At 38.0% G+C, this 139,212-nt stretch overlaps 8 protein-coding genes and 1 non-coding gene across 14 annotated transcripts; 2 read left to right on the plus strand and 7 right to left on the minus strand.

Annotated features, from left to right (window-relative positions):
* Positions 1-2,971: 2,971 nt before the first annotated feature.
* Positions 2,972-6,609, minus strand: LOC100241613 (LRR receptor-like serine/threonine-protein kinase GSO1). Its single transcript, XM_002278636.5, has one exon. The coding sequence runs from the start codon at positions 6,180-6,182 to the stop codon at positions 3,258-3,260; it is 2,925 nt and encodes a 974-aa protein (XP_002278672.1). The 5' UTR covers positions 6,183-6,609; the 3' UTR covers positions 2,972-3,257.
* A 3,293-nt stretch (positions 6,610-9,902) lies between these two features.
* Positions 9,903-17,765, minus strand: LOC100246742 (cysteine-rich receptor-like protein kinase 2). The gene is made up of 7 exons (XM_010664838.3): positions 16,381-17,765; positions 12,892-13,008; positions 12,484-12,620; positions 12,177-12,387; positions 11,428-11,662; positions 10,602-10,752; positions 9,903-10,443 (listed from the first exon to the last, which is right to left on the minus strand). The coding sequence occupies exons 1-7, from the start codon at positions 17,129-17,131 to the stop codon at positions 10,117-10,119; spliced, it is 1,929 nt and encodes a 642-aa protein (XP_010663140.1). The 5' UTR covers positions 17,132-17,765; the 3' UTR covers positions 9,903-10,116.
* Positions 17,766-19,782: 2,017 nt separating this feature from the next.
* LOC100251871 (uncharacterized) lies at positions 19,783-33,184 on the minus strand. 2 transcript variants are annotated; one of them, XM_002278595.4, is made up of 6 exons: positions 32,222-33,184; positions 24,093-24,159; positions 23,397-23,798; positions 20,650-20,993; positions 20,292-20,526; positions 19,783-20,205 (listed from the first exon to the last, which is right to left on the minus strand). In XM_002278595.4, exons 1-5 carry the CDS (start codon positions 32,303-32,305, stop codon positions 20,311-20,313), a joined length of 1,113 nt encoding a protein of 370 aa, XP_002278631.2. In that variant the 5' UTR covers positions 32,306-33,184; the 3' UTR covers positions 19,783-20,205; positions 20,292-20,310. The 2 variants fall into 2 exon arrangements, with proteins under 2 accessions (XP_002278631.2, XP_059589898.1); XM_059733915.1 differs by having other exon boundaries at positions 19,783-20,526; positions 32,222-32,965.
* An 83-nt stretch (positions 33,185-33,267) lies between these two features.
* LOC100265372 (uncharacterized) lies at positions 33,268-37,733 on the minus strand. Its single transcript, XM_002263428.5, has 5 exons — positions 37,485-37,733; positions 36,323-36,389; positions 35,902-36,035; positions 34,269-34,724; positions 33,268-34,097 (listed from the first exon to the last, which is right to left on the minus strand). The coding sequence occupies exons 2-5, from the start codon at positions 36,347-36,349 to the stop codon at positions 33,683-33,685; spliced, it is 1,032 nt and encodes a 343-aa protein (XP_002263464.1). The 5' UTR covers positions 36,350-36,389; positions 37,485-37,733; the 3' UTR covers positions 33,268-33,682.
* Positions 37,734-41,450: 3,717 nt separating this feature from the next.
* Positions 41,451-62,865, minus strand: LOC104882280 (protein MODIFIER OF SNC1 1). Of its 5 annotated transcripts, none has more exons than XR_787994.3 (11): positions 62,566-62,865; positions 59,492-59,568; positions 48,289-48,369; positions 48,151-48,195; positions 47,619-47,988; positions 47,298-47,400; positions 46,365-46,445; positions 44,938-46,264; positions 44,588-44,855; positions 41,874-44,507; positions 41,451-41,780 (listed from the first exon to the last, which is right to left on the minus strand). XR_787994.3 is itself a non-coding variant. In XM_010664836.3 (10 exons), exons 2-10 carry the CDS (start codon positions 59,521-59,523, stop codon positions 41,967-41,969), a joined length of 4,848 nt encoding a protein of 1,615 aa, XP_010663138.1. In that variant the 5' UTR covers positions 59,524-59,568; positions 62,566-62,840; the 3' UTR covers positions 41,451-41,966. The 5 variants fall into 5 exon arrangements, 2 of the variants coding, with proteins under 2 accessions (XP_010663138.1, XP_059590082.1); XR_787995.3 differs by having other exon boundaries at positions 41,451-41,777; positions 62,566-62,840; XM_010664836.3 differs by having other exon boundaries at positions 41,451-44,507; positions 62,566-62,840.
* A 13,668-nt stretch (positions 62,866-76,533) lies between these two features.
* Positions 76,534-80,171, plus strand: LOC100265564 (probable apyrase 7). The gene is made up of 2 exons (XM_002278449.5): positions 76,534-78,243; positions 79,437-80,171. The coding sequence occupies exons 1-2, from the start codon at positions 77,100-77,102 to the stop codon at positions 79,973-79,975; spliced, it is 1,683 nt and encodes a 560-aa protein (XP_002278485.3). The 5' UTR covers positions 76,534-77,099; the 3' UTR covers positions 79,976-80,171.
* Positions 80,172-81,011: 840 nt separating this feature from the next.
* On the minus strand, positions 81,012-88,448 carry LOC100248414 (uncharacterized). The gene is made up of 2 exons (XM_002281793.4): positions 87,900-88,448; positions 81,012-81,613 (listed from the first exon to the last, which is right to left on the minus strand). The coding sequence occupies exons 1-2, from the start codon at positions 88,166-88,168 to the stop codon at positions 81,160-81,162; spliced, it is 723 nt and encodes a 240-aa protein (XP_002281829.1). The 5' UTR covers positions 88,169-88,448; the 3' UTR covers positions 81,012-81,159.
* Positions 83,018-87,902, minus strand: LOC109124331 (uncharacterized). The gene is made up of 2 exons (XM_019226455.2): positions 87,737-87,902; positions 83,018-87,649 (listed from the first exon to the last, which is right to left on the minus strand). The coding sequence occupies exon 2, from the start codon at positions 86,298-86,300 to the stop codon at positions 85,362-85,364; it is 939 nt and encodes a 312-aa protein (XP_019082000.1). The 5' UTR covers positions 86,301-87,649; positions 87,737-87,902; the 3' UTR covers positions 83,018-85,361.
* Positions 88,237-88,431, plus strand: LOC132253025 (U2 spliceosomal RNA). The gene has a single exon (XR_009464806.1). It is a non-coding gene; the product is annotated as a U2 spliceosomal RNA (small nuclear RNA).
* Positions 88,449-139,212: the final 50,764 nt, after the last annotated feature.

Below are 139,212 nucleotides of genomic sequence, written 5' to 3' on the forward strand. Positions count from 1 at the left end.
CTCGATTGAAAATGAACTATTCAATAATCATGTCAAAATAACTAATATGAGTATAAATTGTTTATTACAAAAATAACACAACACGACCTGTTTAACCCATTTAATAAGAGTTAGGTTGAATTTATATAAATTGATATGGATTATTCATTAGTACGACCCTAATCCATCAATGTGCCACCTTGTGGGATCTAAGCAAACAAGCATGATCTCTAGCATTCAACTGATGTAATTCTATAGAGATCATCAATGGTGAAACTGCATTATCTGCAATAAATATCACACCCACTATACAAATTTAAAATATAAGTTCAGACCCCTATATATTTTATTAGTTCAATAAATATGTTTGTTTATTACAACCAACACTGTCCATGCCAACTTGCCCAAAACCCTACCACCAAAGTTTGCCCTAGAACCGCCTCCACAACTCTCTATAAAACCTTCTTTTCACACCCTCCTCAAATCCTTCCTCTTCCTCTTCCTCTTCTTCCCAATCCATTCTTCCTATTAGGGTAAGTCAATGCATGCATACTCTTCTTTTTGGGTAAGTTTTAGGCTATCCTTTTACAACTTTTAGGTAATGGGCATGGGGCTGACCTCTGAGGGATGGGTGTGTGTGTATTTTCAGCTCTTGATTGCTTCTGTATGTTGTTAGAGAGATCATCAAGCTTAGCTAAATCTACATGCATGTATATATAAATCTGAAGATCTATATATATATATGGATGTGTAATATATACATGTGTGTGTGTAGTGTTTTAAGCCCATTTATGTGCGAAAAACTTCCATCCGCATGTGAAAAGTGGTGAGCATGGCGGCCATATTTTGCACAAATTGACAAATGTGAAGTAGCATCAAAGTGCTTTTGCTGTTTCTAGGAGGGTATTGCGTGATCTCCAAAGTGCACTCCCCTCCTTAGGACTTTCCAGCATACATTTCTATCACTGAAATTTTGTTTTGAATCTATTATTTGACATGCTTCATTAGTCTAAAAAGAGTTCTTTAAAACAGTGGTCAAGTTTCACAACCTTTTGGTATAGATCTGTGCTTTTGAGTCACTGGAAGTTGCCTTCCATTAATATATACTCCAGGTTTTGGTAACAAATTTGCCTGTATACATTTTCTTCTTTTGATCATTCGGGGGTATTCACCATTATAAGAAACTGTTAGAAAAGATGGATCAGATCATTGCAACAGTTTATATGACCAACCCAAACTGTGGTTGTGAGAGGAATTTTATGAGCAAAATTGTTAACTGCTTTGATTGAGAAAATGGACTAATGCAATATGCTTTGTTACAATATTGAATGTTAAAAATATACCTTTAGAAAAATGGATGGACACTGGATGAATTATGAATGGGCCTAAAAAAGTTGAACAGAAGCCAAAACTTTAGGCATGGCCTGCCTTGTTTGAGTGGGAACTGGTTGGTGGTCCATCCTGTCCCTCTCGAGCTGGCCCTATGGTAACATGCCTTACAGGGCAAAGATACATTGTGATGGCCTGGTGTTTATCAGGTCAGTTTCTTTGCACCCAGTTGTGGTGGGCGCCATATGGGTTCACTGTATGTGGAGTGGCATCTAGACTTTTCATCCCAGAAAATAAATTTTACATCATCCTCATCTACCATATCCTTAAAATTGGTTGCAGTTCATGAATTTTAATGGTAAAAATTGATTTTCAAAGACCCTAAAATCCAGAAAACGGAAGTGATATATTGCAATAGAGGGTAGATGACACTTCTTGAAGAGTCTCAGATTATTATATCAAACCACCAATTGACCTAAAAACTTAAGAGAGACGGCTTGTTTCGACTGCTATCATATCTCCCGCCTAAGTAATCTTCACCTATATAATGTCAACTTATGCTTTAGCTAAAGTCTCGACTACCCGCTTCATAGTCAACCATCTTTTTGGATGCATGCGTGTTGGAATATGTGCAATGATTAATGGTGAAAAATAGAAAAACGAGAAAGAATGCATAGATTTAACGTGGTTGGATTAATTGCTTATGGGAAAAGGGGATTTTCACTATGTTAAAATTAGGTTTACATAAAAAAAAAAAAAAAAGGAGAATTATGTTTTGGGGGTAGATGTCCCCCAAATTAATAAAAGGTCCATATAACTCTTCAAATTAAGCCCAAGACCCAATGAAAGTATGGAAATTGAGTTGAAGGATATCATTCTTCAGTATTTCCAAAAATACCCTTTGTTGATTTTGAGAAAAAAAATTAATATTTTTGAAAAATACTTTTATTTAATTTAATATTTTTTATTTAATTTAATATTTTTAAAAAATACTTTTATGTAATTTAATATTTTTTTAAAATACTTTTATTTAATTTAATATTTTTAAAAAATAAATTTATTTAATTTAATATTTAAAAAATATTTAATTTAATATTTAATTTTTTTTAAATACTTTAATTTAATTTAATATTTTTGAAAAAAAATTAATTTAATATTTTTGAAAAAGGAATTATTTAATTTAATATTTTTGAAAACTACTTTTATTTAATTTAGTATTTTTGAAAAAAAAAATTATTGAAAAAAAATTATTTAACTTAATTTTATAAAATATTTTATATGTGTTCTTAAAGGGTATATTTGTCCGTTACTATTTTATATCCTTCAACTCAATTTGAAGAGTTATATGAACCTTTTGTTAATTTGGGGCCCATCTACCCCCAAAAGATAATTCTCCAAAAAAAAAATAGTATTTATACTAACCCTTAGGAATTAAATTCCAAAAATACCCATTGCTCCGTTTTGTTCCACTTCGCTTCACTCCGGCATTTTGCCTCTTTTTTCTCCAATGTCTTTTCACTCAAATATGAGTCACATAATACAGCAATGCGAACTCAATAAACTGAGGGAAATAAATCTTTTCATGGCAATCAATGGGACTTGATGTAAATTCATAAATTTGTGAACCATTTGGGGATCATGGTGTAGTGGTGACTGGTAAGCATAAACAACAAACAAAAGGAAAAGACTGGAATTGGAGAATAAGAACGATACATCTTCAAAAAAAGACTATCCAACTCCAAGTGAATGTTTCTTCTTCAGCCTCTTAGGATGATAATAAACTGATCTCTGTACAAACGGAACTGATCTTGACAGATGAAATCAAAGTGTAGAGCCTTGCAACATATCTACTAAAACAGTACAAGTGTAAGGAAGTGAAGAGACAAACAAAGAATTGTAAACTCCAACAAAGAATTAGGAAAAGATAAAGACCAAAAGACATCTCCTCATCAGACCATGGTAGTCTCCATGGTTTCAGAATCCATTTTGAGTTGGAAAATGCATGTTGGTGAAGAAAGATTTTGTTTTTCTTGGGAAGGAACCAGTGCCATGGTGTTCACTTTCCAGTACTCACCTTTCCTTTTCTTTTCATCTCCATAGTCCCATTTCTCCTCTTCTATATTATGTTCAGTTCCTCCACCATCCGAGCTCAAAATCATCACTTTTCTCCAAGTACACCAGATTCTTACCATGATGTAAAGCAGCACCAAGCATATTAGTGTAGAGGTGAAGACAATGGCAACTATAATCCCTGCAACAGCAGTGTTAGACAATCTCCTTTTCTCCTGACCCGCATATTCTGAACACGATTCCAATGGTGGGCCGCAAAGCTTGTCATTAAGCATGAAGGAGCTGAGTGGGAATTCTGAAAAAGTTGAAGGAAGTTGGCCCCGGAGATGATTATTTGACAGGTCTAGCAAGTGGAGGCTCGTCAGCTTTCCCAGTGAAGAAGGAACTTCTCCTTGGAGTTGATTGAAAGAGATGTTCAAAGATTCTAACTTCATAAGATTTCCAAGAGATGATGGAATCTCACCAGAAAAGAGATTTCTGCTCAGGTCTAAGATAACCTGCAATTCAGTAAGGGTTCCTAGCTCAGATGGTATTGAACCTGTCAACATGTTCTCAGAGAGCCTCAGTTCATAGAGCTTCTTGCACTGCTGAAATGTGGAAGGAATCTGCCCAGAAAGGTTATTTCTTTGCAGATCAAGGACATTGAGAGAAGTGAGATTTCCCATCTCTGGTGGGATCTCCCCGGATAGACTGTTGTCATTGAGTGAGAGCTTCAGTAGTATTGAACAGTTCCCAAGTGCTGCAGGCACTGTTCCATGGAAGAAGTTGAATGAAAGATCTAGCTCTCCTAGTTTTTGTAAGCCCCCTAGCCATGAAGGAATCATGCCTATGAATTGGTTATTGTTGAGCAAGACATGTTCAAGTTTTTTACAGTTTGAGAGTTCAGGTGCCACCTCTCCTGTGAAATTGTTGAATGACAGATCAAGAAATTTGAGCTCTTTGAGCTGGCCAAATTCAGAAGAAATGTTGCCAGTAAGAAGATTGTGTGCAAGACGAAGGCGGGTTAGATTTTTGGACATGGCTAGTCTAGAGGGAATAGGACCCGAGAAACTGTTGTTTGTCAAATCCAACAGGGTTAGAAAGTCTGAACCCAAGAGAGGAAGGATGCTCCCACTAAACCTGTTATGAGAAAAATTAATAATTCCAAGTTTTTTTAAAAGGAAAAGTGATTCAGGAAGAGGACCTTCAAATGAGTTGTTGTAGAGAGAAAAGAGGTGAAGCTCGGAGAGGAATCTGAATGTTGGTGGCAATGAACCCGAGAGCTTGTTATCAGCCAATGTCAATGTGTGAAGCTTTTTGCAATAGCCCAAGCTTGGTGGGATCGGACCCGACAAGTCGTTCTGCCTCAGTTGCAGGAAAACAAGATTCCTAAGCTTCCCAATTGTTGCAGGAATGGACCCCATAAAATGGTTGCCAAAGAAATCAATCTCTGATAAGCTGGAGCAGTTTGTTAGCTCTCTTGGTATGCTTCCTGACAGCTGGTTGTCATAGAGGTAGATGCTGCTCAACTTCTGTAACTTCCCGAGTTCCACCGGGATATTACCTGTGATCATGTTGTCAAACAGGTAAAGAGTTTCCAAGCTACTCATGTTTCCAATTTCAGGAGGCAGTTTTCCAGAAAAACTGTTATTGTTGAGTAGAAGATCTGTGAGGTTCTCTAATTTTTCCAGCTCAGGCGGCAGTACTCCTTCAAATCTGTTATCAGAGAGGTCTAATTGTTGGATTGAGGAACAGTTCAACAGCTCCAAGGGGAAAGTGCCAGAGAGCTTATTTTGAGCCAGAAAAATTTGCCGCAAACTTGAACTGCTGGTGCAGAAATTGCCGGGAATGCTATCTGTCAAAAGATTATCAGATAAAGCCAGAACCTCAAGACTCTTTAATTGGGTATTGAGGAAGTTTATAGTTCCTGAGAGATTATTGCTTGACAAGTCGAGCTTCTGGAGTTGATCCAACTGGTTTAGCTCTGACGGAATCATGCCACTCAATCTATTTCCAAGCAAATTCAAGTACTTCAAATTGGAGAGACCACCCAACTCAATAGGAATTGATCCAGAAAGGCTGTTATTGGCCAGGTTCAGAATTTGGAGTGATTTAAGATTTCCCATAGAGGCAGGGATTTCTCCTTCAAGCTTGTTGTTTGATGCTGCAAAATTTTGAAGCTCTACACACCCCTGGATCTCTTCTGGTATGACACTGCTGAGGCTGTTCTTCTGCAAATCGAGAAATTTCAGATTCTTCAAATTGCCAATTTCAGCTGGAATACTTCCATTTAATTGGCAATAAGCAAGACCCAGTACCCTCAACTCCTTCAAGTTACCAATGCTTGGTGTAATTTCACCCGCTAGCATGTTATCTCCTATTCTTAGAACTTGCAACTTCTTCAAAAGACAAATCTCTGTGGGAATCTTACCAGAGAGATAATTTGAATAAAGGAGCAGTTCCCTTAGATTTTGAAGCAGTCCAAGCTCATGAGGAATCGACCCAGCGAAGGCGTTTAAAGATAAATCAAGTGTTTGCAGTGAAGTGAGGTGTGAGAACTCCGGTGAGATAGAACCTGATAAACCTGACCCAGATAGGCTCAGGCCAATAATATGGAGTTGATCATCAGAACACACCAATCCATTCCAGCTACAAATATTAGTTCTTGAAGACCAGTTGGCAAGAACTCCAACAGGATCAACTAGCTCTGATTTAATTCTCAGAAGCCAGTAGGAATCTGTTGAATTATCGCCAAAGGTAACAGCAAGAACAGCACTAAGTACTGCAAAGAAAAGCATCATATGACACATTTTGATGCTACCCATTTCAGAATTTATGAACAAGATCAATGAAAAGCCAAAGCGTCAAATACCCGAGTTGAAAGCTTTGCAGCATCACCACCACTCAGGAAGTTTAGTTCCATGTAGAAATGAAAAGCAAGCACAATGAAAAGAAGAAGCTCAGGTTCAACCGGAAATAGGAAACACCAGGAAAGAAGAGATGTAGGAGTTCAAGGAAGAAATTTGAATGAGAGAGAACATGGGACTGCACAACTAGAAGATGGAAGCTTGGAATTTAAATAGTTTTACTGAAGTATACCTGCTTAATCAGTTTGTTGAGAAAGTTAACAGTGATTACCCATTGAAAAGTGAGAACTCTAACCACAGAATTTTCCTAGAAGTCTGCCATCCCTTTTTTACCTTTTCGGTTTTGCTAAAAAGTCTGCTGTTTCTGCCTTTTTTTTCCTCAAGGCAATTATGAATTTTGTAGCATGTTTTACTATCTTGTGAGATGGGGAAGTGTATGGAGATAAGGTAGTTTGATGGAATTGCTGAAGAACAAAAAGCTAAGGGAAAGTCCCACTTGTGCCTAATCAAAATCAAAGAAGTGGGCCTCTCCCTACAGCTCTACTAAGGGTTGTTTTCAGATTGGACCTCTACCATATGAATAACATGTCTGTAACTTGATATTCAGAAACAATTTTGTTAGTATTCAGAAGAATATATTCCTAAAAGATGGAGTGGGATTTGACTTTGAAGATATATGGTCAATTTAACTGTCAACAATTGCCAACTAAATAGGTATAAACCCAATATGTTAATGGTTCCTTGATCCAACTCATCAGCCAAACATGGCAGAAAAGTCACCAATTATATAGAGAGCATGTCCTGAATACACCTAAGGAGCTAAATATGATTTTCTTCTTCGGTTTGTTTTGATATCCCAGCCTTTCATAGGTTTCTCTCATTTGGTTTTACTATAGTTTTTAATCTTTGTGGCTGAGAATTCAAACACCAAATCTCCTCTTCCTCAACCTAAACCCACCTAATACCAAATTAAAATACGAGAAGAAAACAGAAGAGCAAAACAACTACACTATATCATCGTTAATCATGTTGAGACAGAGCCAAGGCCATGTGAAGTTTGGTGTTATTCAAGAGAACCTGCATGGAAAAAGAGGAGTGTTGCCTCATTGTATATTGGGAGGATTCCTGCTAAAAGAAGACCCAAACAGATGAGGACAAAAACATTCCCTTCACTGTTGGACTTTCTTAGATAGAAGACATCTGTTTACATAACTTCCATGGGCAACTTTCTATCTTTCACATTTGCTTAGTTTTTCAGGGTTAAAGTGGTACGCATAAAAATATTCCAAAACATCCAATGAAGTTTGTCCAATCAAAATTCAATTCCCAGACAAGGAAACAAATCACTGATCTCAATAAACTAATATTACCCAAGCACTTATTTACCTTATGCTCTCTCTATCCACACATGAAATACGATGACATCATAAGACAGTCACAAACACATTCATACATGCAAATCCGCATGCTCAAGATATGTTACCTAATCTTTTTCAGTTGAGCAATCAAATTTGATTTACAAATGCCCATTTGGCATTCTTTTTGCTTCTGCCTCCTCATTTATGTGACTAACAAAAGGCCACATGGCAAGCAAAAACAATTTATCATCTTATAAAACTGATTGCCATCCAACCTCCTAAAGACCCATTCCTTAGAGAATTTTTCAGTCTTTCACCTAATCAGAGCTTTTTGACTAAACTCCCACTTGAGGTAAAAGAAAGAGTGTGTCACCAAAATACCACCTACTCTGGAATTTAGAATGAACAGACAAGCTGTTTGAGAATAAAATTGTCACAGAATTGAGGAACAGAGGACAACAAACAAAAAACATGGAGCCAAAGGGGAAGGTATATTATTGGAGACAATAATAATAGTAATAATAAGAGATGGAGTTAGTAAAATAAGTATATTTTAAAGGCAAACTAGGTATATGATTTTTAAAGAAATATAATTACATGATTAATGAGAAAAATAATTTCAACCAAGTAAGAATTTCTAGGAACTTATATTTCAAGCTAATTAATTTGCCTTCTGGAATAACCTCTGTCTCTCATATACAACTCAAGCACAATTATATAAAGCATGTATATCTTCACATAAAAATATCCAAGAAAGAAAAAACTCATGATTTAAAGAGTATTAGTCGATAGCAATCTAGCCTAATCCTCCCAAGGTTCGGTGGTGGCAACACTCACTGGTGTCTATTAATTAAAGAGTATTAATTAAGACCAGTTAGTGTTGACTTCATTATTTTAAATTTCTTGTTGATTAGTTAAATTTGGCCATTGATTGATTAATAAGAAGTCTTCTTTTGTATGTTGTGTGTGTATCTTTCAGCTTTGGTAGCCAACTCTTTTGAAGTGGCTTTTCATGCCTTTGACCTCTTAAAAGCACTATTGGAGAAGGTTCAATTGCTGTATTTGATCGAGTTGATCTACTTGCTTCGTGATCCCAATATTTAAGAAGTTTGGTTCATAGAAAAGACCAAATGGAACAAGTAAGAGTAGTCATAATGGATTGAGCTTCAGATTCCATAAGTGTAATGATCACAAGGATCAAATCTGGAAGTTAGTGGAGAACATCATGAATCATTTAGAGGAATCTAGAGATTGAATTCGTCAGATCACAAAATGTGAAAAACTACATTATTAAATTAATTCAGAGATTAGAAGAAAAGATTGCTCTTCTGTTCCTTCAAAGAAGAAAGTTAGGAGAGTAGTCTAAGAACCATGATACTCTCCTTGTTGTCCATACTCTTTTGCTTCCCTGATAAAAGACCACAAACATAGCACATGCACATTTTTGTGCAAATCTGAGTAGAAGTGAAGGGCTCGTGGTCAAAAGTGATCAAGAATCTAGAAAGAGGGGGATGCACATTGGCATGGAAATTCTAAAAGAGAAACAATATGTTGCCTCTTACCATGTGGGTTAAGAAAAACCAAAGATGGGGGTCCCAAGGACCATTTGTATATACATGCATAATGACAATATAAGGTTAAGAATATTGGATCAGGAATGTGATAGCCAATGGGAAAGCCATCATGAAAAGAACAAAAAGGAAGGGCCGACAAAGACTTCTGCGAGGATTTTAGGAATGGCACAGAAAAATAAAGAACGTATACACATTTAGAGTGAAGAAATTCAAGGTTAGATTGGGAAAAAGCAGTTGTCGTTCTTGAGTAGCTGCTAATGGAAATTGTTTACAGTATTTGTAAATGATTCAGGATTTTCTATCTAATGTACAATAAAATAGGCTACTACCTATAGTCATGGGCTTGAGGAAATATGGAGAGTTCTTTGAACTGCCTTGTTCTGCTTCGCAAACCTGCTACACCATAGCAGCTCTGATAAGAGAATAGAGCCCATCAAACCAACCCCCTGCTTTTGGATGAAAGAGTAAGAATTGTAGAAACCTGACTCATCACCCATATTCTGAAAATTCCTGGCACTTGGAAAAAAACAATCACATTCCTATGTTTGTCCTTTCCTTATGTGAAGACCCCATCCAACTATAGTCCAGCAAATCCCAGCTGATTTTGTGTCATTGTGTGTTGGTTTATAATCCAAACAGCCCCTAAGACAGCTTGTTTGTTTATCCTACAACAGCTTACTTGGCAAGTTCTTAAGATACCATGCAGGTAACCCCTCTTTGAGAAGGATAGAACATAAACCATAAAGTTTGAAATCAAAAGAGTTGCATCTGACCAATAGAACACTATATGCAGAATACAAAAAAAAAAAAAAAAAGGGGATTAGTATAAATACAGGAGTGAAAAATGGGGGAGCTCAAGAGAAGGACCAACATAAGGAAGTGGAGCCTCTTGGATGCATCAGTGAGTTCACCATAAACCTGTATTTAAGAATACTAAACATAATACATCAAGTATTCAGGTTATCTTCCATATAGTACACTTCCCGTGGATCCTGAAAAGCCAGGAGCAGAGGCCCCAGATAGCAAATGAATACCGTCACCTTCTTCCAGGTTTTCCACTGATAAAACATCTAAAAATGGTGGATCTGTTGGAAAAACATTTTCTTGATTCTTGGTGCTTCTCAGCAATTCCACTACTTTTGCCATTGTGGGGCGGTAACTTGGTGTAGCTTGTGTGCACAATAATCCCACATGAACGGCATGCAAAATCTCATCTTTCACTTCTTCGTCATAGAAATGTCTGTCCATTATTTCATCAACTGTTTCAGCCTTGTAATGACTCCATATCTGGATACAACAATGAGTTGCTAGCTGGTTAGCCTTGTAAACACCAAGATGTATAGAGGGGTCACTGATAGGAAATTTGCATTTTTAAAGATGTGAATATTATCATCATTGTTTAGGAAAAACCTAAACACTCTCTTACTTCCTAGTAAAATCTATACCTTAGCTAAGAAAAATTGCCCGGGTTTTGCTCCAGTGCCATTGCTGCACCTCTGCCCAGTCAGAATTTCAAGTAGAAGTACTCCAAAGCTGTATACATCAGCTTTCTCTGTCAGATGCCCATGGACAACATACTCAGGAGCCATATAACCTCTGCAATCAATTGTTTCTTTTAGTTCTATTAAATATAACAGATTCCAAATCTTGAAAAATTGAATAAGGGAGTTCTGGACAGCACATGAAGATGAAACAGTTTCAATTTTTCCATAGCACTTGAAAGCAGAACTCATTCTCTAGCATGGACTTCAGACAAAAAATTGAAGCAAATACTGAAAATAACAATAAAAAGTTTAACTTAGATCATATTGGGATATGTAAAGAAGTTATTCCAGAACCCACAAAGCAAAATTTTTAGCTTTACAATGACAAGAAATTGGATAAGATCGTTTTTTATTATTGTGCTTGCTTGTTTTCTATCATGTCAAAAAATGTAAAATTTTGAATTGGAAAAAAGGATTACAACAGGTAAGATGGATAATTTGAGCTGTGGCAAAACCTTTCGACTTTGAAAGAAGCGAGAAGCACCTTATATGATAATGTTAAGCCACATTAATGCTTATTTTTCTTTCTTTTTGATGCATTCATTTTCAATCCTAAAAAATGAACTTAAGCATGTAATAAAAAAATAAAAAATAAAAAAAAGCACTCTTTCGTATGACAAACACATATGATTCTATGGAATTCAAGACTGCAAATTGCGTGAATTTGATCCAAGTATTTTAGAAAATTCATGGTAAGAATTTTAAAAGTGAGGTATCATGCTCTTACAGGGTACCAGCTATTCCAGTGCTAAGATGAGTTTGGTCCTCTGCGAAAGATCTTGCAAGGCCAAAGTCAGTTATCTTGGGCTTCAGTTTGTCATCCAAGAGAATATTACTTGCTTTTATGTCTCTATGGATTATTCGGATTTCAGACTCCTCATGGAGGTAAGAAAGACCTTCTGCCACCCCTTGAATGATATCGATCCTCTTTTTCCAGTCTAAAATCTGGGCTTGATTTTCATCTGTTCGAACAATCGGAACCAAATTAAGAAATCATCAAGTATCAGTAACACTAGGTGCTTTTCTATAGGACTGAACTAGTAAACTGCTAGCAATAACTTATAAATGCAAATACAAAGATTTCCAACGGTTTTCAGATGCATCTGAAGTAACAAATATGAAGGCAGAAAGACGATACTTGGGCATGTAACTTTAACCAAATACTTTCTTTAAAAAATGGCCTTTTCAATACAAAGCAGGCACTGCCTGCTTCTTTGAGGAATTACTTTCCAAGTGATTACCAACCCTATTGGACTTAAATGTGATGAAGAAACCTACAGAAAATCGAATTTAGAATAATACTGCTATAAGGGTTCAGCCAGAAGTTCGTCTGAAGTTTCTTCCTAATATATAACTTGTTTATTGTGTTATTTGATGCTCAAAAGATACTGTTACATGCACCTTAAATTAATAAAGAATAGAACTCAAAATAGCACGAAAAATAAGTCCATGGAGAGATCTCTCCATTGATCTTACCAAATATAAAATGATCTAAGCTCTTGTTGGGGTAGTAGTCGTAAACAAGCAAGCTCTCTTGGCCATCCACACTGTAACCTAGCAACTTCACCAGATTTTTGTGGCGTACCTGGTTGATCAGATGCACCTCATTGAAGAACTGATCAATCCACTGTCTTGTATTCAGAAACAACCGTTTCACTGCAACTTCTCTTCCATCCAAAAGAATTCCCTGCAGCAGAATATTAAGAAATAATTATTTTCAGAAAGAACAGGCAATTAAGTACTTGAAAAAAAAAAACCATTTCTTGGGTTTCAGCTGTCCTACCTTGTAGACACTCCCATAACTACCCTGTCCAAGCTTGTTTGATGAATCAAAATTGTTAGTTGCTTGTCTCAATTCCTGGTATCTAAAGTTTAGCTGGGAGTGAGCAAGAGCAGAAGATAATCCCGATCCATATATATCTGTAGAATGACCAATTCAGAACCCAATGGACACAATAGAAAAGAAAAAAAAAGGCCATTATTCAGTGACAGCCCAAGTGGGGTCATAGAGGGATGAGTTAGATATGGTCCTAATCTCTAAAATTTTGGCACAAAGTGGCCACTCTAAAGATTTGAACAAGCATTTGGACTTGGTAACCCAAAATTCTTACTGTGCACCAGATAAAGGCCCTGTCAAAGAGAAGGAATTTCACTTAGCAATTGAAATTGGAACTATTTCCAATTTACTCACCTTTCAAAGATTTGCCAAATGACTGTCTTAGGTGCCCCTTTTTCCACAAGCCTATTCCAGCTAAGATTAGAAATCCACCAACAGCCAAACCTAATATGATATAGAGGGCCTTTCTCCCTGAATATAAGATTTCAGTCATCAGCAACAGGATAAATATGGAAGAAACAAAAATGGACACAATCACATAGCCCTTTACTGCATAACATGACTTTCTTTCAAAATAAAACATCAGCTAACATGTCTTCTGAAGTAGAAAGTGTTATATTATTTTGTACACCCTTTCTATTTGAGCTCGTTTAGTTTTCTTGTCAATTCTTTTCTTGGATCTCGTATTTCCTCATTCTAGATTATTAGTTTTGGCTATGTAGCTTTATGTGTTTGTTCCAGGATTCAGTTCCAGCTATAATGTAATACAACATTATCTGTTTTCTACATTTTGTAAGCATCGCTTGTGCCATTTGCTTCTCGATTGGTCATGTCTGCTTGTGTCATTTGCTTCTCAATTGGTCATGTCAATCTGCATTTTTTCTATGTCTTGGAAAGAACTACTTGTACAAAAATATCATGAAGAAGAGCACAGATGGTCAATCACATGTATGCATGGAGCATGGAAGACAATGCAGCACAACCCTGGATTTTTACATGGTTCACCATGTTATATCATTATATCCATGGTTGAAGATGAAAAAAGACCTTCACTATGATGGGGGTAATGGAATCCAAGGTTTTCTAAAACACAAACACATACTGCCTAAAGAAAATCTTATGGATCACATCCAGGAAATCAGGAAAAAATTTGACCATGAAATTCATAAGACTTCAGTTATAAAAACAAGCACCACTCAACAAGAGTCATTCCCAAATTCCTGAAAAAACTTTCCCTGATAGGGGCCATTCTCAACCTCCCTATAGAGCACTGTCATGATGGTCATGCTAAACCCTCTCTCCAAGAGTCAAACTCTCGTGACCCTCAGACCAAACCATCCACATGACTGGCCAGCCCCATGTCTCAAGATGCCCCCTCTGATGTAGGACAACCCTAGGATGGTTGCCTACACTCAAGGGTAGGTGGGCTAGGGTTTTACTTTTAGGGTGTAAGGAGAGGAACAATAATTAAATTTTATGGTAGAGAAAATTATAAGATAAGAAATAGAGAGAAAAGAATAAACAATGAAGAAAAGATGGAAAACCTTAATGTCTCACTAAGGCCTTCTAGGAGTCTCACCTAGAAGAAATCAATGGAATCTCACCATTGAGGGTTGCAACCTTGCAATGAAAGAAAATATAATATTATTCATATCAAATCATCTCTTTGATTTACATTGATTAGCCTATTTATAGGTTTCTCTAAGAAATCCAAAGTCTACTAGGACTCTAATAACCTATTATGATTCTAATTCTAATTATAACATCCAAAGTCTACTAGGACTCTAATAACCTATCATGACTCAAATTCTAATTATATTATAACTCAACTAGCTAATCCTAATTTGATTCCAACAAATATTAATCCTAATTTAATTCCAAGTAATATTAATCCTACTTTAATTACAACTAATACTAGTTCCCTTTCTTGATATATATCTTGAAGATTCATCCTCATCACCCTCTCAACTCAAAAACTAACCTCATACAATTCCATCAAGCCTCTACACAATGCAAAACATATTTATTCTTCTACTACATAAAATGCTAAAATAAATGTTTACTTCACAAAACAACTCTGCAGAAAGTATGGCTATAGAACCTCTTGGTGTTGGAATCGAAGTTCATCACTATAATAAAACAATTGTCCTTTTTCCTCCTTCCTCCTTGTGAGACCGTACAACAGGATCTAATCATGTTGCAGAGCAGAATAGATTATATATTGAGAAAATTAGTATTACAGAGCAGCACTTCAGCTCTCCTCCAAGCTCAACCTGAAACTAAATTTTAAATACATGACCCTAATATATTCTACAAGGACTATACACATACAAAAAATAGTACTAACTACTGAAAACACACACACACCTGTTTAAGACATAACAACACAGTTCAACCTGGATACTAATAAATTGATACAAGACATTGATTCCAATACACTTTTACTAATCTACTCAACAATAGTGGGGGTGTGAAAGAACAGAAACCTACAGATACTAGATTTCATGGACACCTTGCGAGACAATTATTAGTTTTAGCCATGTAACTTGATGTGTTTGTTCCAGGATTTGGTTCCAGCTATAATGTAATACAAAATTATCTGTTTTCTGCTTCTTGTAAGCATTGGTTTTGTCATTTGCTTCTCGATTAGTCATGTCAATCTACATTTTTTCTATATCTTGGAAACAAGAAATAATGCCAAAATATCATGCATAAAAACACAGATGGTCAAGTAAATATATGCAGAAAGTATAGGAATACTGAATACAATACAGCACAACCCTGAATTTTTACATGGCATGTTACGGTTATATCCATGGTTGAAGAGGATCAGAGAACTTCACTACGATGGGATAATAGATTCCAAGGTTTTCTAAAACACAGACACATACTGACCAGTGCAAATTATATGGATCACAACCCCAGACCTTGGAAAAAGAGGTGATCGTGAAACTCATAAACCTTCAGTTATAAAAACAAGCACCATTCAACTAGAGCCACTCCCAAATTCCTAAAAAAGTTTGCTCTGATAGTGGTCATCATCAATTTCCCCACAAAGCACTGTTGTAGAGGTCACACTAAAACCCCTCTCCAAGGGTCACTCTCTCATGACCCTGAGAGCAAACCATCCACAAGAATGACCAGCCCCATCCCCCCTCTCAACTCAAAACTGAATTCATACTATTCCATCAAGCCTACGCAAAATGAAAAGCATATTTATTCTTCTACTGAAAATGCTAAAATAAATGTTTGCTTTACAAAATAACTCTGCAGAAAGTAAAGCTAAAGAACCTCTTGGTGTTGGAATCGAAGCTCATCACTATGATAAAACAATTGTCCTTTTTCCTCCTTCCTCTTTGTGAGACCATACAACAGGCTCTAATCATGTTGCAGAGAGGAATATATATACATATATATATATATATATATATATATATATATATATATATATATAGACACGCACACAGAGAAAATTAGGATTACAGAGCTGCTCTTCAGCTCTCCCCCACCTCTCTCAACCTGAAACTAAATTTTGAAGACATGACCCAAATATATTCCATAAGGAATTGCAAAAATAGTATTAAATACACCTTGGGGTTAAGACATAGCAACACATTTCAACCTGGATACTAATGAATTGATACAAGACATTGATTCCAATAACCATCTTATTAATCCACTCCACAATCTTGGGCTGTGAAGTACCAAAACCTACAGATACTAGATTTCACAGACACCTTGCAATACAATTTAATTTTTCAATTAAGGTAGCTTTAGTTTTAAAGATATATTAGTGGTTTCAGTATTGTCCCTAAATCTATTCCATATAAGACAAAGGAATACCTGCAGAAAGTCCAGTGTGCCGGCTCAAATTCCAGAAAACCTCATTTGAATATCTCATATAACAGCCTGCATTGAGAGACCGGCCGTCAACACCTGGATAACATGACATGATTGATGAAGCAGAAGCTTGGAGGCACGAATTACAGGTCTTCTTATCTAAGCTCTCCCAACATTGTGCAAGAGCATGTAATGTCAAATTGGAGACCGAATGGGATGCCACCGCAAAACCCTGATTCTTCTGAGCCTTTAAGCTCACACTTTCAATGACCCTTTCTAAAGCTTCTTTAAATATACCAGGCTGAGAACTGTTCTTGCTAGAAGAACAGTTTTTTAACTGTACTGAATCCATACCTTGATCGAAGAACGAGAAATTCTCATATCGGCCAAAACACCCATCAAAGAATATCCTTCCACCTGTATCTGGATAGCACTTTGGGAGAATAGACCGAATTTCAGAGAAGCAGAGTTGACAGTCAATGGAGCTAAGGTCTTTGAAGCACTGAGCAAGTCCAAAAACAGCATTTGGGGCCTCACCCACAATAGAAGTTCCAAACCCATCTTCATTAACCTGAGTGCTCAGATTAGCCATTGCAGGAACAAAATTTTGTGCAAGAAGAACAGACGAAACAGCTTCTGTTGAATTGCATTGAAATCCAGCCACAGTTGTTCTTGGGTCAGCCATTAAATTACTAACAAAGCCTGAAGCCATTAAGAAGAGAAAAACAACCCTCATCCGTCCTACAATTCCCATATCTAGAACAGCCAAAGTTTCACTCTTTTGTTGATAAATGTCAAGAGATCAAATATACAAGAACACCCACAGAAAAATTATGCAGTATATCATAAAAAATCATCCCAGATAAGTTATGAACTTCGAAGAACAAAGTAACCATTTTGTCCACCGACTCCTAAATAGAAATCCATTTTGATAGGGAAACGTCGATCTGGCAAAAACACACATGAGTAAATCCTCAACCAAACAAACCCCAGAAGAGTCGAAATTCAGAACTGCAAACAGAGAAAAGCCCTTGGATGATATCGATATATACCAAAATCAAGGCCTGTTTTCATGAACAGTACCAATAACTCCTATGGATTTTCCTCTCAATCCAGCGTCAATTTTTCTTCAAACTGATAGAATTAGGACACCAAACATGAAATATACAGAGACCCGGTTGCGGGAACTTTGAGGTGGCTTCTAGCCGTAATCATATTAGAAGTTGAATCAAGAAAAATGATAAGAGAATCGGTTTGACCCCTCAGTTGCCATGGAATGAAAGAAGCGCAAGGGACTTTGACTTCTAGTTCCGTGCCATAAAAGCTAACGATTTGGCTTTGAATTCCCGGATCATGCAAGGGATTCAACGAGTGGAGATTTATTGGGCCCACTAACGGTTGCAATGTTTGAAATTTGGTTATTATAGAGCTCCTCCTTTTTTATGCCCCTATTTTGGTATCAAATTGCACAAATACCCTCCCTCTCACTTGCTTCACTTTTTGTTCCCTTCAATACACTTCTCAGAATCTTTCAGCTAGAAAAATAAACAAAATAAAAACTAAAAAATACACGCTTTGACCAGCAAGCGTTTCCAAAACTAGTTTTTATTTTTTATTTTTTATTTATCTGTTTTTGAAAACTATTTTATTGAATAAAAGTTTGTTTTCTATGTTTTAAATTATTTTTTTTCAAAATAACTTATATTCATAATATTTTATTTTCATCATTCATATATATAAACTCATTTAACAATTATTTTATGAAACTCATCCAACATTTATAACACTTAAAATTCAAATATTCAAAAATATTATAAACGTTTTCTAAAATCATTGACAAATGTACTTTAAAATAATCTTTCAAAAAAAAAATTAATAATAAGCAAATTAGTATTTTAAAAATATCTAATTTTATATTTGTTGATTGTAAAATATATTTTTATTTTTTTATTCTTAAAAACAAAAAATTATTTTTAAAAACAGCTTCCAACTATACCTAAAAGTCATCAATTGAAATTTAAAAAATAAATGATATTCTAAATACAGGCAGCCAAAGTCTCTCTAAAATAATTCTAACTTTTTTCCTTACTCATTGAAAATAAAAGAAATCATAATTATTGTTATTGTGTAAGTGATTTTATTTTTGAGAATTATAATTTGAAAATATTTTTAATAAAAATAAAAATTTATTTAGTTATAATTTTAGGAAGCGTTTCTAACTTTTTTAACACTTAAATTTTTTTATCATCAAATGTTAGAAACACTAAAAATGTTTTATACAATTACTAACAAACACAATCTAAGTGTATTTTGATTTTAATTAAATAAAAATCCGTCTTCTAACTCTCATTTACCTAAAATATAAATTTATTTTCTCTTCCATTAGCATAAAAACGGGTATAAAAACAAAATATTTATTTTGTTCCCACGGACATGCCCTTGTAATATTGATACAAGTCTTTTCTTGTTTTCACTTGTATGAATGTAAGATAAGTCAATCTCATGACAAAAAATATTAATAGTACAACTATTTTTTTATATTTGATTTTATTATGAAAATATAAAAAATATAATAAAATAAATATATAATTAAAATATTATATAAACTAAATAAGTTTTAAATGACATATAAAATTTATTGATTAAATTTAAATTGTTTTTCTTTTATTTTCTTTCTCTCTAATTTTCCTAGAAAATATTTATCCTAATTGGCAAACGGGTATCATACATCAAACATTCCAAATTCCAATGGCATTTCCATAAATATGTCACATCGTAAGGAATTTCTTTGGAAGACCGATGAGATAAGATTGAGAAAAACCAAGCCCATCAGCCGTCCATATTCCGCCACTTAATGGGTTACAATGACCCAACAGCCTTGTATTGACGTTGCCCAGCCAAGACTTCTAAGGCTTTCAACTTCTTCTAGGTGTCGGCTGGGTCAACCATGGTGTCCCACTGATGGGTTTTTCTGACCCTTTTTTCTCAATACTAATTCCACTGGTTTTCACCTGTCAGAAAAAAAGAATTCCAGATCTACCTACCTGCAATCTATCCATCCAGTGGTGGATCTTCCACCTGTGATTAAGGCCTACTACAAGCATTTATTGGCCGACTCAGAAACCATGCTTTCTTAGGCCGAGCCCACCCGCAGGATGCTCTCTACAAAAACTGCTGCTAACAAAGTCAAAAGTATGAATGAGAAATCTGGGTAAGAGAGATTTTGATATACTGAAGCATCAATGGATTCTCAGTTACCAGCATGGGCATGGGACTGAAGGATGCCCAGGGCTCTCCCAGCAATGACAAACCCAAAGAGAAATGAACCCCGACCATTTTAATACCCATAATGCTAAAGTAATAACAGCAGCATAATCTAAGGGAGGGCACAGATAGGGAGAAGAATGATTCTAATGTAAACCTGTTATTGATTGGAGACTTATTGTGGTATCCAGAAGGGATAGAAAAAATTAATAACAGAAGAAAATGAGCAACCAAAGGAGCATATAGATCCTAAATTTCAGTGGTTTTCTCTGTGCTTTAACCTTGCTAAGCCACTGCAAGAAGATCATTGATCGTTAAAGGAACAATCTAAAGCATTAACAAGAGATGATGCTTTTAATAAGCTGAATGATGTCCAGCATTCCAGCCATGCTATTGGAAAATCAGTCCCAGCCAAGCAGCAAAGTGGTTTTCATTAGAGTCCCTACTGCAGTTAGAATATTCCTTCTCCATGTCCTGCAATGACCTTTTGATATGCTTTAGAGAAGAATGCTTCAATACACATGTAGTTTCAGAATTCCACCAGAGCAGAAAAACCAACAAAGGCTGGATCCATCAGGTTTTATTAGATTACCTCAAATGAGACCAAGTGCAATGCAGTCTTATTCAGAGCGAGATGTTAATTTACCAACTTTTTCAGAAAATTCAAGATCATTGCTGAGTCATTGTAGCAGAAGGGAAAAACCTCATGAGGAAGCTGGAGAGAGACCAAATGCAGATGACCCCAAGGAATTGAAGGACATTCAAAAGTGTGCCCAGTGAACTGTTTATTGCCAAGTTGTGTGTGGTCATCTCAGCTCCCCTCACCGTGAATGACAGGGCTGTCACCAATTGTGCTGCTCTATTAAGTTGGTGTAATCTATAAACCTGTAAAGTAAATACTTTTTCTTTAAATCATAATAGATTAATATAAAAATAAAAATTAAATGAAGGTCCTTACTAACATTCCAAACATAAAGTTGGTTAGCATGAAGTTGTCAATGTCCTTACTTGAAAGACAACCGGAATTACTGGCCACGATGGTGACTTTATATATCTTGCGTACTGCTCAAAAGCAAACTGGACAACAATACCAACCAGGTATGGAGCAAGAGTAGCAGAAGCTGCAGGGCCAGTCCACGGCCAGACCAAACCCATGGTCACCATAGGAATTATAAGACTAAGCACCAAGGCAGCACCAGAAGCGATTCGGTGCCCCAACTGAGGAGCTGGGATTCTGTGGCTATTTGTATCAGAAACTGGCTCAAGAGACCTCCGTAAACGGTCTATTAGCAGAAGAAAAACCGCAACACCACAGTAGAAGAGGGCTTCCGTAAAGAACAATATGAGAAAATCTGCAGATAGAACAAAGGATTGTGGAGAAAAGGAAACCATCCAACAGGGCAGCCAAATAACCAAAACAACATTTGGAAAAGAAGCACAAAAGATTCAATAAGACATGCACCAACAAATTAAATATATTGCAGTATCAAAGGGGCAACTTTTGCTGAAAGCTTCAATTCCCAAGGATTACTAGGCAAAACAAGCAGAGATAAAAGTGTATTCGAGAAGGAATAAAGGAGCTACCAATTCCTCACTCCTAATCCCCTGAACAAAACATGGAAAACTTAAACAACACAGATGAGTCTCCAAATTCCCCAACTTCCCCAAATTTACAAAGTTCTGAATCAGTTTATGAGTCTTCATCTGATTTGAATTTCCTATTGCTCTTAGAAAAGGGGTCCGAACTTGCACTCAACACCCTATCTCTAATTTTGTTTCCTATAGTCAGTTTAACCCATCCTTTAAAGTCTTTACTACTAATCTCTCTGGTGTGAGTACCCCAAATTCTATTCAGGAAGTTTTGCAAGATCAAAAATGGAGCAGTTCAAGAAGAAATGAGAGCCTTACACAAAAATGGGACATGGGACTTGGTAGAACTTCCTATTAGAAAGGTCTTAGGTTGCAAGTAGGTGTTCACAGTAAAATTCAAATCAGATGGGAAAATTGATTGATACAAGGCTAAGCTGGGTTGCAAAAGGATTCACACAAACTTACGAGATCAACTACATGTTTTTCTTTATGGAGATTTAGAGGAAGAAGTATTCATGGAATTGCCACCGGGCTTTGAGGAAAATTTTAGGAGAAGGAAAGTTTGCAGATTAAGAAAATCTCTTTATGGATTGATGCAGTCCCCACACGCTTGGTTTGAAAAATTTTACCAAGTCAGTTCATGATAAAGGATATTTGCAAAGCCAAGTTGATCACACAATGTTTCACAAACATGAAGGAGGTAAGGTAACTATACTAATTGTATATGTAGACGATATAATTGTGACTAGAAATAACCTGAATGAAATCAGAATTTGAAGGATTCCCTTGCTAACGAATTTGAAATTAACCTAGGGGACTTGAGATACTTCCTAGGCGTTGAGGTGGCTAAATCAAAGAACAAGATTTTATTGTCCCATACTAGACCAAATATTACCTTTGCAGTTGGAATTGTTAATCAATATATGCATGCACCAAATGAAAAACATATGAATGCAGTGGTGAGACTTTTGAGATATCTCAAAGGAGCACTGAAGAACTCCTATTTTCAAAAACCAGCAAACCTAGAGGTGGAGGCGTATACGGATGCTAACTGAGCAGGTTGTATCAATGCTAGGCGGTCTACTTCTGGGTAGGAGAAGCAAAAAACAAACAGTTATGGTGAGATCTAGTGCAAAAGCTGATTTTAGATCAATGGCCTTGGGAATTTGTGAACTCCTATAGTTAAAATCTCTCCTAAAGGAATAAAGATGGAGAATGATAGACCTATGAAGCTGTATTGTGACAACGAGGCTGCCATAAGTATAAATCACATTCGGTGAAATATGATAGAACAAAGCACGTTGAAGTTGATCGACATTTCATTAAAGGAAAGATAGATAACGGGCTGATTTGTACACTATTCGTGTCAACTGGAAAACAATTAGCCACAGCTCCAGGGAATCCTTGGCAAGCTGGGAATGATCAATGTCCATGAACCAGCTTGACGGAGAGTCCTGAGAATCCAAAATCAAATCAGATCATAAAGCTTGGAAGAGTTTGCTGTCAAGCCTAAAATTCTGGGATTAATTAGGCTGATTCATTCCTATATTTAGATTATTTATAGGAATTTTACAGATGTTTTCCCATTTTCTCTTCCTAGCTTTTAGCCTTAATCCTAGCATTACTCATGTATATATTTAACAACAACCATGTACACAATTCAGAGAGTCGGATTAATAGAAACATCTTTTCCCTCCCATCCTCTTGTTAGTTGTTGCTTTTCCATCTAGATATTCATATTTCACGCTCTTCGGTTAGACTATCTCATGTACTAGTACACTTTCTGGTCTCCCTAGAATCATCAGTTCCACCTAGTCTTAAGGACCATCAATAATCTTCATGACAACTTGGACAATTTTTATGCATTCATGCATTTCATTTTCTCTTGTACACTTGTACCCATATGATTATACAGGTTACGATTAGCCTTAAAAGCAATTAAAATGTAGGTGGCACCACAGAATAAAAGAAAGAAAAAAACCTAGGAAGATCCATACAAAAATTCCTACAAAGAAAAGAAAAGCAGAATTACCAAAAGCAACCATTCCCTACCAGGCCCACCCAAGTCAAACCTGATTATTTATCTAATTTTTTCCAGTCAAACTAAAAGGAAAAGGATTTTAGAAAAACAATACTTCTGCACCAAAATAACCAAGTGTCCTCACCTGTTAAAAGAGAATCCTCAAATACAGTTGAAAGTATTCTGCGCAGATAAAGCGAAGGGAAAATGAAAGAGGCTACCAGGATAGAAGGACCAATGAACCATAGCAGGTTGTTCTGATTCCTTGGTGGACCAGATATAAGATCTTCATCCGCTCTTTTGTATGGACGATTGTAAAATGAGATCAAACCTGGTTTTCCACCAGTACCCTCTGAATGGAAATATGTAATGCTCGCAGAAGGGATGCCTTCAGCATTAGGATGGTACTCTTCTTGCTCTGAAGTATCTGGTTTGAGTTCATCTGAAGGAGATTGATCTTCAGAAGTAGCAAATAGAATAGCTTGCCTCTTCGGAAACCTTCTTTTTACATTGAACATTCCATGTATGACGTGATATGGCTCCATAACTAGCAATGACAGAAGAACAAAAAAAGACAGACACGTTCAGAGCAGCAATAATCAACCTGGCAATTGCACACTGTAAAAGTGACTGAAAGTTACGACTATGACTCAGCCAAGTCAAAACATGTATCTGAAAAGGCGAAATTAAAGCTTACAGTAACAGTTAATTGTAATTTAGAAGCTCCCATTTCAATATATTTCATATCAGGTTCACTAGAGAATTCCGATTTGATCTGGCTAAATCACACTCAAACAGAATTATATATCCTGGAAGGTATCCAATAAATAAATAAACCTACCTTCAGTATTTCTCATCAGCTGCACATCATCTTGATATCTGTTATTTGATCTCCGTGATGAGCTCAGCTGGATGTCAAAGCATAAGAGCAGTGGAGTGGAAATTAACATAGGCCACTTTTGTAGTAGAAACTTACTCAAATAGAAGTGCAAAGTTTACGCACAAAAAACAAAGAGAGAGAGGGGGGGAGGGGGAGAGAGAGAGCAGAGGAAACAGTAGATATGACTATATTATGCAAAATCTTAAACTTATATATTCATAAATGCCATGGATAGATTATGTAGCATCGAGTATGAATCTTAACCAATATAGGAAAAGCCTTTAAACTGATTAAGCACAAAAAATCAAAGCCCTATAATTTTTAAGATTGTCACAGAATGATGCACTTCCTTGACAGACATCCCCAACAGGACTCAGTCTACTTATTGGTGAATCCAGGATGTGGAACCTACTCTGCTTTACAAATTTTGACCAGTATGCCAAAGTACCATAACTTTTTAGGATCATGACAAAATCACTGAAGAGGCATAGTTCAACTTTTTTTTTTTTTGATAGATAAGCGCTGAATATATTAAAAGAGGCCAAAAAGCCACAAAGTATACAGGGAGTATACAAACCAGCTAATCCTCACCACCAAAAAGAAAGCAAAAACCCCACCAGCCCTTATCTGGAGGTTATCCACTCCAAGAAGCTTATAAGAGACAACGAACTCTCTCCACTATACAATCTAGCCCAACACCATAAATTACAGACAAAAGAATTTTTTAATTTCTGAATTGCTATCACTCCCCCCCTAAAAGCTAGTCTATTTCTTTCCTTTCAAAGAGTCCAAAAAATGTACAACGGGATAGACTTCCATATCTTTTTCCATTTTTCCCCTACAAAAGGGCCCCTCCAGCTCAATAAGACCTCCTTTACAGTTTCTGGAAAGACCCATTGAACACCAAACAAAGGAAAGACCATATCCCACAGGACTTTTGCCAGTATACAGTGTATGAGAATGTGATTTACAGATTCCTCTTCACATCCACACAAGAAACAACAGTTCGGGAGTTGCCACCCTTTTTTCTGAAGCCTATCTAACGTAAGCACCTTCCCCCAAGTGGCCTCCCAAGCAAAAAACAATATTTTAGTTGGAACTTTATCCACCCAAATGTTACTTTTCTGAAAGTTGTTGGCAATGGTATTAACCACCAAATTGTAAGCTTCCTTGACTTTAAACTGCCCGTTTCTTCTTCCTTTCCAATAGACTGAATCTTCCTCTAAAGTAGGTTTATAGCCCCTCAAGACATGAAGCAAATTACCTACCATATCCAATTCCCAATCATTGAAATCCCTCATAAACCTTAAATCCCAACCTCCTTGGCCGACATTCTGATCCCACATTTCTTCTACCGTGTCGTTTCTATGAGCAGCCATGCCATATAGGTGAGGGAACCTTTGGGACAGCACTGTACAACCGCACCAAAGATCAGTCCAAAATCTGATTTTGGTGCCATTTCCAATAGTAAACGCCATATTTTCCCAGCACCAGTCTTTTTCCTTCAAAATCTCCTTCCAAACCCCTACTCCAAATGTCCCATTAACCTTTTTAGTCTTCCAACCAAAACCCTCTTGCCCATATTTCGCCAAAAGCACTTGCTTCCACAGATTTTCCTTTTCACAAGCAAATCTCCATATCCATTTACCCAACAAGGCTTTGTTCAACGGGACTAACTTCCTTAAGCCAAGCCCCCCATTTTCCTTCTCCGTACAAACAACCTCCTAATTAACTAAGTGCACTTTCCTCTCCAAATTACCTCCTCCCCAAAGGAAGTCCCTTTGCAATTTTCCTAACCTCCGCGCAACTGACTTTGGCCTACGGAAAAGGGACATTTGATACAAAGGCATACTAGCCATCGTGCTCTTTATGAGAATGAGTCTCCCGCCTTTGGAAATATATTGGCGTTTCCAAAGTGCAAGTCTTCTCCTCACCCTCAACTTTTTCATATAACACTGAATGCTTTGAGGCAAAAGCAGGGTGGTAGGAAGAGTAGTAATTGATGATGATAGAGCCAGGGATCATACAAGTTTTAATATACCACAGCGCATGACTTGAGGTCAGTGAAGTAGTGTGGAAGTTATAAATATCAATAGAATTTGAAGCTACACTGACAACATAGGAGCAGGAAATGAAAAATCACTAGAAATGCTAGAAAATCAGTTTCTTTTGATATGAAAAAGCTCAACATTATATAAACCTGCCTAAACTTAATGATAATACTTTCAGAGCTAGCCCCAATTCATTATTCTAAAAACAATATAAGATTGATCAATTATCATTCTTACACAGGTCAGAATAAGATATACAAATGTCAAAAGGATAAACAAGAGACAACCCCTCCCTCAAAGGAAGCCCACCCAATCAATGAAATATATTAACATCAAAGGACTATCTTTTATAAGCATCTTAGTCTCCAACCATAATAAGTACACAAAAGAACCTTTTAGCCTTTGGATGGACAACACGTCGTCTTCAAAGGTGATTTTATTTCTTACCTTCCAAACTATCCCAAAAATGCATAAGGGCCCCGCTCTCCAAATTTTCTTGCGCTTTTTACCCACAAAAGACCCATTCCAACTCAAGAGGGTTTCCCTAACCGAAGAAGGAAACACCCATGAAAGTCCAAAGAGAGAGAACATCTCTCATAAAGCCCTTGCCTTTACACAATGGATAAGTAAGTGATCTATGGATTCCTCATTTATATGACAAAGATAACACCTATTTGCCAAAGCCCAACCCCTCTTCTGGATTTGATCCAAAGTTAAAACTTTTCCCCATGAGGCCTCCCAAGCAAAAAAGCTTACTTTTGGCTGCACACGTGAGTTCCAAATGATCTTCATTGGGAAGTAAACTAAAGAGTCCAACTCTAAGGCTTTGTAGAGAAACTTTACAGTGAATTTACCACTCTTCACTTGCGTCCACAGCACCCTATCCTCATCCATATTCACTCTCTTCCTCCTCAGCCATAACAAAAGGCTCTCCACCTCAACCACCTCCCAATCATTGAAATGTCTAGTAAATTGAGGACTCCAGCTCCCCTCACCTTCTGAGACATTCCAAACACCCTTCACCCAAACCTCTTTGGAAACAGGTAAGGCAAATAAAGAGGGGAAAGAATCACACAAAGGCAAGTCCCCACACCACTTATCCCTCCAAAAACTCACCCTCTACCCATTACCCACCACAAAGGAAAGTTTATTGTTTACGAAGTGTCAAAGTTTCTGAGTTGCTTTCCACAACCCCACCCCATACCCCTCCCTTATCTCGCAAGAACACCGGCTACCTCGATCCTCTCCATACTTCCCACTTATCACTTGATTCCAAAAGGCCTCTCTCTCATTCGCAAAATGCCAACTCCATTTGCAAAGAAGAGCCTTATTAAGAATAACAAGACTCTTAACCCCCAAGCCCCAAGCCCTCTTTTTCTTTTATCTAAACAAATGGTCGCCCACCTTACCAAATGGGGCTTTTGCTCAAGAGGCCCACCATCCCACAAAAAATCCCTCCGAATTTGCTCTAACCTCAATTTGACCAACCTTGGTAAGTGGAGGATCGACATGAAGTAAATAGGCAGACTTGATAACGTGTTTTGTATCAAGGTAACTTTCCCACCCTTAAAGATGTATTGACACTTCCACATAGCCAATGTCTTACGGAACCTCTCCTCAACTCCATCCCAAGCTACCACAGACTTGAAAGGAGCACCCAACGGCACCCCCAAGTAAGTGGAGGGTAAACTTCCCACCTTACAACCAAGTTATGAAGCCAAATCCTCCACATTCTCCACTCTTCCCACTGGGATCAACTCACTTTTATCTAAGTTAACTCTCAACCCTGAAATAGCCTCAAACCACATAAGCAGCCAGCATAAAAAGGTCATCTAGTCTTGGGACGCCTTACAAAATACTAAGGTATCATTTGCAAATAGCAAGTGAGACACCATGACCCCTTCAACCCCTCTTTCCCTCACTTGGCAAGCCGAAAAAAAACCTCCTCCTACAACTCTTTTCAAAAGGCAACTTAAAGCCTCCATTGCAATCACAAACAATAAAGAGAAAGGGGGTCTCCCTACCTTAGACCCCTAGAGCTTTGGAAAAAGCCAAAAGGGGTTCCATTAACCGAGACTGAAAAACTACTAATGGATATGCACCACCTGATCCACCTTATCCACTTCTCCCCAAAACCCATCTTTTCCAAGACTAAAAACAAGGACTACTCCACATGATCATAAGCCTTCTATATCAAGTTTGCAAAGAACCGCACCCCCATTACTTTTCAAAATTGAATCACTGGCTTCATTGGCAACAAGCACTCCATCTAAATTTTTCTCCTTTTCACAAACGAATGTTGGGCCTTGGAAATCACTTTAGTTATCACCACTTTTAGCCTATTTGCCAACACCTTGGCTAACTATTTGTACAATTCTCCCACCAAGCTAATTAGCCTAAAGTCCCTCAAGTCTTGCGCTCCCCCTTTCTTCGAAGTCAACACTAAGAAAGTTGAATTCAAACTCCTCACAAAATGACCATGTTCATGAAATTCCCGAAAAAAAGCTCATTACCTCATCTTTCCCAAACTCTCAAGAGGACTGCCAGAACGCCAAAGAGAACCCATTTGGACCTAGTGCTTTGTCGCCATTAAAACCCAAAAGAGCACCAAAAACCTCCTCATAAAAAGGTTTTTCCAGCCCTAACACCTCTAGATCATCCAACCTTTCAAAGGATAGTCCAGTTAAGTTGGGCCTCCAATCACTAATGGCAGAGAGCAGAATCTAGAACGCTCTACCCACTTCCTCTTTAATAGCGCTCACCTTAGTGAACCACGTTCCATTTATTTTTACTCTAGCCATCCGGTTCCTTTTTCTATGAGCATTAGCCATCCTGTGGAAAAATTTCGTATTTTTATCCCTCTCCTTCAGCCACACTTCTATTGATTTCTGTCTCCGGGACACTTCTTCATAAAGGGCTCATTTTTTATAGTTCTCCCTTGCTTCCCTCCTAACATCCATCTCTTCTAGAGAAAGTGAGCGAGAACTCTCCTCTCTATCGCAAAAATCCACTAGGTTCAAAGCTAAAGCATTCTAAACCTCTATCTTACCAAAGACATCCCTATTCCAATTTCTCATAATAGGTTTTCAATGCTTTCAGCTTTTCAGCCAGAATGAAACTAGCTGACCCACTAAAATTGAACCCCTCCCACCACGTCTTTGGAACAGTCTTGAAATCTTTCTCCTTCAACCACATATTTTCAAATCTGAAAGGTGTAGGACCTCTCCTCAAACCTCTCCCATCAAGAAGAATAGGAAAGTGGTCAAACACCGGTCTAGGAAGAGCACACTAAACAACCCCAAAAAAATTACCTTCCCAATCCTCAGAAACAAGGAAACGATCAATTCTCGACTTGGACTGGTTATTGAGGCCACCACTCCAAGTAAAGTGACCTCCCTGTAGAGGCAAGTCCCTTAATTCTAAGTCCTCTAAAAATCTCCTCATGGCAGAGGACAACCTTCCACCTCTACTACGCTTGAAAAGGAATTTGATCATATTAAAATCACCTACCACACACCAGGGATCACTCCACATACCTCCAATAGCCCCTAGCTCACCCCAAAAACCTTCCATGTCCTTCTTTAGCGTGGGTCCATACACCAAACTTGACAATTCTAATTCTCAACCTTCCTTGTCAGTTTTTTGTTTCGGTTGTAAGGGGGTGAGTGTATCTTTCATGTATCTCACGGGCCACTATTTTAGTGCCTCTTTTTAATGCAATTACTCTTCTTTACTTATCAAAAATAAATAAATAATAACATATACAAATTCCATTCTACAGTTTGATGTCTAAGATTGTATACAAATCCTCAAGGTCCAGTATCATTATTTTCTAGTTTTGTTAGGATCAATCAGGACTCATTATTCATTTTCAAGGTGGATCACGCTGTTAATCATGATGATCCTATTTGTGTCATTTTGGCCTTGTTTATGTCATCAACTGGATCTTACTAGAAGTTGTTGGAATTCCAGAGGAAAGATTTCATAAATCCACAGATTTGATGAACCAAATTAAGAAGGGATTCCTGTGAAAAAAAGGAGCTATGGTGGTCCCCATTTCTTCAAACCACCCAAATCACATGAGTCAGTCGTAAGTTGGATCCACATTGAATCTGACATGGATTGTCCTATTCATACATGATACCAAAGGGAAGGCTTGTTTTCAAACCCAAATTGAACAAGGTCACACCACACTAGTGTTTCTCAGATGAACAACACCTCAGGTTTAGAAATCAATTACCAGATTGAACTATCCACACCACTGAAAGCCTTCAATCAAAGCACAATGACACAATTATCAAGGGCACTCTACATCCAGATATATCCACACCTCATGCAGGCCTCTCTCTTGGAGCTTGCTATGCCCAAAGCAAAAGAAACCCCAAGCCTTTCTCTCCTTTTTAACACCTGATGTTACCACATTGAGGCTGCTCTGATAAGTACAGGATTTCTTTAGATTTTTATTTGTCACCCCCATCAGACCACCTCTATCCACCAAACTTGACAATTAGAGTTGTCCTAACCATGATCACCACACCCTATCATATCCTTGCCTAACTCCTCACCATCCAATAGATCTAACCTACTCTCGAGGCTGGTTATAATACCATTCCACTTAAAGTGCACTTTTTTTTTTTACATCTTCTCTTCAATGACTCTCACTGGCTTGCAACTCCATATTGAAATGTTCTAGATTCCTTGACCAAACCCCATATAGAGCATAATAAATGAAAATACAAAAAATAATGATAGCATAGAATAATTTTAGGCATAGTTCATCCTGATTTCATCATGGCAGCTACTCATTACAGAACTGAAAAAATTTTACAAAAATTTATAAGATGCCAGAAATGCAATAATATCCATTCTTGCACAGAATAGACACCAAGTTAAATCTCTTAACATTTTGTCCAAAATGTCAGTTAAAAGAAGCATGTGAAGAAAAATGGCGAATTTTTCATCCAATGGCAAGGTTAAACATGTGGAGATGAAAATAAGGTGGTTAAAAAGACCAAATATAAAGCTGAACTCAACAGCTTATGAGCAAGAGGAAGCAAATCTTATGGATAGAGAGCAGAGCCAGGAAAGAATTTATAAAGCTGAGCCCAACCATTGAGGTTATTGACAGATATAATCATCACCATTTTTCCCTCCCCAAAACCTGGTGACTAATGGCTTCTTTAGTTAGGGTATTTTAAGACTGATCAAAGATTGGGTACAACTTAGCCCTCTGGATTACATACGAGTATTGACAGGGTCTTCTCCCTTACACTCTCTTGCTCCCTTGATATAACAATTCCAGGAAAAACCCAAGGGCTGAAAGCTTATCAAAAAGTGCCTCCACAAATTTCTCTGGAATATGACCATGGAAGTGAAGGTAGATTGTGGTAAAATAATGTGTTACAGTGCCCATGTCAGGTTTCAGTAGGTGACAGAACATTCAGTTAGTTTCACTAGGTCATAAAGAAGATCCTTTTTTTCTCTTTGTCCATGTTCTTATCCCTGATTTGGTGGTAGATTTCCTCTTGCTGGATTGCCCATGGATATACCGCAAATGGGTGAACCACATGTACCGCTCATTCTGATTGAGCAACTACCTTACTTCATTATTTTTCCACATATCATGTCACAAAATTGTGGGTTTCTCTACTGGTTATTGGAATCAAGAAACTCCTTATTAAGACATTTGATTCTCCAGACCAAAACTTAAACACCAAATAGTTGGGATAAGGTTTTGTCGAGTTGAGCTTACATGAACCAGGTAGTAACAATGTGTTCTTTGTAACAAAGTAAAAATATGGTCAAGAAAGTAAATGTACACACCATTTGAGCAAATGGCTACCAAAATTTTAGAGAAATAAAAGCTATTTGACAATTATAGAATCAATAGGCATGTTGAAAAATAAGATTCACAACCGTGATAAGATTCCTAAGCTACTGAAAACCACATAATACAACTATCAACAAAATGGCCCAACAATTTTCTTCAGAGAAAAGCCAAACTTTTCTCGGTAACCAAACAGAGGAGCCAAAACGTACCTGGAAAATCCTCTTGGAGTGAAAAGGTGAAGAAAGAGAAGTCGAGACACAAGAAAATGGAGAAGAACCATATTTTACTGCCATATTCTGGAGGCAATAATCTCAGCAGCTCAATCTATTACCGACTCCACCAACTCATGTTAGATTTTGAGGCAAACCCATTTGAATTGAATGAAATTCAGAGACACCCATTTGAAAATTTTCCCAAGATAATGAAGAAAATGCTCGGAAAGGGATTTCGAAGATTCTGAAGAACGAGTATTGGAATCCGGGGCAGAGAGCGAACCAAAGAGAGGCTTTTCTTTTGTTTTTATTCAGGAGGTTGAAGCGGGCGATTTTTGGACGGACCCGCTTCTCTCATCGCCCTTTGATTCTTTCCTTGCATTGATTTTTCCTGTTCTTTTCGTCCCTACCCTTTACGTTTCTCTTCTTTTCTTTTTCCTTTCTCCACGTTTTTCCGCCCGGAAAACCGAGGTTAGGCTCTGTTTGGAAAAAATAAATCCTAGCAATCAGCTCTGTTCATTTATATATTAAAAAAAACAAAAATCATTTCCATATAAATGTCCGAAGAATTCTCCCCAAAAACTTCATGTTTTCTTCCTCGTTCCCTTTTCATTGTTTTCGTTCCCTTTCTTTTCCATGAAGACGGAAAAACAAGAAAATCCCGTTTTGTAACCCTCCAAGTTTGGGTCTTTGGAAAAGCCTTTTTTCCATGATTTTCAAAATAGAATTAGAGTAGAGAGAGATACAAGTCAACTAAGATAATGAGTAAAACACAGTCGCTCCGTCTGGTACCACACTACCTATCCCATTTTTCCATTCCAAATTGAAGTCTCAGGAGAACACCAAAGCATAAGACATGGAAACAAGGCATCATTTCATCAGTATCTTAACGTGATTAACACCTGATCTAGTGTTCTTACATTCGAAGGAAAAAAAAAACAAACAAAAGAAAAAAACAACTCCCAAAGAGATCAACATAAAGGGATGTCATGGCCAGTGTTTGTGTTCACTCGGCCGGAAAAATGCAGAAGAAACGAGCCATCTTTATGACTATGAATCATCGAAGAATACCTACTATAACGTGATAAGGTAACAAACAAACAAGACAACAGAGAAGACCCAATGCCCATGGGTAATGCCTAACTGATGCAGTTGAAACCACTTCCACCTCATTATGGAACCTCAAATGTAAGAAGCAACTGGATACAGAGTAACAAATAATAAGGAACTTGTGCAAGAATAAAATCATTGCTTTTTTAAAAATTACAGGATTGGAGTGACTGCTTGTTATAATCCCTGACTTGTGCTCAAGGGACCAAGAACCCCAAGTCCAAAATGGGGTTTTTGCAAGCACTGTTTCAAAAATCTCTACCGTTCCAAACACTTGCAGAAGAAACTCTAACTTCAGCCCACCCTCTAGCCTCGCCAACAGCTTTTTCAGCTTGTCATCACTCAAATCTAGATGAGATTAGCCCTCTTCAAAAACCTGATTGTTCTGCAATAATAGGGCCATATCGACTCCACAAAGTCTAGGTACCTCTCCAATAACCATTCTTGCAAATCTTTCAACTTTCTTCTTGATAGCTCTCTGTAGTCCAAGTTCTTGATGTCGACAACAGGTTGCCAAAAACGAGCTTGTATGTCTTCTTTAAGCTTGCCGTGAGCAATATAAGTATAGGCCAGAAGATAGTAAGTGGGTATGTTCTTGACTAATTTAACTGTCTGCTTGAAGCTAAAGACATACAGTGCACATATCCCTCGGAGCATCTTGATGTAAAGAGCAACAATCAGGGGTCCAAGAACCCACAAAGGAGCCAACTCCTTCGAAACTTCAGGTCCATAAGCCACATTAACAGCCAGGTACAAAGGTATGCTGCAAATAAAACACTAGAATTAGAAGCAAAACAGTTTTTTGGGATTTAGCCTAGCTTATCATGGACAAGAAAGAATAAGTTGAAATTTGTACAAGCGGAATGCAGAGAGAGAGAAGGGGAGTGGATGGGAGGGGAGAGAAGAAACATTGGGTCAAACCCATTATACTTACAATATCAGCAAGGGTATCTTTATCACTGCGTCCATACCCAGAAAGTAGAACCAAACAGCCTTTAGAATCTCACCTCTGTCCTTATTCTGAATCTCATTCTGAGTTTCTAATATTTCTTTCACAGCTGGTCCTTCACCTAAAATCTCATCTACTTCTTGACTGGGCGATTGTGTGCGTAACATTGTCAACCATTTCTTGAACAAGTTCTGTATGGCCAGAGACCCACCAATTGTCCCATTTGCTTCAGAAGAATAGGGAAGAGGAACATTCTGTGACTTTGGAGATTCAGTTATTGTCTCTTCATTCCCTTGTGGAGCATATGAAAGTCTCACGGAATTCTTGGGGGACTTTGATCCACTTGCTCTCCCTCCTGATTCATCATTTTGTGCACTACCTTTAAAGGCACAAATTTTCAAAGGTCTTCGTTTTGGAACTCGAACACAAGGAGTCCCTACACTGTGGGAACAACTTATCTGAATTTCTAATTGAAGATATAAAAGCATAAAGGAAGAAATTTAAATACTTGCAAATGGACATCATAAATTTTGACCAATATAGGACTAAATAAAAATAGACTCCATTGATTCGGATGATGCTAGCCCATGTCATTCCCTAAAATGAAAGGATAAAAAATAGGAATCATAGTTAAATCGATATAAAAAAATGCAAACCATGTCATTCCCTAAAATCCTAAAAGGATTGCACACATAATACGGAGTGGATTCAATGATCCATGTCAAATGAAATGCCAAATAATTGAATGATTTCATTTCAGAGGAATTATCTAAATATCACTTAAGAGTGGATCCACATCAGATAAACAGAAAAAGATGTCTATGAAGCATCCAGCAAATTCTGCACTGAAATGTGGATAGCTGACCATAAGAAAACAACAATTCCACATGGTTTACTGGGTGGCCAGAGTTAAGACCAACCTTAGGTGGCATACCCTTCCGTAGCCTATCAGACATCTGAAATCAGGTGGGGTCAGAATAGCATCCAGAAAACCACATGACAAAAATGCAAATACAAAATCCTAAATGGAACACAAGAAAAATGAAGGTTCCAACACACCTAAATAGTTGGTTTGGTCACAAGTTAGAAATAAAACTTGAACTAATATCATATACATATAGAGAAGTCATAGATTTTACTAGGTCTGATCATTTTTAAGAAGAAAAAAGTCAAATATTTTAGAAAATGTATTTATACATGTCAGAATCTGATCAACTAAATCACAGATGAAATACAGAAAAGTCTAATGTTTGATCAACTAAATCACTAAGGTGCTCTAAATTTAAAGTTCCCAAGTGCTTTAGCAAATTAGCATCAATTTCAAGGAGTAAAGCCTCAAAATGAAATTATGGAAGTGCCTTCCTTCCAATATGACAAGATGGTGCATAACAACCAATATCATTTCAGATCATTCCACCAAATTGCATTGCATTAGTTACCTTTACCAAGTACTGTTATTTACTAGCCCATACTCTAGTTAAATTTATTTTACTTCTACTTAAAAATTAGAACAAACAGACTAAATTCTAAGAACCTCAAAGCCAACAGTGAATCCAATTGTCAACAGTTCAATAAAAGAAGTAGCAACAAAACAAATATGTAAGGAACAAAACCTCACCTTAAATGAAGATTACGCTTCAATGAGAAACTTATATCAGGTTTCCCAACTATGTGACGTGTTTTTACATATTGCTTCAATTTTATCCCTTTGGTCCATGAATGAGATCTAGTGGGAAATGTTGCATAAGAGCCCTGAAACGCAATACACAAGATAATCCTCCACAAAGTTAAGATATATGAAAAGAAACTTAAAGAAAGCAGCTTATTGACTATGTGAGAATGAGATCTTGAAAGGAACGTTGCATCATATGTACTAAGTGTTAGTTTTCATGCATGCAGGATTTATGAAATCCGAATTTAGGGACAGCTTTTGACCTCACCGCAGAATAATAAAAGACAGTGTATAATTTCCACAAAACACTACTTTTGATGTAATTTACAGGAAAATGAAATACCAAAAATGAATTTTCACAAATTACCGGCACATGGTGAGTTGCCAATGCCATTGGTTCCACCTTAAGCACCCAATCATTTACTCAAGGGGACCTGATTCAATAAACAAGCACAGTGATCAATTCTTTGCAAACATTGGTAGCGCCAAAAACAAAAAGAAGGAAACATAAAAGCCACGGTGAGAAGGAGAACCTATTTAAGAATGATAGCTTCCAATCACAGTTATTCAAAGACAAAACTTCAACTAATCACAAAATAAACACAAGCTAGTTATTGATTCAGATATTTCAAACTTTCTCCCGAATATTGTTCAATTGAAAGAACTGGTGTAAGACTACATCTAATAATCAATAACAACCAGAATCAGACAATTCCTATAATCACTTGTCAGCAAACGAACCTCCAAAAATGCCTTGTTCACTTGATGAAAATAGGAAAACAAAAGAAAACAAATTAAAATCTTAAACCCAGACTTTTGGAGCATGGGATCGAAACAAAAAAAAATAAAAAATACAAGAACCTTCATTCAACTGAACATAGTAGTATTATGGGCATTCCAATTTTTTGTAAACAAAAACAACATGAACCATAATATTCAAGATTCAATTTTCTTTTCTTTTCCACAATTTTCCAAGCAATCAAGTGAAAGGATAGCGAAAACCGACCAAGGGTTTCACCTAAAACAACAGGAGACACAATGGGTTATTTTTTTCAAAAACCAAGTATTCCCCAAAAAGAGGAAAAGAAAAACTTCATCCCTTGACAAATTATAACAAGAACCCAGCAATGCCTGATTCCACTTGTAAGAAAAACAACTTAAAAATCAAATAAAATAACTCTGCACGATTGCTAAGAAAGCGCAGGAAAATAAACATCCAAAACAAACCACAAGATGTTCAAAATTAAGTTTTTTTCTCACCATAATTTTTCCCGCAGCCAAAACGAAGAAAACCGGAAACCCAGAAAAAATCTTATCCAAAGCAACAAGAAACACCAGAACCAATCAAAAAACCGAACATTCAAATACAAAAACCACTAAACAAAATACCCAGAAAGCAAAACCCTAAAAGCTAAAAAAAAAAAAAAATCAAATCAAGGGCACTCACAGAAACATCAAACAACCCAAAAACTCCAATCACAGAGCACTGAATTGCATCACAAAAGGATAAGACGGCGCAATTCAATTACCTGCCAACAATAATTCATGGGCTCTTCAAAATCTTGAGAACATGAAACAAAATGCACCCAAAAAGGCAAACGAAGTGAAGGGTTCTGTTATCTGTTTATTGTCTAATTCAGAATCTATAAAGAGAGTGGATAAAAATATTGGGGAAATGAAGAGAAATAAAGAAGCTTTCTTAACAGTGAAATTAGGGTTTTGAAGATTGCTTTTCCTTCCATTTGTCTTAATTCCTCTCTGGATAAAGCACACAAACTCGAGGGTAATAAGGTAATGTCAGACGGTTAACAAATTTTTTTTTTCAATAATTAAAATAAAAATAATTTTTTCAAAATAAAAATAAAAATAAAATTGGTGGTGGGTGTTGAATGGCCCGTTTTGGGGGCATTTGGGGCCCGGTCTAACACGTGTGAGCCTTTGAAACCAAAGAAAATTATATAAAATAATTTTTAATAATTTTCTTTTTCATGTTTTTGAAAATTTTGAACAATTTGGAGCCATTAAAGTTAGTGGGGTGAGTTTATAATTTATTCTTTTTATGGAAAATTAATATAGAAAGTAATATCACCGATAGACTAATAATTGTAGTTTGAGTATGTTTTAAGAAGTAAATATAAAAAATGTTAGAAACAAAAAAAAAAAAAAAAAAGTAAGAAGGTATATTCAACCCCAAACTCACCCAACAATTCCCTACCTCAAAACAACACTTCCATATATTTTGACCCAAAATAATACATTTTAAAAAAAAAATTCAAAAACTAAACTTATTTTTAAAATAATGTTCAATCTAATGCGACTGTACCACATAAGTTGTCATGTCATAAAATCGCAGTTGGTAACTACGGTTTCTATAAAACCGTAGTCACCAACCACAGTTTTAACTTTAAGTTTAAAGTCGTAGTTGATGACTACAGTTTTGACTTCTTTTAAAAATTATCAAAGTCGTAGTCATTAAGTGTGACTTTAACTTTATAAATATTTATTAGAACTTTAATTTTTTAAATAAAATATTATATTATTTTGATTTTAAATAAACTTATTTCATTATTTAAAATATAATAATATATAAAATTAAATATTTGATATTTTTAATTTGATATAAAAATATATTTTTTAATTTTATTAAAATAATAGGCACTATATTAATATAAATATATTTAGTTTATTATATTTAAATATAATAAATTATGAAAGCCTATTAAAAAAATAAATAATATAAATTATTATATTAATTAATAATTTTTTATATGGTATATAATATCACATGTATATAAGTTCAATTTAAGTTTAAAATTTATCATATTTTAAGTTCCTAATATCATATCCATATGTTAATAATTTATTTATATATTTAAATAAAAATGTGATAAATTTTAAACTTAAATTAAACTTTTATATATATGTGATATTATATACCACTTACATATAATATATAAAAAATTATTAATTAATATAATAATTTATATATTTTTTTTTCTAAATAGGCATTTATAATTTATTTATTTTAAATAAATATAATTTATTTATATTTAATTTTAATTAACTAATTATATTTATATTAAATATAGTGTCAATTGTTTTAATAAAATTAAAAATGTATATTTTTATAAAAATATATTTTTAATAAATATAATTGATATTTTAAATTTTATATAAAAATATATTTTTATAATTTTATTAAAGCAATTGACACTATATTTAATATAAATATAATTAGTTAATTAAAATTAAATATAAATAAATTATATTTATTTAAAATAAATAAATTATAAATGTCTATTTAGAAAAAAAAAATATAAATTATTATATTAATTAATAATTTTTTATATATTATATGTAATGTAAGTGGTATATAATATCACATATATATAAAATTTTAAATTTAAATTGAACTTATATACATGTGATATTATATACCACTTACATATAGTATATAAAAAATTATTAATTAATATAATAATTTATATTATTTGTTTTTTAATAGGCATTCATATTTTATTTATATTTAAATATAATTAACTAAATATATTTATATTAAATATAGTGTCTATTATTTTAATAAAATAAAAAAATATATTTTTATATCAAATTAAAAATATAAATTATTTAATTTCATATATTGTTATTTTTAAAAAAATGAAATAAGTTTATTTAAAATCAAAATAATATAATATTTTTATTTAAAAAATTAAAGTTATATATAAATATACATAAAGTTAAAACAGTAGTTGACAATTTTTAAAAAAAATCAAAACCGTAATAACTAACTACAACTTTAAACTTAAAGTTAAAACCGTGATTGGTGACTACGGTTTCTAACCGTTCTAGAAAAATAATACCGTAATCACTAATTACAGTTTTATGACATGACAATTTATGTGACACAGACGCAATTGGGCATTATTTTGAAAACAAGTTTAGATTTTGGATTTTTTTTTATTTTTTAAATATACTATTTTGGATCAAAGCTCCATATATTCTATGAGGGCGGGCCGGAGCTTTTATTTTTTTTATATATTGCTTAGGAATCTTCCCCGTTCAATATATGGGATGAGATGTAAAACATCTAATTGAAGGTACTAAGAATCCAATCTGTAAAATATACATAGTGATTTAACTTGAGTGGGTTTATCCTAGCCAATCCGATATCTATATAAAGTTGAGCAAACATATTTAATACTTTAGTTGAACTTGTATTAAGTTTTTTTAACTTGAAACTCAATTTAAATTAAACTCAAATCAATGTTCAAACAACCCGAATATAATATTTATAATATTAATTATTTTTAAATTTTAAAAAAATATATCAAATTATAATTATATCTTATACTTTTTCATTTCTTTTATAAACATATATAAACTTATTTTTAATTTTTACTGTTATCTTGAAATTTTATTTTATTTACCATTTAAATTGTAATATAAATATATATATAAATAAAAAATATATTTTAAAAACCATTATAGATAGATTTTAAATCATACAACTCAGTCAATCAAACCATCTCAAATTTAACTTGATTAACCTAATTTTAATCAGACCAACTTGAGATTAACTCAATAAATTCGAATTCAACCCAAACTAAGAAAAATAAGATTAGATTAGGTTGGACTTGGATTAAGTACCCCGAGTTAAAAGCCGAGTTGGATTAGGCTTGAGTTAATTGTTTCTTAATTAAGGTTGGACTTAGGCTAATCATCAATCCAATCAACTCGCCCAAGTTAATCAAATGAGACTAACAAATAAAATTAAAATACAAATAATAGAACTTAAAAATATATACATGACACAGTCTAATGGAACTAAATAATGAAATTAAAATACAAATAATAGAACTTGAAAATATACAAGTGGCATCGCAACTAATGATACATTTACAATATGTATCAAAAAAGTACAATTAGGTAGTTTAATCAAACCTTATTACTTATATTTGAAGTACAATTTAAATATAGTACATAAATCAAAATTCATTCCTATCAAGATTTTAATTTTAATTTTATTTCTATTTTCATTCATATCCTCACTATTCTTGCATATCACACATCTCCCGTTTCTCAAACCTACATAATAGTACCTTTTAAACTCCATAATTTAAGATAATCATTATTCGTATAATATTTACAAATTAATTAATAGAGGGTAAAAATAATAGAATAAGGGGGAAAGTCAAATATTCATTTATATATATATAAAATGAAAAAAAAAAAAAAAAAAAGAATGAAAAATGATTCCTTGAAAATTGATGGAATACAGACTCAATTCCAAATATGTGAAATAAGCACTTGGAATCCAAAATGACACCCTTTCCTCTCGGTCTTCCCAAGTAAACACTTGAATCCTGAATGGCTCCATTGTTGTTTGCTGGTAATTCTTAAACCTCCTGGAAACAAGCAGCACAAAAATAGTGAAGCATAATAACCTGTTACAGTATCACTAATCACTACCACATTTTTTAGAATGGACGCCAAAGTTGCAAAGCAGTGCAAAAGCAAAGACATCATTATGTAAGAGAAATGGGGAGAGACCCAGATGGGAGAAACTTGTTCGTTACCTGCCAAAATCTACATCTAGCAATCCCTCTGGTGGATCCCTATTTAGAACATATGGATATAGAGAGAAGCCACTAAATACAAGGTTCTTTTAAAAAATATCAAAGGTGTTCCACAGAAACCAAACCTTGACCAAATTAAGGCGTCCCAATCAGATACATTTTCTTAAAACTAAGAACAGAAATCACCCACGTCCCAATAATTCCAATCAGCCTACACGGTTTTCACCATAGATGCAGCTCATCACCCTACTGTTCAGATGCATATGGCACTTGATTAGTCTCCAATAGGATTTCATATTTAACATAATCCAGAAAACAACTACCATTGAGACTGGGCAATACCTGTAAACATGGGAGATCAAGCTGCAAGCTAATCATTTTGAGGAATGGTTTCCAACCAAAGCAAAAATCCCAGCTTCAAATATTTGGTCTTCATCAATCATAACTAGCATCTACTTGAACATTCCCACTTTGCCGACTATAAAAGTTTCCCCCACCACGCCTTGAGTGCCCGTGACCCCTCTCCCTGAACCGCAAACTTGTATTATGTGAACCATCTGATGCTCCTTCAAAGTTTGATCTGTTGTTGCTGAATGGCCTAACAGGCTGGTATTCGTTATGTGAATTATGCCTCTGCCTTTCCCGGTTTGGAGGTTGATTGTGTTGCTTGTTATCTTGCCCACCTGAGCTCCAATCTCCATGAGATTCATGCCCCCCTCTGCTAAAACGGTTACTGTGGTTTCCATTCTTACGGAAACCTGTGGACAACCGCTGCTCATTTCGAATATCAGTACCTGCAGGAAGTGGTTCAACAGAGTTAACAGGACCTTGGATTGGGGAGTGAGGGCGTCCTTTAAGTGAAGCTATATTTTTTTCCTCTCTCTTGGTCTCCTGATGCCCAGCATTTGGTGCTTCTATTACAGTGCCAGTTTCAGATGCAGGTTGATCGGTGTGAGGATGGTCGGTCTCCTTGTCATGTTGTGGTGGAAAATGTGCTCCACCATGGGGAGTGGACTCCTTTCTGATGGTCCTAGCAACTTCAGCATTAACATTTTGACTGCTGTTGTGCCTGCCACCCCGCTGATTATGCACCGGATATGCCTGGGATTTGGGTTGCCAATGAGATGATGACCGCTCCCCAGCACCACGATTTTCTTTCAAAGCAACAGTTGTGTCTGTTTGACCCATCTCAAGAGGCGAGGATTGAAAGCACATTTTATCTGTGTTCCCACTACTAACATTTTTGTGATCAAGACCATGAGTATTCCCCGTACCCTTTTGCCCTTTAAATGGATGTCGCTTTCCTCTGCCTGTTACTCCTTGATCTTTCACAACAGCAGATGGGGCTGGAGCAGCTGAATCAGAACTTTCAAGTGTGTTCCAACCGTCAGGAGTATTCCAATCATCAGAATATTTTGATTGGCCCTTAGCTGATTGCCCATCAGGCTTTAGGGTTTCACTATGCTCAATGAATTTCTGAACATTCTTCTCCACGCTTGAATTGTAAGAGGATTCCTCTTGCAAGCCTTGTACATGGGTTGATTCTATTGGAACCCTTTGGCGCCATGAACCAGATTTTGCCTGCCTATTTGGCTTAGTGTCACCATTCCTGGACTCCACAGCAAACCCTGATTTCTCAATAGCTGTACCAGCAAGTTGAGCACTGTCAGTGCTTTGAGAACCAGATTCCCCCCTCCCAATAGTCTCATCTGATGTTGTCTGATTGATTGAAGGAGAAGTTGGTCTTTGAATGCTTCCTTGTTGAGCCAGTTCTTTGGCAACGGGCTTTGGAACATATCTCTGTATTTCTGCCCTCTTGTTTTTAAGATTATTCTGCACTTGATGATCCCCCCTTGACGATGTATTTTCAACTACAGTTTTTTGGCTGACCTCATCAGCAACCTCACTTTTGTTCTGTGACTGCACAGGTGCCCAAACAACAGAATCACTGTTGTGGAATTTTTCCACAGACCTATTAACTTGGGGGTTTCTTGGCATCCTACGAGGATGTTGGGGTTTCCACTGGTTCGTTGGTCTACCATGGGCTTCTTCGTTTGGTAAAGATCCACGGTTCTCAAAAGACTGAATTGCATCCTTAGAATTGGAGATTGACTCAATTGAACTAGGATCCAACTCAAGTACAGAAGCCTTTGGCTCAGCATTTTCAACAGAAGCCTTACCAGGATTTGTCTCTCTTGGCAATGATGCCTCCTCCAGCTTCAGCTTGTTCCTGCCAATCCTGTTATTTTTCCTTCTCTGATGTCCCGACTCCGTGGTAACATTTGCATTAACAGGCAAGTTTGATTCACTGCTCGTTACAATTTCAGTTGCAACATGCTCAACTGAAGCAGCAGTACTGACCACTACATCAGTAAGACTCTTTGGCACCTCAATTGTCACAGTAGAAACTAACTTTTCAGTTAAATTCTTTTCCACAGGGATGTTATGCTTTGGAATATTCTGCCTTTGTTTATAACCCACTCGCTTCTGCTTCGAGATACTAGCATCATTTATTTGGGGAGAATTTCTATTATCTGCAGCATCAATGCTATTAGCATTTTGTTGCAAGGGCAAAGATTGATTATTTGAAATAATGGGTTCCTGGTAGGGACTCCTTGGTGTCTCTATAGGTAGCTCTCTGGACAAATCAGTGGAGCCTCCAACTCTACTGGCATTGCTTTCATGAATCTGAGTAGTTACACTGGGGCCAGAAATCAAGGCCGAGGATGATGCTCCAATTTTGCTAGCATCCATATTGGATTCAGCAACAATTTGCAATTCTTCTTGCTTGTGCTGGAAAGCACCACTTGATTGAACATTTTCCAACTTCTGAGTCGAACCATCCACTGTCCGTGTACGCCTATTCAACTCTTCCAATTTAGCATGAGCCTTGGCTTTCTGCTCTCTTAGTCGCTCTTCCTCCTCCTTCTGTAGTTGTCTCCCCCGTTGCTTGGCTATCTCTTTCATCTTAGCTCGCTGATGAAAAAGAACAATCATACTAAATAAAACTCAACATGCATAAAACCTAGCAGGCATGAAGAAATTATAAATATTACCTGTGCCTGGCTATCACTTGGATCAGACATGGACCCAGATTCTCCATCCTCTGTTCCTTGAAGGTGTAACCCAGACTTCTGAGGAACCTGCATGGAGGAATGGCAGTCTTGCACATCTACATTAGAGGACAGTTCAACATTGCCAGACCCTGTTACACTTGAAGAATCTGCAACAAGAGATTTCTTCCGCCATCCATCAACATCTTGAGCATTGACCCTTCCTTTACCACGATGGTCAACTCTTCCTTGCCCACCATGAGTTGCTCTCCTGTGGAATCGGCAGATGAGCTTTGGCCCCACATTGAAAGTGACATATGCATGACTAGTGGAAGCATAAAATCAAAACAAACCTGGAGATCACTGTTCCACTAGCAGCTACCTGTTCAAGGCTTCTATCTTTGCTTCCAAGTCCAGTAGAAACGCCTACTTCATGGGAGGCAGGGATTGCATTGGTGTGAATCCTTTCAGAATATGTAGCACCAGAATCAGCCTCCTTTGTGGATTGATTGGTCTTAGTATTATCAACTTGTAAACCATTCTTTTGCTTCTCCCTGCTAGAAACAAATGGAGCATCATGCCGTCCATCAGAAGCCCGGGCTTTTGCATTTAAACCCTCTATTTTCTGAATCAGAGTGGAATCCTTTGGAGCAGGAGGGGATGGTTTTGGAGCTTCTGGAAAAGTAGAGGCTGCAGTTTCAAATTTCTTTGTGGAGCTGTCATCAATCGGCTTCGCACTGCTCACACATTCGGTTAACTTTACTTTGACAGGGGCAGAAGAACCCATTTGATTGTCGAAAGTTTGAGAAGCAGCTTCCCCAACAACTTTTATTCTTCTTGAATCCAACTCTTCAACCTTTTTTGGATCTCCTTCCCAATCATCATCCCATGGCAAAGTTTTTCGTTGGTCTCCCTTTGCTAGATCTGATGCATTGGTTGTCCCAGTGTGATCCCACTTCTGTTCATCTTTCCCATCCCAATCATTGTGTTGCTTCAGAAGAACCTTGTACGGTCCTCTATTATCATGATGATAACCAGATTCAGCTTGCTCTGGAACCATGGCTTTTCCAGAAGAACCATATCCACCAGTTCTGGCATGGGAATTGTTGGAATCACGAGCATTTTGATTTGAGTACCTTTCATAAACAGGAGGACCGGCTGCCATTCCCATAAATGGAAGATCTCGTTCATTGGAATTACAATAACCCATTGGAGGAGGATAATAGCCCTCATAAGGCACTGGACCAGGGTAAAAACCAGGCCTGATTGGCATACCTGGGCGGATATAAGCATCAGGCATATGAGGTCTGTACATATCTCCATTCTTCGGGTGGTGTCCTCTTGGTCCAGCTCCTGGTGGGGGAACTGGCTGTGAGTTGGCAAGGGCAGTAGCTGGAATCTGGGGACGATAATAAGGAAATGGTTCCATGGGAAAGCCACCAGGAGTAACCGGTGCGCCATATGGAGGACCTGGAGGTCCTCTAAACCAAACGCCACCTGGAGAAGGTGTTCCATGCCAAGGTTCAAAATGCTGAGGGGGAATGCTAGCATTTAGGTATGGTTGGGATTCCCCCCGCCATTTCTCCACACTGGGTCGGGGCCCATCTTCCACATATGTGGAATTATCCCTTTTCCAAGTATTTACAGCTCCACTTTTGACATCATTGACGGAAACATCACCTAAAATTGAGAAAACATACATAAGCAATGGGTGCTAGACCTCAGTGGAATAAAAAGTGGCATCAGGAATGGGAATGCATCTTAATAAATGTATACAGACCAACTGGGGAGGTCCCAGTCCTCTCTTTTACTGGTGCTACTTTGCCAGAAGATGAACCAGGGCGAGCATGTGAACCGTGCTCTGTAATGAATTATAAATCAAGCAATCAGCATCCTTCTAGAAAACAGTCCTAGATTCCTTGTTAAAATGTCTCCATCATCATGTGGTTGACAGGTTATGCAATAAACCATCAAAAAACTTCTGGGCCCAAAAACAGACAAAATGACACCCAAAACAGAAATTTCTCAAAGATTTAAAACCCAGAGAACCACATGACAATCAGTGTTGGACCATTTATAACATGTAATTGCTCACCAAGGAACTCCTAAATGTAGAAACAAATAAAAAATACATAGCTAGAAATAATATAATTATCAATTCAACAACTCTTTACTTATAATGCAGAAAGAGCATGCAAGTATTGCCAGAACTAACAAATTAAATATACATACTAATCCCAGGAAACAGTATAAATCATCAATTCAAGGACTTATAATTTTTATAACTATTTCCCACATATCTCTAACACTTTCACATATCCTTGTTCAATCCCAAATTAATGGACTGCTCAAAAACTGGAAATCTCTGGTGCACAATATTCAAGGAAATGAAGATGCATATGACATCAAACCCCTCTAAAGTAACTGTACTAGAAGAAATGAAAGGTCAAGAAAAAAAATGTTATAATAGCAGACATTTCTTAGAAGATTTCCACCAATTAGAGACAATCAAACTTCAAGACACGAGAAAAGAATCCAGAACTATGAAGATAATCAACTTAGTGATTCTTTTTTATAATAGGAATGAGAAATCTTGTACCTTGGTGTTTGTTCAAGAATTATCTTTTTCTAAACCAAATGTTGGGAAGCAAAGTAGTCTAGAAATTTGAAGGTAACTACTGTAGGAATTCTTAATTATGAAAGGTATGAGAACCTTGTAACTCGGTGTTCTTTCCAAAATTGTCTTTTTCTGAACCAAGTGTTGGAAAATCTCCTGAAGTCAGAGAAAACCCATCACTCTTGGAGGATGCCACCCCCTGCATGAATAACAGTTAAAAACTAATCAGAGCATTAAAAAATAATGCAACAATCTCCAGCCTCTGTTACAACAGGAAAGGTATTAGAATGAAAAAGGTATACCATTTAAGCACACATATCATACTAATCATCACACATAATGTCTGTAACAATATTGCAGCATATCCTTTACAGTAAAAATTGCAGTCATCACATAGAGAATACCACAGGAGCCTACCAATTTTTCAGCAGTACCAGCTGCACCCCACGCCACTGGATTTTCAGACAAGGGTTCAGCAAACCGAGATAGCTGTGAGCTACCAGGTCTTGTTTCTGCACTGCGAGGACGTAATGATGCTAGTGATGATTGATTTGATGTCAATGGCCCAGAAGCTGATGATGGTCTAGAGCTAGGACCCCATGCACTGGCAGTAGATTCAGAGGCTCTATCGCTACCGGCAGTTGATGGTCGAGTGCCACTTCCACCAGATGAAGGGCGACCACTGAGGTGACTTGGTGAACCACTGCCACCATCAGTAGATGGAGAGATTGTGGAGGAACCCCAAGCATTTGATGCAGAAGATCGGTTGCCCCAGCTAAGGGTACCCCTATCAAGTGTGGAAAGAATGCATGGATCAAATTAAGTGAAACAGAGGCTGAAAAAGTACAACCATATTACAGATCTTAATTCTGGAAATATGTTAACATCATTGAAAAATAGTCTAAAACAACGAAATATATAACAACACACTAAAGAAAGAAAGACTCACTTAGGAACAATTTCCACGGTCGGGTCCAGACCATGATTTTCTAACCTTCAAATAACAGAGAGAACACACAAAATTTCAGAGTAAAGCCAAGTAACTCACTTAAAAGAAGTGAAAATGAGTCAGCAGGAAACAAGGTACCTTTGACTGGGTAAGTTTATAGGTTTAGGAACGGCGACTTTCCCCAAAACAGTCATTCCACCTCTTCTTGGAGCACCCCACCTGCAACAATATCGGCATAATCTGGATGTTAATGGATTAAAATTCATTTAATTTCAGAATCAATATCTAAAATTGTAACAGTTTAACCACATTTGCAATTAACACCAATTTACATTGATACACAAGGAGGTGGACCACAAAAGAATCATCAAAATACAAAGAAAATAGGTGATTATAAATTAGGACAAAATTACCAAAATCAGCTACAAGGATACTAAAAAAAGATCAAAGTAACAGTCACTGTACACATCAACACAGAAGAATAACCAAATAAATCCTTGAACATTTCTGAATATATTTTTTTTCACCAAAATGAAATGAGTGCATTAATAGGTGACAACACCACCAGTTCTTAAAGGAATTTTACATGTTTTTTACAAGCTCCACTGACCCCTCCATAAGGAAGGTTTCTTAATACCTACCAAAGAGATGCATTTGAGGCATATCAGGGTGTGGGTATCCATTAGAAATAATAAAATCTCAGAACAAAAACAGATAGCCAGGAAAGAAATTGTTCAAGGAAACAGATGTATTCAAACTCTCAAGAAATCAAATGTAGGAAATCAGGCAAATAAATCAAGAGAATAAATCTAATAAAGTACTAATGTCAAAAAAAAAAAAAAAAAAAATCATTATTTAAAAGAAAAAAAAAAGGAATAAGACTCATTGTATATTATGTCCAGAAAATTAACATAAAAGTAAAATAAAACTTTTTTTTTTTTTTTTGATAAATGAGCACAATATATATTAAAGGGCAAAAAGCCACAAAGCATACAGGGAGTATACAATGCAGCCTAACCCAAAAACAAAAGAACAAGCAGCCTCACCAGCCCTTAAGTAGCCACTAGCCACTCCAAAAAGACTAAAAGCGAAGATGACTCCTCTCCCATGTACACTCTAGCCCAACTCCACAAATTACAAACAAAAGAATTTTTGAGTTTCTGTATATCTTAAGAACCCCCCCTGAAAGTTAATCTATTTTTCTCCTTTCATACCGTCCAAAGAATACACAACGAGATGGAATACCAAATTTTTTTCCTCTTTCTCCCCACAAAAGGGTCCCTCCAACTAAATAACACCTCTTTGACTGTCTATGGGAACACCCAATGAACCCCAAACAAGGCAAGGACAACTTCCCAGAGGACCCTGACCACTATACAGTGTAAAAGAATGTGATTAACATTTTCCTCTTCACAGCCACACAAAAAACAGCAATTAGGAAACTATCACCCTCGCTTTTGAAGCCTATCCAAGGTGAGGATCTTCCCCCACGTAGCCTCCCAAGCAAAAAAAGCAGCTTTAATTGGGACCTCGTCCACCCAAATGCATCTAACCGGGAAGGCAAGGGCATTGGGAGCAACCAGCAAATTGTAAGCATCCCTAACTCCAAAAGTGCCTTGACCCCCACCTTTCCATAACACTGAGTCCTCTTCTTGGGAGATCTTGAAGTCCCTCAGCATATTAAACAAAGCTCCTATTAAATCCAGCTCCCAATCATTGGAATCTCTAGCAAATCTGAGATTCCAACCCCCTTGACCGAGGCTAGAGTCCCACACCTCATTAACCGTTGCATTCCTATGGACCACCAAGGCAAATAACTGAGGAAAAATTCAAGACAGTGCTGCGTTACCACACCAGTGATCAGTCCAGAACTTGACCTTAGCCCCCTTACCCACCCTAAACATCATGTTATCCCAGCACCAATTTGTCTCCTTCAAAATCTCCTTCCACACCCCCACTCCAAACGCCCCGCGAGCTTCATTAGTCCGCCAACCAAAGCCCTCTTGGCCATACTTCACCCCGATCACTTTCTTCCAAAGGATATCCTTTTCAAAGGCAAACCTCCAAATCCACTTACCCAACAAGGCCTTGTTCAGTACACACCACCTCCCAATTGATTAAGTGGATTTTCCTTTCCATTCTTCCCCCTCCCCAAAGAAAGTCTCTTTGTAATTTTTCAAGCCTTCTTGCCACTATCTTGGGCATTCGAAAAAGGGACAATTGGTAAATAGGAATGTTGGCCAGAGTGCTCTTGATGAGGGTAATTCTCCTGCCCTTAGAAATATAGTCTTTTCCAAAGGGCTAATCTTCTCCTCATTCTTTCTTCCACCCTATCCCACATAGATATGGCCTTGTGGTGGGCTCCAAGGGGCAGCCCCAGATAAACTGAAGGAAGAGTCCCTACTTTGCACCCAAGCTCCACTGCCATTTCCTCAATCTCTTCTCCCCAACAGGAATTAATTCGCTTTTAGCTAGGTTTATTCTTAGCCTAGAAGCCGCCTCAAACCAAGCCAAAATCCAGCTTAAAGAGATTAAATACTCTTTCCTTGCTTCACAAAAGATGATTGTGTCATCGGCAAAGAGTAGGTCAGAGACATCCATCTCCATCCTCCCTCTTCCCCGAAGGCTGCAACCTGAAATGAAACCCCCAACAACAGCCCTTCTTATGAGTGCACTTAGCACTTCCATACCCAGGACAAAGAGGTAAGGAGACAAAGGATCTCCTTGACGCAGCCCCTTGGAATTCAAGAAGCCTGCTGGCACCCCATTGACCAAGACAGAAAATTTGGCAATTGAAATGCACCACCAAATCCACTCCATCCACCGAGACCCAAAGCCCATCTTGTGCAAAACCTTCATGAGAAAATTCCAATTGATGCTATCGTAGGCTTTTTCAATGTCCAGTTTGCAAATCAGCCATTTCTCCTTACGCTTATGCCAGAAGTCAATCACCTCACAAAGGCATTCTGGTCCACAGAAACCACCTTTCCTAAGACCTTCTTCAGCCTATTCACCAACACCTTGGCCAAAAGCTTGTACAACCCCCCTAATAAGCTGATAGGCCGAAAGTCCCCAAGGTCCTCAGCCCCCCTTTTCTTTGGAATAAGGATCAGGAAAGTGGTGTTGAGGCTTTTGACAAAAGATCTTTGTTCATAAAACTCCTTAAACAGATCCACAATCTCCTCCTTCACAAAGTCCTAACAAAATTGCCAAAAGGCCACTGTAAACTCGTCCGATCCAGGAGCTTTGTCACCATTCATTTCCAACAGGGCAGAGTGGATTTCTTCCTCAGTGAAAGGCAGCTCCAAGCCTTCAGCTTCACTAGAATTTAGACTTTGGAGGTGCAACCCCTCTATATCAGCTTTCCAGCCTGGCTCTTCAGAGAGCAGTTGCTAAAAAGCATTCACAATCCCCTCCCTCACCTCCTGCTCCCCAGTCCTCCACACCCTATTAATTTTAATTCTATCCAGGGAATTGTTTCTTTGGTGAGCCTTGGCCATCCGGTGAAAGAATCATGTATTCTTGTCCCCTTCCTTCAGCCACAACTCCCTCGACACTTGTCTCTAATGGGTTTCTTCCAGCAGAACCCACTTTTTGAAAGTTTCCTTAGCTTCTTTTTCCATCTCCGTTTCTCTTTCTGAGAGGCTCCTTTCACTTTCCACCCTATCCCAGAACTCGACCTGCTAGAGAGCCGAGTTTTTGTTAACTTCTAGCCTTCCAAACACGTCCCTATTCCGATCTTTGATTTGCTGTTTCAGCACCTTCAGCTTAGTGGCCAATCTAAAATTGGCCCTCCCACTCACCCCAGACCCTTGCCACCATCCCCGAAGAAGGTCCTTAAACCCATCCACTTTCAGCCACATGTTTTCAAACCTAAACGAAGAGAGGCCTCGTCTTAACCCACCACCTTTCAGCAAGATGGGAAAGTGGTTAGAAGTGGGTCTCAGCAGCCTGCTTTGGACAACCCCACAGAATTGATCAAGCCAGTTCTGGTCACAAGGAATTTATCCAGTCTAGCCCAAGACTGGTTGTTCCTACCCCCACTCTAGGAAAACACACCACCTTGCAGCGAAAGGTCTAGAAGCTCTAACTCATCAACAGCCTGGGCAAATCTTCTCATTGCACCACTTATCCTTCCTTGACTGCTACTTTCTCTTTGGGAAAGGATGACATTAAAATCGCCTCCTAAACACCAAGGGTCATTCCAGAAGCCTCTGATTGCCCCTAGCTCTTCCCATAAAGCCTCCCTGTCCTCCTTAGAGAACGGCCCATAAACTCCTGTGAAAATCCAGACGAGCCCATCTTCCACATTCCTGAGCCTACAAGAAATTGAGAAGTGTCCCACCTCCATCTCAAGCACCTCCACGGTCCTTTTGTCCCAACAGATCAAAATTCCACCCGCAGATCTATGAGCATCCATGGCACCCCAGTCCAGGAACCTCCCAGAGCCCAAACTCCTCACCACACCCTTAGACATTGTTTGAATTTTTGTCTCCTGGAGACAGAATAGATCCACCATTTGATTTCTAATCATGGCTTTAATCACCTTTCTTTTGGAGCTATCATTAGCTCCACGCACATTCCAGCTTAGCAACCTTAACTTCATTAGACTTCCAAAATCTGGCCCCATCTTTCTTGTGTACCACACTTCTGCTTCTTCCCTCCCTCATAGTTAATGGAGCATTCTAGTCTTTTCAATTCCCTTTCAAATTTCGATTTGTCCAGAAGGAACTTTGCTATGGACTCTTTCCCTCCTTTTTCTGATCTTGACCAAGAAATCCAAAATGTCCTTCTCCAAGCCCTTTGTTGAAAACCCCAGGAACATGCTGAATCTAGCCAACTCGCTATCCTCCCAATTGACCTCCTCCCATCCTGTAGCTTCATGTGGCACTGTACGGACCAAGCATAACTCCTCTCCACATTCTCCATTGTTGCCATTGTTAACCTCCATCAGCTCCCAACTAGTAACAGTCTTCTTCTCTGTAGACCCCGGGCCATTGACAATGCGACACGGTGTTTCCCCCTGGGCTATCTCCCAACCAGCCCCAGAAAAGTCGTAATACTCCCCCAAAGGAGTCCGACCAGAAAGAGAAGAGAGAGAAGAAGGGGAAACAAGAACCAACAAGCCAATAGGGTTAAAGGCGGTCCCATACCTTAGAGCTTCCTCCAATAAGGCGCCGTCAGTCTTCAAACTCTCCTCAGATCGTGACTCCTCCTCAACCTGCTTCCTCAAGCCGTCCTTCATCCAGAAAGAGGAGATGCCAGAGTCTGGACCCTCCAGAAGACATGGGCCAGTCAAAACCGGGGGGCAGGCCTCACTAGAAAGGGCTTTACCCTTTGCACAAGGCAGAAGTAGGCCTTGGTGATCCGGCCCAGGCACCACTAAGGGCTCCTTGGCCTTGGCCCACTTAGAAACCTTTCTAGGCGACGGCCCAGAAAGAGACAACCCAGAACGAGACGGCCCAGCCACAAGACCAGCTAGGACTGGCCCAGAAGGCCCAGGGGCCATATCAGAGCTCCATGGGGTCTTAGCAAGGCCCGTCACAAGAGGCTCACCCAAGCGTTGCTCCACAGGCTGCCCCGACCCGCATGTCTGCCCCCGCGTCCCATCGGCAGACAGCGGCAAGGCCTCAAGCCTTGTGACACCGACCTCCTCCAACACGAGCTTACTTGCGCATAAGACTCACCCCCAACCTCGCCTCCTGTTATAGCCTTCATCCCTCTCTTTCCTGTCGGCCCCGCTCTCAAGACTGACCTAACCTCCCACCAAAGGATTGACACGTAGCAGAAATCTTCACTCCAAATTTCCACCACGTTAGGAAGCTCTTCTCCGTTCATCTTCACCAGAATCCGCGCCCACTGCAACTCTTCTAGCTTCTCTGTTTGGGAGTCGACTGCAAGGAACCCCCCACACTCCTCCCTTATCCTTCTCAGAATGGCCCGATCCCATAAGGAGACGGGTAGGCCCATGATTCGCATCCATGCCTCACGCCTTTTCTCCCTTCGAGACTCCATTTTTCCAAGCGAAGAAGGATCCCTCCCACCGAAATGCTTTCGAGGCTTAGGGCTTTCTCAACTTCTGCCAATAGTTCAAATTCTGGCAGAACCTTACCCCTCTCCAGTTTTGCTAGCCCTAAGTTGCCCTTCAGTCCCCAAGATTTTGCCAAAAGGGTCCCCCAACTCTTCAGGTCATCCCCCCTCCCTGAATTAGAGTTCCAGGACCCAACCAAACAATGAACCAATTTATTCAAGTTTCGGCTTAGCTCCTTTTCTCTGACCTCCACCTTAATCACTGCTCTTCCTTTGCTCCTCGGCTGTTTGATCACTTCCGCAAAGGTTTTCGTCATAATGGGCTTCAGCAGCATCGCTTCGTCCTTCTGGCCTTCCTTTCCTTCATAAGCAATACCCAGACGTCGTAGCGTCTCCACCATTAAAGCCCAGCCCCTCTCTGCTCCTCTCCCTTTAGGGATAAAAATGCTGAAACTTTTATTCTCCAAGTCCACAACTCCTAAACGGATGAAGCACCCACCTTTGTTTTCATCGCGTAACAGTGAATAGGCCCTCGCATTTTCCAACACTCGTATCCTTACTGCAATGAACCAGACCTTCAAGAAAGAGCCCTAGGCTCTCCGGTCCCAGTCTTATCCACGACGAGATCCCTCTTTTCCTCTCCACGATCGTAGCTTGTAGTTTGCCTTTCTTCTCCTCTACTTCAATCTCAAAGGTCTTCGACTCCACACTAAATCTACCCTTCCTTGAGCTATTCCAAGACCCTAAGAGGACAACCCCCTCTACACTCTCACTCAGGCGCAGAAGCCCTTGCTCTCCTCCATCGCTCTCAGTCTCTCTCACTCTAGCCTTCTCTCTCTCTCTCTCCTCCATCGCTCATTAGAAGTTAAAAGTAAAATAAAACTTTGATGCCATGAGGAAAGAAAATCTCAACCAGACCTAGAAAATATACTAAATCTAATAAAGCTAACAACTAGAAATGAATATGAGAGCAATTTCACATTGAAAGGAATGATGCTAACATATCTTGGGATTCTATCATAAACTCATCATCTGAAGGCATGTAAAAATTTAGACGATTTCTTAAAACAAATTTCTTGTAAAATTTGAGGAAAAACTAATGAGATTAGTTTCTCTAGGCAAAGCAAATTATGAATATGAGTTATAAAAGAGCAGCTATCCAACTCAAAGTAGAGTTTATTAGTAAAACTTTCAAAACTAGGGACAATCTGTGGTCCAACCTAATTTTTCCAAGGTCTAGATCATGTGACATAAAAACACAGAACTAAGGTCAACCAAAATAATTCAACATAGCTGAAACAAAGGTAACAAACTTCTTCCAACATGAATCTTGGCTACCCAACATGTAAATTTCCACGTCAGAGAGGCCAACTAAAACTCATTGCTATGCCACCTCCTAGTACCCAACCTATTGCTAAATCAAGGGCTTATGCTAGAGAGAGAGAGATATCAGGTACATCATTTAGAGCAACCATTAGAAGAAATCGTGAAAAGTAGTCCCTCTTATATGCTACATTGTTGCAAACAAATGTTGAATTAAGAAATCGAAATCAAAAATAAAAATAAAGTGAAAGATAGAGCATCTTATCCCTCAATCTGATCAGCACCTTCTGCAGACCAGGCTTTTTCAAGTTACAAGCAAGATGAGGCACATTATTTGGAGAAACTATCAGAAGAAACAACAAAAAATAGTCCCCTTATTCTGATTAAAAAAAAAAAAAAAGGTCCCCTTATCCGTAGCCCACTATTGCAAACAAATCCTAAGCAAAAATATTAAAAACAAAAATAAAATAAATAATTGAATGTCTTATCCCACATTCTGATCACCACCTTCTCTAGTCCCCAGGCTTTTTCAAGTTGCAAGGGACAACAAATAAAAGAGAAACTAAGAACCTTTTACCTCAAAACAGTGAGAAATACTGCTAAGATTTTTCTATGCTCCATTAGGAAAAATAAAGAGTTTTGACCAAAAATACTCCCTTTTTAAAAAATAATCCATAAAATAGATTTGGTTGCAAAGTAATTCCCAATCTAGTGCGTTTTTGCCACATAAGCATCTACATCATAAAACCGTAGTCACCAACTTCGGTTTTGAACTTAACTTAAATTTATATACATATACATATGAAATTGTGTTGTTTCATTTGAAATATTTTAGTTTATTTTTCAAAATAAATTTAATATCATGAATTTATTATATTATTTTTATTGTCTATTTATTAAAGTTATGTGATTAAAAATATTTTTGTTAGTTTTATTAAAAAAATTGGCATTATAAATATATATATAAACATGAATGTATGTATGTATATTGTTGGGTTGGTGTTATGTTTTACTTGTTTCATTTTCTTGATATTATTTCATATTAAACCATGGAACTCATTCTCCAGAACCTTGGGGGATGTGAAAATTTCCTGAAATAGGACATCTGAAGGATCTTCTAAAGAATTTCTCAAGAAACAAAAAGGGAATTGCCAATTTGGTGCACAACTTTCTCCTCCACAATCCTTTGTTTCAATTTTCCCTTATAGATGCCTTGCAATGACAGCAAGTTGCTGTTTGGCATGCCAACTATGGCAACTTGCTAGTCATGAAAGTCTGTCAAAGAATCAAATCTGTCTATAGAAATTTTACTTATTTTTACAAAATCTGAAAATTTTTCTGTAGATGCTTGGACAGAGTTTAAAAAAAAAAAAAAAAGAGGAGAGAGAGAAAATGATGATCCATAGAGAGCATGGTCTTGTTAATAAAATCTCAACATTGATAGGAAAAAATTTCTGAAGATAACCAAAGCATAGCTTTTTTGTAGTCTTGTTTGATAAAATCTCAAATAAATAAAAAATAAAAATAATATAATAAATTCATGATATTGAATTTATTTATAAAAATAAAAAATAAAAAATAAAAAACCTAAAATATTTTAAATGAAACAACATAATTTCTTATGTATAAAAAAATTTGAAGTTTAGTTCAAAACCTTAGTTACCAACTAAGGTTTTAAGATTAAATTTAAAGCCGTAGTTAGTGACTACAATTTTGACCATTTTCAAAAAAATCAAAACCATAGTCACCAACCACAGTTCTATGACGTGGATGCTTATGTGGCGGAAACGCACTAGATTAGGAATTATTTTGGAACCCAATCTAAATTCTGGATTTTTATTTTTAAAGGGGGTATTTTTGGTGAAAACTCAAAAATAAACTCAAAACCAGATCAGAACAATCTCCAAGAAATGACATTTTTTAATAGATGACTCTCAAAAAATAGAACTGCCACTTTGCAGCAAAATAAGCAACCAAAACTAAATCCCCCCTTTCCTTCTTATTGTAGAAAAAATGGATTCCTAGAAGAGAGAAGTTTCAGCAATTACAGAGCTAGATTAAATTTCTCGAAGTACTCCTGATACTCCAAATTCCCAGCATAGAGAAACTAAAACCAAAATATTTCTAGTAAAATTCAATAATTATGAAATCCCAAACTTCAAAAATAGTTTTTGAGTCACTCAATAGATTCTTAAATTGCTCCAAGTCATTTTAGTACAAACACCCTTTTATATGCTTAGCCTTTCTCATTCACAAAACCAATATACCACGCCGAACTGATCCTGAAATTAGATTCTGTCCCTATATTTACAACAGGCAGACAAGTTTAGATGATAGTATATTCTGCCTTCTTCTTATTTGGGGATCCCTTTGGGGGCAAACCACAAGTCGGTGGCTGTTTGGGATGGAGTGGAAGAGCGATTTCGGAAACGGCTGGCCTTGTGGAAGAGGCAATTTATTTCCAAAGGAGGGAGAATTACTCTAATTCGGAGTACATTGTCAAGCATGCCTATATACTTGATGTCCTTACTCCGAATGCCAAGAGTGGTGAGTCTAAGGTTGGAGAAAATTCAAAGGGACTTCTTGTGGGGAGGGGGTGCTTTGGAGAGGAAGCCTCACTTAGTTAACTGGGATACTGTTTGCATGGATAAGAGGAAGGGGGGTTTGGGAGTTAGACGTCTTTCCATCCTTAATAGGGCCCTTCTTTGCAAGTGGAATTGGCGGTTTGCGATTGAAAGGGAGAACTTTTGGAGGCATGTCATTAGTAGGAAGTTTGGGGAGGAAGAAGGGGGGTGGAGTTCTAGAGAAGTGAGGGAGAGTTATGGGGTAGGATTTTGGAAGGAAATAAGGAAGGAAGGTGCCCTTATGCAAAATAAAGTCGCTTTTTTAGTGGGGAATGGTAGAAGGGTAAAATTTTGGAAAGATATATGGTGGGGGAATCTCCCCTTATGCAATTCTTTCCCCTCCTTGTATGCTTTTGCTTCCTCTAAGGAGGCTTGGGTAGAGGAGTTTTGGGACACTTCGGGAGTGGAAGGGGCTTGGTGTCCTAGATTTTCTAGGCCCTTCAATGATTGGGAGGTGGAGGAGGTGGAGAGGCTTCTTTTGACAATCCGAGGCGCAAGGCTTAGTCCTATTATGGAAGATAGAATGATGTGGAAAGTGACTTCGAATGAGAGTTTTTCAGTTAAATCGCTCTATAATGATCTATCTTCAAGAAGAGCTGGTCTTTTCCCTCATGGGTTGATATGGAACCCTAGTGTGCCGTCCAAAGTGAGTTTCTTTGCTTGGGAGGCTGCTTGGGGTAAGGTGCTTACTATGGACCAGCTTAAAAAGAGGGGTTGGGCTGTTGCTAACAGATGTTTTATGTGCTGTGAGGAAGAGGAGTCAATTGATCATATCCTTATTCATTGCTCTAAGGCAAGAGCCTTATGGGATTTATTGTTCGCCCTTTTTGGAGTGTGTTGGGTCCTCCCTTATTCGGCTAGAGAGACCCTTATTGAATGGAGGGGCTTTATGTTGGGCAAGAAGCATAGAAAGGTGTGGAAGGCAGCCCCGTTGTGCCTCTTTTGGGCGGTTTGGATGGAAAGAAACAGGATTGCTTTCGATAATGAGGACTTTTCGGTTCATAGGTTGAAGAATTCTTTTGTTTGTAATCTTTGGGTGTGGACAAAATCAATTGTAAATGTAGATCCTCTCACTTTACCTAGTTTTCTTGATTGGCTAGGCGCTAGATGAGGGTCGGGTTTGTTTTCCTTTCTCTTGGGTGTGCTTTAAGGGTCCTTTGTATACTCCCTGTATGCTTTGGGCTTTCCTTTTGGTGCCCTTTTCTAATATAATTCTGTTTTTGCCTATCAAAAAAAAAAAAATATTCAATCATATAACTAAATAAAGTTTGGATATTCCGGTCTTTTGTACAGCTAGGATTTTGACCACCAGAAATATTGGAGACCATAGAGGATGCTGAACTGAAAAAATAATCATGTTATACCTTCGCTCTCCAGTCAACATACTCGAAGTCATGGTTCAATTGTAGTTGCACGGACATCCAAACAATTTTACCAGAGCCTGTGAACAAAAAAAGAGACAAAAAGCTTTCCATCAATGAATGACAAAATGCAGCCAATGAATATAATTTCAGGAAAAATGTATAAACATGACAACCAATATGAATATCATTTTTCTCCAACAAGATGATGCCATAAAAAATTTATGCCATGCAAAAACATGATCATCCAAACTTATTGCAATAATTTTTTAATAAGACACTATTCAAAAGACTATGGATCAACTAGTTATTTTAAAAGACCTACATATGCATGTATGTACACAAGGACATAAGGCTTCCCTTTGACAGCAAGGGTGGGCATTTAGCCAAACTCATAGTGCAGAAAAGTTTGTTCCATATGCATACTGTCAATAGGCTCAATACAATTCCATGGCTTGATGCATCAGCAACATTAAATGCATGTTTTCAGGCCAAATGATATAAGCCATGTTTGGGAGAGCTTCCTAAAAGCTAAAAGCAACATTTGAATTCTAGAAGCAATTTTTAGGAATGTTCAGATAAAACTCTTAAACGTGAATCCCCACACAATCCAACTTGATTTATCTTCCTGTTGAAAATGCAGGGAGACTCTTTCAAGAAACAAAGCAAGAAGTAAATTTCACCTTCATAAAACTTTTAAAATTATAAAGTCAAACCTTTCCTTCGTAAAACTATATCTGAAACATAGTTTCCAAACACAAAATCAACTACACAGGAAAAGCATTGACTTAAAGGTTCAGCAACAAGGGCTAAAGCTATCCCAAACAGGCATTTATAAGAGGAAATGGTGTCCATATTTCAAAGCCGATCTAGAAAATCTAAGTTCATCTATTCAGCAATAAAAAAATAAAATAAAATTGAGTAAATGTACTGTGTCCAACAACTGTAGCAGTTTTGCATTTATAGCCTCAAAGCATCTCAGTGGTTTCTACTGCACAAAGTGGCAGATGAGCTTATATATTACTTATACTGTGGAAGGAAAGACATCCATGCAGTGTTGCTTCTTCATATGATTTTCTTTGAGAAAGTACTGTTGAGCATTGCCTCTGGCAGAATAATTTACTGAGATTCTAAATCTGATAATGTCTCATAAAACTCAAAGATGACTCTGTCTTTTTCTAGCAATTATTCTTTTAGGATTTCTCGCAAAGGGGTAAATAGGATATCATGTAAGCAAGATCTCTGCCAAGTTTCTTTCATCATATCTCATGTATCCCGCTACTTCCCATTCTTTTTTAGCGGATAAGAATAACATTTAAGCATATGCCTTCTCCACATGTATTTTTTTTTCTCTGACTTTTTTATTCCCATCCCTTCAGTTTCTATGCTGATAATAAAATTTCAAGCTGAGCTAGCAACCACAATAATGTACAACAATTTCCATAATAGGAGTCTTCCACCCTCGCATAAGCTTCACTAAATCAATAACCATGAGAAACATAATGATCCTCCTTAACAAACACCTTTTAACAAAATTATATGCTCATCCGATGAGAGTCCCTGGCTCAAGGAAAATGCCACAAATCCCAACCTTAAAGCTCATATCTTAAACAAAAAAAAAGGAACAGTTCCACTAGAGCCAGAAACTCGTTTAGTCTCTAGCAAAGAATTTGATATGTAAGCAAGAGGAAAAATATATTAATGATAAGGCTCTCTGGAAAACAATTCATGAACAAGAAGAATGCCTATAATTCCCCTTTGCTATCTCCCTAGTTTCCTTCTTTCAACCCAAATGAACTTTGCAAAGTATTTATAACAACTACATTTGGTTTGCTCACAAAAAGCATTTATATCTTTTGCTTTTGTTCAGAATATGATATCATTTTTCTCTTCCCCTCATATTGTAGCTGCTTCTACCTGAATCACATAATAGCATCCCACTAGTGCAATAATCCCTTCATGTACCAGGGACTCTTTGTCTTCTCTCTACCCCAAACTCTTGTTACTTCTGATTTCTCTGAAGCATACTATTCCTTTGTGTTATTGTCATATCCATCTCAAAACCTTTCCAATCAGGATTTATTTTGTGAACATGTTTTTAATTAGCTATCATTCTATCCAATGAAGCAGGCTGTCCTCACCAAAATTGTACTTCACTATGGTGGGTCTATCAATTGCAAGAAACTCTAGAAACGGTCCTCCACTTCATCTTTTGCACTTTCTGTGGACAGCAGCATTTATAATGATCAAACCCTTCAGATGAAAAACCATTTTAGGGATCTTTTACCACCAACCTTCACTACTTTTGTCCTTCTATGTCTAGTTTCATTGGATTCAGTTTCATATATTCAATCAAGTCCCTACTCATTTTATAACCTTTTTTCTAATCCTAAAGCATCTCCTACAATTAGAACTTAAAGCATTTACTACTTTGATGAATTTCTTCAATTACAACTGTATGACCAGAAAATAGCATTCACCATAAGATCCTCTCTTCCAGTTCGTCCATGTTGTTCCTTACGAAATCAAGACAAACATTAAGACCTTACCATCCCAACGTAATCCTAGTATAATTTGAATTGCACTAATTCAAATACCCTTATTTCAGCCACTGAACAGAAGCTACAAAATCTTTCTAATATTCAAACATAACAGAACCGATGCTATGAAAATTAAATGATCTACACGATGATGTCCTACAGATAAATTTTAAAAACCATTATCATATTCCAGGGTTACAAATCAACGCCAAACCCAATTATACAACAAAGACTACAATCGACAGCAACATTTCCTCTGCTTCCAAACAATTAAACAAAAGCCCTAAAAATCTTCCAAAAAAAAAAATTCCCAAGAAGATTGGAACACGAAACAAAATCCCTAGAGCTCCGCTATGCCGCCAAGAAAACACCGCAACATAAATTTAAAAGGAAAAAAAAAAGCTCGGTATCTCAAGATTTCATCAAAGCAAAAATTGCAGTTTAAAAAAAATATTTTCCCCTATTTTCCCACGATTTCCCGGCAACCAAAAGGAACAAAAAAAAAACCCACGAAATAGAATTACCAAAACCACTTGCCTCAAATTAAACGAGTCCGCAAACTGGTTCTTGGTGGAAACCCTAAGAAGGAAACAGAGAGGGAGAAAAATAGCAAGGCGTGGCTTTGAGGAGAGAAAGAAAGAGAAAAAGGGGGAAAATCGGGAGATTTGGAGAGGATCGACGATAAATGTAAAGAGGAAGCGATCTCTCTGAGGAGTAATGGTTTTTCAGATCAGAGAGAGACACAGAGAAAGAAAGAGACGGGAGAAGGGGAGAAGGGGAGATGGAGCGAGTACGGAGACGCACGAGTTGGGGCTCGATATATTTATATTTCTCATCATATCAAGTTTTCGTAACGGTACGTGATGATCATTGAATGGTTCGTGGGCTATTGGGCTTGGGCCTACGTAACCTTTTCTATTGGGCTCTGTACGGTCCGTTAATTTGCTTGCAAGGCAAGAATATTTTTTTATAAAATTTCAAAAAAAAAAACACGAGGAAAAGGAGAAAAAAAAAGAAGAAAATTAACAAAATATTAACCTTGAAAAAAAAGTTAAGCTAAAAAAATAAATAATAATAAGATAACGAATACATGAAAAATACCAAAAAAAAAAGTCAAGATTGATAAAACTTAATATTTATTTCTTAATGACTTAAGTTTATTTTAAATTAAATTATATTTAAATTATTAAATTATATTTAAGTTATTAACTTAAAACTTATTATTTATTGTTTATTTTTAAGTATTGAAGTTATTTGATAAAATTAATTTAAAATTTATTCTAAATCATCAAATTGACATATTTATCCTTAGAAACTATAATTAGAACAACAAACGTCGACTAATAATAAAGGTTATGGATTAGTAAAAAAATATCATTGAGGTAATTAGACCAATGAGGGTAAAATTGTAAAATAAATATGTAGACTTAAAGAAAAAGTTAATTATTTTTACTCATTTCTTAAAGTTGTTCTTGATTTTAAGTTATATCACTAAGTTATTTTATCAAACATACTTAACAACTTAAATTAAGTTATTAAATCACTTTAAGTTATTGTAGACCCCTCATGCTGGCCACCCGAATGGCTGGCAGCTTGTTGTAGGAGTGGGAGGCCAACTTCTTCGAGGACTAGCATGCATGGGACACATGGTGAAGGACACCACCACCTCACCATGGTGGTTGTTGAGATGGTGACATATTGGCTGAGCAAAGAGCAGATGAGCAGGGGAATGGGTAGGGAAAAACGTGCATTAAAAGGAAGAGGAAGCCATTTTTTATTTCGGGGAGGGTTTTGGGGAGCTGGAAGAGAGATAAAGAGGGAAAGAACTTGTGTTGGGGAGGGGAAGGTAGCGAAACACTAGAAATCGAGCATTAGTGTTTAAGCGAATCTCACCAAGTGTAGTCCCCGTATACTTCATCTTCTTCCATTTTCGCATTATTTTCTTTCATCTCTTATTGACATTTGAGATTCATTTTGGCGATTAAGGGTGGTCAGTGTATGCTTGCTTGCTTGGTTTCTTCTATTTCTTTTCATCTCCATTTATAGGGAAGACATTTGAGCCAAGTTATTTAATTTTTAGTTGGTAGTATGTACTATGGATTTTAGTGAGAACTTTTTATCATCTTCCTAGTTTTCTATCAATGAGAGTGAATGAGAGTGGATGAAAGAGATGGCTTGGAGCGTTGCTACACGAACCTTTAATATGTCGGCCATCAACGTCGGAGCATTGCGTTGTCGAGGTCCGCTAACCGTTGGTATAGGCTGTGCCTCAGTGACCACCACCAGCCTATGGCGATCTTCGTCCTCGTCTTTGCGATCAAAGCCACTTGCCTACTTGAGTATCTCTACCGACGCTAGTATGAAGCAGGCTGCTCAAAAGAACAAGGCTCCAACAGCTTTGGGACCTTGCTCTCCAGGCCAAACGCCCTCCATTGGACGCTGTTGAACTTGTGATTTGCGAGCTAGAAGACGACCCAAACTTCAATGTCGACAAAGGTTCTGTGTTGGCCACCAATGGCGGGGTGGAAATGGAAGCGTACATCAGGATGGAGACATGAAGAAGTGTAGGAGCTATTGTAGGCAAGGTCGTTGCTGTCGGAGCAACCAACGAGTGCGCCACCATTGACTGTGAGAGCGCGTGTAGTGGCGGGTGTGCGGCTAAGCCGAAGGATCCTTACGACTTCGTCTAGTTGGTACACTCGCGTTGCGAAGAAACCAGCTGTCATGGTAGCTTAAAGATCATCAGATCTCTATCCGTCTCTTGAATGCAATGTTGGTGAGGAAAGGCTATAGGTAGCAGTGGTTGCATGGGAGGTGCCTATAGTGATGCTAATGGGGATTCAGGGTATGGGAAGGCAGCATGGAAATTTGATCCACCGCATGTCATTTTTTTTTTTTTTTTGTATTCTTCATATTTTAATATAAAAAATTAACTTCCATATTTTCAATTTTCAAACTTAATTTTCCAAAACTCCATTTCAAACTAATTTTCAAAACTCCATTTTTTTTTTAATTCTTGAAATAATTTTCTAAGGTTCTAATTTTAAATTTAATTTTCCAAGATTCAAATTCTTAAAATTAATTTTCCAAAAATTCCACAATTCCAAATTTAATTTTTAAAATGTCACCTTCAAATAAATTTTCGAAACTCCAATTCATTTCAAATCTAATTTTCAAAAATTCCATTCCCAAACAATTATTTAAAATTTCCTTTTCTTAAATTTAATTTTCAAACTTCCATTTTTAAATAATTCTTCAAAATTTTGATTTCCAAATTTAATTTCCAATCTCAAAAATTTCAATATTCACGTTCATTTATTTAATTATTATTTTCGTTATTATTATTATTCTATTTATTTATTTTTAAAATTCCATCTTTAAACAATTCTTCAAAATTCCGACTTCCAAATTTAATTTTCAATTTAAAAAATTTCAATATTCACGTCCATTTATTTAATTATTATTTTTGTTATTATTATTCTTCTATTTATTTTTAAAATTCCATCTTTAAACAATTCTTCAAAATTCCAACTTTCAAATTTAATTTCCAATTTCAAAAATTTCAATATTCACGTTCATTTATTTAATTATTATTTTCATTATTATTATTATTCTATTTATTTATTTATTTTTAAAATTCCAGCTTTAAACAATTCTTTAAAATTCCAACTTCCAAATTTAATTTCAAAATTTAAAAATTCCAACATTCACGTTCATTTATTTAATTATTATTTTCGTTATTATTATTATTCTATTTATTCTATTTATTTATTTTTAAAATTTAATCTTCAAACAATTTTTCAAAATTCTGATTTCCAAATTTAATTTCCAATTTCCAAAATTCCAATTTTCACATTTATTTATTTAATCATTATTATTTTTGTTATTATTATTATTATTATTATTATTATTATTATTATTATTATTAAATTTCATTTTTAGATAATTCTTCAAAATTCTGATTTCCAAATCCAGTTTTCAATTTCTGAATTTCCAATTTTCCAATTTTCGAACTTAATTTCCAATTTCTAAAATTCAAATTCTCACATTTATTTATTTATTTATTTATTTATTATTATTATTATTATCATCATCATTTTATTTATTTATTTTTAAAAATTCCACATTCAAATAATTTCCAAGATTCCAATTTTTATAATTTAATTTTCATAGTTTCTACTTCTCAAATACCTTTCAAAATTCTAATTTCTTTCAAATTTAATCTCCAAATTTCCAATTCTTAAATTTAATTTTCAAAACTCCAATTCTCAAATAATTTGCTAATTTCTCTCAAGTTTAATTTCCAAAGTTTCAATTCCTTAGTTTAATTTTCAAAACTCTAATTCTCAAATAATTTTAAAAATTTCAATTTCTTTCAAATTTAATTTCCAAAATTCCAATTCTTAAATTTAATTCCCAAGACTCCAATTTTCAAATAATTTTTTAGACTCCAATTTTAAAATAAATTTCAGAAATCCAGTTTTCTCTCGAATAGTTTTAATTCCACTCTAGTTTTCAAATAACCTTCTGTTTCTCTTAATTTTACATAAGTAAGAATGAATTTTTCATAATTCTGAAATAATAAAATTTGTGAGACTAATTCATGTAAGATAAATTGGGCTTTGGTGGGAGGTCCAACATCAAAGAAGTTTTACTTAAAATAAAAATGAACTTGAGTGAAATGTCATGTGTGCCAAAGGTGATTTCATATTCCGTTTGGTGATGCATGTGATATATTTTACGTTCATTCTTGTGCACTAACCCCATTTCATGATAGCGCATTATTCGCTTGTTGCCAAGGTACGCACCCACTCTCACTCTGACCATTCTCTATGCTTTGTTTTGGCTCCCAGTGTATGATCATCTTTTGGTATCCACGTTTAATCAACCAATTGCCACACGTGGTTCATTTTATTAGTAGAGACCCATTTTTAGGGATTTAGAGGGGTGTTACGGTATTTATCGTACCTTCCCAATAAGTAACCTGACCCCCGAGCCTTGATTTGGTTTTTCACAGACCATATTTTTCAAATAAGGAGTCACACTTAGGGTTTTCTTTCTTATTTTGTTTACACTTTAAAAATAAAACAAAAATAAGTGGCGACTCCAAGTCATTTTCTTAATAAATAAATCATTTTTCAAATGAAAAGCGAGTTCGCCATTTGTGGGAACGAATCGTGCAAAATACAGGGTCCACAAAATAGCGACTCCGCTGGGGAATCATGAGAGGGTCAAGCTTGAACTTAAGATGAGGCAAATGTGACGTTTGATGGGTCGATTAGTGGATACCTATCTCTTGATTATTCATTGAGAGCTCTTGATGTCATTGGATGCATACTTGGTTATTATATTCATTTGGGACATTGACATGCTAATTGTGTTGATTGATTATCTGGATTGAGGATTTTAATGTAGCGATTTTTCTGTGCTTCATTGCTATATCCACTTGGGACATTAACATGTTGGTTGTGTTATCTTGCCTATCTTAGCATAGTGACTCTAATCTTGCCATGATATTTTTGTTCACCTTACATGTATAGACTCACTTGTTGTATATCTTTCGACTTGATGTGTTGATTCTCGTGCTCGTATATTATCTTGATCATCTTTGAGCATGTTGTCTTTGTCACTATTCATCTTGATTGTCATAGCTTGCGTACGGACATGAGTGATATATATGTACTTTGCTTGACTGTATGGTGCATGACTACTCTTCTCCTGTATCATTGCATGTCGTTTGTCTGTGTGGGCCACACATCTATTTCCTTACCTCTAACCCTCTCGTTTCAGTCATTTCTTTCACTTCGACTCTACTTTTGCAAGTGTGAGGCCTTATGTGTGCTTGCTCCTTTGATCGAGCTAGAGGTTGGAAGTAGGGTCTAATGACGGGTATATTAATGTTTGAGAGCATTCTAAAGGAGACCAACATATCGATGTTGATTGGAGTCTGATCATTGAAGACCTGTATAGTCTAGAGCTAGGTTTCATGGATATTTGTGCGACCAGTGTGTTTTCTCTTTCTACTATAGCTTCATAGGGTTTTCGGATGCACCCACACCGCTCACTACGCACTTTAGTTGACTATTGAGTGTTGAGAGTTTTGAGAGGCTTCACCATAGAAAACCCCCCGGGATGTCAAGGTAGTGCATGTGTGGAGGTGATGACCACCTTGCATGGAAGTGCCCCGTTTCTTCGAAGGTGTGCAGAGGGTTGCGTACCACCGGAGGGTATGATCGATTCTGCTAGGGGTTGCATACCCTATAGGTTTAGCTTTAGATCATTTGACTAGGATTCCCTCTTTACATGTGGGTGCATCTGAGGGCCTTCAGAGCCTCTTTGGTTACACTTTGGGTCCAGTACTCCCTTATTTGGTATCTAGTTGAGAGTGCATAGAGATCAATATGGGTTTGAGTTACAGTCAGACAGTCTTTCTACACTTCAATGCCTTGCTCATTCTAGTTCAGACTAGCATTTTTTCTAATTTTTCCCTGTGCATACCATATCTCGTGCTTCATGCTTTTCAAGATTGGTTCTTTATTCTCAGTGTGGATTTGTCATCTTAGGTCAGAGTAGAGGGGAGATTAGTTCACTTTTTCGAGAGATCAGACATAGATCGGTGGGTTGTCACAGTTGATCAGTTCACGACTGCCATGACTTCTATTCAGGAGGCATTGGCCAGTCTCAAACAGGAGATAGGCAATCAATAGAGTAGACAACCCATAGTTCAAGATGAAACGCCTTATGACTCATTTCCACCTCCACCACCACCACCTGTTCCGATAGTGTCATAGGCTCTACCCTATATATTACATGGTCATTATGAGGTTGCCCCATTTGCAGTAGTCCAGACCACAGTCCTTGAGGATACTCATGCACGTATGGATCATATTGAGTAGCGTATCAAGCAATTGAGAGTATCTGATAGTTCATCGGCTTGGGATGATCTTGATAGTATACCAGTGGTCAGTTTACCGGCCAAGTTCAGGATGCCTAACATTGAGAGGTACACGAGTGTTAGTTGTCCCTGCATTCATGTTCGACTTTACAGTACTGTGATGAGGGCCCATGGGTTAGACGAGTCACAAATGATCACCATGTTTCCTTTATCTCTAAGTGGCGCAGCCTAGCGTTGGTTCGCATCCTTGGAGTCCTCGTGACGTAGGACATGGGATAACCTAGCTTAGGAGTTTCTATGACAATTTTCATTTAATACTGTCGTAGATGTGTCGAGGAGAGAACTCGAGGGTTTTAGACAGAGATCAGAAGAGTCCATTTCTTCCTTCATCTCCCGTTGGCAGGGGAAGATAGCAGAGATTGTTGATAGGCCATTACAGAGGGTTGACTTAGTCTTGAAGGTCATCAGAGGTTTGATTGGAGATTTTAGAGGGAAGTTCAAACCCAATTGGAACTGACCTTACTTCATTAAGGAGATAACCCTAGAGGACGTTGCATGGTTGATGGATCTAGATGGAAACCAATTCTCGGAGCCGACCAACGTAGATCAGCTAAAGAGGTACTATGTTTGAGATCATGGTCGTAGGATGGGTGGCCATCATTTCGGTTAGCCATATACCATTTCACCATTTTGACATACAAACCGTTGCTAACCCATTGAGCCTCGCATGTGCATTATAGCCTTTTTTTTTTTTTTTTTTGCCTTGCTCACTTTTTTGCACCGGGATGAGGCCCCTTTAGTGTATGCATGCATTATTTGGGAGTCTCATGAGTCTTGGACCTACAAGTGCATATTTCTCTCATTATTTTTCCTACCATCACTCTACTGCATTCCATCGTATCTCATTGGTTGTGTTCTTCATCTCTTCATTTTTATTCTATTTACTGCTTGTTTTGCTTCATATTCTCTCCACCCTAAGTGGTGATCCTCTTCAGTTCATTACATGGAAGATGGTCACATCATTTCCACTACCTATCACATATACACTACTTCAAAGATCCTTAGTTTGAAATTTCATCTCGTTAGAGAGAGTTTTTGAGAGTGTGTATATCCATTATTGATATCATATTTGGGGCTCATTTGTTTATGTTCAGGGTATGCCCATTTGTATATATGTAAAAAAAATGATGAAATGAAAAAAAAAAAAAACACATGTATGTATGTGCATAGTATTCTCCATTGTTGAGCGTGTATGTTGATATCCGATGGTCACTTTATCGAGTATGTTTATTGTTGAGAGTTCGTATGTGAGCTTTCTGAGATAAGATTTTATTTGTATTCACTTTGTCATATTTCTTTAAAAGTAAGATGAATGACCTTCTCCTAGGGACTCTGGGCTATTGTCCTATCCATCATTGCATTCATTATTGATGTGACTTTGCTCCATGTTTGACTTGAGTTGATCATCACTTTTCTTCGTATATTCATTGTTTCACTATCATCTTCGTCATTGCTTGTGATCCATATCATTCGCTTCACCCCCTTGTTCTTTTCTTACACTGACCTATTCCAGGTTTGATATTTCCCCTGCATCATTCTTGCGCATCTCATTATCAGTTTGATTTGCTTCATCGTCTCATTATTGATATTATATTCACATTGAGCACTTTAGGTCCATGGCTCACGAGTTTTTCTATACATGTTGCATTTTATACATGAGGGCATGGGTTTTTTATTATTGGGTATTTGAGCCTAATTTTCCCTCATTTCTATTACCCAATCACCCTAACCTACATTACGTCCCATGTCTTAAGACCATCATGAGGCCATGGGATCAGATATCGTCTTCAATAGCCCTTATTTGGACAGGTGTTTGAGATTTGGTTGATATTTAGATACCATCATGCTTCTTCTTCTAGGAGACGCCCCTTTGACGTTTGGACCCGATTCAGTTGTGGATATGGATGACCCGGATTGCACATTTAATGATGGATGATCCAATGTCATTTGATTTTCTAATCTACCATACATTTGATGCTATATTGGGGCATATTTCCCTTTCGGTTGAGATTTGTAGATTTTTATAGAGTTACATGATGCCGAGTTGATAGTCTATTGTTTTCTTGTCAATATCCCCCAGTGGAGTCTCTTTTGGGCCATCCAATTAGGCTCACATTTTTTAGCATTTAGATATCATCATATTTCTTTTTCTGGGAGATGCTTATTTAATCTGTTGATTCGTTTCAGCTGCGGACATAGATGACTAGGATTACACACTTGGTGATGGATGATTTGGTGTCATCTGATTTTTTGATCTACCACACATCTGATGTCATACTAGGGTGTATTTTCATTTTGATTGAGATTTACAGATCTTTATGGAGTTGCATGCTTATCCTCACTTACAAGGTACACACCGAGACGATGACCTAGTTGTTATTTTATCATGATCTCCCATGGGAGCCTTTCTTGAGCCATTCAGTCAAACCCACACTTTACGGCATTTGGATGTCATCATGCTTTCCCTTCTAGGACACGCCTCTATGATGTTTGGACTCGATTTAGTTGTGGATATGGATGACTAGGATTGCACATTTGATGATGGGTGATCAGATGATGTCCGATTTTTCGATATACCACACATCTGATGTCATACTGGGGCATATTCCCTTTCGGTTGAGATTTATGGATCTTCATGGAGTTGCCTATTCAACCCACTTACGAGATACACATTGAGGCGATGACCTGTTCGTTATCTTATCATGATCCTCTAGTGGAGCCTCTCTTGAGCCATCTAGTCAGACCCACACTTTTCGACATTTAGATGTTATCATGATTTTCCTTCTGGGATACGCCTTTTTGACATGTGGGTCCGATTCAGTCATGGACGTGGATGACCAAGATCACACATTTGATGATGGATGATTTGATGTCATCTGATTTTCAGATCTACCACACATCTGATGCCATACTGGGGCATATTTCCATTTTGGCTGAGATTTGTGGATCTCCATTGATTTGCATGATCGTCCCCATTTACGACATACACGTTGAGTTGATGATCTGTTTTCATTTTACGATGATTCCCTAGTGAAGTCTTTGCTTGAGTCATTTAGTCAGCCTCATACTCTCTGATATTGTCTTGATTTTGTGATGGAGTTATCTCAGACGCCTACACTCCCATATCATCATTTCAGTGGAGTACATGTCAGATCTTTTATACATCCCTTTGGGTTTATTCTCGAGTTATCAGGACAGACTAAATGCACTAGTTGCTATATTGGGGCATGTTTCCCTCTCTTAGTTGTGAAGATGATTGTTTTCTCATAGATCTATTACGATTTTCATTACTTTGCTGAGGGATGTTTACTTACATTAGTGTGCCACTATTTCAGTGACTTTTGGTCGAGATGAGCCTCTAGAGGAGCACGACCTTCTGGGTTTTGATTGCCCCGCTATCCATGACTTTCTAGTAGACTTTTGTGTTGAGGACGCGGTAGTTACCCCGACAGATTATTCCCTTATGACTCCCAAATGGATCATTCCTTTGAGACGACGATGGATTCCTCCAACAGAGCATATCGAGTTAGAGACATTTGACCTATTGTGACACATCATCGGGTCTTGTGATTCAGTCCGATGGGTTGTAAGGCCATATTTATAGTCGGTTTGACTGTACCGACTCATCAGCGAAGCATCTTTTGAGACTCATGGGGTCTTTTTCAGACCCTTCCTATGGATTGAGAGTTGTAGCGGCACACTACACTGGGGCATATTTCCTTCTCATTATCTCCTTGCATTTTTATTTTGGCGTTCAGAGCCACTATTTTCTCAGTTTGGTCATTCAGAGCCACCATATCTTCTTAGTTACGACGTTCAGAACCACCTTTTCTTAGTTTGGTCATTTAGTGCCACCACTTCTTCTCGATTTGGGCGTTCAAAGCCACCATCTTCTCAGTTTGGGCGTTCAGAACCACCATCTCTTCTCAGTTTGGGTATTCAGAGCCACCATATTCTTAGTTTGGGCATTCAGAGCCACCGTCTCTTCTCAGTTTGGGCATTCAAAGCCATCATCTTCTTAGTTTGAGCGTTCAAAGCCACCACCTCTTCTCAGTTTGGGCATTTAGAGCCGTCATCTTTTCTCAATTTCGGTGTTCAGAGTCACCATCTCTTCTCAGTTTGGGCGTTCAGAGCCACCATCTTTCCTCAGTTATGGCATTCGGAGCCACCATTTTTTTTAGTTTGACATTTAGAGTCATGTTCACAGTTTGGCGTTTAGAGCCACTATCTCTTCTCAGTGTCAGTGCTTAAAGCCACAATCTTTTTTCAGTTTGAGTGTTCAAAGCTGTCATATCTTCTCACTTACGACATTCAGAGTCGTCCTTCTCCATTTGACATTCAGAGATGTCAGTTCATAGTTTGGCGTTCAGAGTCACTGTCCATTCTCGGTTACGACGTTCAGGGTTGTCCTTTTTAGCTTCGACATTCAAAGTTATCATGTCTTCTTAGTTACGACGTTCAGAGTCGTCTCTCTCGGCTTGACGTTCATAGCTATTAGTTCATAGTTAGGCGTTTGGAGCCACCGTTTCCTTACGGTTCGACATTTAGATTCACCATATCTTCATTTTGGCGTTTAGAGCTGCCTCTTCAGTTTGACGTTCAGATCCGTCATTTGTTCTTAGTTCAACATTCAAAGCCATCACGTATCTTTTCTGTTTGACGTTCAGAGTCACATTTTCATTTTGGCATTCAGAGCCGCATCTCCAGTTTGGCGTTTGAGTCATTGTTCGTCTTTAGTTCGGCATTCAGAGCTATCATGTCTCTTTTTCGTTTGACGTTTAGAGTCGCATTTTCATTTCGGGGTTCAGAGCCATCATCGCTTCTTAGAGTCACTTGTGGTACATACTTATTCAGGCATGTAGTGCCACCATATTTCCTCCTTTTGGCATTCAAAGCCACTTTTCCTCAGCCTTGTCATTCATAGTCATGGCTCTTGACATTCATATTCACTGGCATTGCACATTTTGCCTTCACGATTTTACATTCGTCCTCATTTTCCTCACCCCGTTACCTTGTGCTCATCGCTTGTTCATCATGCTCTTCTAGACTTCCCTTTCCCCTGCACATGACATAGTTCTTTCAGTTCATGACACATATTTCGGACATGTGTTTGGGCACCCTACGCTTAGCGTTTTCATGTAGTTCACATAGTGCAGTCCCCTTTGCACGCATTCTTTCTTGTACTCCAAGGTGGTTCAATCGTTACTCATCTTTGACATCAATTTTTGAGTCACTTTTGGAGGCATTATGAGAGCTACCCTTCTCCTAGGATTTTAGAGACCTTTTTGTTCCTTTGTTGGTTGAGCGAGTTTGTATTTTACTCATGTACCTTTAGGGGTATTTCTCTTTCTTCGGTAGAGTTCACTTCATTTCACTCACTATTCACACTTCTTTTCACTCTAGTGTTCATATTTTCTTACACTCGTGAACTCTACCGAAGAGGGACATATTTGTAGACCCCTCATGTTGGCCACCCGGATAGCTGGTAGCTTGTTGTAGGAGTGGGGGGCCGACTTTTTCGAGGACTAGCATGCATGGGACACATGGTGAAGGACACCATCACCTCCTCATGGTGGTGGTTGAGATGGTGACATATTGGCTGAGCAAGGAGCAGACGAGCAGGGGAACGGGTAGGGAAAAAAGTGCATTAGAAGGAAAATGAAGCCATTTTTTATTTCGGGGAGGGTTTTGGAGAGTTGGAGGAGAGCTGAAGAGGGAAAGAACTTGTGTTGTGGAGGGGGAAGGTAACGAAACACTGGAAATCAAGCATTAACGCTTAAGCGATTCTCACTAGATGTAGTCCCCGTATACTTCATCTCCTTCCATTTCGCATTATTTTCTTCCATCTTTTATTGACATTTGAGATTCATTTTGCCGATTAAGGGTGGTCAGTGTATGCTTGCTTGCTTGGTTTCTTTTATTTCTTTTCATTTCCATTTATAGGGAAGACATTTATGCCAAGTTATTCAAATTTTAGTCGATAGTATGTAATCTGGATTTTAGTGAGAACTTTTTATCATCTTCTTAGTTTTCTATCAATGAGAGTGAATGAGAGAGATGGCCTGAAGCGTTGTTGCACAAACCTTCAATATGTCGGCCATCGACGTCGGAGTACTGCGTCGTCGGGGTTTGCTAGCCGTTGGTATAGGCTATGCCTCAGTGACCACCACCAGCCTATGATGATCTTTGTCCTCGTTGTTGCGGTCAAAGCCACTCGCCTGCTTAAGCATCTCTATCGACGCTAGTGTAAAGCAGGCTGCTAAAAAAGACAAGGCTCCAATAGCTTTGGGACCTTGCTTTCCAAGCCAAACACCCTCCATTGGACGTTGCTGAACTTATGGTTTGCGAGCTAGAAGACGACCCAAACTTCAATGCCGACAAAGGTTCTGTGTTGGCCACCAATGGCATGGTGGAAATGGAAGCGTACATCAGGATGGAGACACGAAGAAGCGTGGGAGCTGTTGTAGGCAAGGCCGTCGCCGCTGAAGCAACCAACGAGTGTGCCACTGTCGACTGTGAGAGCGCATGCAGTGGCGAGCGTGCGGCTAAGCCGAAGGATCCCTACAGCTTCGCCTAGTTGGTATGCTCGCGCTGCGAAGAAACCAACTATCATGGTAGCCTAGAGATCGTTAAATCTCTGTCCGTCTTTTGAATGCAATGTTGGTGAGGAAAAGCTACAAGTGGCAGTGGTTGCATGGGAGGTGCCTACATTGATGCTAATGGGGATTCAGGGTATGAGAAGGCAACATGGAAATTTGATCCACCGCGTGACATTTTTATTTTTTTTACTCTTCGTATTTTAATATAAAAAATTGACTTCCATATTTTCAATTTTCAAACTTAATTTTCCAAAACTCCATTTCAAACTAATTTTCAAAACTCCAATTTTTTTTTAATTCTCGAAATAATTTTCTAAGTTTCTACTTTTAATTTTAATTTTCCAAGATTCAAATTCTTAAAAGTAATTTTCTAAAAATTCCACAATTTCAAATTTAATTTTTAAAATGTCACTTTCAAATAAATTTTCGAAACTCCAATTCATTTCAAATCAAAAATTCAAAAATTCCATTCCCAAACAATTCTTTAAAATTCCATTTTCTTAAATTTAAATTTAAAATCAATAAATATGGAGAAATTAGAGAGTAAAAAAAATTAAAATTAATTTTATGAAAAAATGCACGAGCATATTAAAAAGAATATAAAGGAAAAAAAGAAAAATAATAATAAAAACTATAATAGGTGAAAATAGATTATGGTGGCTAGAGAGCAAAAAAAATGAAAAAATTGAAAAAAAAAAAAAAGTGGAAACGTGGTAAGTGGTAAGACAGATATATTGATGTGAGAGAAATAATAAAAATAAATGATACATGTGCATATTAATAAGTGATATTAAATTAATGTGTATTTTGTCTTTTGGAGAGGATAATTATGAAACAAATTTAAAACCACTATTGTGGAATAGATAATATTTTTTTCCCTATTTTACATTAAAATTAAAAAGTAAAAAGTAAATTTCTACGATCTCATATTTTTTTTTGTAGTTGGGGTGCATTGTTACATGATTTCCAAAAAAATTGCCGAACACAATGTCACTCTAAAAATGGCTGGCCATAATGGTCATACGCTGTTTGGAAGGCGAGAAAGAGAGAGGGATCTCCCTTCTTTCTCACAGGGGAGGGAGAGAGAGTAGGCTGTAGTCAAGTTTTTAGGGTTTGCAGAGACGACCAAGGTGCGTCGATCCCCTTTCAGCATCTCTGATTGAGTCCACGCATCTTTCAAAAGTGTCAGCTTCATGTTGCATATTCGCTAGAGTCTTTGATTCTGTCTGAGATTCAAACTCCACACATATTCAATCCCAGTAATGTCCATGGATCAAAGTTCAAAGATGAAGGGTTGTTCTTCATCAGGGCTTCAAATCATCATTTCCACAATAATCTCCTGCAAATCTGTGCTATTGTGTGATTCACTCTAAGAGCGAATAGAGGAAATAGAAAGTTGTGGGATTTGGAAACACTAGACACTTGTGCTGATTGTGTAGAGTGTCTTTTTGTTCAAATCTCTAGGGGTTTTGCAGGCAGATAAGAAGTAGGGATTTATCCATGTTGGTGTTTTGGCGATGGAACCCAGGTCGCCTTCCAAGTTTAAAATTCCTATCATGGGATTTGTTCAATATAAACGGGTCTTCAATATTGGTATCATAGTTCTGGCCGTTGTGCTGTTACTGGTTGGTGTTTATCATGTATTTGGACCGGGGAGAGGTGGCAATGTGTTGGGAAGGCCTTACTTTACTGTGGTTGTGGACTGTGGAAGCACAGGGACGAGAGTGAATGTGTATGAGTGGGTCATGAAAGGTGAGAGGAACTGGGAGCTGCCTATGTTGATGCATTCATATCCCGACTTGTCAACCAAGAGTCCTCTTTGGAAAGGTGCTTGTCAGTACCATTGCTTGCAAACTGAACCTGGGTTAGATAAATTTGTTGGTAATTATTCAGGGGTGAGGGCGTCTTTGGAGCCATTGATTCTTTGGGCTGAGCAGCAGGTACCACCTGAAAGACGTGGAGAGACTCCGGTTTTTGTTCTAGCTACTGCTGGACTAAGGAGGCTGGATGTTGTTGATGTTAAGCAAGTTTTGGATGATGCAGAGGCTGTTGTGGGAAAGCATGCATTTTTGCATAGGAGAAGTTGGATCAGGGTGTTGAGTGGAAAAGAAGAAGCTTACTATGGTTGGATTGCTCTGAACTATAAGATGGGGAGACTTGGAAATAATTCAAGGTTGCCCACTTTGGGACTTCTGGATTTGGGTGGTTCATCATTGCAGGTGGTGATGGAGGTAGGTGAATCAAGAGAAGATGGGCACTTGGTCAGATCAAGGGTTGGCTTGTTTGAACATCGAATCTTGGCATACTCATTGACGGAATTTGGTATAAATAAGGCATTTGATAGGACAGTTAGTATGCTAAGCCAAGTGCAACCACTCAGAGAAGGTTCTGGCCGTAAACTGGAACTCCAGCATCCTTGTCTTGGTTCTGATTATGTGAACAATTACACCTGTGATGGTTGCATTTTTTCAAATGCTACTGACTCGAATAGTTCTCAGCCCATGCGAAATCATCACTTCACTTCTGTGTATCTAGTTGGAGACCTGAATTGGGAGCAATGCAAAGGACTTGCAAGGACTGCTGCAATACATTCAAGCAGCTCAGATTGGTCCAACCTAACACTTGCTTTAAACTGCAAAGCACACTTGCCTTCTCATAGTGGTCAGTTAAAACTTCTAAACCTCTAACAGCAGTTTATTCCACACACAGTTCGTGCACATTTATACATTTTTTGACATTTTTATGGCCTTACAAATTCACATGTGCTAAAAATCTGATCTCTCTTCCAATGACCTCCAGAATTCACTTGGGGCTTCTGCAATAATAAATTATTAAACATTTAGGGCTACCAAGAACAGCATTTTATAATATCTAGTAAGGTCTCTAATGTGCATAGATGACCATTCTTTGTCTATGCTAGGCTTTGTTGATTGGTTTAGCTTGAGTTTAGGAGTCAGAGATTGTTTTTACATTTTTTGTTATTTTCCTTTCCTCAAGCGCGCCTTTTTGGGGTCAATTGTATACATTGTATATACTTTGCTCCATTTGCTCAGGCACCATTAATATAACAATTGCAACCCTGAGGTTCAATCTGTCCAATGGACACCTGTGCTTTATTGTGGTAGGCACTGTGATTGGTTTGACATCAAATAAAGAACATATGCATTATGAAGCTTTTAACTTATATGCATGTATTGAAATGGATTTTGACCTTATTTAGTTTTCTTGGTTCTCCTCTAGGTACATCATTCAAATATTTAGGCTATGTTTGGTTCTCGGAAAGTGTTAAGGAAAGAAAAAAAATATTAAAGAAAATGATTTTCTTATGTTTGGTTGTACTATGAAAAATATGAAAGAAAGTCAAATATAATTAAAATTAACAAGAAATTTATATATTTTAAAATTATTTAATCTTTATATAGATGGGTTAATCGAGTGAAATGAGTTTGAAGTAGTATATAAAAATAATTTATTGATTTTAAATCAATTTTTTTATTTTCTTTCACTTTTTCTTTCCTTCTACTTTTCCTCTTTATTTTTTTTCCCTAGCATTTTCCCTCACACTTTCCGGGATCCAAACATATCTTTAAACTTATGCACCGTCACTATAATTTAAATGGTTACATCTTTCAACAAGGAAATTTATTCAGGATTTGAAGTTCCATGCGTCAACATGCCACATGTTTTATTCTATTTATTTTTAGTTTCAATGCAGTTCTGTCATTCTCATTACTAAGACCATCTATGCATCATATGTTATCCACAAGCTAGCTTCCCACCATTTTTGCACTGAAGGAGTGGTAGGTTTCATGTGCTAAGGTTCATACGTTTAACTTCCATCTTGCATTCTGCAGGCAGCAATATACTGAATTCTAAAGCCACCACCCATGCTGCTGCATGCTTTCATGCTTTGTCTGGATTTTTTGTTGTTTACACCATGCTGAATTTGAGTCAAAGAGCCAACATGACAGAAATTTGGGAGAGAGGCCAGCTACTATGTTCAAGATCAGATGCTCATTTTGGCAGCATTTCCGGAAATTATGCTAGGCAGTTTTGTTTCAGTGTGCCCTATTTAGCTTCACTCATTGAAGATGGTCTATGTCTTGGTGATGCAGAAATAAATTTTGGCCCGGGAGATGTTTCTTGGACTTTAGGAGCTGCCTTGGTTGAAGGGGAATACTTGTGGCTAAGTACCACTAATTCTCGGTTGAGCATATCATCCTTGAAAATAAAGTCAGTCTTAGCATCACCATTTTTCCTATTTATTTTGCTTCTAGGTCTTCTTCTCATTGTTTACTGTAGTCAAATTAAGCTGCCTATGCCCGGAAAAAGAGGTGCCGGTGTTAGATCATCCTTGCCATCCTATATCTATCCAAAACGCAGGCCAAACTAATCTTTGGTTTCTGCATTTTTGATTGTTTGTTCTTATTGTAAGTGCAATTCATTTATTCTTTGTAAGTTAGAGTTACATAAATCCATTTTAGATTATTAACTTGTATGTTTGTCACTATAAGACAAAAAGCTATGTTGTACTCCTGGTTGGATTCTAGAGTTTTCTTCTTGGATGATAGCTTTTATTCTTCTGTGTCCCTGATACTCAACTTTAGATGGAGTGGAATGCATTCTGGAGTGTGGGTGTTTGAAAGGTACAGGGTGGTTGGGGAATCATTTGAAGCTGTGCTGGACAGTTGCTATCGTCTCATGATGCTTACTTCTAGTTTAAGAGATATTCTATTTAACACACAACAGCTGTGTGGTCCCAATTTCATGGTACTTGGGGATCCAAGATTCATCTCTTTACATCTATGTGATCATGTTGAATTTCTCGTAATATTTATGAGAGTAAATCTCGCTACATAGGATGAGATTTTGATGCAATGTTCCGGGGAAAAAATCATCATTTTTTTAAGGCTCTCACTACAGTACCAAATTGATACATATTCAGGAGCAAGACCAATCACATCGTGCGCATTGTGTCATTTATACATACAGTCTAGGGTCCATTGTTTTGTACCCAATATGATCCTATGATTCTTTTGTATTTTCTTTTGTATTTTGATTTCATTTCTTTATTCGGCTTTCATTTGATTATATTTTGATCTCATTTATTTATATTTTCCTCCAATAACTTAAATTTCATCATAAGTATTTAACACCCGAGATTGAAAAAAAAATAATTGTAAGCATGTGCTTCGATGGAGACTCTCTTTCAACTCAAGATCTAATAGGCAATCCCATGCTGGTCTTCATTTTTTGTTGACTGAATTAGTGATCCATTTGGGTTGTTTTTGTGAAAAAAACTAAAAAGGAGAATTTTGGGTTTTTGCCGCAGCATCTAGTTTCCAAACAGGATAGTATATATGACCCAGTTAAATGCAGACGAGAACCAAAAGGACCAAGAAACTACACCAAGAATAAAGAGCAGAGCATCATGACAAGGCCAGCACAGCTTATGTTTATAATATATGCATACAGGTAGACGGATCAAATTACATCATAATCATGTTCTATTAGCTTGTTCGCATACATACAACCAGATATTTACATCGTTATGACCCCTCAACAGGCAGTAGTAGTTCAGTATGTAGACACGCTGCTGGACTCACAGCCTTCCAACCCAGAATTTTTGACATCCACCCAGATTTCATTTACGCGCCCAAAGATCTGAAATGGAGAACTGTATTGTGCGATTGAGTAAGCATAATTACTTTCAGAAGTAGTGAAGTTTGCCCATGGGGACCTACTCAGGCTGATGGCAAGTTTCTCTGCTTCTTTAACAATGTTATCATCCCTGGCATATCCTGAGAACTTCCTGACTGCAATACAGTGAATTGCCCATTTATCTGGTTTCAGGTGTAGTTCAGGGAGAGGAAGTGGAGGGGTGGCCTGGAACTTCACAGGCAAGTAGAACCGGACAAAATAAGCCGATGAGTGAAGAGGGCCGGCACCAGGAACAATGCTTGTTAGGACAGGTGCGGTCATTGCGATCCGAGAAAAGTTCAAATTGGCGCCTTGGATGTACTGAAACAGCCTGTCAGGTGAGTGAATCCAAAGCAAAATGAAATGAATCCTCCAGAATCATAAAGAGGAAAATCCTAAAGAGATCATCACTAAGACTGCAGCATTTCCAGGAGAAGAAGTTCTATGAAAGATTAGATTTCATATTGGGGAATAATCCTTGTACATTATCCACAATGAGTGAAAGATTCCTTTATTTATTGATTTGTTTCTTTATATTCAGGATGGATGTTGCTTTCCAGAAAAAACACTACGTCTGAACATGTTGACCATCTTATGTTATGGAAATTCAACAATAACATAACAAAACAGCCCAGCTTTAATTCCAAGAACATGTTTTGGGAAATTACAAACAAAAGTTACTTCTGACAAGTGATGATTTTACAGTCAGGTTGTAGTGACCTAGTTGAGTATCACATCACTAAGTTAAGGTTTGGTGGTTGGGCTTATAAACAAATGGGCCATCTCCCCTTGATAGTTGATTTTCAAGGATAAGGTCTATGCAATGTATAGACCATGTATGGACCAACATGCGCCGTGTGGGCAGATTGGGGAAGGGCTACTACCTAGCTGTGTGCAGGATTTGCAAAGTCATCAATCCACCCATAAAAACCGCCATGGGTGTTGGTTTAACTTAGTGATGTGGGACTCAACTGTCATTACAATCCACTATGCTTTCAAAACCGCTGATTTCCATGGTGGTTTTTATGGGTGGTGAGTTGACTTGGTGGATACTGCACATGACTAGGTAGTAACCCTCCCTCAATCTTGCCCCCATGGTGCCTGCTCTGATACAAATTGTTACGTATATATTGGGTAGAACTCACCCTTGAAAACTGACTATCAAGGGGAGGGTGCCCAAGTGCTTATAAGCCAAACCACCAAGTCTTAATTTAGTGATGTGAGCGTCAACTAGGTCATTACACAAGAAAGTCACTTTGTTCATCATCAAAATTGTTGAAACACTGCTCTTAACAAAGCCAGTGGACTTCCTAACTGATATAGAATGACCTACACTAGTCAAAACAAAAAATCCAGTTCAAAATAAAGCCAGGGACCTTCCATATATTCAAAGCCTTATTCTGAGAATGATATTTAATCTTTTTTGTTTTTTGTTTTTTTTTGTTTTTTTTTTTATCTGCAAATGAGATTTCTATTAAAAACGCCAAAAAGGGTAGACCAAAGTACACACGATGTATACAACGACAACCAAAAAGTGCCAAAAAAAGGAGGAGAAGACAAAAAGAAACTCCTTCTCTCAAACTGACCCCAACCAATCAATGAAATCTACTATGGACATCAATCTTTCACCTATAAACAGTTTGATCCAAGTTAACAACTTACACAAAAACAAGTATTTCAGCCTTTGGATTGAGAATTCCACATTCTCAAAAGATCTTCTATTTCTCTCTTTCCAAATAGTCTAGAAGAGGCATAAAGGAGCTGTCCTTCAAACCTTTTTCTGCTTTCTTCCAACAAAGGAACCATGTCGGCCTAGCATAGTCTCTCTAATTGTGGATTGCAACGCCTAAAAAACTCTAAAGAGAGAGAATAATAGCTCCCACAACACCCTTGCCTTGTCACAATGCAAAAGGATGTGATCAATAGACTCCTCATGAGATAGACATAGGAAGCAATGGTTGGCCAAAGACCACCCCCTCCTTTGAAGCTAGTCAAGAGTTAGAGCTTTTCCCCAAGTCGCCTCCCAAGCAAAAGAGCACACCTTAGGAGGAACCCATGCATTCCACACAACACTAGAAGGGAATTGCACTACCCTTCCTGTCTCTAGGCTAGCATAAAGTGATTTAACAGAGAATGTTCCACTCTTCATATCAACCCAACACACTTTATGCTCTTTCCCCTCTTCTACCAATTTATCTTGAAGTCTTGCCAAAAGCGTTCCACAATAATTATCTCTCAATCATTTAGGGGTCTTAGGAAGTTAGGATTCCAACCACCCCCCTCATTAGAATGCTACCACAACTCCGCCACTCAAGCATCTTTAGAGTTAGAAAGAGCACATAAAGAGAGAAAAGAAACATTTAACGGCTCCTCCCCGCACCACTTATCTTTCCAAAACTTTATCCTTTTCCCATTGCCCATTGAAAAGGACAATTTAGAACTAACTACATCCCACAACTTTCTTATGGTCTTCCATAAACCAACACCATAGCCTCCTCTCACTTCTTAGAGCACCAACCCCCTTCCAAATCCCCATATTTACCACTAATAATTTGTCTCCAAAAGGCCTCCCTTTCTGAAGCAAAGCGCCAAATCCACTTACAAAAGAGGGCCTTATTAAGCGAGTGAAGGCGCCTAACACCTAGGCCCCCCATCCTTCTGTTAGAGCAAATGATATCCCATTTCACTAGATGAGGCTTACTATCTAAGGTCCCGCCTCCCCATAGGAAGTCCCTTTGGATTTTTTCCAACCTTAACCGCATAATCCTTGGTATCCGAAAAAGAGACAAAAAGTAGATTAACAAATTAGATAATGTACTTCTAATCAACGTTAGTCTTCCCCCTTTGGAAATATATTGTCTTTTCCACAAAGTTAATCTTCTAATCTTTCTTCCACTCCATCCCAAGCCACCAACGCATTAAAAAGGGCACCTAAAGGGAGCCCCAAAGAGGTGGTCGAGAGCACTCCCACTTTACAGCCTAATACAAGAGCCAACTCATCAAGGTTCTTTGCTCTACCCACCGAAATAAACTCACTCTTTGTTAAATTAATTTTCAGATCCAAAATGGTTTCAAACCACATAAGCAACCAGTTTAAGTAGGTCAATTGGGTATGGGAGGCTCACAAAACACCAAAGTGTTGTCTACAAACAGTAGATGAGTAACCTCCAAACCCTCTCCACCTCTCCCATTCACTTTGAAGCTAGTCAAAAAGCCACCTTCCCTTGTCCTTCCAATGAGACAGCTAAGCGCCTCCATAGCAAGCACAAACAAATACGGAGAAAGACAATCCTCCTGTCTTAATCCTCTAGAGCTTTGGAAGAAACCTAAAGGGGTACCATTCACAATAATCAAGAAACTTGGAGTAGAAATGCACCAACTAATCCACCTCTAGCCAAAACCCATTTTTTCCAAGACCGCAAGTAAAAAGCCCCAATTGACATGATCATATGCCTTCTCAATATCTAGTTTGCACAGTACCCCAACCCTATTACTTTTCAGCATCGAGTCAATTGTTTCATTTGCTATTAGGACAACATAAAGGATTTGCCTACCTTCCACAAAGACATTTTGAAAAAAAGAAACCACTTTATTGATAATCTTTTTAAGCTTATTAGTCAACACTTTAGCCAATAATTTATACAGGTTCCCCATTAAACTTATAGGCTTCAAATCCCTAAGATCTTTAGCCCCTCATTTCTTTGGCACCAATACCAGAAACGTAGCATTGAGGCTTTTTACAAATCTATCGTGATTATGAAAATCCCTAAAGAAACCCATTTCCTTAACGACATCCCAACAACACTACCAAAATGCCATTGAAAAACCGTCCGGCCCTAGGGCTTTGTCCCCATTAAGAGCTGACAACACATTGAAACCTCTTCCTCAGTAAAAGGTTCCTCTAACTTCGCTGCATCTTGCCTATTTAAGGTTTCAAAGTCCATGCCACTTATACTAGGGTGCCAATCTCCAGATTTTGACAAAAGGGCCTGGAATGCCTGGACAATTTCGGCTTTAATATCAGCCTCCTCTGTTAACCAAGCCCCATTAATCTTGACCTTAGCTAAAAAATTTCTCCTTCAATACATGCATTTGCCATTTTGTGAAAAAAAATTGGTATTTCTGTTACCCTCCTTTAGCCAAACTTCCCTTGACTTCTGTCTCCAGCTTGTTTCCTCCATAAGAGCCCATTTCCGAAATTCTACCCTTGAAGCCTTCTTGGCAATCTCTTCCTTTATAGATAAAGTCCCTAGTAACTCTTGTGAATCCCAAAAGCCCACCTGGGTGAGGGTCAAATTCTTTCTAATAGCCACATTGCCAAACACCTCAAAGTTCCAGCTCTTCAAAAAGCCTTTTAGTTTTTTCAACTTTTCTGTCAGAATGAAACTAGAGAATCCTCTAAAACTAAGCTCCAACCACCAAAACTTCACTAGATCCTTGAAACCCTCCTCCTTCAACCACATACTCTCAAACCTAAAGGGAGAAGGACCCCTCCGCATCCCACCCACATCCAATAGAATTGGAGAATGATCTGACACGGGTTTAGGCAAGACACACTGCAACACATTGCTAAAATGGCCTTCCCATCCCTCAGAAACCAAGAAACGATCTAACCTCAAATAGGCCTGATTATTCAAACCCTCACTCCAAGTAGAAGACCCCCCTAACAAAGGAAGATTCCTCAAATGGAGGTCATCAATGACCTTTGTAAATCTTCTCATTGCCGAAGTCAATCTCGATGCACCAGAATGTTCACCTGGAAATCTCACAACATTGAAGTCTCCCCTAATACACCATGGGTCACTCCACAGGCCCCTAATTGCCCCAAATTCATCCCAAAAGTCCTCTCTAGCATTCCCAAGGGTAGGGCCATACTCCCCTGAAAAAATCCAGACGAAACAATCATCACAACACTTAAAGCGACAAGAGATTGAGTACAAGCCCAATTCCATGCCCATCAGCTCTAGCACTTTATTATCCCAAAAGACTAGAATCCCTCCTGTTACCCCCCCTAGCATTCACTGCCCCCACTCTAAGAATCTTCCTGTTCCTAGACTGTGAACCAATGTGAAAATTCCTGAATATACTGATAAAATCAGAAGAGAAAATTCCAATAAAAATGCAACAAAGGATGACATGAAGGATATTTTGCAGATGGAGTTAGCACCAGAAGAAGAGACTATAAATTGACAATATGTAAGAGAAATGATTGACAATATAAATCATAAAGATTAATTTCTATAACATTGGTCTACAGTTGAAAGTGGCAGCAAGCACAAAATAAACACTTCCCATCAAAGTTGAGTTTTGGTTCAAATTGGCCATTTTGACCATTAAAATATACATCTCGGCCTTCCTCTCATACCACTGTTCAAAACCCCTTTGGCAACATTTTATTTTGTTTGAAAAAAATTGTTTGAAACTCCCATCTTGAACCTATGGCTTTAGTACAAATTTAAAAACCGCATCTTGAAACTACAACTTTAATAAAGATTTGGAAACCATGTTTTGAAACTACAGTCTCTAATTTATATAGAAGTAGTATTTTCAAAATGTTGTTTCAAACATATTTAAAAAGAAAACTAGTTTGAATAATAGTTTCAAAATGTACCCAAAACTTATATTTTGTTTGGTTTGAGGGCCAATTTGATAAAAAATTCATCAAAGTTGGTCTAGGTTTTAGTACAAGTTGTTAGTAAGAAAAGCTTCTCTGGATCTGGGGTCAAATGGACTCATGTTACAAACAAAATATAAGTTTTAAGTATGTTTTGAAAGTATTGATCAAAATATAAGCTTATTGGTTTTTTCCTTAAATTTGTTTGAAACTGCATCTTGAAAATACAACTTCTATATAAATTAGATGCTGTAGTTTCAAAATAAGGTTTCTAAAAGCATACTAAAGCCATAGTTTCAAAATACAGTATCTAAATTTGTACTAAAATCACATTTTCAAGGTGCAGTTTCAAACAACTTTTTTTGAAAAAAAAAATGAAATAAAATAAAAGTAGTGGATGAAGCGTTTTATTTTTTATTTTTTATTTTTTATTATTTAGGCAATTTCCAATTCAAATGAAGAAAGCAACTTAGCAACCTCAACATGCATTTTCAGATACAAGAAAATACAGTAATCAACTACAACATCCAGTGGGTTGCCAGTTAAATTCCAAGAATTTGCATTCTCATCATAACCACTACCAATCTTCCAAGTGGGTTCTGATGAAAAGCCAAAAAAATCTGCAATTGATCTTTATCATATATCACACGCAAACAAAATTTGCAAAAATTCCCAAATTTTGTCATGAAAAGCCTTAAATATCAGCAGAGTACTCAGCAGCCAAGAAATTCTTCAATATATTGATATTATACCCTACAATATAAAATAAAAAATAAAAAAATTCAAAACCCATTTCCCAATTTTAGTGGAACTAAATGAAATGATCAAATTTTCACTTACCCTCCGTTTGGTTCCCAAGAAAACAGAGGGAAAAAAAAACCCTCATGTTTCCCAACTCAAAATTTTCAATTTTCTTCCATTTTTCCTGCAGTTTCTAGGAAATCAAAGGGTGGGCTAACTCTTCATCAAACTAGAAGCGAGAAAATGATAAAGGGTAAAGGACCTGTGAAAGCCATTCCAGGTTGATTTCTCAAAGGATATGTCCCGAACAGAAGCCGTCATCCAAGTCGATTCCGGGTAGAGCCTGACCTCGAAATCTGATTCTGCATGAATCACTGCAAATTCAGGCGATTCAATTCCTTTACAGAGAGCAAGACAACAGAGGATGCTGATCAACATCAACGACAGCCATGGCTTCTCCATCTTTCTCTGATGCAGAAGTTGACTAGCGCATGGGACTATGAACCATGGGTTTGGGCTTTTGTCCCACATCGAAAAAACAAGAGAACGGACAACCCAAGAATTCGATATAAAATAGGAACATAGTTGCTGTCGAAAGCATACCTTTCTCGGCCTTTTGGCTAAGATCAAGTGTAGTATCTGTTCTTATCAGTTTAATATCTGATACGTGGGTCATCGACTCACACGATATTAAATTAATTTTTAAGGGTGATGGTTCGCCAGGGTAGCTTGCTACCGGAACCTTCGAGCGTCGCCCATGCGTAGCACTACTGCACGGGCCTGGCGCAACCCTACGACTCTAGTTAAACATTCCCTAGTGAGGTAGTTGCTCTAAAAATTGTGTTAAAGATATTGGCATATTACATTTGGTTTCAAATCTCTTACATTGAACATGATTTATTTTTTTAAAAAAATTTCTTGATATATATATTATTTTTATGTTTGTATAATTAATTTTCAAAATAATTCTCTGAGAACAAGTCAAAAGGTTTTATGACAACATTGCGTTTGTTGTTTTTTACAATAAAAGAGTTAACAAAATTAAAAAAAAAAAACAAAATTTTAAGTTATTAAAATATTTTTAATTTCTTAAAATTTCTTTTATTTAGTTTTTCTTTTTGTAAAGATTAAATAATTTTGAAATATTTAGGTTTTTAACTCATAAGATGAAAAGTTGGATTTGATTCACTGATATAAAAATATATAAAAAAAAAACCTCAAAATTTCAAATTAATATTATCTTTGTCTATTTAAAAATAATTTAAAATACATTCATTTTTTAATGAGTCATTCAATTATTCTAAAAAATTCTCATTTACTTGTCATGTCATTCATATATATATATATATGTTTACATTCCTTTTAGATATTTATTATTATTTGAATTTTTTTTTCCCAGAAACAAAAACTTCATAGGATTCTTATTTTAGTTTCCTAAAAGTTTAGGAAATATCGTGTAAAAAAACTCCTATTTAAATAGGATTAATATTTTTTTTATTCTCTAACATTTTAAGAGAAAATATTGTCAAACAAATCCTATTTAATAATAATTACCAATTCAAAAAGTACTAAGCTTGTTTATTAAATAATAAACAATAAGTTTAATAATATATAATTATTTTAGTTATGATTAATTTATTTAGTAAAAAATAATTATTTATTTATTTATTTTTATACTATATATCAAAGTATTTCTGAAAAACTCTTACAACAAATTTATCCTCTATTATATTAAATAATGATTAATATTATATAATAAATACAAATTTATTATTACTTTATTTATTATCAAGAATATGAATTTATTTTTAACTTATTAATATTAGATTTATGGAGAAAAAAAATCCTAAATAATAAAATAATAAAATAAAATTAATAATAATAAAATATCTAAAAGGAAGGAAAACTTTTATATGGAGGGAATCTAATTGTCAATTGATTTGGATGACATGACAAATAAAGAGACATTTTTTTTTTGAATAATTGATTGACTTATTAAAAGTGTATGTATTTCAAATTATTTTTAAATATATAAAGATAATACTAATTTTAAAATTTTGAGATTATTTTTTCCATATATTTTCATATTAGTGAATAAAATCTCACTTTTCCCATAATTATATTTGATTTTCATTTATAAAATTTTTTCTATAATAACCATTTTCTTAATAATTTCCTCAAGTCAAATCAATGATAAAAATATTGGGTTTCATGGATATATCAATAATTAGATTTTATAGATATATGGAGAAATATAGATGAAAATTTTGATAAAAAATATTGATGTGATAAAAATTAATAAAAAATTATAAATATTGTGAAAACTCTAATAAGAATAATAATAATAATACACACAAATGTGTATATATATATATATATATATAAAAGTGTAGGTTAAATTCAAGTTAGATTTGACTCTTTTAGGTTTGGGCCAATTGAGTATTAAGAGTTAAGAGTATAATTAGGTTAGGTTGTACCTCTATTTTATTATTATTAGTCTAATTAAGTTGGGTTGAACCTCTCTATTATTATTATTATTATTATTATTATTATTATTATTATTATTATTATTATTATTATTATTAATTACATTTCTATACATTTTTTTTATCAAAATTAAAATAATAAATGAGAAAATATTTTTCAAAAATAAATTTATAATATACTGCAGAATAAATATTGTTATGTATGCCAATATAAAATTATAAATTGAAAAAAATAATACAATGAATTTGGATGAAACTCAAGTTAGACCTATTAAAACTTAGAATAATAAGCATTATGAATATTAAATTACATGCATAAAATTTAATGGAACAAATTAACTATTAAATTGAAAATTTACTAAGCAATATTTTATTATATTTTGTGTTATATGGACAAGAGCTTTAATATTAAGATATCAATGTGAGAACACAAGGATACAATTATTTACATTTTAAATATTGTTTGATATGATATCTATCTTTATGGATAAAAAAAAACCATTTTAATCTATCATAGAAAATATTATAGAGGACAACAATCAAATAGGATTGTAAGGGTCTTAAAACATCTTATGTTTCCTTATTTGTTATATCTATATACTCCTTCAATATTTTTTACTCTTTGAATAGTTTTTACAAGTCTATTTTGATATCATAACTTTTTTACTTTATGATTTAAAATATTTATAGAGATATTTTCAATAATTTTTATTTAAAAATTTTGTAAGGAAACTTATTTCCATAAGAAATTACTAATATATGAAATATCTTATACAATATTATTCTTTTACTAAAATGAATGTATGTTTGTTGTAACAAAAACCTCTCAACTTTTGGTATGAAGTGGTGTTTAATAATCATGGTAACACACATATAGGTTTGCTAGAGAACCTTTATCCTCATTAGTGTTAAAATGATCTTAGTTGAGGAATCATACCCTCTTTGAATAGTACTATTCCTTCCAATAGTGAGTGTATTTGGACAAATGCAAATGAATTTGACTTCCAATAGTTCTTTTTATGCTTTGAAAAAGGACATTAAACTCACCATGCTTGAGAATAAGGTAGAAATACCAATAGGCATAATTGGAATAATGGTGAAATAATGTTATTTTTAGACAATGGCTCTCATGTTTTATGCCATAATTGGGTAATGGTCATTTTTATCGTTAGTAACAACAAGAAAATTATAAAGAGTTAGTAAAATAGAATGCAAACAACAATTTTAACATAGTTTGACCCCATTTATGTCCATGGCCTGGAACTTCAATCTAAGTTTTTAGGTGCTTTACTATACTGCGATCCTTCAAAATATACTTGATTTCTAGGTGTCCATGGACTTTAGCACTTCACAAATGTTCTTCCAACACTTAAAATCACTCTCACAAAAGTACAATAAATCTGGAATCAAAGACAACATAAGAACTAGTTTTGCAAGCGTGCGTAAAATAACAAGGATAATTATTCTCAAAGTGCAATGAATAATATTTGCAAGTCTTTTATATAATTTCACTCAAAGCATATTAAAGACTTAAAATTTGGACAATAAGATGATTAACAAGTGGTAGCCCCTCCAAAAAGGAAGCTCAAGAGTCTTAAATAGGAGGTTTCAAGGTAAAACTAACTATTAGATACAAGTTACAATTCAACCAGTCAATGATTACTTACTAGTGGTTACACTTTTTGTAGGTGATCATTGGAGAGTGTTGTACAATAGGTTAAGCAATTAGCTAACTAATACCTCAACTAGTTGAGGTTTTTCTCAGCTAGTTGCAAGACTAATAGTCAATGTCAACCTACTCCTTTTTTCTACTGCTCAATTGGTTAATTGATTGCACTTGACTTCTATAATTTTGAAAGTTTTCAAGTTTTTGAGTAAAAAAAGTATAAGGACCATCTAAATTGAATCTCTATGTTATTTTTCAAAACCATTTGATCTTTCAAGTACATTAAGAAAAGTTGGTTCATGTTGAAAACATAGGATTGAAAAGCATTTTTTAAAGATGAAAAAAAAATGTCAAACATTGGTTTTTAATCTAGTATGAATAAAAAAATATCAAACATTTAATCTAGTATGAATAAAACTTTATTTTTCTTCATAAAATTATCAATATTGCATAAATGAGTTCTTTAAAAAAAAAAAAATTATAATATGATTCTTTTTTCATTTAAACACATTTTACTTTAAAGACTAATGTTAAGACAAAATTTATCCTCATTGATTAGCACTTCTTATATAACTTAACCTTACAAGAGAACCCATTATGATCTTCAAAAGAACTTTCTCTTGATTTCCTCTTTAGCTCTATAGGGTTGAGGTATATTGGTTTTTCTTGATTTATCTATGGTGATCTTCTTTCTTATCACACTTGAAGATCAAATGTTCAATCTAAATCCTTATTTTGTTTTCATCAAAATTTAGATTTAACCAAACCTTGAGCTAACATCTTCATTGGTTTTTAGTGAAATGACAATATAAAAATCAATAATTCCATTGATCAAACCACAACAATGCTAAGACGTTGGAACAATGGCCATTCATGGATGCTATAGTAATAATCTCTTTTATTAGTTTTTCATTGGTGGTATGAGCTATTATTCCAACTTGACCTTTAGATCATCTGCATTAAGAGTATGAAGAGGTTGGTTAGAATAACACTTCTACCCTTTAGTTGATATTGCATTAGATGTAGAGGTTGACTTAAAGAACTAGTGTGGCATAGATGATACTAGAAAAATAACCTAGTTATAATCTATTTCTAGTGGTCCTAAACCACGCTCATTAATTTGATCAAGTTTCTCATACTAACCAAAAGAAAACAAAAAATATTGAATTATAAAGCCCACCCTAAATGTTAGACCAAGGGTTCTCTTAATCGTGTTTTGATGATAACAAACAATGATTAAGTTGCTAAATTGATTTGAATTATAAAGAATTTCAAGTATTAGTTTGAAAATTCATCAAAGGACCTAATGGATGTAAAATTAAGACAAATGAAAAACCCTTTAATCATAGGAAACATATGTAAGATGAATGCATGGGTAGACTTAGGATTCTCATATCTTTTCATGCATCTTTAAAAACTCGGTTTATGCATTAAAATTACATTTCCATCAAAACCCGAGTTTTATCAAGTGAACATTAGGCAAATTGTTTCAAAATTGGCGTATTAGTTTACTTAAAGACCTTGCCTAAGTGTTAAAAGAAAAAAAAAAAAAAAGATTTTCAAGCAAAAAACGGTGAACAAGTTGAGACATTGGCCAACCGATTCAATCGGATAGGGTACCGGTCGACCGGTTACACCTTTCCGATCAAGGTTCGATCGAGAGATGTAAAATTTTCTCTCTCTTCCTATAGCATTGCATTCTCGGTCAAGGGATATGTCTTCTTAGTTGAGGTCTAATTGAGGCTTAACGATCACTTACCATTCATTTATTGTCCAATGGCTAGTCAATCGGTTGACCCCCAACTTGATCGATCGAGGTTGCTTTTTGGTTCTTGAAGCTAGAAACCTATAAATTGAGAGCTCCACTTCATTTATGAGCAAAAGAACACCTATATTTATTTGTTTACCTACTTGTTATTGCCTAAAAAGTTGTCACTCTTTCTTTGGTGCATTAAACCTCCACTTGCATATTCCTTATTGCACCATTGTGATTCATCTTATCATTTGAGTTGTATTTGAGCCCTTATTGAGCTAGGTTGAGATATTTGCATTTATTATTTGAGTGTTAGAACCTTCAAGTGAGTAAAGACTTGAAGAGATTGTGTAAGAGTCCATTGGAATCGGAATCAAAGTGTAAAGGTGTTAGAAGCTTGGTTGAAACTTCTAGTATAGTGGAACTCTCACTCGGCGAGGAGCTTGAGAAGAGTGAACGTAGTCAAGAGGTGACAAACCACTATAAAATTTGAGTTTCCTTTCTTTAACCTTATCGCTTAATATTTGTGCTTCATTTGCTTGAATTTTTTGTGTTTGAAAAATGCTTATCTCAAAAAGAAAGTTCAACAACTTGAAAAAGAACTTAGAGAAGTAAAAAAAAAAATTTCAAATGTTGAAGATTCTAAAACTTGTCTTGAAAAAGAGAATGAGATTTTAAGAAAGAAAAATGAATGGTTGACTTCCTCTCTTTCGATCTTTTCTTGTGGATAAAAATCTTTTAAAATGATCCAAACTAGCTAAAAATATATTTTTGACAAACAAGGGCTAGGATTTAAATATGCAAAGAATCAAATAGTATTTTAAGAACTATTTTGTAAATGAATCCACAAGTGCAAGTCCTTCCACTACTTGCAAATTTTGTGGATAAGGATGACACATTAGTTGCACGTGCCCTTTAAGAAATGATTCTCAAAAGAATTTAAATGCAAAAGCTAAAAAAATTTGGGTTAAAAAATCCAAGGTCACTAGCCTTCAAGGACCCAAGAAGATATGGGTACCTAAATCAACTTGAGTTATGGGTTGTAAGGTTCAAAGAAGGATAAGTGGTTTTTGGATAGTGGATGCTCTAGACACATGACCGGAGATGAATCCAAGTTTGCTTTTCTTTCAAAGAAAAGTGAAGGATATGTTACATTTGGAGGCAATTCAAAAGGAAAAATCATTGGTTAAGACAACATTGGTAATGACACATCATCTCTCATTGAAAATATTTTATTAGTATATGGTTTAAAACATAATCTTTTAAGCATTAGTCAACTTTGTTAAAAAGGTTTTAAAGTGATTCAAACATCTCATTGCATTATCAAGGATATTCAAAATGACAAAACCATCTTCATGGGACATAGATGTGATAATGTTTACACTATAAATATTTCAAAATATGATTGTCATGATAGATGTTTTTTAAGCATGCATGATCAAAGTTGGTTGTGGCATAGGAGGTTGGGACATGCTAACATGGACCTCATTTCCTAAAATAAAATTTTAAAAAAATAAAGTTTTGTGAAGCTTGTCAAGTGGGAAAGCAAATCAAAAACTCTTTTAAAAACAAAAACTTCATTTCCATAACTAGGCCACTTGAGTTATTGCATATGGATTTATTTGGCTCCTTTAGGACACCAAGTCTTGGAGGAAAGTCTTATGCTTATGTTATTGTGAATGAGTTATCTAGATACACATGAGTTTTGTTTTTAAGTGAAAAGAATGAAGCATTGTATGAGTTTTCAAAGTTTTGTAATAAGGTTCAAAATGAAAAAAGTTTTGCAATTACTTGTATAAGAAGTGATCATGAGAAAGAATTTGAAAATGTTGATTTTGAAAATTATTGCAATAAGCATGGAATTTACCACAAATTTTCGGATTCTAGAACTTCTCAACAAAACAGGGTAGTTGAAACAAAAAATAGAATCATTCAAGAGATGGCAAGAACCATGTTAAATGAAAACAACCTACTAAAATATTTTTGCGCCAAAGTGGTTAACATTCTTGTTATGTTTTAAATAAAGTTTTATTCAGACCCATTCTTAAGAAAACTCCCTATGAGTTTTGGAAAAACAAAAAACCCCACATTAGCTATTTCAAAGTCTTTGGATGCAAATGTTTTGTATTAAACACCAAAGACAATCTTGGAAAATTTGATGCAAAATCGGATGTTGGAATTTTCCTTTGTTACTCAACTTCAAGTAATGCTTTAAGAGTTTTCAACAAAAGAACCATAGTTGTAGAGGAGTCCATTCATGTTAGTTTTTATTAATCTAACAATTCTCTCCAAGAAAGAAAGAATGTTGGTGACAATTTAGGTTTGGAGACTTACATGGGAAGATTGTAAAATTGAAGATAGAAGACAACAAGAAGTGAATGAAGTGGATCCAAAGGAAGAAAGATCACCATTGACACTACCACATCTCAACAAATGCAAGGTGAATCAAACTAAGACCTTCCTAAAGAATAGAAGTTTGTCATCAATCACCCACAAGATCAAATCATAGGTAATTTGTCTAATGAGGTAAGAACTAGATCCTCTCTTAGAAATATTTGCAATAATGTAACTTTTATCTTTCAAATTGAACCTAAAAATATAAATGATGTTTTAGATGATGAAAATTAGATGATTGTTATGCAAGAAGAGTTAAATCAATTTGAAAGAAGTGAAGTATAGAAATTAGTACCAAGACCTTCAAATCCAAGTGTTATTGGAACTAGATGAGTCTTTAGAAATAAAATGGATGAAAATGGCATAATTGTTAGAAACAAAGCAAGGTTAGTAGTCCAAGGTTTTAATCGAGAAGAAGGAATAGATTATGAAGAAACCTTTGCCATCGTAGCTAGGTTGGAAGCCATTAGGATGCTATTTGCCTTTGCATATTTTAAAGACTTTTTTTTTTTTTTTTTATATCAAATGGATGTGAAAAGTATTTTTTTAAATGGTTTTTATAAATGAAGAAGTATATGTTGAACAACTACACGATTGTGAAAGTTTTAATTTTCCTAACCATGTTTTTAAACTTAAAAATACACTTTATGGTTTTCAACAAGCACCTAGAGCATGGTATAAAAGATTGAGCAAATTTCTTTTGGAAAATGGTTTTAAAATGGGTAAAATTGGCACAACTCTCTTTATAAAAACCAAAGAAAATGATATGCTCTTAGTTCAAATATATATTGATGATATCATTTTTGGTGCTACTAATGTCTTTCTTTGTGAAGAATTTGCCAGATGCATGCATAGTGAGTTTGAAATGAGCATGACGGGAGAGCTCAACTTCTTTCTTGGACTTCAAATCAAGCAGCTAAAGGAAAAAACCTTCATCAATCAAGCAAAGTATATAAGAGATTTTCTGAAAAGGTTCAACATAGAGGAAGCCAATACAATGAAGACTCCAATGAGCTCATCCATCAAGCTTGATAAGGATGAGAAAGGTAAATCCATTAACTTTACTATGTATAGAGGCATGAGAGGTTATTTACTATACTTGACTGCTAGTAGACCTGATATTATGTCTAGTGTATGCTTGTGTGCTAGATTTCAATCTTGTCCTAAATAATCTCACTTAAGTATAGTAAAAAGAATCCTTAAATATTTGAAAAGAACAATGGACATGGGCTTATGGTATTCTAAGGCTGATAACTTTGAATTAATTGGTTTTTCGGATATCAATTTTGCTAGTTGTAAGGTTGAAAGAAAAAACACTAGTGACACATGTCATTTATTAGGACACTCACTTGTTTCATGGCATAGTAAGAAGCAAAATTTGGTAGCTTTGTCAATGGAGAAAGTCGAGTACATAGCAACCAGTTTATGTTGTGCACAATTTTTTGGATGAAACAAACACTTAGTGATTTTGGTTTATATTTTGAACATGTACTTATTAAATGTGATAATATTAGTGTCATAAGTCTATAAAAAAATCTTGTGTAACACTCTAGGATTAAGCATATAGAGATTAGACATCATTTTCTTAGAGATCATACACAAAAGGATGACATAACACTTGAATTTGTAAACACTAAAGATCAATTTGTCGATATCTTTACAAAACTTCTAAGTGAAGAACAATTTGTTGACATTAAAAGGGCTCATTTCATTATGATATAATGTTTTCTTATGAATGCTTGATGTCTATGCCTATTGATTACTTGAATTTCATATCATATGCATCATATAGAACATCATATATAGACATATACTTAGAAAATGGTCAATTTTTTTACCAAAAATCAAAATTCCCTTGGCATTGGGCATAAAAAATTGGGAAATTCAACTGAAAAAGGCATGGAAAGGATTAAGAAATGAAAAAGTATGGAGAAAATGGAAAGTCAAAGAGCATTGACCATGTTGACCAAGCGATCAACCGATTGAGGTTTGGTCAACCGGTTCATCGAGGCTAAGAATTTAAAAAGCCTCTTGCGCGTCATTTCTTCACCATTTTCTTTGGTTCTTCAAGAGGTTTTGCTGTAATAAGGGTCTGGAAGAAGTTTTGGTGTTATTTCTTGCTGATATAGCTATCTTGGACATGGATTTGCGAATCTATAACGCATTTGGAAGTTAGGGTTTCGGTTTTTCGGTACCTACTCTTTTCAATCAAGCTTTATTTTGTTTTTCCCTAATTTTCTTTGACTCTTATGGCTCTTAAAAGAGAGTTAGTTGCAGCTAGGGCTTAGGGCAAGCACCTAGAAAAGGCGTCTCAACTAGAGGCATGTCGAAAGACGCATTTTGATACCGCCCTATTCAGTACCGCGGAGGAGTACCAACGGTACCAACAACATTTCTCTTACTAGCGTGTGGTACCTAGGAGAGACATTGACTTTGCACAACTAAGCTACTTTAGATTCAAGACTTTTTCGAGAGGATAAAATGGCTTCTTGTTGTATATTTATTCGAGGTCATTTTTCCGTCTTTGGTTCGGGCATTCTATGTCAAGGTGAGGTATCATGTTGGAGGTCCTATTTCCTATACCTTGAGAGGAGTGGAGATTAAGCTTGATGCAAATTCTAGTTTCCGGATTCTTGGAGTGCCAACTGTTGGATTGAGGATATATGAGTCTAAGGTGTGGCCTACCATTCTTGGATTTAAGCCTAGAGAAGTCATTCAAAGGATATGTGGACTATCAGATGTCTATGGATGGGCAAGCCATTAGCATACAACTTGATAGTCATCTGTAGAGTGCTTCATCACATGCTATGTTTCACTTTCTTGCCATGGGGTGGACACTGAGATTGGGTCTCCTACTATAAGGTTTTTTTGATAGATTTGATTATCACTAGAAAACAGATTCATTTGGGATATCTGATGATGATGCACATGATTGCTTGTTGTGAGAACACGACTAGAGTATTCCCTTATGGACGCTTTCTCTCTTTGGTATTTAAGGAGATCGACATAGACTTGAGCAAAAAGACATGCTTTGAGGCTCTTAGTATATATGACACATATAATGATTAGTCTAAGTAGATAGAGGACTACAATAAGGATAGTGATAGGGATAGGTATACCCTGGAGTTGAGAAGGAGGTAGAGATTAGACAGATGGAGGGTATAGTAGACCTTCAGGGTGACCTATACTTTTAGAGTGGCCACCAGCTGAGAGGGCTTGAGCTTGATATTCCTCCACTTTAGACAGAGATTCCTTCATATACTAGAGGTGTTAAGTTTGAGTCTACATTTTCTGAATCGATGATGATTGAACCTGCATTCATAGAGAGACCATCTACTTAGCCATCATATATCTAGCCCTCCTTCTTTAAACCAATATTCACTAAGCCCACCTATATTGAGATACCACCTCCTCAGGTACCTCATACTCCTGATCATGCTGGTTGGATGGATTTATCGGCCTAGATTAGCTCCCTTGGTACTCGCATGGAGGAGCTTGTAGTGGTTAGTGACACATGATTTACTCTATGGATGATAGGATAGACCACTATCAAACTGGGTTCACTTCTCAGTTTGAGTATCTCCAGTAGAAGATTGATTGCATTGAGGATCTCATGGAGTAGATGATTAATCGCATTGAGGATCTCATGGAGCAGAGGATTAATCGCATTGAGAATCGCATGGAGCGTCAACATGAGAAGATGATGACTTACTTGTGTTCCGTGTTTCCATTTACTCAGCCTTGATGATTAGTTGGACCCCTTGTTCATTTTTTATGTTGCCAAAGAGGGAGGTATTTTAGGATTTAGGAGGCTAGATATAGGAGATTCATACATGCATATCTTTTTTTGTTTGGATCGTATATTGCTTATCTCTAGTTACTTTAGCTTGTTGGACATATGATGTACTGATCGATACATTTGACATGATACATGATATGCTTATATATTTGATGACTTACATTGGATGTTCCTTGTTTCAATACTTTCTAATATGTCTTGATCATCGTGTTTTAAATTTCTTAAATATTAATTGTTGATCCATGATTGGTTTGAGAAGGAGATTATTTTTCTCCTAGATAACCAAGATTTGTCATCATAAAAAATGGGGATATTGTTAGCCTAAGGGTTCTCCTAATCATGTTTTGATGATAACAAACCATGGTTAAGTTGCTAATATATTTTAATTATAAAGAATTTTAGGTATTAGTTTGGAAATTCATCAAAGGACCCAATGGATGCAAGATCAAGACAATTGGAAGACCTTTTAATAATAGGAAACATATGTAAGATGAATGCATGGGTGCACTTAGGATTTTCATATCTTTTCATACATCTTTAAAAACTCGATTTATGCATTAAAGTTACAAATCCATCAAAACTCGAGTATTATCAAATGAACCTTAGGCATTCGTTTCAAAATTAGCATATTAGTTTACCTAAAGACCTTGCCTAAGTGTTAGAAGAGAAAAAAACAGAAAAAGATAAGTTTTCGAGCAAAAAATAGTGAACTGATCGAGGCACCGACAAACCAACTCAATTGGATAGGGTACCAGTTGACCGGTTATACCTTTTCGGTTGAGGTCCGATCGAGAGATGTAAAAAATCTTATTTCTTTTCCAATAGACTTGCATTCCTGATCAAGGGATATGCCTTCCTGGTCAAGGTTCGATCGAGGTCTAACGATCACTTGTCATGCATTTATTGGCCAACTGCTTGTCAATTGGTTAACCCCCAACTCGATCGGTTGAGACTGTTTTTTTGGCATTTTTGGCTCCCAAGGCTAGAAACCTATAAATTGAGAGCTCCACTTCATTTATGAGCAAGAGAACACTTGTATTAATTTGTTTACCTATTTGTTCTTGCCTAAAAATCTCTCACTCTTTTTTTGGTGCATTAAACCTCCACTTGCATATTTCTTATTGCACCATTGTGATTCATCATAGCATTTGAGTTTTATTTGAGCCCTTATTAAGCTAGGTTGAGATGTTAGCATTTGTTATTTGAGTGTTAGAGCCTTTAAATGAGTAGAGACTTGAAGAGACTATGTAAGAGCCCATTGGAGCCGAAATCCAAGTGTAAAGGTGTTAGAAGCTTGGTTGAAGCTTCAAGTATAGTGAAACCCTTACTCGGTTAAGATCTTGAGAAGAGTGGACGTAGGTAAGAGGTGTTGAAACACTATAAAATCTGAGTTTGCTTCCTCTAACCTTATCTCTTTATATTTGTGTTTCCTTTGCTTGAATTTGTTGTGTTTAAAAAAGATTTTTTAAAAACCCAATTCACACCCCCTCCCCCCCTCTTAGGTGTTTTCTCTATAAAGATTAGCCATTATTTTCTCACTAAAGTTTCACAAGATTTAAAGATAATTTATTGATTTGAAAGAAATATATGTGAATAAAAAATTAAATATTTCTTCATTAATCTATGTTAAGTTACTCTTAAAAATGGGATAAAAATGTCATGATCGACAAGGAAAAGATAAAAATATAATTATGAAGTGGGTTAAGTTCATGTGTATCTTTAATTGTTTCTTTCCATTATTTATAACAACATATCTTGTTCTAGTGTTTCATCAATTTCAATAGTAGGATCATCCTATGGAAATGTCACCTTATTGTCTTCTTTGTAATTGTTGTCTCCTTTAATTGTCTTAATATCCCTCTAATTAAATAGTTTTATTCCATTTGAATTTGGATTTTTGTAAGATACAATGATCATGTGAGTTTGATTAATGTTTCCTGATTGACACCAAATAGACCTAATTTAGTTGGTAAAATAATACTATTTTACATAAATTAAAAGCATAATTATTTGTTTTAATTAAGTTATTTACTATAAGATACCTTCACTTTATTTGTGTAAGGTTTATGTTAAAAATAGGTGCAAATAGTGGGAAAAACAATGCAAAATCAACCTTCTTATTTCATTTTAGAACCTGCCATTTTGCAACCCTAGGTTGCAAACTTATAATTTCATAACCTATAGTTTGTGAAATCAGTGATTCTAAACCATTTCACAACCCTACCAAAGATCTAGGTTGCAAACCAAGGTTGTATAATCATTGAAGCACCTTCTACTTTATTTTCATCTTATTTCACTATCTTCTCCACATGACAGTGCATTAACACTTGCAAAAGCCTCCATCATTGCTATCTAGGTTACCTTTGCAAGCCACTAAGTATAAACAACCTCTCTTTTGGATTTCATGAAGATTTGACAACTAAGATGACATGTATACCACCTAAAGGCTAAAAGGAGTATTGTTAATGAGAGAAGAGTTAGACTTCTACAATGGATATGCAACAAGCAACCATGAAAGGACATTTTGTTTATATAATATCCTTTAATAATACCACTAATCAAGTTTTACACGTCTCAACAAGCATTAGAAGCATTTTTCAAGCTTTTAAATAATATTAGCTTAGTTAGTATAAGATAATAAGGCATGTTTCATGTCTTAGGCTCACCACCCAAATTATTTTTATGTAAACTAATATTTTTTAGTTTAAGATGAATTCAAAAACTCTGGTGTCAATTCTATGCAATTTTAGTTCAATGTTAGTTCATTTTTTTCATTAAATTCTTTTGAATTTTAATTTTCCAATGTCATTTAAATTACAAGGTAAGAATTAAGGCTTAATCACCATTGATGATATAACATTTCATCATTTTCCCTATTCTTTGGTTGATCAAAGGCTGCTAACGTAAGGATCGTTTCTTTGTTTATTATCACTATGGTAATTTGTTGCTTGAAATGTCTTCAATAAGAATGGATTGTGGAGATAGTAATGAATAGAGTCTCCATTAACATAACCTTGATTGATTAGAGAATTGAGGACTAACAAGTGTAATACCCATCTAAGATATGGTTTGCATCACATGCATGGAGACTTACTCAGGTAACACCATCCTTGAACTCTCTCTTTTGTTACACTCATTTAACTATTTAATGCTATAAGTTACTAGTTTTTCTTTAAATTTAACACCTATTTAATGCTTTGGATGTCTTATTTATTTTTGGCCAATGAATGAATGTTCACACCTATTGTTAGCATAACAAAGAAATATCATTCGGTTCCAATCATTCAACCTACTACACTTTAAGTCTTATAAAAAATACATGCTTGGTAAGTTGTCAATGCATAAAAGCTAGCTAAGTGACACATCTTGCTCCAAAAGATCCTTTCTTAAGCTTATATAGGGAGCAAGAAGGTTCTAGAACCTCCTAGATCAATCCACACTTGTCCATTGGTGGAAGACTCTAGAGAAGCCTAGAGATGTCTACACATCTCTACACTAGGCTAGGAGACATTGGAATAGTGTGGGACGTTTTAGAATATTCCAGAGTCCTCTTGTACATAGTTTGTACATAGGAGTTGTGTTGGATCTTGTAAAGAATTCTTGATTTGTTAGAAACCTTCCAAAGTTCCAAAGAGTTCCTAAGGTGCCTATAAATTAGTGAGAACCTCTAACCTTGTAAAACATCCTTTGTACAATAAAAGCTTCCTTTGCTTTAAGTGTTGCCTGTGATTTTCTTAACTTCAAGTCATGTTCTTAACTTAGTCTAGATAGTTAAGTATGAGGGGAAGACTGACGTAGCAACGTCAACTATTTTGAAGTTGTCTAAGTGTCACATGTGAGCTTAGGAAAAGCCTAAGTCCATGACATAAGACTAAAACTCTCAATGAGTGTTATAATCATGGTTTTTCTGTTTCCTAGTGACTTTTTATATTTTTTTATATTTTTTTTATACACTAACAATAAAAAATGAAAGAAAAAGGAAAAAGAAAAATGCACAAGCATTTCCTTCTTTATTATTCATTTTTTTTTTTAGCAAAATGGGATCTTCTTCATAAATTAAGGACTTAAATTATTAGCTTGGAACCTACTACGCCTTCATCACTTCCTTAATCATTCTTAGTTCCCATATTTAAATCTCATCACCTAATTGTTTATGCATATGACTCCATGAAGCTCTTCAATTTATCCCATTAATGCTTAGATTTCCACAAATTCTTCTCATCTTGTCCACTTCTTTTTAAACATAGTTGCATGTTTGTAGACCCTCCATTTTGTCATTTTAGCACATGTCTTTAAGTTCAATTCTAGTGTTCCATAACAATTCCCTGGTGGCCCATTACTACTCATGTAGCTTATCTTTTCTGAGCTACTTTGGAAACTTGGGTTGAGGGGTTTATACAACTTCACATTATGACCTTGGATGCCTTTCAAGTTTAGATTAGGCTTCACTTAGGTGCACTTTAGGTTAGACTTAGTTAGGCCCACCAAGTCTGATCCTAGGCCCGTATAGGTATACCCAACTCATTAGGTACCACCTTAGGCCCATTTAGACACCTTAAGCCCATCCAAGTTCACTTAGGCCCACTTAAGTCACTTAGACACTTTTAGACTTACTTTTTATATGACTTGCATGATTGCATGACCTACATGACTTGTGTGGCTTGTACGACTTTCTTTATTATTTTATTTTACTTTTATTATATTATAAGTTTTCTAACTCATATTTCTTAGTTTTTTTTTTTTTTTTGGCATTAAGAAAGGGGGTTGCCATCTATTTGGAAGGAGAATAACTAGAATTTTGAAAAATGGGAGATTTTATTTTTAGGGGGGCAACCACCATTAGATTTTTTTTTTTTTTTTTTTTTTGGGCATCAACTACAAAAAAAAAAAAAAAAAAAGAAAGTGGGGATTTTTCTTTTTCAGTAGATGGGTTTTCTGGAGGCTAAAAAAAATATGAAAAAAGAGGAAGCAAGAGAATTATGGGATTATCTTCACGGGGAATAAGAAAAACGTGTGGATTCACAGGTTTTTGAGGATTTTCGGAGAAGAACCATTGCTGGAAGTCAAGCGAGTTGAGTCAAAGTTGTCAGGTACTTGCTCATCCAGTTGCTGCTGTAAGTACTCCTTCGACCTAGGGAATCCTTTGAACCACCACCTCTGTCACTCATCTGTTGTCACCTCGCGTATCCGGTGGTCCACGCGATTGCTAGATGGATGGACACGTGATTCTCAACACACAAGGGGTTCTTGATTCAGCGGTTGCACCTGCAAAAGGCATCCGGACAGGGTGTCCGGACGCACCCTCCGATGGTTTTGTTAGCCATGGTGAAAGAGAGATACATAAATCAGTTGACCTTTTACTAGGTATCAAGAGGTTACCAGGGGATCTCCCCCTTCTTCTTCGTGTGAAGGCATATATATACAGCTTCAGGGGTACTGCTCCTTTCATTAATGGTGAGGAGATATTTTATGTTTGTGATGATGATAATAGGTGTCAGTAGGAGCACTATCATCCTACGAATGGCTGTCAGAGACCATGGTAGGTGATGCGGCTGTCAAAGATCGTGGGAAGTGATTATGTAGAATGATCGTGGGAAGTGACTTGTTGTCACTTCCTCTTGTCTTCTCATTCTGCAGGTGATGGGATGTGGGCCATGGCTGCTTGTTGTGATTGCGTGTAAGACTCGCTTTACTTTAATTGACCATCCAGACGATTTATATCCGGATGGCTCATGCTGATTATCCGGACGTGTTGTGGAGACTATCCGGATGTCTACGCTCTGCCAGCGTCGTTTGCTCTTCCTTGGATAGGAGAAACTGAAACGTCGTTTCCCTTTTCTTGAGGGGGTCCGGATAGGATAACTGCACCATGCATATCTTTAGGGGAATCCGGATGATGATGGTCCGGCTGATAATACGTGCCACGCGTTACCATGAGCTGCGTGCCACGTGTTTCCCAAGGGGAGGGGTCCCTACATTGCCCCCCTTTTTAACTTGCCTATTTTGCCCGAAAAAATGGGCGGGTTAAAAATAACTGACTTTTGAAAATTGAAGAGGTCCCTTCGTTTGACTGGGCCACGTGGCGAGTGGGGGTGCGGAAGCCAAAAAAGGCATTTATGACGAGCCGCCGACCTTGTGTATCCCCAGGCAATATGTCGTTTCAATGATAACATGGCTGTTGGTTTGGCTTTCCGAGGGGCTGTCCTGCTATAAATAGGGCACTGTACCTCTTTTTGCATTTTTTCTACTGCATTCTCTTGATAGCCTTTTTTCTTTATTGGTTTTTTCTTCGCCCTTTGCTTCTCTGAGAAAAAACTTCGAAAGTTCTTTTGTACCGGTGTTTTTGTATCGCGACTTCGTTTGTTTGCTGCTGGTGATTTTGTACCGAGATAGTAACCGTTCTTCTTCTTCAGAGCTTTATTTGGTAAGTACTTCTTTGCTACTGTCATTCGTTTGGTTGCGTTTGCTGGTTGTTTAAACTTGGTTTCTGGCTTGCTTTGGGTTAGGGTTTGTGTATTTTCTGACTGCTTGGTTTGAACCGTTGCATTGCTTTTGTATGTAGATTTTGGTTTGGCTTTGTGGTAAGAAATGGCTCCAAAAAAGACTGTTTCATCTGCCCGGGTCAACGAGGCTGGTGAAAAGGCGATAGACAAATTAGATGTGAAGGAATTTCGGGAGCGGTTCTCCATCCCAAATGGCGTATCTATAGAATTGGTGAACGAGGAGGCGGCTATGCCTACTGAGAAAGGTGAAGAAAACGTTATCCTCTTCACAAAGGAACAATTCAACGCAGGGCTCCGGTTCCCTCTGCCGGCGTTGTTCAAGGAATTCCTCCACTTCTCCCAGATTCCACCCATCTTCATTCATCCCAACCTTGTCCGGGTGCTGATGGGATGCAGCATCATCAACATGCTGTATAGCCTCGACCTTACGCTACTGGAAGTGTTCTTTGTCTATTCCCTGAAGAAGGCAAAGAATGATATCTTCAGTGTGTCCGCTCACCTGCCCTCCCTTCAAATGGTGACAGAGCTGCCAGATTCGACAAAGGGAGGGGCGAAGGGGCTGGTGGCGGTCCGGGGTGTATGGGCGGGGCTATCGCAGTGTGCGTCGAGGCCTTTTTCTCCAAATTATACCTTAAAAATTCTGGGTAATCTTGTTTTGCGATTCTTTGTCCGGTTTTTACTTTGCTGATTTTTTTTGCTGATTTTCTCGGACGAAACTCTCACATTTTGTTACTGTTAATGCAGGTCTGGAATTGAGGGGCCACCTTGTGGATTGGGTGAAAAAGGCGTCCTTCGCCTGTGTTTGCAAATTATTCGAGATAGATCCCAAGGAGAGGGCCTACAAGACCTTGCTTTCCGCGCGGAATTTGATAGCGGTCGTCCGGGAGTCCCAGGAATATGTTATCAATATTCTCCCCAGGAAACTAGCAAAGGATGAGATAGTACCTGGGGAGCATTATACTCTGAAGGAGCTCCCCCTGTACCAGGAAGCTAAAGAGGCTGATGGTGAAAGACGGCGAAAGCTTCTGGAGGATCGAGATCAGAAAAAAAATGAAGGCACTATCCGGAAGGCTCCCGGACAGAAGCGGGGTCCGGACTCTCCTCCCAAGAAAACTCCAGTAAAAAGGAGGAAGCTGGTGAAGAAGCATGGGAAGGATGTGAAGGAACCCACTCCTCCCAAGGAGTTTCCTCCCCCGCAAATTACCTATGAGGGGGAAGTAATGATAGAGGAGCCAGTAAACGCTGCTTCACACTCTATCTCAAGCGGCCCCGGACGCATGTCGGGGTTGAATCATTCGGGCCCTTCCTTAGCCGCGGCTGCGCGTCTGGCTAACGTGGCTGAGGAAGCTGCATCTATCAACCGTCCGGGCAACCTTAATCCGGATGCTGATGCAGCTGAAACGGCCCCGTTGGAGGAAGCGGGGGCAGAAAGCCAAAGTTAGCCTTCCGACGACCCGGATCGCTTGGCCATAGTCCTGGTGAAAGGGCCTCCTCCAAAGAAGCAGCGTTCGACGCGCGATCTACGGTCCAGACTCCTTGGGCGGCTTTAGGAGCGGCAGCAAGAGATTGAAGTTAGCTGCGCTTCTGCTCATGACGCTCATCCGAATGGAGGCGAGGTGGAAATGGCAACTGAGACCTCGGCCGCCCCGGTAATAATTCCGGCTGAAGATGTATCCGGACAGATGCGTCCGGACGAAGATGTGGAGGTCCCGAATCCGGGACAAGAGTCACCTTCTGTTTCCTCATCTGAGGAGGAACCTGCTGACGATGCAGCTCCTGCTAGCCCTTTCAGCTACGTAGAGTTGGAAGTTAAGCTAAAGCAGATTACACCCGACTGGAAAGCCATCAAGCCCTCTGCTAAGATGTTTGATATGATAGAAACGGTATATCGTTGTCTTGTGTTTTTGCTTTTTGACTTTTTGTTGCACTGATGTGTTTGTTGTAGTATGATTTATGTCTTTGCTTTTCTTGTTTGCGTGTCAGCTGGTGAGGGGCCTCCGCAGCATGTCTCAACAACACGATCTTTTTACTCAGCTGCTGCAGACTGCAGACTATATGAGGACCTTCTCCTCTCGGCGCCAAGAGATTGAAAATCAGCTGCGTCTGAGAATGGAGGAGGCTGAGGCCAATTTATCCACCATGCGAGAAGAAAATGAAGCCCTCCGAGCGGAGTTGGCTGAGGCGAAGAGTCGCGAAGAATCAACTGTGGGTCGCCTACATGAGGCGGAAGGTGAGGCAGCCCGGCTGAGGGATGAAGTGAGTCAACTCCGGACCGAAGTTTCGAATGAAAAGAAACAGAAGGAAGACTTGCAGCTGCGCCTGGATGTGCAAAAAGAGGAACTTGAACGGGAGTTTGCTGTGGAAAGGGAGGAACTTGCAGCGGACTATCAGCATCAAGTGGATGATACGTTTATCTTTGGGTATCGCTGCTGCATGAAGAAGAACGGCATCAAGCGAGATACCCCTTCAATTCCTCCGGGTGAAGAAAAGAAGCTCTATGAGAAGCCCGCTCCTTGATAGTTATTTCTTTTTGCAATTTTTCTGCTGTAATTTTTCCTTCTGTCTTTTTGTGGTCCGGAGATCTCTTTGTAATTATACTTATTCATATCAATAAAAACATACTTCTTTCTCATTTTGCACTTGTGTACACTTTTTATTGATAGTACTGCTTTAAATTGGACACATTCCATGGTCTAAGTAATGGAGTGCCATCTAGCTTTTGTAAATGATAGGCTCCATTTTTGTTTGCCTTAGACACTATGTAGGGTCCTTCCCAATTGGCTTGGAACTTTCCAGCGCCTACTTCAGTAGTATTTTCAAAAACTTTTCTAAGTACTAGCGTACCATTTTTGAATTTTCTGGGCCTGACTTTTCGATTGTAATGCGCTGATGCCCTTTGTTGATAATCTGCCATCCGGATGGCCGCGCTTTCTCTGACTTCGTCTGCCCAGTCCAAATTTCTTCCTAGTTCCGTGTTGGCATCTTTTTGTTTTGCTGCATCGGTCCGGGTAGTAGGAAGACCTATTTCAGTGGGAATGACTGCATCCATTCCATATGTGAGGGCGAAAGGAGTGTTTCCTGTCGGCCGTCCGGGTGTGGTTCGATAGGCCCACAGGACGCCGGGTAGCTCCTCTACCCACTTCCCTTTGGCTTGCTCGAGCCTTTTCTTTAAGGCATTGATTAGAGTTTTGTTTGTGGCTTCTGCCTGCCCATTGCTTTGAGGATAGCGTGGCGTGGAGTATAAATTCCGGATATTTAGTTCCGAATAGAAATTCCTGAATGCAATGTTGTCAAATTGTGGACCATTGTCAGCTATGATGATTTGGGGAATTCCAAAGCGGCAAACAATGTTCTTCCATACGAATTTGGTGACATCTTTATCTTTGATGCTTGCATATGCTTCAGCTTCTACCCATTTACTGAAGTAATCAGTGGCGACAAGGAGGAATTTCTTCTGGGCAGGTGCTGCTGGGAGGGGTCCCACTATGTCCATGCCCCACTGCGCGAAAGGCCATGGGCCCGAGACCGATTTCAATGCTGCTGATGGCATGTGTGGAATGGGAGCGTATCTTTGACATTTATCACACTTTTGGACATATGCTGCTGCGTCTTTCTTCATTGTTGGCCAATAGTATCCCTGTGAATGAGCTCTATGTGCCAGGGATCGTCCTCCCGTATGATTTCCGCATATTCCTTCATGTAATTCAGCTAGCACATACTGGGCTTCTGAATGCCCAAGACAGCGAAGATAAGGCCCTGTGAAGGATCGCTTGTACAGGTGCCCCCCGATCAGGGTGAAAGGGGCAGCTTGCACCCAGATTTTGTGTGCTTGTTTAGGATCTTCGGGTAAAGTGCCTGCCCGGAGATATTCTGCAATATTATGCGTCCATTCTTGATCATCCGTTTGGTTTGCCTCAATGGTGTTGCAAGTGGAATCTTCTGTGATAGAGGGATTGGCTTGCACATGTATGGGCAGTAGAATGGCTTCTTTGATAGGGAGGGAGGCAGCTATGCCGGCCAAAACGTCAGCATGCCTATTGTCAGCTCGCCTAATTTTTTCGATTGTCCACTCGGTGAATTGCTATAAGGTGCTTCTTACTTTGGCCAAGTATCGCGCCATGCGTGCGTCCTTAGCCTCATATTCTTTCTGGACGTGCCTTACCACTAGTTGCGAGTCGCTGTAGATCCGGAGTTTGGAGACGGATAGAGCAAGGGCGAGGTCCAATCCGGACAGGATGGCCTCGTATTCTGCTTCATTGTTAGACGCGGAGAATCCCAGCCGGATGGCTTGCTCCAGATGTTCCCCAGTTGGGGACTGTAGTAAGAGCCCAACTCCAGAGCCTGATGAGCGTGAGGCTCCGTCAACTCGTAGTGTCCACCACTCCTGTTCACTTGATTCGTGGTGCTGGTTGGGTCTTCGTGAATATTCGAGCACAAAGTCGGCCATTACTTGGCCTTTTTTGGATAATCTGGGTTGGAATTCGATTCCAAATTCGCTCAATTCGATGGCCCATTGTAGCATTCGCCCAGTTAAATCTGGTTTGTGCAGAATGCTACGAAGGGGTTGGTCGGTCAGTACAATCACTGGGTGGGCTTGAAAATAGGGGCGGAGCTTTTGGGCAGCACTTCGAAGAGCTAAGGCTGTTAGCTCCATTTTTGAATACCTGGTTTCTATATCTGCCAATGCCCTGCTGACATAGTAGACGGGTTTCTGCTCCTTTGGTGAAGGGCAGCGGAATAGAACGGCGCTGATTGCCCATTCTGAGACAGCTAGATACATGTATAGCTTCTCCTTTGGGATGGGGCTGCTCAAGATGGGTGGATGCATAAGACAATGTTTAATTCTTTCCAACGCGTTTTGGCAATTGTCCGTCCACCCCTGCGTTCCAGCTTTTCGTATCGCCAAGAAGAAGGGTCGCAACTCATCAGTGAAGCGGGCTATGAAACGTCCTAACGCAACAAGCTTGCCTGTGAGGCGTTGTAACTCCTTTTTGTTCCTGGGAGGAGGTGTCTCCATGACTGCTTTGACCTGATCCGGGCTGACTTCTATGCCTCTTTGGCTGACCATAAATCCCAGAAATTTGCCAGCACTCACGCCAAAGGCACATTTGGAAGGATTTAGCTTCATGCCATACTTTCGCAAGAGATAAAAACCTTCTTGTAAATGGAAGATATGCTGCTCTCGAGTTTTGCTTTTAACTACGATATCGTCAATGTATACTTCGACCGAGCGGCCTATCAGAGGTTTGAAGATTTTAGTCATCAATCTTTGATACGTGGCGCCAGCGTTTTTGAGTCCGAATGGCATGACTTTGTAGCAATAGAGGCCGTGTGGCGTTATGAATGCTGTTTTTTCTTCGTCATCCGGGGACATGGGGATTTGGTGATATCCGGATAAGGCATCCAAGAAAGAGAGCATCCCCTGTCCGGAAGTGGAATCCACAATCTGATCTATTCGCGGTAAGGGGAAACTGTCTTTTGGACACGCATTGTTGAGATTGGTGTAATCTACACAAACTCGCCATTTTCCTTCTTTTTTGGGTACCACGACTACGTTTGCCAGCCAATCCGGATAAGAAACTTCTCTGATGAATCCGGCTTCGAGCAATTTATCAATCTTGTTCCGGATGATTCTTTGTCTATCCGGGTGGAAGCGCCTAATCCTCTGCCGGACGGGTCTGGCAGTTAAAAAGACGTTAAGCCTGTGAGATGCAATGGAGGGATGAATTCCCTTCATGTCAGAATGTGCCCACGCGAAGATGTCGTGGTTCTGTCTGAGGATTTTTTGCATGCCCTGAGTTTCTTCTTGTGTCATGAGGGAACTGATGTTTGTGAGGTGATCGCTTTCCTCCGCAATTTGGATTGTTTGTAAGGGATCTGCTACCGGGGGATCTTTGTCCGCCGGACCCAATAATTGCTATTGGTCGTGTGCAATGCTAGGTTCAGGGGGAGATGCATCCTCCTGGTTAGCGACTGCTTCACGTGCTATTTGATAGCACTGGCGAGCGGCTAACTGGCTGCCATACAAGTCAGTTTGCCCTTCGTCGGTGAGGAAACTCACCATTTGATGATATGTGGAAGGGATGGCTTTCATGTAGTGAAGCCATGTGCGTCCCAAGATGACATTGAAGGGTGATAACTCTTGTACCACTGAGAATTGCACGTTGAGAGTGACTGGGCCAGCTTGGACCGGCAGTATAATGTCTCCTAAGGACGTGGTTGATGATCCGTTGAATCCGGATAAGATTCGTCCGGGGTTTTCGAGACCCGCGAGACTATGTCCCATATGGCCAATGACTGATGCTTGCACCAGATCGGCTGAACTGCCTGGGTCAACCAAGATACGTCTTACATCGAAATCTCCTATTTCTAGGGAGAGGATGAGGGCGTCGCGATGTGGCTGTAGCGTCCGGGTGGGATCTACTGGTGGGAAAATGATTGTCCCATCTATGGGGCGAGGGCCCTCTCCAGTAAGACCCGGCCAAATGGAATTAATGCGTTCGCGTATTGACGCGGCTCGCAGCAATTTCTGCCTTTTCCGCCTGGAATCGTATTCCTCGTCAGACGGGCCCCCATTGATATAGTTTATGACAGCCTTGGGGGCGACTGGGGCCCTTGGGGCCCCAGAGTTATGATGTTGAGATACGTCCCTTCCTCCAGTATCTGAGCGGATGTACTGTTTTAAATGTCCTGCTTTGATGAGTTTTTCAACTAGATATTGGAGGGATCGACATGTCTCTGTTGTATGACCATGGTCTTTGTGGAAGGCGCATTTCTTGCTGCGGTCTCTCATGGATGGGTCCGTTTCGAGGGGTCTAGGCCACCTGAAGTCGGACAACTCTTGGATCATTGGAAGAAGTTTTTCGTATGATACGGATAGGGGTGTGATGGGCGGCCTATCCGGACGACTCGGCCCGTCCTGCCTCCGGTCAACTGGTTTTGGCCGGTCTGGAGGTTTGGCATGTCTGTCCGCATTTTCTTTAGAAGCCCGTCCGGCAACCAAAACTTGCTGAGTGGCTGCACGCACGTCATCTTCGAGCATTGAATATTTGTTAGCACGTTTGAACAAATCGTCCATCGTTGTAGGAGGCTTTTTGGCCAGCGATTCGAAAAATGGAGTGCCTGGACAAATGCTTCTCTTGAAGATTTGTAGGACAACATCCATGCTGCAAACCTCTATTTGAAGTACGGCTTGGCCAAATCGTTTCACAAATTCCCTTAAGGATTCGTTGTCTTTCATTTTTATATTCTGGAGGGTGCTGATATTCTGCTTGTGTCGAGCAGAGCACAAATACTGTCCCACGAATGCTTCAGAGAGGTCCCTGAAATTGTCAATAGAGTTAGGAGGTAGGCGATGAAACCATGAGAGGGCCTGCCCTTTAAGGCTGGCGGGGAATACTTTGCATAGCAATGCATCGTTGCCAATATCGAGCGTCATAAGCTGTCGATAGTGCATGATGTGATCGAAGGGATCGTTGGTCCCATCGTATGTGGAAAACTTTGGTACGAGGAATCCCCTTGGGGGCTCGTAATGGGTGATATGAGGGCAAAAGGGCGTGGAGAGCATGTCATCCAGCCTTTTGCTGATGGAGCCAATGGGTGGCTCGTTTGGGAGGTTTCTCCCAGCTGGTCGTTCCGCTAGGTGTGAGTGAACGTTCCGCATCGCTGGGGTGACCATGGGGTCACGATGTGGAGGTACGTTCTGCACCATGGGAGCGATCATGGGATCGGGGCGTGGTGCCCGAGTTGTGGCTACTGGTGGCCTTGATTTCCCAGGCTCTTGTGGGCCTAGTCTTGCGCGCATAGAACTTGACAACTGTGATTTTCTATCACGTTGTCTTTTTGCTGAAAAATGAGTGGAATCTGAGCTTTCCTCACGGGGAGCTCGAGGCATGGGTGTGTGTGGCTCATGGGGCCTTGCGTTGTATGCTCCTGGGACAGCTCCTGTTGACCCAGGATATATTGATTCTGGCTCTGGCCTTGAGTTTGCCACCTGGCCTCTTGAACGCTGATGCCGAGGAGGACCTGACGTTGAGGCTTGAATGCGTAACACAACGTTTTCTTCCCTTAACCTCTCCGTCTCCTGGAGGAGAGCTCTCAGCTGTTTTTCACTCGCCAACTGTCTTTTTTCGATGGCTTGAAGCCATTCGTGATTATCTTCCTCCTCTCTACCAGATGATCGACTTTGGGAAGGTGTGGCCATCTTTGCTAGTGACTGAATCAAAATAAAAAGTAAAAATTTTCCCACAGACGGCGCCAATGTTGTCACCTCGCGTATCCGGTGGTCCACGCGGTTGCTAGATGGATGGACACGTGATTCTCAACACACAAGGGGTTCTTGATTCAGCGGTTGCACCTGCAAAAGGCATCCGGACAGGGTGTCCGGACGCACCCTCCGATGGTTTTGTTAGCCATGGTGAAAGAGAGATACATAAATCAGTTGGCCTTTTACTAGGTATCAAGAGGTTACTAGGGGATCTCCCCCTTCTTCTTCGTGTGAAGGCATATATATACAGCTTCAGGGGTACTGCTCCTTTCATTAATGGTGAGGAGATATTTTATGTTTGTGATGATGATAATAGGTGTCAGTAGGAGCACTATTATCCTACGAATGGCTGTCAGAGACCATGGTAGGTGATGCGGCTGTCAGAGATCGTGGGAAGTGATTATGTAGAATGATCGTGGGAAGTGACTTGCTGTCACTTCCTCTTGTCTTCTCATTCTGCAGGTGATGGGATGTGGGCCATGGCTGCTTGTTGTGATTGCGTGTAAGACTCGCTTTACTTTAATTGACCATCCAGACGATTTATATCCGGATGGCTCATGCTGATTATCCGGACGTGTTGTGGAGACTATCCGGATGTCTACGCTCTGCCAGCGTCGTTTGCTCTTCCTTGGATAGGAGAAGCTGAAACGTCGTTTGCCTTTTCTTGAGGGGGTCCGGATAGGATAACTGCACCATGCATATCTTTAGGGGAATCCGGATGATGATGGTCCGGCTGATAATACGTGCCACGCGTCACCATGAGCTGCGTGCCACGTGTTTCCCAAGGGGAGGGGTCCCTACATCATCGTCATCCATGGCCTCTCAATTCAACCCTGCCCCATTTCATAGCTTATCGACCTCAATTCAATCGATTATGCTCATTTCATCCTTCACCAAACCTCTTATCCCACTGATTTCTCTTGGAACTCCTTTATCAAAGCTAGCACCCTCCAAAACTCTCCACAGAATTCCTTGGCTCTCTATCTCTGAATGCTTTAAAACAACACTAAATTGAGTAATGTTACATACCCTTTAGTCCTAAAATCTTGATCTACCCTTAGTTCGGTGCTTGAAGATGAAAACATTCATGCCCATGTTCTAAGATTGGGTTTTGGATCTGATTTGTTTGTGTGATTCTTTAATAGAGACTTGTTGTAAGTGTTTTTGTATTGATTCTTCTTGAAATTAGTGGGTTGATATGGAGGTTTGAGATGAGGCTTCTCAGAATTCGATCATTTTAGGGTATGTGCACTAAGGGGAGGTTGAGGAACGTGGGAGTTGTTTGAAGAAATACCAATGAGAAGGAATGTGGTTTTCCGGACTGCAATGATAAATGTGTATGGAAAAGAAAGGGATTTTGAGGAAGATGGTGAGAGGCCAAAAGAAGTGTAAAAAAAAAATTATTGGTTCATCATCAGGGATTACACCGAAGTCAAGAAAATCATATGAGGTTTCTATCAGCTTCATAAATGCTTTGATTGAAAGTTGTGCCAAGACATTTGAAGCTAGTGCATATACATCACCTGGAGATGACATTGAGATTAATCTACTTGCTAGTGTGGCTTCTGGAGAAATATCCAAGTCTGACATTGTCTCTCTATTGAGTTTTCCTGGGAGGAATTCCCCTGTACCAGAGGACTCTTGCTCTGGGGATGATGCCAAATTGACTCAGTTGGATGAAGACATTGGTCAAACCCAAAATCAACCTAATGATGGGGCGATTGGTGATACTGCTGCTGAGAGGGGCAATTCTAATGATTCTTCACGGTTGAAGAATGGTTTAAGACATTCGTCTGCCCCTGTTGCGATTGACATTTCGGGAGACAACAAAACCTGTGAGAAGAAAATAGGGGAGTGTAGTGCACAGTTGAATTCTTCGAGTATGGAGTTGCAGCAAAGTACAGACAATCAATTACTAATATCCTCTAGCTTATGGGGTGGTTAATGCTGATAATGAAGAAAACTGGTTGTGGTTCCTAGAGCTTCTGAAGTCTTTTATGATGAATCGTTATGTGGTTCTAATTTCAGATAGGAACCCAAGCTTGCTTTTAGCAGCTAATAAAGTATTTGGCAGTGACTATGATGCTTACTGTCTCAGCCATTTGAAGGAGAGCCTAGACTACTTCATAAACAGTAATCCGATCTTAAAGATGGGACATTTAAAATCTGTTATTGATGTCAAGGTCAGGAACCATAAAAAATATATTAAGAACATGGTATAGTTTGGCAGAGCTTAGGAGCATGCAGAACACATGAAATCTGGATCCAGTCCAAGACAAGCTAAACCATAGATGAAACTAGAGAAAATGTAAACTGATATTGAAAAGTTGAAGGCAAATAATGAAAAAGTTTTGGTGATCTTGAGAAAGCTAGAATTGAAAATTATGATATGGTTGGAAGTGGACATCTCAAAAGAAATTCCCAGTCGATCAGTTGGCCCAAATGATCCTGAACTTGAAGAACAAATAATTCAGCACATGGCTACTGCCCTAGCAAATGCACCACCTGATTAGAAGAGGGCATTATTGTTTCAATTGATGAAACTGAATTCAGGAGAGAGAAGCTCTTTGTTGCTGCTACCACATCTGCCTCTACCTTCGACATTGACATCTGCCACTTTTCCTTACCAAGTCTCATGATCTGGACAACCTTTTACAAACTCAGATGGCAGCACTTCCGATGGCATCTGTATGGCACACTGTATGGTTCCAAACCTTTACAGTGACAATTTGATCAACATCAGTGACCCCTTATTCAGAATGATAGATATGGGATGAACGCTACTGATCTTTTAGGGTCTGCAAACTTTTATAATATTGTAACATCAGGTAGATCAATGATGAATACTCAGAATTTGAATCCAATTAGCTTGCAGTCGATATCCAAAACCAACTCCACTTTGACACCCAATCATTCGAATTTACACAATGCACAACAAGTTGTACATATGAAGCCTCAATCAATCGGTCAATCAAAAAATATGAACTTCCAATCTCCACTCTCGTCAAGGGAAAATATCTTACAACCTCATCGACAACAACAATTTTAGCAATAACCTCAATAGTTTCAACAACAGTTTGTTCCACATCAACGTCAACAAAAGCCCAATAAAAGCCACTTTTCTCATCTCTGGAAGTGAGAAAACTACAGGTATTTAATGTCCAAAGTTGTCAACTGATCGGGACAGCTCTAGAAGAAGTCTCTAAGTTAACCTGTTTGACTTGCTTAATTACAGCGCAAATAAGCTTAGAGGATGGAATTAAAATTTTTATACTCGAAGTTCCAGTAGTAGTTCTGATAACACTCAACCTCGAAGCATCAGGAGATGTGACAGAATTGCTAGTAATGGAGATTTTGGAAGGCATCAGAGATATACCGAAAATATAAATTTCTACCACCCTGATTAAATATCCAAACAGTGAATGGATAAATGTGTTTTAGGAGAAGATTAAGAAGAAATTTGATCCAGTAATAAGTTTATTCTCCTATTTAGACCAATGGCCCATCCATATGATATAGCCAATCAAATCTCACCAATTTTCAAATGTCGTTGAGAGTGAAGTTCAGGTCAAAGTGTTGGCATGAAATCAAAGCTCTCATAGGCCACTTCACGCTCTCTTTTTCACTCAGATAGGATTTTCTATTGGCACAATCGGCGCACCTGGTTGGGTGACTTGCTCGCTGCTGAAATTAGTGAGGAATTTAGAGGTTTTAGACTTTTGTATGTGAGTTATGTGATGGATAGTTGGTGATAAATTAAAAAAAAGGGCCTTGCACACTCTGCTCTCTGAACTAGAGATAGTGTTCCAATGGCATCAGATTGGGTTTTCCTAACCCTACAAGACTCAATGGCCCATGTAGAGTCACAATTTCTGAAGTAATCTGTAAGGGTAATCTGATTGCTGAAATCATACATAACAGAGGACTCTATTTCCATTCTCAGGAAAACTTTATCAGTTATAGTGAAACTGAATGTTCCTAGATATGATACTATCCACATCACTAATATTGAGACAAGCATCGAATGTGACACTTCCATTCCTGTTATTGGCACTTCTATATTTCATCCACACAGAAAATATGAGACTCAATAGAATGAGATGATGATTGCAACAGCTCTAAAGGTGATGATGACAGTTCCAAGTGTAAAGATGAGAGCATGAGAAGAACCTAGAGATTGCCCAGTTCTGGGAAGTGTCAAATAACTCATTGGAGGCAAGTTCATAAGGAAGAGTGCCAACAATTGGAAACCTACAACTTCAGTACATCTCTTAAGGCTGCTACAATTGAAGAAACTGTTCATGAGAGAGTCTTAGTTGAAGATAGCATGGGCTCATAGTTCTATGGTTTTGGTATGAAGCAGACCGTACTGGAGAATGCTTCAAGTAATATAATTAATCCTTCATTTAGCACTGGCGAGCTTGCCACCAATGCTTATTCCAACATTGATACATCACAAATTACCACCATGGAGATTCTCGGGATCAACAGGGTTGAAGATTGGAGAGATATTTATAGGCACATAATTTTTGGAGGGGAATCCACATAAGAAGGAGAGATATCTTCCAAGGAAATAGGCTGCTCATTCGTAAGGAGACATCGGATGAGAGAATCACCAAATATTTTTAAAGGAAAAAATGACTTTTTAAAGGAAGTGGAACCATTAGAATTTTCTAGGATGACAGACATCAGATTCGAAAAAGAGGCTGTAACTTTTGAGAGAGGGTAAACTGCCACAACACCATATAGAGCACCACTCTCAAATGACAGGGGAGAAAGAAAAATGGATTTTGAGGAAGAAGGAGCTCACTAGCAGCCATTAGAAAGGATATGGGCTGCAATCAAATTATTCCTCAAAGTGGCCTGCATAGAGCCACATTGAAGGTGCAATTCATTGGCATCAGGAGGAGCACAACACACATACAGCTTGGAGACATTACAACAGTCCGCACACCTATTCGAAAAGTTACATATTCAAATGATAGAAGTGGGTCATCAGTGAACTCTCTTATGTAGGTTACGAATGATTGATCAAGATAACTGAAGAAGTAAAAGAAGAAGCTTGAGATGGGTAAGAAGACACATAATCTAAGCTACAGAAAAATCCAAAAGTGAACTACGAGAAAATGGATGAATCACATGAACTTCTGAGCAAAGACTCAAACTCCAGAATGAGTGGTAGCAAGGGAATCAGATCTGAAACTGGATTTTATTGTTTCACCGCAATCTTCTGTTGATGATTCAAGTTATGGTTATGAGAAACCAGACCTATCAGTAATCTACAGAAGACTCTTCATGCGTCCACTAACAATGCAAACTTAGTCATACCCCCTGGTCCCATTCCAACATGGCCACCTTGCCACACATCATACTCCTGATGTTTTTTTTTTTTTTTTTTTTTTGTGATCTTATACATCTTAAATTTGGATTTCAAAACATTTTTCCATAAAAAATAACTCTAGTTTTCTTTAAAATTCCTTGGGAGTTTCTAGGCACAAAATCCAGATTCTAACCTACTATTTGCTACCATCTTCCTTCCGGCACACGTTTTCACTATTTTCAGCTAATTTTCTTAATTTTTTTTAAACAAGCATGAACAAGCTTCATGATTCCAAACAATGGAATTCATTGAACCAATTCATGCAAAGCAATTAGGGCTTTGGTGGGGGGCCCGACATTCACGATATTCTTTTCAATGTTGTTTGCTTGATATTTGATTGATTGTGATTCCTCTTTGTGGTACGTGAGATTATTTTGCACCTATTATTAGGTAATTTTGTTTCCCATAGAGGCGCTTTAGCTTGCTATCCAGATACGCTCCTTCTCATCTATTTTCGAGAATTCTATGGACACATATGCTATTGATGACTATATCCATACTTGATGTGACTCTTGGGTGCTTAGGTGTATACTTGATTTGCTTGGATAAAACACATGTTGTGTACTATATTTATATACTAACTTTTATGTTTTATGATAGCGCTTGAGAAGCTGTTCAGGTACGTATTTTGACTCTCTCTTATGATCAAACTTTCTTGTTTAACATGCTTTTTTTTTTTTTTTTTTTAAATCATCTGGCCTACCTAGGTATCCATAATCAACCATTTAATTGCCACATTTCCCTCAACTTAGTCAATAGAGACCTTTGTAGGGCTTAGAGTGGTGCTACCTTTTAGAGGTACCTTCCCAATGGGTAACCTGATTACCGAACCTAGACTCGGGTTTTTTCAAAGACACATTTTTTAGAAAACTATGGAGTCACTGTTTTTAGGGTTTTATTTTGTGTTTTATTTTTCCTTTTAAAATAAAATAAAATAAGTGGCGACTCAAACTTTTTTAAAAATAAAATTTTCACCAATAAAAGCGAGTCACACCGATCGAGTGGGGGCGCATGTGAAAAATGCGGGTCCACAAATTGGTGACTCCATTGAGGATTTTGAGGATCAAGCTTGAATACTAGTTGAGAAAAATACGGTGTTTAGTTGGTCAATAAGAGGGTACCTCATTTGTTTTAGGCAAGGTGATTTAGTTTGCTTGCTTGATTGGTTTGCTATCTTAGCATGTCTTTGTACTTGTTTATCTTTCATAATCACTTGGTTGCTTGCTCACTTTAGCATGATTCACTCTCACATATGATAGATAAGACTTTGTTTGTATGATACATATCTGATTGGTATGACTACTTGTTTCATGACAACCCTTGTTCCTGCATGATTATATGACTGTTTGTCTTTGTTTACTATCTCACTTTAGATCTTAGGTTTTTTTGGATGCACCCACATCCTTCACTATGCATTTTCAATTATCCATGAGTGATGAGATATGAGAGAGCCTTCACCATTAAGAAACCCCCTAAGGCAGCGAGGAAGTGCATGTGTGGAGGTAATGACCACCTTGCATGGAAGCACCCCATCTTCCCTAAGGCGTGCAGAGGGTTGCGTACCATCGGAGGGTACGATTGCTTCTGCTAGGGATCCTTTAACCCACCTATTTTATCTTATAGAGCCACCTCAACCTTTTAGGTTAACCTAGTCCCAATTAGGATCTCATTCCTACACGTGAGTGCATCTGTGGACTTTCAGAGCTATCTTGGTCACAATAGGGTTAAGTTATCCTCTTCATGGTCTCCTTTTGGTGTGCTCAAAGATTGGTACGTGTTTGAGTTTCAGTTGGGCCACATTTTTGCGTTGTGATTAGTACATTTCCACCTCTTTTGAGTTTCCTTCATGTCATTTCTCTTTCCATGCCTTTGTACCTTATAAGAATGTTATTCGTTTTGGTTTGAATTCGACTTCTTAGATTAGAGTTGGAGATAGATTAATTAAGGTTTCAAAGTAGTCAGGTATGAATCCTCAACATGATACAGTTGATCGACTTATAGTCACCATGACTCTATTCACGAGGCATTAGCAGGTTTGAGCAAGAGGATTGATGGGCAGTCAAATAGATAACATCCAATTTAGGATGAGATGTCATGTGATTCATTGCCTCCCACCCCCACCACCCAGTTAGCCAATGACATTTTTGAGGGTGACATCATACATATGATGAGTTTAATGGATACTGGGTCAAAGTTTATCATATCAAAGTTCTTATAGAGGATGTTAGTTTTTATATAAGATGGGAGATTTGGTTGACATGGTTTTCTTCATGACGAGCATGAGATGAACGTATTGGATGATAGTTGGATGGTTAGCACAAATTAGCCAGAGATAGTTCACTCTCTTGATATGCTTGAGATCTTCATTGTTGAGAGTTCAGGAGTGATTCAGTTTATTTATGTTGGGGCATTCCACTTATGTTGATGATATGTTTGAGGATGATGTTAGCCTAGTTATGGTCATGGAGATTCATCTATTCTAGGAGACCCTAGGGACTTACTTCAAGTACACCACATGTCATTAGAGAGTTAACCCTAGAAAGGAAATATGATTGACATATCTGGATAGAGACCAACTCTTAGACCCTACCAATTTGGATTAGTTGAAGAAGTATTACATTTGAGACCATGTAGGATGGGTGGCCATTATTTTGGTTAGCCTTACACTTTATCACCTCTATCTATATATTAGACCGTTGTTAGCCCATTGAGCTTCACTTGGTATGTTAAAGCCTTTTTTATTTCTTATAGCCTTGATTACCATTTCTACACTCGAGTTGGGGCCCTTTGATGTATATGCATGCTTTGCTAGAAAAGTCTCATGAGCTTTAAACTTATAGGCCTATCTTCTCATTCTTGTTACCATCTCCTTATCATCCCGCTTGTTCTATGTTACTATCATCACATTTTCATTCTCTTTCTTGTTTTTATCATTATTTGTTTGATTTTATCTTTCATCTTCCCTGGGTTGATGATTCTTCACACTTTGGTGCAAAGAGGGTGGTCATATCACTCCATTCATCCCATCATTTGGCATTGATTCGGAGATTTTAGTTTGAGAGGTTGTCTCATGGGATGGGGTTCATGTAGTCATCAGTGATTTGAGAGAGTCTGTTCACTCCTTGTATCTTTCCCATTGGAGTTCGATTTATTGATGATCAGAGCATGCACATTCAAAACAAATAAAAAAAATAAAAAAATGCAATGATATGTTCGTATATGGTACCTTACTCCATTGGGCACTTTTGTCACCTTTTGAGGTTTGTTCATTGGCTATATTTGTCATTATGGATTCTTGTGAGATTTTTATATGGGTTCTCACTCCTTGAGCCACTCTTGTTATGCATTTGGAGTGTCGAGGGTTCATGTGAGAGTTTTATGAGATCTTATACTTCTTGGGTCGTGGTTGATATGTATTAGGTATGAGAGATGAGTAACATATGAGAGATGAGTAACCTTTTACTAGGGTCTCTGGATCATTGTCTTATCCACCATTCCATCATTGCTGATATGACTTTCCTTTATTGTACTAATATGGGTTGATCATCATTCATTCCGCTTTCTCATTGCCTTTTTATTTTGTATCTCATTACCTCTTTCTAGATCTTCGTTCCACCTTTTATCCATTCCCTACATATTGATACACATTTTTGATTTGATACCTTCTTCACATCATTCACATGTTTCATTGATGGTTTGACCACTTATCATTTCTCTTGTTTCACCATCGACATTTCCTTTGGTTACCTTTAGGTCCATGGCTCATGAGATTTTTTTTTCTATGCATTACATCTTGTACACGAGGGTATGGGTTTTGATCATTGGGTATTTGAGCCTAGTTTCCCTTTTTTTTTTTCACCCTATCACCTTGGCTTACGTTACGTCCCGCTTCTTAAGACCACCCTGAGACCATAAGATCAGATGTTGTCTTTGACAGCCTCTACTTAGGCTGGTGTTTGGGATTTGGTTGATATATAGACGTCGTCCTGTTTCTTTTTATAGGAGATGCTTCTTTGATGCTTGGAGGTGATTTAGTGATGGATGTGGACGATTGCTCCATTTTATGGATGATATTTGATGTTGTCTGGCTTTCCACTCTACTGTGCATCAGCTATCATACTGGGATATATTCCTCTATTGAGATTACCAGTTTTTCATGGTTTATGATGATAGATGATGATTCAGTAGTATACCTATGCCGTGATGCCTCTAGTGGAGTTCCCCCCAAGCCATTGAGTCACGCTCATACTTTTTGATACCCTTACTATTCTTGATGGTTTTACCATAGTAAAACATGTTTTCGTCCATATTCTTAATGGAGTAAATCGACATGATGATTTTTTTATTCTTAGCGGGGTCTGCTTATGAGTTAGCATGGTAGGTCATTGCACATGTGTCGTATGAGTTGTTGATTGTCTCATTCTTGGATACAGAGATGATGGGTTAGTATCATTTGAGGTACCTTGTGACTTTGCATCAATTGCTATACTGGGGCATATTCCCCTTTCATTTGGTTGAGATGAGCCCCTAATGGAGTACTTTCTTTGAAGCCTGGGCATTTTCACCGATCAGAGATCCCTAGTGGAGTATGTTGAGATGATATTAGTTCTAGTGGAGTATCATTGAGCTCATTGATGGTTTTCATGATTCTAGGTTCCATTTACAAAGTATTTCTGAGATAGACTAGTGGATTATTACTAAGTTGGAGACAATTTTTAGTGCGGTATATAGATCTTGTATACTGGGGCATATTTCCCCATTTTGAGGTTACCATATTCCTATCAGATTTAGTTAGGGATTTATTAGAGACATGCTTCTACTCTTGAGATTATCACATCCCTCATCATTTTGGTTATTCATTTGAGATTAGATTTAAAGTGTCTCCATTGAGGCATTGGCTGATTCTTCATTCTGACTTCTTAGCATATTATTGTTGAGCTGGAGATAGTTGATTGGTGATGTTGGATTCATCCTTTTGCTATGCATTAGATATCCACATTGGGGCATATTTCCCATTTTCTCCGAGGTTCCTTCTTGTTGTTGGGTGGTATGGCTACCCCTATTCATGGTCATAAAGATGTTTAATGGATTTTGACAGATTCTTTATTATACATCAGATATCCATACTAGGGCATATTCCCCTCTCCATGATGAGATTGTGTTCGGGAAGCAATACATAAATAGATGATCATTGTTGCTTGTTTACCCCATGACTTCGACATCAAACATTATATTGGGGCATATTCTCCTCTCCCTAATGAGATTTCGTTTGCGCATCGATACATAGATAGATGATAGGTGTTGGTTATTTACCTCATGACTTTGAGATCAAATCTTATATTGGGACATATTTCCTCTTTTTCTTTTAGTATCCTTGAGATTGAGACAGTGGCTAGTTTGGTTTTAGATTGAGTACTAGTCCGGAGCTTTTGACGGTTGACTGTATCAGGACCTCGCTACATGGATTTGTTGAGATAGAGATGGATCGCATCAGGTTTCACCCAAGGAGCATAGGCGGATCCTTTAGCCAAATGCTCATGAGATAGATTGTTTTCATCATTGTTACATTGCAGATTAGGTTATCTAGATGAGTAGTATTTTGTGCACTTCAAGATATGCTTTTAGATGAGTTGCGATACACACTCTGAGATTTACCTTTTGAGGTTTGTCGCCAGAGCAACTTGTGAGGCATAGAGAGTTCTTTCAGTTCAGATTCTTCATAGGTTTGTCACGATGCATCGATTTCTGACCCATTGATTCCAGCAGATGATTGATTTACTAGTTATTTTAGCAGTGCGAGCACCCTGGATATTGGGGCATATGTCTCTTCTTGAGTTCAGTAGTCCGACCCTTGGCATTTTGAGTATACGGATTTGAGCCCATTTATTTCATATCCACTTTCGAGTTGGTCTTCTTTATCTGTTCCTTCTAGGCTCTAAGCCTCGTAGCCCTGAGCTATCCATTTCTTCTAGACCTTGAGTCTTATAGCCTTGAGGTATCCTTTCCTTTTAGCCACTGAGTCTTATAGCCTTGAGCTATCCTTCTTCTTTTAGGCCCTGAGTCTGGTAGCCATGAGCTATCATTTCCTTAAGACCCGGAGTCTTTCCAGCCCTAAGCTAAGCCTTCATCATTTGGTCGCTCATGAGTGGTTTGACCTATAGTTTGTGTATCGCACTCTCCTTCTAGCTGATCAGTCATAGAGCCTGGAGCTCATAGCCCTGAGCTGTTCACATAGCCCTGAGTTTTTCATTGTAACCTAGAGTTACTTGTTGCATCATGACCTAGAGTCATTCATTCCATCTATAGCCTTGAGCTATTCATTGTAACCCTAAGTTACTCATTGCATCATGACCTAGAGTCATTCATTCCATCCAAAGCCCTGAGTTATTCATTATAACCCTGAGTTACTCATTACATCATGACCCAAAGTCATTCATGGCATCCATAGCCCTGAGTTATTCATCCTAACCCTGAGTTACTCATCACATCATGACCTAGAGTCATTCATGGAATCCTGAGCCATAAGCTCATGACCCGGAGTCGTTCGTATCCTTTACATCCTTGAGATGTTTTGTTTTCATCATTCTAGCCACTTGCGAGTAGCCTTGACCCAGCACCATGAGCTGGAAAGAATTTTGATCAACTATCCATTTAAAGCCCTGAGCTCAAGACCCATAGTCATTCTTCTTATTTATGACCCAGAGTCATTCTTAGCATTTAGAGCCCTGAGCTCACGACCCAAAGTCGTTCTTCTTATTTTTGACCTAGAGTCATTTGTAGCATTTAAAGCCCAGAGCTTCTGACCCAGAGTCATCCATATTATTTAAAGCCCTAATCTTTTAACCTAGAGTCATTCATAACATCTAAAGTCCAGAGTTCCTAACCTAGTATTTTTTTCATTTGTGACCTAGAGTCCTCCTTTATATTTAGGGTCTCGTGCTCTTGACCTAGTTTCGTTTATCCTATTTTTGACCCAAAGTCGTTCATCTTGTCCATGACCCAGAGTCATTCATCTCATCCATGACCTTAAGTCATTATTTTTATCATTTTCCATCTTTGTGCTACTCATCACATACTTTTCTCTCTTTACTGTCAATGCCCCACATAGAGTTGTTCCATCCTTGTCATTGCAGCACTGTGTTCTGATCTTACTCTCGTCATATACTAGGACAAAATCTCTTGTCCTTCTTTAGTCTGTCGGTACAGTTCACTTCGTTCCACTCATTATTCGTATTTCAACTCACATTCTCTACACTCGTGATCTCTACCGAAGAGGGAAATATTTGTAGACCCTCCATTTTGTCCGTTTAGCACATGTCTTTAAGTTAACTTCCAGTGTTCTACACCAATTCCCTGGTGGCCCATTACTACTCATGTAGCTTGTCTTTTCTGAGCCACTTTGGAGACTTGGGTTGAGGGGTTTATCCAACTCTACATTATGACCTTAGTTGCCCTTCAAGTTTAGATTAGGCTTCACTTAGGTGCACTTTAGGTTAGACTTAGTTAGGTCCACCAAGTCTCACCCTAGGCCCGTATGGTATACTCGGCCCATTAGACACCACCTTAGGCCCATTTAGACACCTTAAGCCTATCTAAGTTCACTTAGGCCCACTTAAGTCACTTAGGCACTTTTAGACTTACTTTTTATGTGACTTGAAAAAATACGAAAAGATAGGAAGCAGGAGGATTCTGGGATTATCTTCATAGGAAATAAGAAAAACATGTGGATTCACAGGTTTTTGAGGATTTTCAAGGAAGAACCATAGCTGGAAGTCAAAGTTGTTGGGTACTTGCTCATCCAATTGCTGCTCTCCTTCGACTTGGGGAATCCTCTGAACCATCACCTCTGTCACCTATCGTCTTCTATAGCCCCCCAATTCAAACCTGTCACATTTCATAGCTTATCGACCTCAATTCAATCGATTATGCTCGTTTCATCTTTGACCAAACCCTTTCTCCCACTGATTTCTCTTCGAACTCCTTTATCAAATCTAGCACCCTCCGAAACTCTCCACATAATTCCTTGGCTCTCTATCTTTGAATGCTTCAGAACATCACTAAATTGAGTAATGTTACATACCCTTTAATCCTAAAATCTTGTTCTATCCTGAGTTCAGTGCTTGAAGATGAACACATTCATACCCATGTTCTAAGATTAGGTTTTGGATCTGATTTGTTTGTGTGATTCTTTAGTAAAGACTTGTTGTAAGTGTTTTTGTATTGATTCTTCTCGAAATTAGTGGGTTGATATGGAGGTTTGAGATGAGGCTTCTCAGAATTCGATCATTTCAGGGTATGTGCACTAAGGAGAGGTTGAGGCACGTGGGAGTTGTTTGAAGAAATACCAATGAGAAGGAATGTGGTTTGCCAAACTGCAATGATAAATATGTATGGGAAAGAAAGGGATTTTGAGGAAGATGGTGAGAGGCCAAAAGAAGTGTAAAAAAAAAAAACTATTGGTTCATCATCAGGGATTACACCGAAGTCAAGAAAATCATATGAGGTTTCTATCAACTTCATAAATGCTTTGATTGAAAGTTGTGCCAAGACGTTTGAAGCTAGTGCATAGACATCACCTGGAGATGACATTGAGATGAATCTACTTGCTAGTGTGGCTGCTAGAGAAATATCCAAATCTGACATTGTCTCTCTATTGAGTTTTCCTGGGAGGAATTCCCCTGTACCAAAGAACTCTTGCTCTGGGGATGATGCCAAATTGACTCAGTTGGATGAAGACATTGGTCAAACTCAAAATCAACCTAATGATGGGGAGATTGGTGATACTACTGTTGAGAAAGGCAATTCCAATGATTCTTCACGGTTGAAGAATGGTTTACGACATTCGTCTGCCCCTGTTGCGATTGACTTTTCTAGAGAAAATAGAGCATGTGAGGAGAAAATAGGGGAGTGCAGTGCACAGTTGAATTCTTCGAGTACGGAGTTGCAGCCAAATACTGACAATCAATGACTAATATCCTTTAGCTTATGGGGTGGTTAATGCCGATAATGAAGAAAACTGGTTGTGGTTCCTAGAACACCTGAAGTATTTTCTGATGAATCGTTATGTGGTTCTAATTTCAGATAGAAACCCAAGCTTGATTTTAGCAGCTAATAAAGTATTTGGCAGTGGCTACGATGCTCAGTATCTCAACCGTTTAAAGGAGAGCCTAGACTACTTCATAAGTAGTAATCAGGTCTTGAAGATGGAACATTTAAAATCTGCTCTTAATGTCAAAGTCAGGAACCAGAAAGAATGTGTTCAGAACATGGTGTAGTTTGGCAGCGCTTATGAGCACGCAGAACACACGATAAATGGATCCAGTCTAAGACAAGCTAAACCACAAACGGAACTACAGAAAATGTAGGCTGATATTGAAAAGTTGAAGGCAAACAATGAAAAAGTTTTAGCGATCTTGAGAAAGCTAGAATTGAAAATTATGATATGGCTGGAAGTGGATAGCTCAGAAGAAATTCCCTGCCGATCAATTGGCCCAAATGATTCTAAACTTGAAGAACAAATAATTCAACACATGGCTACTGCCCTAGCAAATGCATCATCTGATCAGAAGAGGGCATTATTGTTTCAATTGATGGAGTTGAATTCAGAAGAGGGAAACTCTTTGTTGTTGCTACCACTTCTGTCTTTACCTCCGACATTGACATCTGCCTCTTTTCCTTACCATGTCTCATGGTCTAGACAACCTTTTACAAACTCAAATGACAGTTGCAACCAGCAAAGAAACCAATTGTTATTACTCTGAAAAATAAGAGAATAGAAAGATAACCTTATACAAGAATATGTGTTTTGTTCAAACTGAAACTGGCAGTATGTTGGGCATAGAGTTAGCCAAGAGTGAAAAGACACATACAATGAAGAAGATATTGTAGCTTGCCCATCGTGCCAAACTCCAACCCTAATCTCAGTCATAGTCGACTTGCATCTTCTTCATTTTACCCTGCATTCTTCGCCGCTATCTTCCGCTGCCTCTGATCATATTTCTTTTTGTTTGCTTTTCAGTGATGATTGAACATACAACCTATGTGAATTTAGTTTACTAAGTTGAGGAGCTCCTTGGAGGTCCATATTACAGTTGTATTTGCATATGTTTTATGGTGCTAGCTCAACATGTCCAACAATCTTGTATCAAGGCAATTATCGCTACCAAACCAGCAAATGACACAGCTAGAACCCACTTCTAACAACTTGGACTCGTCGCTACCTAGCATGCAAATGGGACAAATCAGAACCTTGCCCAATGACCATGGATTACAACATCTATCAGTATCAAGCAAGCAAATGGAACTGTTGGAACCCATATCGTGTATTCAAATATCTCCAATGATACCTGTATCAAGTAAGAAACTGGGGCAGATAGAACCAAGGGCTGATAATCTGGTGGCACAACAGTGTTTAATGCCAAACGGGTAATTGGAAGTGGTGGATTCAAATTTGAATAATTTTGGATTACAACAGTCTTCAACATCCAATAAATGGAAGGCATTAATAAAACATATATCTAATAGTCCTAGAGCACAACAGATATTAATGCTTAACAAGCGAGTGGCACAAATGGAGCATAGACCATGGTTACAACAATTATTTGTTCCCAATAAAAAAAATACCAGTGCAGGTTGCACCTAACACTCCAAGTTCACAGTATTTAACAGTACCGAATAAGAAAATGGTGCGTACAGATTCCATGTCTCGTAAATCTGCCCCTCAACAAGTAGTAACTCCAAAAGGTCAAACCACCCAGATGCAACCATCTCCCAAGGTTCGATTAGAGTCATTTGAATCTGTGATGACTTAGTTGAGGGAATCATTAGTTGATGCATTGGCCTTAGTTTACCAGCAGCAAGTTAAATCTCCACATATGGAAAATAATTCTAAAAATGAGGCTACAACCTTAATGGACACGACAACAGATAATTTGATTTAGAAAACAATAAGAGAATGAACAAGAAAATGCACGGTCCAGCTTGCAAAATTAGCTAGAAATACCATCATTGCAACTTGTGGAGGAAATCTGAAGCTACTGGCAGTCATAGGTGTGGGATCCTCCCCAAAAATTGCCACTTGGCTTCCTCTCTCTTGGACACGCAAAAATCCCCCTTTCGACGCGTGGAATCATAGTTCATTCCACCCGGAAGGGAATCATAGTTCATTCCACCCGGGTAGGAATTCCGTCCAGCTGACGCCACTTTTATCCGAATGTCTTACCGCCGCCATTCTACCCAGCCGACATTCCACCTTCTCCGGGTATTTCACATCCGGCACCTGCCACCGGATGGGAGAGGAGTACGATTCAACTTCCCCAGGCAGACATGTCTAGATCCTCTGGTAGCGCTTACCCGAAGAATATCCGCAGCCGACAATTCAGCTTCCCCGGATAGCTTGGCTCGTCAGATACTCGCGATTCACCGGATCCATTTCTGCCCACAATTGAAAAGATAACTCTGACAATACTGACGACCAAGTCTCCTGAACTGTCACTCATCTTTAATGCAAGATACATTCGACAAGACATTTCAAGTCTTCTCAGGTCTCCTGACACATCCCCGATATTTAAAGTCATAAATTAGGCGATGGAACCGTCTTTATATCCTCCTGACAGCCGCCATCTTGGACCAGAAACGTCATGATTACTTTGCCGCCTTATGAGCCGCAATCATGACGATGGGACCCACTAGCACAGCAAGGTCATACTTTTTGACTTGTATATAAACTCTAAGGAGGCTCTCAGAGAGGTAAGCATAAGCAACAAAGCTTTAAGCCACAAGCATCCTGCTAAGCCATAAGAGATAAGCAACAAGGGATAAACATCCTGAAAAATGATAAACATCCTTGACGAAAATCACGGAGCAACGCTCCCAAAGGAAAACTCTATTTTCCAACAACTTCCAAAAGACTAACTTAGTCATCGGAGGGTGTGTTCGGACAACCCATTCGAGCATCTTTTTTGTAAGAGGAAGAAGGAATTACTACAATGCGTTGATCGAGATTCCGTTGCAGGTGATTACTATTACAGTAGGGGAATTTTGTCATCAACATTAGCGTCGTCTGTAGGAAGAACACTTTCTTCTCAAAAAATCCTATATCTTCCAACTGTAGAGATGACTTCACCCTCAAGGTGTCGTTATTCCGCCAGAGGCGACGAAGGTTACTTCGAATGGCAAGACAACATAGAAAGACGACAGCGAGAAAACGAACTGCAGACTCAAATTCTGCTCCAAGAAACAAGGAAGCTCAGGGAAGAAAACAATGTCTTGAGGATCCAAGGCTCTTCCCAACGTCAGCACTATCAGCGGGGGCAGGATCCCTGTCTCAACCAGGAAGCTCCATTCCCCCGAGAGGCGAGCCCAACCCTTAAGGCACATGAAGCATGGCCTAGCGAAACCCCGGTGCACGCTCACCATCTCCGACGAGACGAAAGTTCAGGCTCTACTCGAGTCTCATCCAAGAGACAACGCCAGAAAAGGCCCCAAATATCTGACGCAAGGCGCGCGCGTCTGGGACCCCAAACACCTTGCAGAAACAGGCCCCATACCACCATATCACTCGAGACACACTCCAAGCCTTCAAGCTTGCCTACTCTACAAGGACATGCCGCCCGCCCACCCGTGGCGTGGGTTGGTAAAGATCCCTCGCACCTAGCCCCTCCAGGCTCTATCAGCAGGCGCCTAGATGACATGCTCTCCACGCCTTTCAGCTCTCGTATCATTAAATATGAACCCCCACGAGGGTTCATTGTCCCGAAATTCTCCACGTATGATGGGTCCAGCGATCCCTTCGACCATATCATGCATTATCGGCAGCTCATGACCCTTGACATAGGGAATGATATGCTGTTGTGCAAAGTTTTCCCAGCCAGCCTACAAGACCAGGCTCTTTCGTGGTTTCATCGACTGCCCGTGAACTCAATTGACAATTTCCGGGATCTGTCCAAGGTCTTCGTGGGGCAGTACTTATGCTCAGCTAGGCATAAGCAAAATATCAGCACCTTGCAAAACATAAAAATGCAAGAAAAAGAAACTCTGAGAGAGTTCGTGAAGCGCTTCGGACAAGCTGTCCTACAAGTAGAATTGTACAGCATGGACGCAATCCTCCAAATTTTTAAGCGAAGCATATGCCCAGGGACCCTCTTCTTCGAGTCCCTCGCCAAAAAGCCTCCTACATCCATGGACGATTTATTCTGGCGTGCGAGTAAATACTCCATGCTAGAGGATGACGTCCATGTTGCTACACAGCAGGTCCAGGTAGCTGGCCAAGCCGCTAAAAGCGAAGCCACCAGAAGCTTCAAAGCACCCAACCATCCTGGGTCATCCAACAGGGGGCAAGATGAGCGACGCCCGCCACTCATTCGGACGCCTCTCACCAAGTCATATGAAAAATTGCTTCCTATAATCCACGATTTGCCCGGTTTCAGATGGCCATGACCAATAAGATCGCACCCCTTAGAAAGGGACAACAACAAAAGATGTGATTACCATAAAGATCATGGGCACAACACTGAAACATGTAGAAGCCTTCATTACATGGTGGAGGATCTCTTAAAGGCGGGACACTTGAAGCAGTACGTCCGAACAGAGCCTAAAGGTGAAGGATCTTCCCATGATCGAGGCCCACGCGCCCCAACAGCTCCTGTTAGGGCAGTAATCAACTACATATACAAAGGTCACTCTACCCCTGGCCCATTCCGGCTATGATGCCCCCGTCTGGCACAGTTCGGTGGTACGGCCAGGCACCAGAGCATAGCCTTGTGAGTCTGAATCCTACAGAGGCCACTCTGCCCCTAGCCCATTCCGGCTGTGATGCCCCCGTCTAGCACAGTTCGGTGGTACGGCCAAGCACCAGAGCACAGCCTTGTGAGTTCAAATCCTACAGAGGCCACTCTGCCCCTGGCCCATTCCGGCTGTGATGCCCTCGTCTAGCACAGTTCGGTGGTACGGCCAGGCACCAGAGCACAACCTTGTTGCCACCCAAGGTCGAATCCTGGGGAGGCTACTCTGATCCTGGCCCATTTCGGCTGTGATGCCCCCATCTGGCACAATTCGGTGGTACGGTTGGCCAGAGCCCGAAATACTCCGGTCCAATCCCGGATAAAGCAAATGACGTCCCAACACTGTGGACAAAGATCCCCCGACAACAGACCCACTGGAAGCTGTACGAATACCAAAAGAGTACGAGGCCAAGGACTAGCATATGACCAAACACTTATTGAAAATACAAGAATTACTTAGCCGGTTGGAAGAGTGGGGCATTGCCTGAAGATCCCAAGCGCGCCTCACTAGCTCCCATAACAAGGAAGCGCCACATGCCAAATTTTGCAAAGGTAGCATTTTTATCCCGCCTTTTCTGACTAGGCCAAACAGGCGATATAAAAGGGGGCATTGTGGGATCCTCCCCAAAAATTGCCACGTGGCTTCCTCTTTCTTGGACACGCAGACGTCTCCCTTTCGACGCATGGAATCATAGCTCATTCCACTCGGACGGGAATCATAGTTCATTCCACCCGGGTAGGAATTCCGTCCGGCTGACGCCACTTTTATCCGGATGTCTTATCGCCGCCATTCTACCCGACCGACGTTCCACCTTCTCCGGGTATTTCACATCCGGCGTCTGCCGCCGAATGGGAGAGGAGAACGATTCAACTTTCCCGGGTAGACATGTCCGGATCCTCTGGTAGCGCTTACCCGGAGAATATCCGTAGCTGACAATTCAGCTTCCTCGGATAGCTTGGCTCGTTAGATACTCGCGATTCGCCGGATCCATTTCCGCCCACAATAAAAAAGATAACTCTGACAATACTGACGACCAAGTCTCCTGAGCTGTCACTCATCTTTAATGCAAGATACATTCGACAAAACATTCCAAGTCTTCTCAGGTCTTCTAACACATCCCCGATATTTAAAGTCATAAATTGAGGCGGTGGAACCGCCTAAATATCCTCCTGACAGCTGCCATCTTGGACCAGAAACATCATGATTACTTTGCCGTCTTATGAGCCACAATCATGACGATGGGACCCACTAGCACAGCAAGGCCATACTTTCTGACTCGTATATAAACTCTAAGGAGGCTCTCAGAGAGGTAAGCATAAGCAACAAAGCTTTAAGCCACAAGCATCCTGCTAAGCCATAAGAGATAAGCAACAAGGGATAAACATCCTTGACGAAAATCACGGAGCAACGCTCCCAAAGGAAAACTCTATTTTCCAACAACTTCCAAAAAACTAACTTAGTCATCGGAGGGTGTGTCCGGACAACCCATCCGGACATCTTTTTTGCAGGAGGAAGGAGGAATTACTACAACGCGTTGATCGAGATTCCGTTGTCGGTGATTACTATTGCAGCAGGGGAATTTTGCCATCAACAATAGGGGTAATGGAATTAAGTCTGGTTTGCAGCAGAAAACCTATGGCTTTTTAAATGGGGCTTTAAATGGTGGGTTTGTTGGAAACAATATACAATTGGTGAATGGACCCAGCATTTCCGATGGCATCTGTATAGCACACTGTATGGTGAGTCATTCAAACCTTTACAGCTACAATTTGATCAACATTAGTGACCCTTTATTTAGGATGATAGATATGGGATGAACGTTGTTGATCCTTCAAGGTCTGCAAACTTCTATAATACTATAACATCAGCTAGATCAATGATGAATACTCAGAATTTGAATCCAGTTAGTTTGCAGTCGATATCCAAAACCAACTCCACTTTGACACCCAATCATTCGAATTTGCACAATGCACAATAGGTTGTACATATGAAGCCAATCAGTCAATCAGAAAAGGTGAACTTCCAATCTCCATTTTCATCAAGGGAAAATATCTTACAACCTCATCGACAACAACAATTTCAGCAACAACCTCATCAGTTTCAACAACAGTTTTTTCCACATCAACGTCAACAAAAGCCCAATAAAAGCCACTCGTTTCATCTCTGGAAGTGAGAAAACTGTAGGTATTTGATGTCCAAAGTTGTCAATTAATCGGGAAAGCTCCAGAAAAAGTCTTTAAGTTAACATGTTTTACTTGATTAAATACAACGCAAAGAAGCTTAGAGAATGGAATTAAAAAATTTATACTTCAAGTTGCAGTAGCAGTTTTGATAACACTCAAACTCGAAGCATCAGGGGATGTGATAGAATTGCTAGTAATGGAGATTTTGGAAGGCATCGGAGATATATTGAAAAGATCAATTTTTGCCACATTTATTAAATATCCAAACAGTGAATGGCTAAATGTGTTTTAGGAAAAGATTAAGAAGAAATTCGATCCAGTAATAAGTTTATTCTCCCATTCAGACCAAGGGCTCATCCATATGATACAACCAATCAAATCTCACCAGTTTTCAGATGTCGTTGAGAGTGAAGTTTAGATCAAAGTGTTGGCATGAAATCAAAGCTCTCATAGGCCACTTCACGCTCTCTTCTTCCCTCAGATAGGATTTCCTATTGGCACAATCGGCGCACCCGGTTGGGTGACTTGCTTGTTGTAGAAATTAGTGAGGAATTCAGAGGTTTTATACTTTTTTTACATGAGTTATGTGATGGATAGTTGGTCATAAAATTTTAAAAATGGCCTTTCACTCACTGCTCTCTGAACTGGAGATAGTGTTCCAATGGCATCAAATTGTGTTTTCCTAACCCTACAAGATTCAATGGCCCATGTAGAGTCACAACTTCTGAAGTAATCTGCAGGGGTAAACTAATTGCTGAAATCAAGCATAATAGAGGACTTTGTTTCCATTCTTAGGAAAACTTTGTCAGTTATAGCGAAACTGAATGTTCCTAGATATGATACTATCCACATCACTAAAATTGAGACAATCATCGAATGTGACACTTCTATTCCTGTTATTGGCACTTCTATATTTCATCCATACAGAAAATATGGGACTCTATAGAAGGAGATGATGATTGCAACAACTCTAAATGTGATGATGACAGTTCCAAGTGTAAAGATGAGAGCATGAGAAGAACTTGGAGATTGCCCAGTTCTGGAAAGTGTGAAATAACTCACTGAAGGCAAGTTCATAAGGAAGAGTGCCGACAATTAGAAACCTACAGCCTCAGTACATCTCTTAAGGTTGCTACAATTGAAGAAACTGTTCATGAGAGGATCTTAGTTGATGACAACATGGCCTCACAGTTCTATGGTTCTGGTATGAAGTAGACCGTGCTGGAGAATGCTTCAAGCAATATAATTAATCCTTCATTTAGCACTGGCGAGCTTACCACCAATGCTTATTCTAGCATTGATACATCACGAATTACCACCATGGAGATTCTTGGGATCAATAGGGTTGAAGATGGGAGAGATATTTACAAGCATAGAATTTTTGGAGAGGAATCCACATCAAAATGAGAGATATCTTCCAAGGAAACAGGCTGCTCATTCATAAGGAGACATCAGATGAGGGAATCACCAATTTTTTTTTAAAGGAAAAGATGACTTTTTGAAGGAAGTAGAACCATTAGAATTTTCTAGGATGACACACATCAGATTCAAAAATGAGGTTGTAACTTTTGAGAGATGGTAAACTGCCACAACAACATATAGAGCACCACGCTCGGATAACAAGGGAGAAAGAAAAATGGATTTTGAGGAAGAAGGAGCTCACTACCAACCATTAGAAAGTATATGGGTTGCAATCAAATTATTCCTCAAAGTGGCCTGCATAGAGCCACATTGAAAGAGCAATTCATTGGCATCAGGAGGAGAAGTAGACACATACAACTTCGAGACATTACAACAGTCTGCACACCTATTCGAAAAGTTACATCTTCAAATGATAGAAGTGGGCCATCAGTGAACTCCCTTATTTACGAATGACTAATCAAGATAACTTAAGAGGTAAAAGATGAAGCTCGAGATGGGTAAGAAGACACAGAATCTAAGCTATAGAAAAATCCAAAAGTGAACTACGAGAAAATGAATGAATCAGATGAACTTCTGAGCAAAGACTTGAAACTCCAGAATGAGTGGCAGTAAGGGAATCAAACCTGAAACTAGATTTTGCTGCTTCATCGCAATTTTCTGTTGATGATTCGAGTTATGGTTATGAGAAACCAGACCTATCAATAATACAGAAGACTCCTCATGCATCCACTAGCAATGCAAACTTAGTCATACCCCCTGTCCCACTCTAGAATGGCCACCTTGCCACACATCATACTCCTCCTGATGTATTTTTTTTTTTTGTGATCTTATACATCTTAAATCTGGATTTCAAAACATTTTTTCGTCATAAATAACTTTAGTTTTCTTTAAAATTCCTTGGGAGTTTCTAGGCATAAAATCTAGATTCTAACATACTATTTGCTGTCATCTTCCTTCTGGCACGCGTTTTCACTATTTTCAACCAATTTTCTTGATTTTTTTTTAACAAGCATGAACAAGCTTCATGGTTCCAAACAATGAAATTCACTGGACCAATTCATGCAAAGCAATTAAGGCTTTGGTGGGGGACCTAACATCCACGATATTCACTTCAATGTTGTTTGCTTGATATCTAATTGATTGTGCTTCCTCTTTGTGGTACGTGAGATTATTTTGCACATGTTATTAAGTAATCTTGTTTCCCATAGAGGCGCTTTAGCTTGCTATCCAGGTACACTCCTTCTCATCTATTTTCGAGAATTCTATGAACACATATGCTATTGATGACTATATCCATACTTGATGTGATTCTTGGGTGCTTAGGTGTATACTTGATTTGCTTGGATAAAACACATGTTGTGTGCTATATTTCTATACTAACTTTTATGTTTTATGATAGCGCTTGAGAAGTTGTTCAGGTACGCACTTTGACTCTCTTTTATGATCAGACTTTCTTGTTTGACATACTATTTTTTTTTAAATCACCTAGCCTACCTAGGTATCCATAATCAACCATTTAATTGTCACATTTCCCTCAACTTAGTCAGTAGAGACCTTTATAGGGCTTAGAGGGGTATTACTTTTTAGAAGTACCTTCCCAATAGGTAACCTAATCCCTGGTTCTAGACTCTGGTTTTTTCAAAGACATGTTTTTCCAAAAACTATAGTCGCTTTTTTTAGGGTTTTATTTCTTGTTTTATTTTCCTTTTTAAAATAAAATAAAATAAGTGGCGACTCCGACTTTTCCAAAAATAAATTTTTCACCAATAAAAACTAGTATCGTCGATCGAGTGGGGGCGCACGTGAAAAATGCGGGTCCACAATGTCCTCTTTCCCATTATTTTTATCTATTTGATGAAGTGTGCTAAGAACCTACTCTACTTGCTCTTGTTATCCACTCTTGTCACGCTATGTGCATGGTCTATGTAATGCCCAAAGAAT

Source organism: Vitis vinifera, chromosome 17, assembly GCF_030704535.1.
Source record: "Vitis vinifera cultivar Pinot Noir 40024 chromosome 17, ASM3070453v1".
In the NCBI taxonomy this organism is placed as follows: Eukaryota; Viridiplantae; Streptophyta; class Magnoliopsida; order Vitales; family Vitaceae; genus Vitis; species Vitis vinifera.

What these genes read in the sequence shown, in the direction of transcription:
- LOC104882280 (XM_010664836.3), bottom strand. Translation starts at nt 59,523, where the DNA reads ATGACTTCGAGTATGTTGACTGGAGAGCGAAG. An exon ending in GACTGGGACCTCCCCAGTTG is followed by an intron (nt 46,265 to 46,364) that starts GTCTGTATACAT and finishes TCTCAATTTTAG; the next exon opens with GTGATGTTTCCGTCAATGAT. An exon ending in AGTGGAACAGTGATCTCCAG is followed by an intron (nt 44,856 to 44,937) that starts GTTTGTTTTGAT and finishes CCGATTCCACAG; the next exon opens with GAGAGCAACTCATGGTGGGC.
- LOC100251871 (XM_002278595.4), bottom strand. Translation starts at nt 32,305, where the DNA reads ATGGCAGTAAAATATGGTTCTTCTCCATTTTCTTGTGTCTCGACTTCT. An exon ending in TGAGGATTCTCTTTTAACAG is followed by an intron (nt 20,994 to 23,396) that starts GTGAGGACACTT and finishes TTCTATCTGCAG; the next exon opens with ATTTTCTCATATTGTTCTTT. An exon ending in TAATTCCGGTTGTCTTTCAA is followed by an intron (nt 20,527 to 20,649) that starts GTAAGGACATTG and finishes TTTACTTTACAG; the next exon opens with GTTTATAGATTACACCAACT.
- LOC100248414 (XM_002281793.4), bottom strand. Translation starts at nt 88,168, where the DNA reads ATGTGGGACAAAAGCCCAAACCCATGGTTCATAGTCCCATGCGCTAGT. An exon ending in ACCTGGAATGGCTTTCACAG is followed by an intron (nt 81,614 to 87,899) that starts GTCCTTTACCCT and finishes CTCACCTGACAG; the next exon opens with GCTGTTTCAGTACATCCAAG.
- LOC100265564 (XM_002278449.5), top strand. Translation starts at nt 77,100, where the DNA reads ATGGAACCCAGGTCGCCTTCCAAGTTTAAAATTCCTATCATGGGATTT. An exon ending in ACACTTGCCTTCTCATAGTG is followed by an intron (nt 78,244 to 79,436) that starts GTCAGTTAAAAC and finishes TGCATTCTGCAG; the next exon opens with GCAGCAATATACTGAATTCT.
- LOC100265372 (XM_002263428.5), bottom strand. Translation starts at nt 36,349, where the DNA reads ATGGCATTGGCAACTCACCATGTGCCG. An exon ending in TGGCAACTCACCATGTGCCG is followed by an intron (nt 36,036 to 36,322) that starts GTAATTTGTGAA and finishes ATTGCGTTTCAG; the next exon opens with GGCTCTTATGCAACATTTCC. An exon ending in AAGCGTAATCTTCATTTAAG is followed by an intron (nt 34,725 to 35,901) that starts GTGAGGTTTTGT and finishes TTGTTCCCACAG; the next exon opens with TGTAGGGACTCCTTGTGTTC.
- LOC100241613 (XM_002278636.5), bottom strand. Translation starts at nt 6,182, where the DNA reads ATGGGTAGCATCAAAATGTGTCATATGATGCTTTTCTTTGCAGTACTT.
- LOC109124331 (XM_019226455.2), bottom strand. Translation starts at nt 86,300, where the DNA reads ATGCTAGGGGGGGTAACAGGAGGGATTCTAGTCTTTTGGGATAATAAA.
- LOC100246742 (XM_010664838.3), bottom strand. Translation starts at nt 17,131, where the DNA reads ATGGGAATTGTAGGACGGATGAGGGTTGTTTTTCTCTTCTTAATGGCT. An exon ending in CTTAGATCATTTTATATTTG is followed by an intron (nt 11,663 to 12,176) that starts GTAAGATCAATG and finishes TTGTTCGAACAG; the next exon opens with ATGAAAATCAAGCCCAGATT. An exon ending in GGCAATTTTTCTTAGCTAAG is followed by an intron (nt 10,444 to 10,601) that starts GTATAGATTTTA and finishes TGTTGTATCCAG; the next exon opens with ATATGGAGTCATTACAAGGC.